At 44.9% G+C, this 125,375-nt stretch overlaps 13 protein-coding genes, 1 long non-coding RNA gene and 3 pseudogenes across 17 annotated transcripts in view; 11 read left to right on the top strand and 6 right to left on the bottom strand.

The window, feature by feature from the left end:
- The window catches only part of LOC4339450 (ras-related protein Rab7), a 2,021-nt gene extending 1,453 nt beyond the window's left edge, over positions 1-568 (top strand). The window contains exons 6-7 of the mRNA XM_015782817.3: positions 68-213; positions 326-568. Of these exons, the coding sequence (XP_015638303.1) occupies positions 68-213; positions 326-389 (210 nt within the window). The 3' untranslated portion in view covers positions 390-568. The remainder of the gene's footprint in view (positions 1-67; positions 214-325) is intronic.
- A 16,131-nt stretch (positions 569-16,699) lies between these two features.
- LOC4339451 (probable WRKY transcription factor 50) lies at positions 16,700-18,307 on the top strand. Its single transcript, XM_015782400.3, has 3 exons — positions 16,700-17,183; positions 17,292-17,453; positions 17,700-18,307. Exons 1-3 carry the CDS (start codon positions 16,882-16,884, stop codon positions 17,899-17,901), a joined length of 666 nt encoding a protein of 221 aa, XP_015637886.1. The 5' UTR covers positions 16,700-16,881; the 3' UTR covers positions 17,902-18,307.
- Positions 18,308-20,119: 1,812 nt separating this feature from the next.
- LOC4339453 (myosin-17) lies at positions 20,120-39,170 on the top strand. Of its 2 annotated transcripts, none has more exons than XM_026025724.2 (49): positions 20,120-20,641; positions 21,976-22,104; positions 22,606-22,749; positions 22,867-23,012; positions 23,116-23,272; positions 23,420-23,478; positions 23,718-23,877; positions 23,951-24,100; positions 24,210-24,346; positions 24,449-24,595; positions 24,664-24,765; positions 24,848-24,905; positions 25,015-25,116; positions 27,419-27,456; positions 27,619-27,745; positions 27,831-27,998; positions 28,810-28,941; positions 29,020-29,129; positions 29,204-29,264; positions 29,692-29,869; positions 29,972-30,177; positions 30,362-30,481; positions 30,562-30,660; positions 30,899-31,087; positions 31,222-31,361; positions 32,080-32,247; positions 32,369-32,536; positions 32,695-32,862; positions 33,181-33,348; positions 33,464-33,631; positions 33,784-33,951; positions 34,049-34,216; positions 34,402-34,569; positions 34,687-34,851; positions 35,610-35,777; positions 35,897-36,106; positions 36,227-36,347; positions 36,426-36,527; positions 36,617-36,697; positions 36,780-36,965; positions 37,134-37,478; positions 37,568-37,708; positions 37,800-37,870; positions 37,945-38,044; positions 38,117-38,173; positions 38,281-38,337; positions 38,426-38,506; positions 38,606-38,688; positions 38,773-39,170. In XM_026025724.2, exons 1-49 carry the CDS (start codon positions 20,639-20,641, stop codon positions 38,897-38,899), a joined length of 6,501 nt encoding a protein of 2,166 aa, XP_025881509.2. In that variant the 5' UTR covers positions 20,120-20,638; the 3' UTR covers positions 38,900-39,170. The 2 variants fall into 2 exon arrangements, with proteins under 2 accessions (XP_025881509.2, XP_025881508.2); XM_026025723.2 differs by having other exon boundaries at positions 36,227-36,336; positions 36,412-36,527.
- A 146-nt stretch (positions 39,171-39,316) lies between these two features.
- On the bottom strand, positions 39,317-42,338 carry LOC4339454 (protein phosphatase 2C 50). The gene is made up of 4 exons (NM_001420761.1): positions 41,590-42,338; positions 41,137-41,481; positions 40,941-41,046; positions 39,317-39,949 (listed from the first exon to the last, which is right to left on the bottom strand). Exons 1-4 carry the CDS (start codon positions 41,959-41,961, stop codon positions 39,609-39,611), a joined length of 1,164 nt encoding a protein of 387 aa, NP_001407690.1. The 5' UTR covers positions 41,962-42,338; the 3' UTR covers positions 39,317-39,608.
- Positions 42,339-48,628: 6,290 nt separating this feature from the next.
- LOC4339455 (uncharacterized) lies at positions 48,629-50,237 on the top strand. Its single transcript, XM_015783411.3, has one exon. The coding sequence runs from the start codon at positions 48,725-48,727 to the stop codon at positions 49,865-49,867; it is 1,143 nt and encodes a 380-aa protein (XP_015638897.3). The 5' UTR covers positions 48,629-48,724; the 3' UTR covers positions 49,868-50,237.
- A 1,128-nt stretch (positions 50,238-51,365) lies between these two features.
- LOC107280996 (uncharacterized) lies at positions 51,366-52,628 on the top strand. The gene has a single exon (XM_015783183.3). It carries the CDS (start codon positions 51,402-51,404, stop codon positions 52,626-52,628), a length of 1,227 nt encoding a protein of 408 aa, XP_015638669.1. The 5' UTR covers positions 51,366-51,401.
- An 11,771-nt stretch (positions 52,629-64,399) lies between these two features.
- LOC112938987 (uncharacterized) lies at positions 64,400-66,160 on the bottom strand. Its single transcript, XR_003242269.2, has 2 exons — positions 65,776-66,160; positions 64,400-64,604 (listed from the first exon to the last, which is right to left on the bottom strand). It is a non-coding gene; the product is annotated as an uncharacterized lncRNA (long non-coding RNA).
- Positions 66,161-66,440: 280 nt separating this feature from the next.
- LOC136356742 (F-box/LRR-repeat protein At3g58940-like) lies at positions 66,441-70,497 on the bottom strand. Its single transcript, XM_066311046.1, has 5 exons — positions 70,218-70,497; positions 68,832-68,938; positions 67,583-68,407; positions 67,137-67,304; positions 66,441-67,046 (listed from the first exon to the last, which is right to left on the bottom strand). Exons 1-5 carry the CDS (start codon positions 70,291-70,293, stop codon positions 66,552-66,554), a joined length of 1,671 nt encoding a protein of 556 aa, XP_066167143.1. The 5' UTR covers positions 70,294-70,497; the 3' UTR covers positions 66,441-66,551.
- A 3,708-nt stretch (positions 70,498-74,205) lies between these two features.
- LOC107280997 (pathogenesis-related protein 5) lies at positions 74,206-75,607 on the bottom strand. Of its 3 annotated transcripts, XM_066310396.1 has the most exons (3): positions 75,319-75,402; positions 75,087-75,235; positions 74,206-74,998 (listed from the first exon to the last, which is right to left on the bottom strand). In XM_066310396.1, the coding sequence occupies exons 2-3, from the start codon at positions 75,124-75,126 to the stop codon at positions 74,472-74,474; spliced, it is 567 nt and encodes a 188-aa protein (XP_066166493.1). In that variant the 5' UTR covers positions 75,127-75,235; positions 75,319-75,402; the 3' UTR covers positions 74,206-74,471. The 3 variants fall into 3 exon arrangements, with proteins under 3 accessions (XP_066166493.1, XP_066166492.1, XP_025881563.2); XM_066310395.1 differs by lacking the exon at positions 75,087-75,235 and having other exon boundaries at positions 74,206-74,981; positions 75,319-75,607; XM_026025778.2 differs by having other exon boundaries at positions 75,087-75,602.
- A 98-nt stretch (positions 75,608-75,705) lies between these two features.
- Positions 75,706-76,507, bottom strand: LOC136356694 (uncharacterized). Its single transcript, XM_066310943.1, has 2 exons — positions 75,859-76,507; positions 75,706-75,713 (listed from the first exon to the last, which is right to left on the bottom strand). Exons 1-2 carry the CDS (start codon positions 76,505-76,507, stop codon positions 75,706-75,708), a joined length of 657 nt encoding a protein of 218 aa, XP_066167040.1.
- Positions 76,508-83,766: 7,259 nt separating this feature from the next.
- Positions 83,767-85,680, top strand: LOC107280998 (BTB/POZ domain-containing protein SR1IP1-like; annotated as a pseudogene).
- A 3,095-nt stretch (positions 85,681-88,775) lies between these two features.
- On the top strand, positions 88,776-94,320 carry LOC136356695 (uncharacterized; annotated as a pseudogene).
- Positions 94,321-95,806: 1,486 nt separating this feature from the next.
- Positions 95,807-98,923, bottom strand: LOC4339456 (uncharacterized; annotated as a pseudogene).
- Positions 98,924-102,310: 3,387 nt separating this feature from the next.
- Positions 102,311-104,067, top strand: LOC107280851 (uncharacterized). Its single transcript, XM_015782405.3, has one exon. It carries the CDS (start codon positions 102,607-102,609, stop codon positions 103,840-103,842), a length of 1,236 nt encoding a protein of 411 aa, XP_015637891.1. The 5' UTR covers positions 102,311-102,606; the 3' UTR covers positions 103,843-104,067.
- Positions 104,068-105,961: 1,894 nt separating this feature from the next.
- On the top strand, positions 105,962-107,434 carry LOC107280999 (uncharacterized). Its single transcript, XM_015783186.3, has one exon. The coding sequence runs from the start codon at positions 106,067-106,069 to the stop codon at positions 107,312-107,314; it is 1,248 nt and encodes a 415-aa protein (XP_015638672.2). The 5' UTR covers positions 105,962-106,066; the 3' UTR covers positions 107,315-107,434.
- Positions 107,435-110,918: 3,484 nt separating this feature from the next.
- Positions 110,919-112,984, top strand: LOC107276139 (uncharacterized). Its single transcript, XM_015783472.3, has one exon. It carries the CDS (start codon positions 111,000-111,002, stop codon positions 112,284-112,286), a length of 1,287 nt encoding a protein of 428 aa, XP_015638958.1. The 5' UTR covers positions 110,919-110,999; the 3' UTR covers positions 112,287-112,984.
- A 1,602-nt stretch (positions 112,985-114,586) lies between these two features.
- Positions 114,587-116,167, top strand: LOC107281000 (uncharacterized). Its single transcript, XM_015783187.2, has one exon. The coding sequence runs from the start codon at positions 114,656-114,658 to the stop codon at positions 115,946-115,948; it is 1,293 nt and encodes a 430-aa protein (XP_015638673.1). The 5' UTR covers positions 114,587-114,655; the 3' UTR covers positions 115,949-116,167.
- The last annotated feature ends 9,208 nt before the right edge of the window (positions 116,168-125,375 follow it).

Below are 125,375 nucleotides of genomic sequence, written 5' to 3' on the forward strand. Positions count from 1 at the left end.
TTCTGAACGAAATCCAGTGCACAGACATTGACAATTTGACATTTCTGTACTGTCTTCCCGGCCACAGATCCCTGAGAAGAAAGCAAAAGAGTGGTGCGTCTCCAAAGGCAACATTCCGTATTTCGAAACCTCTGCGAAAGACGACTACAATGTTGACAGTGCTTTTCTGTGCATTGCCAAGCTTGCTCTGGAGCATGAGCATGATCAGGACATGTAAGTGAAACACCTTCAGTTTCTTGTTTGCATCTGAAGTGCTTCAAGCCTAAACAAATCTAGCATTAGCTGTTTACTAGTCATCTTACACCTGTTTCTTCTCTATCCCCAGCTACTTCAAGACTGTTGCACAACCAGCCCCTGATACTGAACATACCAGCGGATGTGCTTGCTAGCACTTTGGATGCTTTTGTTCATTGGCTGAGAATGAAATTATACAATTATAAGTTGTTATGGACTCACAGTGTACAATAAGCTCGCATAAGAAACTGTTACTCGCTTGTGTATCCATTTTTTTAACCTAGGCTGTGTTTAGATCCAAAGTTTGGATCCAAACTTCAGTCCTTTTCCATCACATCAACCTGTCATACATCCACAACTTTTCAGTCACATTATCTCCAATTTCAACCAAAATCTAAACTTTACGCTGAACTAAACACAGCCCTACTAGTAGAATACTATACTAGTAATAAGCAGCTTCTGCTTGCATCTGCCCAGCAGCCCAGGTAGGAAAAGACTAACTGGAATAGCAGTTCTGACTGTTCTGTCGGTGTCGGTATTCTGTGTAGAAGTACTTGTATAGCAGTTGACCTCTTCATTGTCAGCTGTAACAAAACATACAGTTGCTTTCCAGTTTACAGTAGTAGTTATGAATTCATCTTTCTCCCCAAACAGTGCGATCGCATGTGCTATATAGTTCATTTGATGGCTCACACTGTTCAGAGATGGGGGTGCCCAGTGACGCTGACCGAAATGTTCAGACTTCAGGCTCTTCAAAAGTTGTAGTACTAGTACTTTTCTAACGATTGCACAAGGCTGATTCAGAGATTCAGATTTCGACCCTGCCCTGATGGCGATCCTGAAACTTGACGACGGCGTGTTGGGAAACCATGCAGCAGCAGAAGCAGGGAGGGATCTGTCACTCTGTCCGCGCCGATGAGGACATACAGGTAGCGAGCGTACGCTGCCGGTGGTGGCCGATCGAGCCGAGACGTTGCTGTCCGTCCGTCCATGCAACGACGCTACCCCCAGGTCGTCGGGCTGGATAGGCCACCAAGGCGACGACGGCCGGACAACCTTGACCCCGGTTCCGGGACCTTGCTGACCTCCTTCTCGGATCCTGCCGGGTTGCAGGCGAGAAGCTTCAGAAAAAAATGGCAGGAGGAGATCAAGGTCAGAGGACTCGTTGAATGCGACTCTCAGCCGTCGCTCTCCTTCCACCTGCTTTTCAGTTTCCGGAAAAAGGAAATAAAAGCTTCTCTCAGAGCTAGTATCTCTGGTGTGATTCTTCAGCTAGCTCACTGAACGATCGCGTGGGTTCATACTTCATACTAATAAAAGTAGAGTAGTAGCTAGTACTCCTTTCGTCCTTGAATACAAGAGATTGATGTGACATCCTAGCACAGCAAATCTAGACAAGTTTACTGTCTAAATTCGTTGTACTGTAATGTATCATATCCAACCAAAAATTCTTATATTTAGGAATAAAGGGAGTACTAGTTTATGCAGCATGCCATGTGTATGTGTGTACATGAGATGAGGTCCAATTCTCGTGTTCAATTTGTGACTGTGTGTTGCTGATTGAATAATGGATAGTTGGATACTAGTGATAGCAGCACACAGAGTTGAACATAGCTTCGTTGTTTAGAATTGTTAGAATCCACTAATGAATGCGACATGCGAAAAGGGGTTAATTCGTAGAGTGTTTTAACTAAAACAGAGTCCAAAAACACGCGACTGTGCCTATGAACAAACTCTTCATTAACATTCCCGTGGCCTCGTGGACAATTGGTTGGCATTTTATATGTGTCCGTTGAATTTTTGTCAAACCTATCGGTTGATGGAACGGTGTGCACCGCGAACTCACACGAACACCTATGTTTTTTTTTCTTTCAATTTTGGTATGGTTTCCTTTTCTAATAAATTTATAGGCCGAATATTTATATGTCTACTTCCTATTTGTATTTGAATTCTGATTTGGATTCAAATGTTTTTATATATAGTGTTTCTATATTAAACTTTTCTACGTATATTTACTTATATGTATAAATATTTTGGATATTTCTGATGGTGGACCAAAACGTATTCTTCTTATGTCTAAGCCACCGTGAACATCTACCTATTACACTAACGAGCACCAGATGGTAGTTGTTGAAAGAATAGTAAGATTAGACCTTACCACACCAAGTGGTGAATCCAGAAAGAAATAGTAAAGGGATTAAACAAACTAGCTAAAGTTAGAGCTCTTCTCACACGTATGTAAAGCAAAAAAAAAAAATAGCGAGGGTCCCCACGATAGATCCATCCCGACCACGTACACCATATCCGGATTATCCACAAGGATTTTGGAGGAAAAAAATGGTATTAATATATTTTAAATTAGTTTCAGGCTTTCAGCCGGCAGATATTCTGCACTTAGATACATGCATGCATGTCCGGTTTCGTTATCCGAATGGGCCGAACAAAGTGGACGTCAATCGCAATATCTTACGCTAAAAAGAGCTTCCTGGGCCCTTCTTAATCCCCACGTGCTTGATTACCCAAACAACGAATTTTTTTCGGTTTTAGATTTTTTTTTTAATATTTATAGAAATAATCTATCGGCCAAAAAAATTACAAAAATAGACCCTGCCGCCCACCTCTGGGGCGGCAAGCTGACGTGGCAAACGGGGGAGGAACGGGCGGTGACGGAGGGAGGGTTTTTTTGCAGGAAAACCCTTGCCGCCCTCTGGTGGGGCGGCAAGTGGCCCGAATGCAAAAAAAAGTCAGTCGGGGCCGGCTATTTTGCAGGCGGCCCCTTGCCGCCCTCTGGCCGGGCGGCAGGCCTCACTGCCTATAAAAGGCCTGCTGCCCAGCCCCTAGCCCTCATTCTTCTCTCCTCAATTCCAGTGAAAAAAAAAGAAGAGAGGGGAGGAGAAGAGAAGAAGGGGCGAAGCCTTGCCGGATTCAGACGCCGATTTCAGGTAATATTCATAGATCCTATATGTGACTATTGAGTTAAATAGTGTGTATTCTTTAAAAATTTGTTTGAATAAATGCATTATATTTTTAGGGTTTTAGTTGTACTAATCTAGAAGTGCGTATTGTAGATATCGGTAACTACGTAGATTTGCTAGTTTGGAATCAATACATTACCGTTGCATTGGCTTACACAAGATATTACGTTGTAGATGTTTATTGCATGAAAGAGTAATATGATCTAGTTATTTCGTTGACAGATATGTCGAACAAACAAATATTCCAAGTTTACCATGGACCAGGAAACGTCCGTTACGGGCCAACTGGGGTAGATCTGTCAGATTTTATTGTATCAGAAAGGGGAATTGATAGACCGGCTGAGAGGAGTGTACCTTCTATAAAAGGATGGTTAATGAGGGGCTTGAGAGTTGATCCACAGACAAGTGACATAACAATCAATGTTATAGTAAGTCGGGCAACTGAGGGTTTTTATTGGGAACTAATGCCAGTTCAAAACTCTCGAGTGTGGAGATGGTATTTGGAAAATGCATTGCAACGCGGGTGGCCTCTAGCTTTGGTTCCGTTTGTTCACCCGAAGGATCCAGGTGTGCAGATGAACATGGATGATGGCGAGGGACCAAGTGCTAAAGTAAACGAGACTTCTGTGGAGGAGGTCAACGCACGAGAGGACGGGGACGTAGTAGCTCCAGTGGGCATTCAACTAGGTGGAGTGGCCGACGAGGGGGAGACTGTCGGTGCCATTGTGGATGAAATGGAGAGGGAGGATTCTGACAACGAGCGTGTAGAGGAAGGTGATTCGTCAGATGATGAGACGGATATTAATCCAGCAGAATGGGCTAGTGAGGATTTTTCTGGGCTGATCGTCTCTGAAGAGGATAGTGTGAGATGGGAGTACAAAGAAAATGAGGTTATTCAGGGAGCGATTTATAGTAGAGCAGAAGATATGAAGGAGGCGGTAAAACATTTTGCAGTGTCACTTCATAGAGAGTTTAGGGTTGCCAAGTCGAACCGGTCGCAATATGAAGTTCGGTGTGTTAAGGAAAAAGATGGTTGTCCCTGGAGAGTGCACGCGTATAAGGGGAAATGGAAGGATTATTGGACAGTGTTAGTCGTTACCAAGCATACATGTTTTCTACCTGGTAATGTTATGTTATATTATTGAACTCTACATATATGTTAAATTGCACGTCATCGTTATGTACCATTAGTAATGTTTGCTATATTTAAATAGCAACTTGTTGTACATAATTAATCTCATGATTTTATTACTATTTCATAATTTTGCAAGTTATCTTTTGTTTTACATTACTATTTTTGAATTGTTCTAACACGAAACACTATATTTTTCAAAGATGGCACGTCAGGATACACCTCAGTTGTTGGACCCGGCGATAGATCACTGACACCGGTCTCACCTTACTGCGGTGCAGGGGGCTCAGCTTGGGACGTTCCGGGCACGTACGTGCGGTGAGCTACTCACGGTTCACGACTCCTTTGTCGAGAGGTACGAACAGTGTTTTACTATAAGTTAGTTGCACTGTAATATTTTTTATAATGACATATTAATTTGTTATTGCAGGCTACGTGAGGCCGGCCTCCTACCGATGTGTCGGCTGGTGGAGGCTGCAGCCGGCGACGCGGACCCGGCCAGACGATGGACTGTGGACAGGTCCCTCCTAGCAGCTTTGGTCGATCGATGGAGGCCAGAGACGCACACTTTTCACTTGCCGTGCGGTGAGGTAGCCCCTACCCTACAGGACGTATCGTACTTGTTGGGGCTACCGCTCGCGGGAGACGCTGTTGGGCCAGTGACCACGGCTGTGGACTGGGAGGACGATCTGACGGCACGTTTCGCACTAGTACAGCGCGCACCGCACCTCCCGCTCGAGCCGTTGGCACACCACCGCAACACCGGACCTACGAAGAGGTGGCTGCTTCAGTTCACCGTGAGTGTTTTTGTACCGAAATGACAATCGTATTACATATTTAGTCCGCAGTTAAGGTGTCTAACATTTTATCGACTGCTTGCAGGTTGAGCAGCTACAGGCGAAGGCCGACGAGTACTCGTACAGCCGATGTTTGGAGGCGTACTTGCTCTGGCTTTTTGGCTGGGTGATGTTCTGTGGCGGTCACGGGCACGCCATCGACAAGGGACTCGTGCACTACGCCAGGAGCATCGCCGATGCTGCAGTAGGCGAGGTGCCTCAGTGGAGCTGGGGTTCCGCGTTGTTGGCGGCTCTGTACCGTGCACTTTGTGAGTCTTGCACGAAGACGGATCCCAGCGCGACCTTTGGTGGGTGCCCTCTCTTTCTTTCTATCTGGGCAGCTGAGAGGATTGCGATCGGCCGCCCTGAGGTGGACCAGCACGCGTACGAGGAGTCACTGTACGAGGAGCGACCAGAGGTCGACTACCCTACGATGGGTACTCTGTGGTGCCGTCGTCAGGTACGTTGCATCGATCTTATCGTATTGTTAAGTTAATTGCTAAGTTCATTGTACATCACATCGATCGTCTCATATTGCAGCGCCGATGGGCTCACGTCCAGGTTAGGCGGTCGTATCCTGAGTTTGCTATGGAGTTCGACCGCCTTCTGATGACTGACGTCGTGTGGGAGCCCTACAGTGCCGCGGCTACCCAGGCTCGTGCGCCGTTGGGTCTGTCCACACTCTGCACCAGGGACCAGGCGTACTAGATGACTACGGTTCCGATGGTCTTCGACATCTGCGTTGAGCCTCACGCCTCTTTCCGCGTGATGCGGCAGTTCGGCTTCCGTCAGCTCTTTCCAGTACCGTTTCCGACCACCGTCCCAGCTGCTGTTCACCAGTAAGATCTTGCACTACGCTTTCCGTTGTTGCATTAAAATCTGCTTGTTCACAATAATTTGTAACATCTGTCGTTTCACACTAATATTACACATTAATTCGCAGGTACTCGCGCAAGGGTCAGCAGTCAGCTGGCGACTGGCCCGCCAAGTTGGCGACTTTTGTTCAGGACTGGTTGCTCGCAACCGAGGAGGTCGTGGACCACGAGGGAGAGCCACACGCTGAGGAGTCGTACCAGGCCTACCTACGCTGGTACCAGCCACGCACCCGTACTAGGGTCACCTTCGCTCCCTTGGAGCAGCAGCCCCACGTTGCGAGCACTAGAGACCTCTACGCCAGGCACCACGACCAGGACTTCGCTCGTGTTGTGAGTACCCTGCATCGCACCATTCCTTTATGTTTTCATGTCTTTCTCTTCGTCAAATTTTACGAATATTTACGAACAAATTAACCATGCAGGTCGACGACATCAACCGGGTCGTCGTTGACGGTTCAATGACGATCCAACGTTTAGGCGCGGGGATTCTGGTACCCGTAGAGGAGCACCTGACGACGTACACGCGGATGGTGGAGTCGATGCGCTCGATTCTCCGAGTGCTCACCTGTCGTGCAGACGACGTTGCTCGGGCAGACGCAGCTGTACAGCGGCCACCCGTACCGTCTGGTTCCCGTCCAGCTGCGCACGTTCCTAGGCCGACTCCCCCTCCGCACGGAGGTAAGTATTTTTATTACTATTTCTATACATGCCTCGCACATATAAGTGAGCCGTTTCACTTGCCGATTGCTTCAGGGTTTCGTGCACCGTTCAGCACCCCGCCTTCCTCGGCTAGGCCTTCTGTTGTGCCCCCCACAGGTACTTAAAAAAACAACATTACTTCCACAATCAATTTACATACATTTTATGTCTTAGCTTACAAGGGTCCCGTTGTCGATGTGTAGGTTTCGCCCAGTTCGCTATGACGCAGGCCGCCCACTTCTCCCAGGCTGCAGGGTCAGCATCACAGGCAGCCGGCACGTCGAGTCAGGGTCCACCATTGGACCATGCTGGGACCTCGTCGGACCGCTTCCTGTCTTCCACCGTGCTCTTCGACATCACTGACTTCGACTTCGCTTCAGGCTCGACAGAGGACGTCATCGGCCCCTCACAGCTGGGAGGCGCACCGCCGGTGCAGACGCAGGACCAGGCGCAGGCCACTCCTCCGCGGGACACTCGTCTACCCGTACTGTGCCACCGGATCGTTTCACCTACTCCCAGGACCATGTGCGAGCACAGGCCCGGAGGACCAAGCGTGGTCGCGGCGCGGGGCAGGGCCAGTTGAGCAGTCTTCTCTTTGTTTACTTGCTTCACTTTCCAGTACTGTATGCTTGTGTAATGACTACGTTGTTGTTATATGTGCACGATACCTTTCGGCGCATGCACGACTACTTTCTGCCGCACCGATGCAGCCTCCTTTATTCGCGTGTGATACGAGTATTTGCCCGCCATTTGGCGCATACGACCAATGTAACATTCGGCGCCGATCATGCATGTATCTTTCGGCGCCAATCAGGCGTACCCACCATACCCCACCATGTTCACATGTCAGGGGTATCACTCGATTTTTTGCGCCTATATAAGTCGCCTTAATGAGTGAGGCCTCACAATCTTTCAGAACTCAGTCACATTCAGTACTCTCTTCCCCACTTGCTTCATTACAAATCCGACCGGCTTTCGTCAATGGCTAGACGCCGGGGTGTTGAGGATCCAAACTGGCGTAGCGATCCTTGTGTATACCTACTACCACCTTGGTGCCAGCGTCCTCTCTGCCTATGCGGTGATCGATGCCAACTAATGGCTTCGAGGAATCCTGATATTCGAGGAAGGCGCTTTTTTAGGTGCCCTAACTATGACCGTGAGGTATTTTATTATCTGCACATGCTTATTCATTCCGTATGGGCAATCGCTTTATTCTTCGTAACACTACTCTATTCGGTAGACCCGCACTACGGCTTGCGCATACATCGAGTGGGTCGATACAGAAAATCCCGTTCTCGACCTAACCACCGTTTACAAGGTCGCTGGTATTTCGCATCCGAAAGTATTGAGCAATACTTACATAGAAAAGCGGCTTATGAACGACAATGTCGTGAACAACAGAGCGACTGGCGGGTGCTAACTACGGCACTCCCTCCATGGGAAGCCCGTCCAAGATGCAGGTGTGGTGATCGTTGTCAGGTTCTTCGTTCCATAAATCCTACAACATTGGGTCAAAGGTTCTTTGTTTGTCCAAATATTCTTGACGACGATTTCATGGTAAGAATATTTTGATTACATGAATCCTTATTTTCTCACAACATTTACTAACTTTGCTTGCTTTACATCTATTCTTTCCTCCCAGGAACCACCAAGGAGATGTCAATACAGAGAATGGATAGATACCAGAAGGGTTCTAACTCCACCTAGCCGTGTTGTGCAGCTTGAACTACTAGAGCAATACAGGGTTACTAAAGCGCGGTTTGAAAGAGGAGAGGGATCCTCACGTAGGGGTTAGCTATTATCGGACAACTTAGCATATTGAAATTTCTACTGTCATGCTTCCTTGTCCCATTACTACATCGTCGTTGTGTTCAACTATTGCACTACCTCCCTCCTAGTTCGAATCTAATATCATCTATGTAACCGCAATGCAAATAGTTGTATCATGTTCAAATTGTACTACTATTTCTTCATGTTACATAATTCTCCTTGTTTAAGTCCATATAATGTTTCTACGACCCAGACTGCGATAGGCCTATATAAATTATCCGAGTACTAATACGTCGAATAAGGTACAAAATAATACCTCACTTAACATATGAAATTGCGCAACAACCAACTTCAATACATTTTTATAACAATATTAACAAGTTTTACCAATAAATACTTCTTTATTTATTATTAACATAACATAGAAAAATCTTTTGGCCGTACTTTTTTCATCTGGGTCCCTGGGGCGGCAAGGGACCCAGATGAAAAAGTACGGCCGCAAGCTCTTTATGGGCGGCCAAAATTGCAATTAGCCCCTGGGCGGCAAGGGCCTAATCGCAATTTTGGCCGACGGCGGCAGACGGCGCGGTCGACCCACCGTCTGCCACGTCAGCTTGCCGCCCACCATTTGGGCGGCAGGAGCTATTTCTGCAATTTTTTTTGTCGATAGATTATTTCTGTAAATATTAAAAAAAAACTAAAAACTAAAAAATTCCCCAAACAACGAGACAAAAACAGACAGGCTCTAGACGAAGACAAAAGAGAGGCACCCTGCACTATTAGCTTGGATTTGCTTGGTTACTTTCCGAAAAGTTCAAGATAAACTCCCTATTGTTTTTGTTTATGACAATCACTGACTGCCAACTCATCGACCTCAGACAAAGACCTTCTAGAATCTATACTATAAATGACTACCAAGAATCAATAATTCAATACTACTATATTAACTGTAATCATGGGAAAGCACGACCCGTCTTTTGTGGCTAGTATTGTACAGTATAATACTGGTAGTAGTATGATCGACTGGTTCTTCTTTTACGGTCGCAAGGGCATGCAACCTTGCTGTTTCTTTGGCAACTTTGGGAATTTATTTTGTGTAATTTAGTACAAGTTGAGTGAGTATGTACTTGTCCTGCTTTAGTAATTAAATAAAACGTGCAGTGTGTTATTTAATTAGTTTTGGTTGCTTAAAGTTGGAAGTTTGTGTGCCTCGGAAAGTTCGATGTGATGAAAAAGTTGAAAGTTTGAGGAAAAAAGTTGAAATATAACATGGCCAACTACGTATTACTATTGTACAGGGAAATGTGTTTTTGTTTTTTTTCCATTTCATTAATTTCTGTGATGCCCGGTAGAATTATACTGGCCTCATAAAATTCCTTCATTCTGATTAACCGGAAGCTAGCGTCGCTAGCATCTGATGACGTACTACGACATATCGTGCGAATTTAACGTCACCTCTCGACCGTCGTTATTGCTGATTGTTTTCGACGACGAGAGCGAAGTACACGTAACCAAGATGATGAGCACCAAAGCTCTCACAAAAAAGCACAGATCCCGCCACGTGCCCGTCCGGCGAAAAGGCTCCGCTTCTGTGCCAACAGCTAACTGAAACGGCCCGACGTTCGTGGCAGGTTCCGCGGCGCCCGCGATCGCGACGCTGACTTGATGCGCCTCAGAGCAAGTTTAATACTATAGCCCACTACTAACTTTAAATCATTTATAGTCAATATAATAACCAACTCATATAATAGCTGCTTACTATACTATTAATATCTGGTCCTACCTGTCATACACACATTACGTCTTGAAGCCCGTGCTGTAGCTGGCTACAGATCTGTAGCCCACTGCTTTTCTCTCTTTTCCTTTATCTCTTTAAAATATGTTTGTAGCTGGCTTATAGCCTACTATTGTACTATTGTACCTGCTCTCATATGCATCTCTCGCGAGCTAGGCGCTAATTGCTCGTGGTGTCGCGGATCGGCGGGCGCGCGCGGCCACTTCGGCCGGGAACGCCGCTATCAGATCACGCAAGCAAACACACCTGCCTATTCGCGCCGGCTCGTCGCTGCAGAAAGCAACGGAATTGATAGGCGTGCGCGAGCGCGAGGGGGCACCGAATCAGCCAACCAGGCGCTGCGTGCCAATCCAGCGGGCGAGCGGTGTGGAGCCTTCCAAGAAGAGAGGAAATATATATCGGGCGGGCAAGTCACAGACGATCGGCATCGGATCGCGATCACGAGGGGGCACCTGGCTTTGATGGTTTTGATGGAGTTGTGTTTGGTTCGGGTGCGCGTGGAAGCTTCTTAAATCAGGAAAGGGTGAGGATGGTTGGTCGTTTGGGAGCACATGTGGGATGTGGTGTTTGTGCCAGCTTTTTTTGTTGCTAGTGCTCATGTGGGATATGGCTCTCTTTTAGTATCTCGACTCCAGAGTATTTTCTCTGTCTCATAAAACATTATGCTTTAAGGTTTAAAAAGCAAATTAGTAGCTTGAAGAAAAGATGATCATGTTGCTCTCACTTATTAATAATCAGCTGTCATTTCACTGAGTGCAGTGCATTCAACAAGAGTACCTATATGTCTATGAACCTATGGCCACAAAAATTACACGTAGCAAAGCAATCATGAGCATATTCAAAAATTCAAAACAGATGACAATTAAACGACATGTTTTGTGGGACACTAGTAAATCTTTAAACGTCAGGTTTTGTGGGACGGAGTAAATAGTATTGAAGTATTTGATAGTTTCAGTCGCCTGGGAATGGAAACAAGAGGCGCATAATTTTGTCCTAACTATGCTATGTTCCTGTATTATGCGCATATTTTGCTATCAAGTGGCTGCTAGCCAGTAGGGATGGCAATTTTATCCATGGGTCCGGGTATCCGTGGATACCCAACCCAATGGACACGGGCGTGTGTGTGACTTTTTACCCATGGACATGCCCGCCCGAGACCTGAAGACGTCATGGGCAATAGACGGGTTTCATTTTTTACCTGTGGGTAACCTATGTTCGACCCGATACATATGTATTAGCTAATTTCAACTCATTTCTTAATTCTTATACCATTTCTCTTGGTTCATTTGTGATACTAACTGATACTAAGTTGTGATCAACTTGTGATGTAATTCAAATTATTGTTGATAACCGATAATTTGGTAAATTATTGATTTTATTACTCTTTGATAAATTACATATCTTTCAAGTTGTTATTCATATGAGATCCATTGGGTACCCGGCCCACTAGGCATAGGTACGGGAATGGAGTTTTGTCCGCTAACTCTAATGGGTAGTGTTCGGGTGGGCAATGTCATGCATCGGGTCGGGCATGGTTTTCCTCTACCCATACCCGACCCGGCCCATTGCCATCCCTACTAGCCAGCCACCACGGCGCTTATCCGTACGATTATTCCTAGAGCATTGCCTACATTTCGAAAAGAAAAAAAATGATTCCTATACGAAAATGCTATACACACGACTGTGACATACGACTCTTATCCGACCAGCTCTTAGCTGCTAATTGCCCTGGTCCACATGGAGAGAAGCTGGTCTGCGTGGAGCGAAACGATTGGCAGGTGAGGTTGGGTAAGATGGGAGTCGGACGTATTGCAGTGCTGATTCCTATAACATGCCTGGTCGCTAGCTTTTGGTTCTCATAATCGATCTCATCAATCACAATTGTCCAGACAGTGGTCCCGTTGATCTCTTAACCTTAGGCGTGCCTTGGTGTCGTAGCAACCGTACACATTCGCAAGAAAACCACAAGAAACTAAATTAGGAAAAAGGGGCTGTCGCTGCCAGGGCGTACCTACTAATTAAGGCCTAACATAGATCCTTAAATATCGTTAAACCTTTTTACAGTTATAATATACTCGCTCCGTCTCATAATATAAGAGATTTTAAATAGATATGTGACACTTTTTAAGGCTACGAATCTAGACAAGTGTTATATCCCTCTAAGATCATTTATATTATGAGATGGTGCGAGTATGTATCTATGTGGGACACCCCGACCAAATTACACTAGCCACCCGAGAAAAGACGTTGCACGAGCTAGATGAGCATGAAAGATTTCAGTCATTTTCTTTCTAGGTTCGCTAGCGTCGTTAATTAACTAGCGAAGAAGGAAAAGTGGTAATAAAAAACTAGAATCAGGAAGAAAACTATACATAAATAATATTAAAATAACATCAATATCATTATCTAACTCGTTGAGGCGCTACTGGGATGGGAGACATAATGACAAATTTATAATTAAGAAGGTAAATATAATATACTCTCAACAAGGATGAGAGGAGAAGAGCATTTCTAATGAGTGCAGTATATAATGTACTACTACTACTCTCTCAATGTTACTGTAGCCTTCGTGGTTTGATATTTTTAATAGGTTTGATTAACCAGCCCTTATTATTCCCTTGATTGATTCACGGAGCTATTGTTCTAACTTTAAATAAAACAATATAATAAAAGAACAATATTTAAAACGCAAATCAACTCATGTAGATTAGATCATTAAAATAGTTGACAGTTAATTACTCCATCCATTTCTAAATATTTGACGCCGTTGACTTTTCTAAATATGTTTGACTGTTCGTCTTATTAAAAAATTAAATAATTATTTATTTTCCTATTATTTGATTCATTGTTAAATATACTTATATGTATATATATAGTTTTATATATTTTACAAAAGTTTTTAAATAAGACGAATGATCAAACATGTGCTAAAAAGTTAACGGTGTCAAATATTTAGAAACAAGAGTAGTTCATTTTAAGGTTCCACAAATGGGTTGTCTTTTTTTTCCTTCTTAATTGATCGGCAGGGCTCTTTGCCTTCTCGTTCAAAGAAACAAAAAGAAGCTGAAAATATTGTACCAATATCCCATTTTCAATCATGCTTGCATCATTTTCCTTTTTTTTTCTTTTCTCCTCGGACGAATCATGTTTGCATATATCGTTCGATTGCTCCGTGCGTTAGAAAACCAATCCGATTGCTACTCTTCATGAGGTCACGTGCTATCTCTTTCTGACTTTCTCCCATCGCACGGTTACACACTACACCGTCTCGCACCCGTCGATCGGTTGCGTCCGCCGGCTCACCCTTCCCCCCCAAAAAAATGACGGATGGACGACGCAAAAAAGTGACACAACGACGCCCTATCCGATTCCAACCAGCGCCCGCGCGCGACGTGGACACGCTCACAAGCACGCACATACGCATCCATTCCCCGCCACGCGCACCCCGATAATACGCATGTGTTCGCCGCCACCCACCATCGCGCGAGCCATCAGCGTCGCCCATCGGACACCGGATTGGATGCGTGATACGTACTCCCTACGTCTAAAAAAAAGGCAAACACTGAGTTTCCGTGTCCAACTTTAACTGTCCGTCTTATATGAAATTTTTTTATAATTCGTATTTTTATTATTGTTAAATGATAAAACATGATTAATATTTTATGCATAACTTGTCTTTTTATTTTTTTTATATTTTTTTAAATAAGACGAACGGTCAAACGTTGAGCACGGAAATCAGGTTTGTCTTTTTATTTTTGGACAGAGGAAGTAGGGAGTAGTACTTCGTACTATTACTACTACTAGGTGTGGTATGCGTGGCCGGTCACCACGCAAAAGCCGCGAAGCGAGCGATCGATCAGCGGAGGTCAACCGTGCCCGCCGAACCACGTACGCAGATGGATTCGGCAGCGGCCGGCGACAAGGACCGGGCGCTTCGTCGTTACACGACCAATAATAATCAGCTTGTTCATCCTGCAGCCCGGGCAGGCAGGAAGCTGCGAGGAATGAGGAATCCGAGCCCACGGGTAACGCTTAAATGCTTAATTCCTGCAGTTCTGCACGGTGTTCGGCTCTAAATTTTTCGGGAGTACGAAAGCGACAGCAAAGCGAAAATACTAATAAAGTGACCACAGTGCTCGATAGTGTACGTTTGTAGTGCTACGAACCTGTTATATGTTTTTCCGGAGAATACCGTCATTTTTGGGACCGTACCAGCCGAGCCCCCAACGAAAAGCTCGAATGATTGAACTTGAACTTCCGTCTCGGCGTATTGCTGATGACGCCATCGGATGGCGGCTGGGGTTGGATGGTTTGTACTGTGGGGCGGTGGGGGTGATGGCGATCGGCGGTAAGAGCGTGACCGTGGCCTGGCCGTGCCCGCCTGCTGGCCGAACATGGGCGAATAGAAGTAAATATTGATTATTGACAGTGATTGTTAGTATCAAATGAAACAGTTTTGGTAGGCATAGCCGCATAGGCATGAAATTTTCGTTATCATATTTTTTAAATTGTTGAATGGTGCATTTGCACTAAAACTTTCTACTTCCTCCGTCTAAAATAAACTTAACCTTGAAGAGGATGGGACCATCCTGGATAAAGAATTTGGACAACCTCCTTTGTCGAGATTCCCCTCTTAGGTTAAGTTTTTTTTCGACGGAGTGAGTATATAATAGCTGCTTTAATGTATTATATAAAATATTTTTAAAGTTTATCTATAGTAGTAATAATTAAAATGTAATTAACTATGAGCTAATGACATTGTTGTTTTTTTCCATAACTTCATCTCCATCTTAAGTAGAAACGAACACTACCTAAGTGGGTAGTGTCTCATGAGAAAAATTCTTTAGATGAAATTCTAGCGAAGTTATATATATATATATATATATATATATATATATATATATATATATATATATATATATATATATATATATATATATATATATATATATATATATATATATATATATATATATATATATATATATATATATATATATATATATATATATATATATATATATATATATATATATATATATATATATGTGAGATTATGTGGAATTTGACGAAATTCATGAGTTTTGAGCTAATTATTCAATGAGCCATGTTCCGACCGGTGAACTTTCATAAACAACTTAGGTTGTGTTAAATCCAGATGTAAAGTTTTGACGTGTCACATCGGATATACGAATACATATTTGAAGTATTAAATATAGTCTAATAACAAAATAAATTACAGGATCCACCTGTAAACCGCGAGATGAATTTATTAAGCCTAATTAATCCATCATTAGCAAATGTTTACTGTAGCACCACATTGTCAAATCATAGCGCAATTAGGTTTAAAAGATTCGTCTCGTAATTTACATGCAATCTATGTAATTAGTTATTTTTTCGTCTATATTTAATACTCCATGCATGTGTTAAACATTTAATGTGATAGGGTGTGAAATTTTGCTAAGGGATAAAAAGGATCTTACAGGCATAAAATACATGACTAATAATGGCTGAAGCGAAAAAGGATAAATACACCAGATTTAACTGTGGTAGCTACAATATCTCTAACTTTCCTGTCAATAGGTTTGATTAGACTCGGGCAAAGCAGGAACACACCTGATCCAAGACCCGATACCTCTTGGACAATCGGAGCACGATAGTATTAGCAGGCAAAAATCAACGCCCACGTCGGTGTCGGGTGCGTATTTAAAAACATCGATAATATATGCATGGCTAGATAACTAAACAGAGATTATGAATCAGCACATATGATTTGGGAGCATCATGTCAGACATGTCGAACACATGCCCGTGCCTATCGAACACAGTATCCGTGGGTAAAATCGCTATCGCTGCTCAGTCCAAAGTAGACGGAGCTAAAATAAAATAAAGAGAGATGCCACTCATTTAATTTGTTTTATTTTAGATCGAATTTAAACTGATATAAGCGTCTGAGTTTAAATTAAGTGAGTGCATATTTAATGAAAATAAATAAACTATATCTAAAAAATTTTCTTAACCGGTTCTTGACTATCCTATCTCCTAGCTTCACCCCCTCCCAAAATTTCTTGGTTTAGCCACACCAACCAACTCGCAGGGAACCCAAACAAAGAAAGCGGCTTGAACCGGATGGACCGTGGGTGTGTGAGAAGGCCCCCACGGCAACTACGTGGCGAAGAGGCGAAGACCGCACCCCGTCGAAGTCTTTCCCCCGGAGACATTTCCGCCATGCTGCTAAAATAAGTGGGCACGCCGTGCGCGCGTGCGTGCGTTCGAGCGGCGGCGCGCGCGCGGCAACTCCCGCACCCGCTCCGAACCTTCTCCCTCCTCACGAAGCTCACCGCGAAGCCGGCAAAATCCTCCCGGAGAGAGAGACACAAACACAACACAACCAGCTCCCCCGCGCCCCGCGTGCGATCGATCACGATCGATCTCATCCCTCTCGATCGCCTACTACTACCAGTACAAATCCACCCCGCCACCACTACATCATCCCCTCATATCCATGCAGATTTAGCGCCAATCCTTATAAATACGGAGCTTTCGCGCCGGCCTCGTACTCGGCCATGGCGGCAGTCGGCGCGCACGCAGCGGTCTACCACCACCCGGTCTCGGGCCTCTCGGCGCCGGCGGGCGACGCCGCCTACTCGATGTCATCGTACTTCTCCCACGGGGGAAGCTCGACCTCCAGCTCCGCGTCCAGCTTCTCCGCCGCCCTCGCCGCCGCAACGACGCCGCCGCTTCCCGACCCGTCGGGGTCGCAGTTCGACATCTCCGAGTTCTTCTTCGACGACGCGCCTCCGGCCGCCGTGTTCAATGGCGCGCCCACCGCCGCGCTGCCGGATGGCGCCGCCGCAAACGCAACAAGGTGAGTGGCTAGTGGCGTGTGTCACTTGTCAAGTAGAGTACTACTCTCAAGTGTGCAATCACCTGTTCATTTGGTCTGAATTGGGGGCATTTGATCGGGAAAATTCAGGAGCGCGGCGGAGGCGGTGCCGGCGCCGGCGCCGGCGGCCGTGGAGAGGCCGCGGACGGAGCGGATCGCGTTCCGGACGAAGTCAGAGATCGAGATTCTTGACGACGGCTACAAGTGGCGCAAGTACGGCAAGAAGTCCGTCAAGAACAGCCCCAACCCAAGGTACTAACTAACCAACTAAACCAAAATCATATCCCCTTCACAAAATTCAAGATGATCATATCATCATCATAAATCATCCCGTCGTCGTCGTCGTCGCCATCACTTCGATCATCAAATACACCGATGATGCAATTAATCACGCGAATTCCATCGTCATATACTATATGTGCAAGTGCAAGTCTCTTTCCTGGCAATGAATGAATGGACATCGCTAACTAACAGCGATCGATCGATTGTGCGTTGCAGGAACTACTACCGGTGCTCGACGGAAGGGTGCAACGTGAAGAAGAGGGTGGAGCGGGACAAGGACGACCCGAGCTACGTGGTGACGACGTACGAGGGGACGCACAACCACGTGAGCCCCAGCACGGTGTACTACGCCAGCCAGGACGCCGCCTCCGGCCGCTTCTTCGTCGCCGGCACGCAGCCGCCAGGTTCTCTCAATTAACCGCGCGCGTACGGTTAATTTGATCGATCGGGTCAGCCATGGGACTTTTCCAATGCTAGCTAGCTAATAGTGTAGGTGTTCTGGGCCGGATTCTTGATCGAGATAGCAGCCTCTTGATTGAGATGCCCAGATGGGTCATTTTGGATGTAGCTGGATCTTTTTTTCCCCTTTTCTTCTCTCGATCTCTGTCCCGTCCTTTTTGCCTGTTTCGATCATTGGAAGGCCGGGCCGGCCTGGCTGGTTTGCAGCGATAGTGATCAAATGCTGTGCTGCTGTGTTTCTGTGCTCTTGAGGATCCTCCCAACTATCCCCCTTGAGCCTAGGTAATATAGCCATGGGAAATGTAACATATATATACTGTTTAACCGTGCAATAAAAATGTACAGAGCTTGAAATTTTGGTTGTATGTTATGAAGGACTTTTAAATATTCTACTCAGACTTGAATTTGTTGTTGCATTGCATGTTTAATTGATTCCCTCAATAACCACCATCTGAAACATTTACCTACACCTGGATTTCTATCTGTCTTTCTTCTCAAGATTTTCTCTAATGTTATTTCTCTTTATGTCCAAACATAAATCAACTAGTTTTTTGCGAACACGCAGAAGGATTGCACGTCAATATATTAAAAGAAAAATAATTTTAGGTAACATAAATCAACTAGTGGCAGGGATGAAAACGTTATTGGAAATTCCCGACTGATTGAACGTTATTTCCATACAATTAAGTGATACCGTTTTTTATCTTAGCCAATATAAAATATGTTTTTCTTAAAAGAAATATTTTAGCATCGTATTGCTTGTTGACACTAAATAGTTAAATGGTTCCCGACCGTTTTCACGTACAATTTTACATGAAGCTATATTTTAAAAGTATAATTGGATTTAATATACAACTCTTGCTTTATGTTCCTATATACTCACACTTATATTTTATATACAAATTATATCTATCAATTTGCACCATTCTATCTAGACAAATACAACCACAAATCAAAACGCTGCATAACTTTGTTTAATCAGATTAATGTGGTGATTTATACCTTTTTAGAATGAATATAATACATAAACATTGTATTATATATCACAAACCATTTTAATTAAAGTTATGCAAACATTGTGTCGTCTATGGCTACGCCGTTCACCATTGTTCCATATTTTTTCATTCAGTAATATTATAAACTAATACAACTTAGATAAAAAGAGTAATCCTATATATCTATAAAGCTCATCCACGCTAAGTGTAGTTAATAATATTTCTCTTATATCTCATTAAATCACATCACCTCAATTGTTCCTAGCACTTGGATGATTGATCCATGGTTCAAATTATCTCCATTCATTTCTTCCCCTATAAAGTCATACTACCTTAGATTTGTCTTTGGATGATTAATCTATATTAATTATCTCCCTTGTTTTCCTTCTATCATTGAGACACATCATCTTAGTTTACTTTTGAATGATAAACCTATATATGACTTAAGTTGTTATAAACCAATTCATCTTAATCGTTTACAACTTTTTGATGATCGATTAAAGATGAAAATTATATAAAACATATAAAGTTATTTATATGTTGTCTTATATTTTTTTAATACTATTATACATAATTCCTGCTGTAACGCGCGGGGTTTCATTTAGTTAGCTATAGTAAACATCAAAAGTCTAATACTGTTGCTAAACAAGATTGCAATAATCTAACTTAATGCTAGAAGAATACACTACATGAGAGGCTTTAGTGATACATATACCTTTTTTAATTAATTTAGCATTAGTGATTATAAAGTTTTAAACGTTAAATTAATTTTCTGGCCGAAGGGAGTATATAGGTCTTGTTTGAGTGTAAAATTTTGAGAAGCAGCGGGTAAGAAGCTAGTTGAGAATTTAGAAAAGCTGACAAACCCAACTTTTGGCTTCTAATTCATTTTCTGGATTCTATAACTGTAACTTTTCAGAATATAGATGAAAATATAAACTGTTTGGAAGTTAGCTTCTGAAAATTTTAGGAGAAGCTACCGCTACAAAGCTTCACCAAACATGCCCATAATCTCCCTGCGTTTCCCTTGTCTCGTGTGTGGCCGTGGGCCGTGGCGTCCTCTACAGTCCACACCACACAGGACAGCAGCCACGCTCGCAGACGCACCCGTAGTCCCCCCGTCCAGGGGACCAGGAGCCAGGACACAAGTTACAAGTTACTACGGCACAGAGCCACAGAGGCAGACTGGTGGCAGTGGCAGAGCACGCCGCCCCGGGCTCCGGCTCCCCTCCTCCTCCCTACATGCTCGCGCGGCCGCACCATCCGGCGCCAAACCCTCCTCCCTCTCTCTCCGCGTCATTTTGGGCTTTTCTGGCGAAAATGCCACGGCGGCGCTGGACCGGTGGCGCCGTCGCGGCGAGCAGCATCCCTCTCTTCCCCATCCCACCCCCCGCAGCGCCAAAAATAGATGGCACTCGCGCCTCGCCTCTCTGCTTCCGCGCCCCACCTCTCGATCGCCCCCTTCCTCCTCCTCCTCCTCCCCCTCCCCTTCCCTCTCCCCCACGCGACCTCGCTGCTGGCATCGCGCGCCACCGCACGCGCTGGATCGATCGAAGGCCTGGCCGCGCCTTCCGCCTCCCCCCCCCCCCACGGCCGCCGATACCGACGACGGAGGCGCCGGCGGCCCGATTCTACCCCCCACCCCTGCACTGGTCGGCGATCGTTGCTTCCCCCCTCCCGCGGTGATCGCGCGCGACACCCATGGTGAGTTGTCTGTGCTGGGGCTACTGGCTGTCTGGCTGCTAGATGATGAGATGAGGGGTGATGCTAATGTTTCATTGTTTTTTCGTTCGGTCCGATGTCGCTACGCGCCGTGCGGCCGCGGTGTGTTGCGCGGGCATTGGGGTTGCCATGCTGGTTTGTTAGTTTCTCTGTTAGCATTGGGTTTGGAGAGAAATGTGAGGTTTCTGTGTTCGCGTAGTTGGGGGGAATTTTTTGTGAATGACCACTTTGGCTCTAGAGGAACCGATGGACGACGGGTGACTCGATTAGTGTGAGTTGTTCATTGCTCCCGATGAACGGACATGTTTTCCATTTTTAATCTCGTGTGTGTAGGATAGCTGAAGCGTTTGATTTGTGGCGACCAGGAAGCAAAGCTGTACGCCGGAAAGGATTTTTTTAAAAATTTTAAAAAAGCCAGTTCCGTCTACTCATTTTAGATATGAATATGAGAATAAGCCTTTTTTTTTTTTAAGTTCAAGTGTTCTCTGAATTTGCTCAATATAAGTATTGCTTCACTAGCCCACTTTGTCAGGACACACTCTTTCTTCTATGTGCCACCATATTGGAATAGAGATTAGAGAAGTGTATGCTGCAATTAGTTTTCACTCATATCTAGTTTGGTGATGAGTCCATAACTTCCTACATTTGTCTTGAAATCAGATTCTGTATAATCGTGACCAAATATGTGATGAACTAGGTGCTCTTATTTCAATTCATGGTAGTACAGCACTGGTGCTAAGAATTTAGTTTATCTAATATCTTTGCTCTAGAATTTACGCCTTAAAGCATATGTCTCATGAATTTGTTTTCTGATTCTATGCTTTTTGGGTCGGTATGATCATGTATCCTTTCATGGTTTGACACGGCATTCTTAGATTTATTAAACTATGCATGTCCATTTCAACAGTGATCCATGCCTCATTCTGCTTTGTACTCCATGTTATATATCTATTGTATCATTAAAAGTTTAAAACAGTAGTTATAAATTATGGAATTAATTTGATGAAAAAAAGAAAAGGATCCTACACCAGCATAATATTCATTTTAGTGGGTCCTAAATATAACAACGTAGATAAGAAATACAATGCATTTCATCAACAAGCACATGAGTTCTATGGCAAATACAAACATACCATTGTATGTAAGTGTGCAAGGTGAGGCTAGTTATTTATAGTATACTTCTAGTAGTGTTTTTACAATTCCTTTTGGCATCTTTTGGAACACAAACTTTAGATATAAATCTATGCATCCATTTACCTATTAACCTTGATTTTTTCCCTGGCATGTTGGATTTTTGTGACTTGTGGCTTGTGCAGGCTGCCACATTAAAAATTGTTCTTGGCTCCCATATATGGCTGGAAGATAAAGATTTAGCTTGGATTGATGGTGAGGTCTTCCGAATTGAGGGTCAAAAGGCCCATATCCGCACTACCAACGGAAATATGGTATTTGTAGCTGATATCAGATACTATTTGTTTTCTTTTGCACCTTAACTTCTTCATCATTAATTATTATTACCATCATCATTGATGAAAAAGTAGTGTGTGCATGGTTATGCTCTTATTGCAAATTAAAATTGGCACAGTTGTCAATAAATCCATAAAGTAACAGCCTTTATATTTTAGTGCTGAAATCACTGGAAACTATTTCAATTAAGAGTGTAACTAATTAGCCATAAAAACACCTATAAACTATCCATTTTCAACATCGAATAAAATCTAATCGTTTGAGAAATAACAATTATCAGAACAGACTGAACACGCTTTCAAGTTTTTTCTTTCTTTTGGTTTGAACTTTGAACTGCATCAAGGATGCAAAGCCGTTCCTGTTTATATATAGTTTAATAATATGATCCGTACTACTGTTATTCACATATATCGCATGATCTATATTGATATATTTCATGTCATGAAACTTGCTTTGTTACTTCAATTCTGTGAAACCAGGTTGTTGCGAGCATATCAGACATTCATCCAAAGGACACAGAAGTGCATTCTGATGGAATTGATGATATGATAAGACTATCATACTTGCATGAGCCTGGTGTTTTAAACAATCTATCTGTTCGATATGCAAAAAATATAATTTACGTGAGTATTTGCATACTCAAACATATCATCATAAGTAGCCAAAGAAAAACAAGTTTGTGGCTTTGTGCAACCCTCTCCTTTCTTTTCTGATTCTACTTTTTTTTTTTTGAATTCCAGACCTATACTGGTAATATATTGATTGCAATCAATCCATTCCAAAGGTTGCCTCATCTTGCTGAACCCCATACTATGGAGAAGTACAAAGGTGCAAATTTCGGTGAGCTAGACCCTCATGTATTTGCAATTGCTGACATTTCTTACAGGTAATTCCCTAGAATGCTATCGATGTATATTTCTTTAAAATAACAGGTGGAGGTACCAATAATGATGGCATCTTTTCTGGCATTCTTTTGAATAAGGAAACAGGCAAATGATGAATGAGAGAAAGAGCAACTCCATATTGGTGAGTGGTGAAAGTGGTGCTGGCAAGACTGAAACCACAAAGATGCTTATGAGATATCTTGCATTTTTGGGTGGACGGTCTAGAACAGGAGGGAGGACAGTTGAACAACAAGTTTTAGAAGTAAGTTAGGGATCATTAATATTTTTCAGTCCTTCACATTGTTAAGAACAATATATCTGTCCTTCCAAATGGAAGTGAAGGCTTTTAAAAGTGATGTGTTACTTTTGCCTGGACTAATCCTTCATACTTAATTGTGCTTTGATGTAGTCTAATCCAGTCCTTGAAGCTTTTGGCAATGCAAAGACTGTTCGGAACAATAATTCAAGGTGTTTGTTTTACACTCTCAGTTGGAATCTTGGAAGATAATTAATTCACAATTTATTAAGTACAGCATATTACTATTCCTAAGCAAGAAACAAAGCTGCTTATCCTACGTCCCCCCCCCCCCCTCTCTCACGGAGAAAAAAAAACCTGTGGAACCAAAAATCCATTTTGTTCTTCTTTTTTTTTGCATTAATAATATTTGCTCACACATGTACTTACTATTTTTTATAACATGGTCAAGCCGGTTTGGCAAATTTGTTGAAATCCAGTTTGACAAGAGTGGGAAGATATCTGGTGCTGCCATTAGAACATACTTACTTGAAAGATCACGTGTTTGTCAAATCAATAGTCCAGAGAGAAACTACCATTGCTTTTACTTCCTATGTGCAGCACCATCGGAGGTATATTTCCTAACTCAATGTGATTAACAAGCTGGGTCTGTGTTATTTATTATTGAATAAACCCAAATGGCAGGAAATTAGAAAGTATAATCTGGGTGACCCTTCGTCGTTTCACTATCTCAACCAATCTACTTGCATTAAAGTTGATGGGATTAGTGACAATGAGGAGTATCTTGCAACAAGAAGTGCTATGAATACAGTTGGCATAACTGAGCAGGAGCAGGTCTCAAGTTCCAACACCTTTCAAGCCACTAAATAACAATACAATTGTTATTCTATGTGCATATGAGTAGGCATTCTCACTTATTTCAAGTAACACACTGATAATGCAGGAGGCTATATTCCGAGTTGTTGCTGCTGTGCTTCACCTTGGGAACATCAATTTTGTGAAAGGGAGAGAGGTAGATTCATCTGTAATAAAGGATGAGAAAGCTAGGTTCCATCTTAATGCAGCTGCAGAGCTTTTGATGTACGTCTAATGCCCACCTGTTCTATAGTAATCTTCAAAATTTCTGTTTCAAATTTCACTGTTTATACTGTATTACTCCTCATTGTGGAGTTCTTACTGCAGGTGTGATCATGGGAAGTTAGAGAATGCACTGATAAAGAGGAAAATAAATACACCAGAAGGAGTGATTACCACAACAGTTGACCCTAATTCTGCCACAGTTAGCAGAGATGGCTTAGCCAAACAAATATATTCTCGACTATTTGACTGGTAATCTTTATAACTCTGTGATTTGTTCCTCCCTGAATTGTAAGTGTATGAGACTGTAATGTGTGCAGGCTTGTAAGCAGACTAAACGCATCAATAGGACAAGATGAGAACTCTCAATATTTGATCGGCGTGCTTGATATCTATGGTTTTGAAAGTTTCAAGACTAATAGGTAATTTTTTAACTAAATGCTGATTCAGTTTACCATTGAAGATCATTTATGGAAGTCATATGTTTATTCATGACTGAAACAGCTTTGAACAATTATGCATCAATTTCACCAACGAAAAACTCCAGCAGCATTTTAACCAGGTACATTAGTAAAACATGTTTGGATGTTCATGATATTAGACTCTTTTTGCTTTTTAGATAAAGACTCTCTTTTCTTAGTGTTTGGTAAAATGAGAGCTTCTATTGGCAGAATGTCTTCAAAATGGAGCAGGAAGAGTATAACCGTGAGCAGATCGATTGGAGTTACATAGAATTTGTTGACAACCAAGACGTGTTGGACTTGATTGAAAAGGTATGTAGCATTTGTTTTATATAATGTGCTTAGCCTTGTACTTCCCCAACCTTCTGGTGGTCATTGTCATTTGTCAGCAAGACAGATAAATCATTTTAAGAAAAACACATGAAGTTACTTGTTGCTAACCTGTCAGTACTCTGGTACTGGTTCACATATAGGTATCTGTTCTGTTGTTTGTGAATATAATACTGGTATAAACCTGTGCTTTTCTCCCAGATGTCACTTTACGGATCAAATAGAGTACAATATACTCCTCCCGTCCCAAAATATAGCAACTTCTAGTGTTTGAAATTTGTCCCAAAATAGAGCAACTTCCCCACCTACTTCCTCATCTCAACCATCCCTCATTTAATTTCATCTGTCTTCTTAATCTCCGTAAAAACTCCAAAGTGCTTATATTTTGGGATGGAGGGAGTAGTATGCTTTTTTGCTTTCACCGACAATTGTTTCTGTACTGTGGTTTTGAGGCTTGGGGTTGTTGGTTTTTTCGTAGTTGTTAACTAATCATCATGACTTCATGTTGTGCAGTATGGTTGGTTACGGAAAACTGCAAAGTGGGAAGCACCGACTGTTATGTATTGGCTAGGGTAAAGGATCCTAAGACCGGGGGATAGGGCACTCGCCCTCTAATAGCAGCGGCAGGGCTTCTCCCTACCGAGCTAAAAGAGGCTCTGAGGCTTAGGGCAACTTTAGAGATTCATTGATTGATGAAACTGCTAATGCGCGATCGATCGCCCCAGGCGATCGGTCCCCTGCCTCACCCTGTATCTTTTTTTGGCACCGCTTTATCTTTCAGTTTTAGTAATTTTATACACCTAAAGTTTATACACATCAAGTTTACACATATAAATCTTATGGAGGGGACTACCGATCGGGTGCCCGATCCATACGTGCAAAAATCGGGCGATGACGTTAGCATGACGTCAGCGCCACGCATACGTGCAAAACCATTTAAAACTAATTTTTCTCTTAAATTATTTATCCAAATCATGATCCGATTGCACCATTAAATTCGTTGCAATTAAATCTTCAAAACAAGACCACAAATGGATATATTCCGGCGGAATTTTTTTTTAGCCTATTATTGAATTATTTTTAAATGTTGCACGATGTTCCACCAAGTATATTGGAATTGTTTCACTAAATAGATCGAAAATGTTTCAAACGTTTAAATCGGGCGTTGTTTCACCTTATATAAAAACAATGTTTCAGCAAATAATGAAAGAATGTTTCAGTTCACTGCAACATTAGATCTATACATAGTGAAACATTCTGAGTATACTAGGTAAAACATTTTTGGTGGAAACAAAAAATAAAACGAATTCCTTTAATAGAGGGTTTCCAAAATATGTGGGTGATTTGTTGCAAAATAATGTTTCGTTCAATGCAACATTAGATCTATACATAGTGAAATATTGTGAGTACACTAGGTGAAACATTTTTGGTGGAACAAAAAATGAAACGAATTCTCTTAATAGAGGGTTTCAAAAATATGTGGGTGATTTGTTGCAAAAGAATGTTTCAATTCACTGGAACATTAGATTTATATATAGTGAAACATTGTGAGTATACTAGGTGAAACATATTTGGTAGGGACACGTGGTAGGTGGAGGCAGGACAAATGGTGGGGCCCAGGGGGCATGCGCGTCGCGGGGGAGAGCGCCCGATTTCGCTCCCCCCGCGCCGGTCGCCCGAGGCGAAGAATTTTCGAAATCTTATACACCTAAAGTTTGTACACTTAAAGTTGGTAGACCTAAAGTTTATAAGTCAAAAGTTTATATACTAGATTCAAAATCATCTTTAAATGTATTTGAATTCAAATTTAAATTTAAATCGGTATATAAACTTTTGACCTATAAATTTTAGATGTGTAAACCCTAGATGTATAAACTTTAGGTATATAAACCTAAAAAAATATATATGGTAAAAAGGGAAAAGCGGTGAAAAAAGTGATCGCCTGAGGCGATCGATCGCTAATTAGCGATCCCCATTGATTGATTGACAATATAGTACATGGGGTCCTTTTATATATAGGGAGGACAGGCTTGATATCTAAGGAACTAATCTATAGTATTATAGAAACCAATCCAATCTTTATCTCAAAACTTTCTAATAAACCTCATCTCTTTCCTAACTAGATAATCTCCTACCTTTATATGACTTATTCCTAATTTATCATGCCTAAACTGCTGCATGGGCCTTGCCCGTGCCCATAACACCAACATATTTGTGCATACTAGATATAGTTGTCTTTTCTCTGTTTAAGTTCAATATTGTTCATATCTCCTTTTATTTTCAGAAACCTGGTGGGATTGTTGCACTTCTTGATGAAGCTTGGTTAGTGTTTAAACCCTTCTTCGATGGACTGCATGCAACAGGCAGCTCGTGAAAATAATTGCTTCTTTGTTATAATCAACATTGCTATATCTATTTCTGAATTAGTAGTTCTGACAATGATTCATCATTCTTTCATTCTTTTCTCTATCCTGTGTGCACCAGTATGTTTCCTAAATGTACACATGAGTCATTTTCTCAGAAGCTGTACGAGAAGTTCAAGAACCACAAAAGGTTTAGCAAACCAAAGCTTTCTCGTACTGCATTTACAATCCAACATTATGCAGGAGAAGTGAGCATTCTGTCACAACATAGCATTCTTTGCTTATATGCATTTGATTAAGCATATTCCTTTTAATCCCTTGATATCATTGCAGGTAACATATCAGTCTGATCATTTCCTGGACAAAAACAGAGATTATGTAGTCGTAGAACATCAAGAGTTGCTTAATGCTTCCACGTGCTCCTTTGTGTCAGGGTTATTCCCATCAGTACAAGAGGAGAACACAAAATCTTCAAAGTCCTCAATTGCTAATCGTTTTAAGGTATGATCCTGCTAGTTCAATTTTGTTCTCTAGACTCTAAATTCAGGTAAAAGCCTTACTATTATGCAAACTGTATTTAATAAGGACATACATAGTGAAAATTATTAGCTGGGTACTATTATGCAAACTAACTTGGCCTTGAGCATAAAAATAGAATTTAGCCATTAAATTTCTCAGTGTAGCCTGCCTACGTAATAAAAAAGGATCTACGCGGAAAGTTCCGATTGAAATATAATATTTGAACACCAGAATCAAATTACATTCAGTGTTCAAAACTGATAAAATTCTGACATGATAAACTGGACAGAAGCGTAGAAAAGATCAAACACTAGCAGTAACATAAACTTCTCCCTTTTCTGTTTGTTTCTTCTCAAATTATGGGATTAATGTTGAAAATTTGTGGATAATTCAACATTTCATATATCTCATGATCAAATTTTATCCTTGACTTATTTATATTGATCTGATTCTAGAACTGCAAAGGTCTGCATGGTTGCACTTATATTTTACTTTACTCTAGAAATATCTTCATATATAACAGGGTGACATGTGCCTATGTGTAGTCGTATGTACTTGAAATATGAACCTGAATGATGGTTGCTTTTATTTATACTTTTATTTGGAGTGCGTAGATACAATGGTTTCTAAACATTCATACCTTTCACAACGTAGAGCAGTAGTGCCATCAAGTTCAAGAAGAAAAGATTGCATTTACTTGATAGGGGGCATGTGAAGCAATTAAGATTATTTTTTTTTCATGTAAATTCTTCTGTACAGTGACAATATCTGAGCATTTCATGCAAATTATCAGGGGCAACTCCATGACCTGATGGAGACTTTAAGTTCTACAGAACCTCATTATATTAGATGTATTAAGCCCAATAATCTTCTTAAGCCTGCTACTTTTGAGAACGCCAATGTTTTACATCAACTTCGATGTTCGGTAAGGAATACATCATTCATCAGATAGTCTCCAGAGAAAGCCAGTACTATTATATAACCTAACGGGTCATCCTTTCAGGGTGTTCTTGAAGCTATTCGCATCAGTTGTGCTGGATACCCTACAAGAAAATTATTTCGTGATTTTCTTCAACGGTTTCGCATTATTGCTCCTGATTTTTTCAAAGAAAGGTGAGTATAATGTTTACCTATACCTTCTAATTCTGCTACCTCTGTCCTGCATTTACTGTTATGATATTTGACAGAAATGATGAAAAAGTAATCTGCCAAAAGATTTTGGACAAAATGGGACTCCAGGGTTATCAGGTGAGTCATTCTTTAACAGAATAAATCCTACTTTATATGTATTGTACAACCATTTTCCTCTTTTTCTCATCCCATAAGGCTACCAAGTAAAAAGATATGTATGTGTTACTGAACCATTATCTAAAAGAAATGTTCTTGAATAGTTACAGCTTGTAAGGTAGAAAGTAAGTTCTTGAGGATTTTTCTTGTTGATTTGGTGATGCAACTGAAGTTTTCAACTGTTCAAAAAAGTTGATTTCTTTTACTTTCACTAGATATTCTCCCTGGAAAACAAAAGTCACGGTGGAATTAACAAGATACACTAAATAGTTTTACTCCACAACTTGCTTTTTATGATTATTTTCTTTGATGAGCTTCATGCAAATATATAGACTGTTTAATCGTGAAACTTCTCAAAAATATTGCAAATAATTGCTGTCTTTGACAGATTGGAAGAACTAAGGTGTTTCTGAGAGCCGGTCAGATGGCTGAATTGGATGCTAGAAGAACTGAAGTGCAGAATAGAGCAGCTAGAGCTGTTCAGAGTAGATTTCGCACTCATGTTGCTCGTGAACAATTTCTTATGCTACACAACACATCCATATCCTTCCAATCTTTTGTTAGAGGTAAGGTTGAGCTAGATGGCCTCTCAAGTGGGAAACAGTGCTTATGTCATTATGGCAGGAGTGGAGCCACATAGTTATGACGAATTCCTTTTTCATTTGTAGCAATTTTGGCTTGTAAGCTGCATTTGCTCCTGAGAAAACAAGCTGCAGCTCTGAAAATACAGAAAAACGTCCGCTGCTATTTTGCCTCAAAGTCTTTTTCTGAACTGCGCTCTTCAGCCATTACATTGCAGACAGGATTAAGGGCCTTTGGTGCTTATAACGAATATATTCGCAGAAAACAAAACAAAGCTTCTACTGATATCCAGGTAATAGATTTGTTTATTTTCCTTTTTTATTATTTATTCCAATGAAAAGTTGGTGCAGCCTATTATTTAAGCCGTTATACATCTAACTTAAAATGATAGTTAATCACCAATGCCCTGGCATTTTGCAAATTCGTAATTTTTTTTATCACATTTGGACTGTTGCTCTGGTAATGATTGCCCGCAGACTCAATGGCGTAGCCACAGGGATAATTCAAATTATCTCAAACTGAAGAGATCAGTGTTGATTTATCAGTGTGCATGGAGAATACAAGTTGCTAAAGGAAAACTCAGAAAGCTCAAAATGGTACTAAAGCAATATTGTCATTGCTATACTTTGTACTTGAACGTCAACAGTCTTTTATTTCAGTTGCATAAATTTTGTAGGCTGCAAGAGATACAGAAGCTCTCAAGGTAGAGAAAGGGAAACTTGAGGAGCATATAGAAGAATTATCAAGCCGTTTGTGTTTGGAAAAGAAACTGAGGGTAAATACTGCTCCTTGAATTATGACTTATTTAGAGAAGAAGATTTACTTCATCCATCCCAAATTAAGTTAATCTACTACGGGATATGACATATCCTTGTACTATGAATCTGGACAAGTGTCTATCTAGATTCGTAGTACAAGGATATGTGACATCCCATATTAGATTAACTTAATATGGGACGGAGGAAGTAGTAGGTCATATTGTTGGGTGACATTATGACACATATCTTTTTCAGAGTGACTTAGAGAATAGCAAAGCAACGGAAATTTCCAAATTACAGACCACTCTTCATGAGATGGAGCGTAGAGTAGAAGAAGCCAGAGCAACACAAGAAAGAGAATCAGCCAAAAAGGTTGTGGAAGAAGCTCTAGTTCTAGAAAGAGAGAAGATAGCTTTATTGACTAAAGAAGTTGAGGAGCTGAAGGTACTTTTTCCTCAATCTGAGCTTATTGAATATCCTTTCCATATGTTTCTTAAGAAATAAATCTCTGATATAGAAGTAACTTATTCAGATAAGGCATGATATTTGATGGTTATAGATAAATGTGACTTCGACAGGTACTACTGCTAAAAGAACAAGAAGAAAAAAATGCAACCAATAGTGCCTTTTCTATTGCTCAAGAAAGAAACGATGACCTAACTAAGAAAGTTGAGGTTGCAAATGAAAACTTCAAGCAGCTTAAAGATACTCTGAAGAGGTCAGTGCTTATTAACTGTTGATCTTAATGGACTGGTAGCATGGCAGGTTTCCTTCGATTCCAACTAAGTGAAACACAATATTTCAATTTGATTTGTTATACCAGCACATCAAATAAACATGCACTTCCTCGCTTTAATAACTAGCATAGTCCTTATTGTAGACTGTAGAGCAAGCTGCTATTGTTACTTGATCTTATTTCGTTTCTTTAGTGAGCTACTAAGGTCATAATTTGTCCCTGTTATCACAGTTCTCCATTTGACCGGATCCCTTTTGTGACATTTGTGTAGAACATGTAGATAAGTGATGCACTGAAATAACTTGCTGAAGCTCAAGAAATAAACAGGAGGTTCATAAAATACAAATCTAGGACTCTGAAAAATGTTTTTCAAATTAACATATTTGCAAAAGTTCATAGTTTGCCATACTAACATTTTATGGGAGAAAACCATGTACTTGAATGGCAAAGCATTTAGCTGTGGTGGTTGAAACCATGAGTTCAAACCCCACCTTCTATCTTAATTAAAAAGCCATATATTTCAGGTTTTCCTTTTGTTTTTATGTTAGCATTTTATCCTTTAAAGGTGATATATGTATATATGACTGTTCAACATGGTGGTAATTTTCTGCACCACTGAAGTTATCGGAGTCAAGTAAATTCACTTCCATCCTTGCCTACTGTTTAGAAAAACATATTTCTTCCTTTATGTTGGATACAGTTTTGAAGAGAGCACAAAAGGACTTGAGACTTCTCTGATGATGGAGAGGCAACAAAACGAGGCAAATAGAAGGGAAGTTGGTGAAGCACAACAAAGAGTTGAAGAACTACTGAGACTGGTTGCAGATGCTAATGGAAAATCCACATCGCTTCAGACTACTGTGCAGAGGTCATTTTTGTTTCATAAGAAAACAAGCTTTGTCCAGGACACATAATCTTTACAACTGAGCAACTTTTAGTACTAAAACTATGTGTGTTAAATTTTGTTTATTTATCCTTCTCGAGCCCAGGTTAGAACAAAGCTTAATTGAGAAAGAGGCCACTTGGCTTACAGAAAGGCAAGAAAGTGAAACAACCAATAAATTGCTCATCGAAGCTCATGGGAGAAATGAGGAATTGCTCAATAAAATTGAAGTTGCTGAAAATGACATATCTAAATTTCGAGACAATATCCAGAGGTCTATTGATTGGTCTCAGTTTACCTTTTCCTATGCTTGGTTACATTTTATGACCGACCTCTGTCATAGAACCCCACTCATCCAAATTCTCACTTAAATATTTTCTAGATTCTCATCCTTTTGAAAATATAAAGGCTGATTACTATTTTCAATGATAGATTTGAAGAAACTGCAACAACATTGGAGACTTCATTGCTAGCTGAGAAACAGCACAGTGCTGCAATCATGTCACAGTTAGCTGAAACGAAACAGGGAAATGAAGAGTTGCAGAAGAAGCTGGCAGATGTCAATAGAACAAACGATATACTTCAAGATTCTTTAAAGAGGTTCATTTCTCTCATTAGTTGATTAACCTCTTCACAAATAAAGGCTTGAAAGTATGATTGAAGAGTTAAAAATGGAAAGAAGAGAGGCATATGGCCCTGAATCCCTGGTATGCACTGTAAAGAGGGTACTCAGGATAACACTTTGGGATCCTGAACTGAAGGAAATCATCATTTTCTAAGGGATTGATCATAGTTTGGGGCGTAATGTGAGGGTGCTGCATATGTGCCTTCTTTGTCACGTATTTAGCAAGGAAGTTATTATTATTCTGCTGTCAGCATTACGAGATGACTTGGTAACATTTTCTTCACTAAATATAGGTTTGAAGAAAATGTAACCACAAGGGACGCCCTGTATTTAGCTGAAAGGCAAGAGCACGATGAAACAAAGCAATCACTTTCTAAATCTCAGGAAAGAAACTGGGAATTGCTTCAGAAAGTTGATGAAGCGGAGAAAAGAATAAATAAGCTTCTGGAGAATGCACAAAGGTTCTTGCGCTACTTCATTCAAACAGTGCAGTATATGTGTTCTGTAACTTAGAGCGCCACTGCTATCTTCTCAGCATTATGAGCTAACTTATTTACTTTTGTTCAATAAATTTAGACTTGAGAAACATGCGACAGCAAGGGAGTCTTTGCTGCTAAAGACAAAGCAAAGTCATGATTCGACAACAAAAGCACTAGTTGAAGCTGAAAGTAGAAACCGAGAGTTAACAAAAAGTTTTGAGGATTCAGACAGGAAAATCAATTTGCTTGAGGATTCAGTGAACAGGTTTGAATTTGTTTCTTCATGCTCTATAACCTTGAAACGACTTAAGCAACTATTTCGTGGTCAGCTATGGTGTTCTCTTCAAATCTATATTACCTTTTACCACAGTACATCTGTATGGCTCCAACCATAAGATCTCTCTTTATTGTACATAGACTGGAAGAACGTATAGCAGAGAAAGACTCTTTGTTGGAAATTGAAAGACAAGAAAACAATGCAACCAAGGATGAAGTAACCAATGCTCAAAACAAGATCATGGAATTAGTAAACGAGTCCCAACAATTGCAAGATATCAGAAAACATCTGGAAGATAACATCAAGAGGTTTGAGACTTCCTTTTAAGTGGATACACGCCCCCCAACTTATTTATTAATATTTTCATTATAATGTGGTAATGACATCTGATTTCAATGATCACAGGCTTGAAGAAGATGCTACTACAAGAGAAGCTTTATTGATATCAGAAAAACAGACACATGAGGCAACTAAGAGAACTCTAACTGAAACTCAGTTGAGAAATGAAGAGTTAATCAATAAGATCCAGGATTCTGATAAGCATGCCCTTCAGCTTGAGCTAACTATCGAGAGGTTAATAGTCATTCCTTTGTAGCCTTTTCCTATTTAAGAAACTTGCTAAGATCTAACTTATCATTCATCTTGTAACTCTTTAAGCTCTGCCTAACAACCTCCAGGCACGTGAACTTATATTAGCAGAAGATACTTCTCATACCTATTTATATTGAACCGTCTCCATATTCCTTCTATTGATACAGGCTTCAAGAGAATGCATCTACAATGGAGGCTTTACTTTTGAGAGAACGAGAGCAAAGCAATGCAACTATGAAGGCACATTCAGAAAGTCAAGAAAGAAATTCACAGCTACTAAAGAAATTTGAAGATGTTGACAAGAAAATTGGTCTTCTTCAAGGTGCCATACAAAGGTACTTCATCTAGCCATGATTTTCTTAAGCTGTAGATGTGGCAGTTCATGCGTAAAGTGAGTATTTGCATTTTTATAGATGCTAAATTTTGACATATTTTTTGCTGATTAAATTCAGGCTTGGTGAACAAACAACAAAAGACACTTTGTTGTTATCTGAGAGAAAGGAGAAGGATGAACTGAAGAAAGTGCTTAGTGAGACTGAATACAGAAATGAAGAGTTAGTAATCAAAATTGAAGAAGAGAACAAAAAAGTTGAGCATCTTCAAGACACCATAACTATGTAAGTATGTGCTCAATCTCCCATTCAACTTGTAATATATCGCCCTGAAAAAAATTACACAAAACCCCATCTGGTCCCTTACATTGTAATATCAGCCCTATGTTGTGTTTTTCTATACTAAGTCCAACACCTTTTCTGTATTTTCTATTTTTCTCCAATTTGACTGCATCAAAAGGACAACAATATGGTGTCCCCAAAATGCATGGATAATGCACAATATATTACCCATTTCTCAACTGAAATGATATTTGAAGGATTATTACCTTCATAGAATGCACATAAAACGTATGTTGCAGAAAAACGTTAACGGAATAATGTGGCTTAATTAGTTCAAGTAGCAGCTCCTCCTGCAGTCTGAGAACCCTTCGGTTATTTCCTTGTTTTGCTTTTCTTTCTTCATGAATGCATTCTCTCATTGTTGTACTTGGCAGACTGTGGACTTTTAGGTCATCTTAGTCCACTCTTCTTGTTAGAAAGATATGCTTTTCTTTTGTGTATATGTTAAAGCAATAGATTGCACTTTTGTGCTGCATGCATGCAAAATACAATTTTGGTGCAAACCTATCAAACTGAAGTCAGCAGTAAAGGACAGAAGGCGAAAAGATTTGAGATCTTAAGTAAGCTGAGGCAAATATAGGGCTGTGTATATATGTGTAACATTGCCCCCTTTAATTCTGAACCCTGATATTTTTAATTGCCATTCACTAATAATTGCCAACATAACAAACTGACAGCAGTTGTATTTGCCCAAAAATCAGGCTTAAGGAAAATATAGCGGTTCAAGCTGCTAATTTGGAAGCTGAAAGACAAGAAAACGACAGGATTAGGAAATCTCTTGTTGAAGCTCAGGAGAGAAATGACGAGTTATTTAAGAAAGTTAGTGACAGTGAATACAGGGCCCAGCAGCTCCAAGATACTGTGCAAAAGTTGGTATCTTTATTTCTCCATATAGTTTTCTTCAATAGTACACTAACTACAATTGCATCACTACCAGTCAACCTATTATATGTTATTATTTTGTGAGACTAATGTCTTTACCAATCAGGCTTCAAGTTGATGCCATATCAAGATTGTCTTCCTTTGTAATGGAGAGACAAGAAAGTGATGCTGTGAGAAAGGCACTTGCGGAATCTCATGGAAGAAATGAAGATCTAATAAGACGAAATGATGACCTCCTCAGTAGGAATGATGACTTGATCAAGAAAATTGAAGATTCCGGTCAAGTTGTTGCTGAGCTCCAGGCAGCCTTAGAAAGGTAACCACCATAAGTTTTTTTTAATCCTCAACGATTCATTTTTAGCCACATTCTACATTTCTTTGTCATCGTCTTTTTATGGAACAAGTGCCTCTGTTATTCAACCTTCCACATACACAGGATAGAAGGGAAAGCGGCCAACTTAGAGGCAGAAAATCAAATTCTTCGCCAACAAGCAATTGCAACCCCCCCATCTACAGCCAAGTCTCAAGCTGCATTCTCTAAAATCAGTATGATCCATGTAATGTGTCTTCAATAGATCTTACAGTTGTATGACTGTTGAATATTCTCACTTGAATTGGTAGATGCATTTCAACAGAGAAGTCCAGAAAATGGACATATTTTAAATGGCAACGTAGCATATGCTGAAAAGTCCTTGACTGGTCCAGCAGAAACAAGACCCTCTATGGTTGTTAACCAAGTATGTGGTCGCATGTCAAAACCGTCCTTTCTGTTTGGTGATAAATTAGTCCATATGTTGCAACTGATTTAAATAATGCATTAACGCAGGGTAGCATCCTCAATTTGATTAACCAAAAGGATTATGAAAGTGGAGATAAAATGCAAAGAGCACATAATGAAGTATATCAGGTAGGCTGGTTTCTATGTTCTGTAGTTGCCTGACCTCCAACTGCTGAAATGGTACCTTTGTTTGTTTTGGTATTCTTCTCAGCACCAGCAGCCCCAGGATGATCAGCAGTTATTGCTTCAGTACATTACCCAGCACCTTGGATTCTCTGGTAGTAAACCTGTCGCTGCGCTTCTTCTATACCAATGCCTTCTTCATTGGAAATCGTTTGAAACAGCAAAAACAAGTGTCTTTGACAGTATCCTACAAGAGATAAACTCAGCAATAGAGGTTTGTGGCTCATTTCTTTGAATATTTAAACCTTCTTGTTCTGTAGCTGTACTCTAGTAGCACATATCCTGCACCTTGTAACATGATACGAGACATCTTTATGCAGCCACCTGGAATCCAGAATCATTACATTGTTATAATATTAACTGACATTCCTCTTACTTCAAGGCTCAACATGATACGAGAAGCCTGGCCTATTGGTTATCCAACCTGTCAACATTGTCAGTTCTCCTGCAACTCTCATTTAAAACCACCAGGGCAGCAATCTCAACCCCACATAGACGGAGATTTTCCTACGAGAGGATTTTTCAAGCTAGTCAAACTTCAAATAGCGGACTTGCTTATTTCAGTGCTCAACCGGTGGATGGGCCTAGTGGATTGCAACAAATTGATGCAAAATATCCAGCTTTGCTCTTCAAGCAGCAGCTTGTGGATCTGATTGAGAAGGTGTATGGAATGATAAGTGACAAGGTGAAGAAGGAGCTTAACCCGTTACTTGAGTTGTGCATACAGGTACTTCCTCTCCTAAGAGAACTAGAAAAGTAGCCATCAGTTCTGAAACATTTTCTTTCTGAAAATCTGTAAATATTGTAAATATTCAGGATCCAAGGACTTCTCACTCAAATCAAGCAAAGGCCTCACTATCATCTGCTAGTCACTTGGGCCAACAAAGCCAACTCACACACTGGTTGGGCATAGTGAAAATCCTCAACAACTGCTTGCATCTGCTAAGAGCAAATCATGTACGTGATAAACGAATACAAATGCCAATGATTATCCACTCCCAGTGTATGACTTACCAGATCAACTGTCCTTTCTATGTTAAATTTGCAGGTCCCATCAATTCTGATCCACAAGTTGCTTACCCAAATATTTTCTATGGTCAATGTTCAACTATTTAATAGGTGAGCTTATTTTCTCTCCTATAGCATTTTTTGAGAGACTTAGTTATTATTTTTTTCCCCTGTTTTGGAAGCAGACTTCTGTTGCGCCGTGAATGTTGTTCGTTCAGCAACGGGGAGTATATCAGAGCTGGACTAACTCAAATAAAACATTGGTGCAATGATGTTAATCAAGAGGTTGTTCGGATATGTCTGTAGATTTTTTTTTTTTCAAAATGCTGCCAGCTTAAGTTTTTAGTGTTTACACAGTTTGCAGATTCAGCCTGGGAAGCACTGAGGCATATAAGACAAGCTGTTGATTTCTTGGTGCGTGTGTTTTTCTTTCATTATGAAAAGAGAGATGAAAAAAGATTGGCATGTGAACAAATTGAAACTTAGTTTTCCAAAATATTTCCTACCTTGTCATTCACCAGGTAATTTCGCTGAAGCCAATACGGACATGGAGTGAAATATGCGATGATGTTTGCCCAGTAAGTATTATATATTTTTCTGGTTATTTAGAGAACCTTTGTGCTATTCATTAGGTCTACATGTGTAATCATTTCAACGCCTGTTCAGGCTCTCAGCTTACAGCAGCTTGAGCGTATAGTTGGCATGTACTGGGATGATATGAATGGCACAAACATTATTTCAGCAGAGGTGAGATGATATGTTTTCTTATTTAATCGTACAATTAAGTCCTGCATTATTTGGCCTGCTATTCCTTTTGAAATGCTAATCATGTGACTTGTGATTTAGTTCACATCAAGCATGAGAACTATGATGAAGGAGGAATCAAATAATGCCACCAGCTTTTCTGTCCTGTTGGATGACGATTCCAGGTTTTCTACTATGCTAAAAAGTTTCCATGGCCATTCTCCATTCCCTTTCAGTGCTCATTTAACTTCTGTTGATTATCTTTGCAGCATACCTTTTTCACTTGAAGACATTGCGAAGTCGATGCCAACCATTGAGGAGACGACAGAGAATGACCTGCTACCTTTTGTCCGTGAAAACCAAAGCTTTGCGTTTATATTGCACAGGAGAGATTGAGTGGTTCCCTCTTCACAGATCATTCACCGGCTATGTGAAAAAGGAGCGCCTCTGTGTAGCGTGGATATTACACGTTATTCATGTTGTAGACTAGTAACCCATTTAGGAATCAAGAGCAATTGCAGCTGAGGGTTTCTAGGCCTCTCTGGTTTGAATGGTTGGTTAAGCAAACTGTACATGTTTTATCTGCAGTGTGTATAACACACGTTATTCATGTTGTAGACTAGTGACCCATTTATGAATTAAGAGCAATTGGACCTGACGTTTTCTAGTCTTCTGGTTTGGGCGGTTGGTCAAGCAATCATACTTATTTTCTCACGTCATCTAGCCAGCTGTTTCTTTCTTCTTTCTTTGGGTGGGATAAAGCAACATATGATGCAACCGTTCTCGCATGAAAAAGCTCAATTCAGGAAAGGTGATCACAATTATGTTAATTTTACTGGTCATCTCAGCCACTTAGCTTTTTCCAAGTTCAATTATTGTACAAGGGATACTTCTTGCCAGGGCTGAAAACTGAAGCTGACGGGATAGAATGGAGGTAGGTAGATATTTATCCCTAGATGGAAGATACATCTAGCATATACATGTACAATTTCTTGAAGCCCAGCAAAAAAAACAGTGGGTCAAGTCCCGTGAGGAAGACCGACTAGTTGTATGAAACTCTTTGACACACATCATGGTCAGCTACTCAAGATGAACCCAGGCCCTGTTATGAAATGTTCTTGAGTTTCTTTCGCGGTTTCAAGTCGACAACAATGACAGTGATGTTATCCTCGCTGCCTTTCTTCAGAGCGAGTCTCATCAGATAATCGGCAGCTGCTTGGGCAGCAGGGTCGGTGGATCCTTCACCCTCATCAGACAATGGTGATGCAGCGCCATTGTTCTTGTGCCACAGAAGGATCTGTCGGCGTGCGACTTTGCATGCCTCTTCATTTGACACAACATCCCACAGCCCATCGCTTGCTAGAATAAGACAGTCATCATCCTTCGCCCGTGGAACGACCATAACTTCCGGTTTTGGAATGACAAATGGTTTCAGATAGCGATCACCTGCAACATCAGGAACACGGATAAAATTAGCACAAGGGGCACTAAATTTGGACATGCAATCCAATGCACAGGGAAGTCAGCTGAACTGTCATTGGTTCAACCAAATTTCAGGTGAAATGGAGCAACAATGTTGTCCAAGTGTATAACACAATAGAGTTAGTTTATTTGAATGGCGCAAGAGATGTGAACAGGTCCAACTAAGACCCATTTAGTCATGGTCCAAGCTGCAAGTGCCACTTGCATGAACATGACATAAGGTACCTTTGTTGCTTCGATAAACGATGGCTTTTCTACTTTGGCAGGTAACTTCTTTTCCTAATCAAATCTGCATACTCAATTCTATAACAGAGATATGTTTAACCTCATCGCAAGTTCATCAACAAGATTAGTGCCAAACTGGCAATATCCAGATAGTCACATGATTGCAGAATCTTCACATATGTATGTCTCGCATAGAAACAAGATTTTAGGGCCCAAACTGCTGTTACTTGTAGGTAAATATATTCCTAATGAATAATACAACACCATGGAAATATCTCACAGCACGTAATATATTCATCACTAAAAATAAGATCTAGCGTAATAGTTCTTTGGGCAATACGGTAACAGGACATTTTGCCTAGCCAATCTGAAATAATCCACTATTGATATACTTTTCTTAGTGCCGAAAACTACAAGCAATGGCAAAGGACTTGGGGACTTGCACTAACATAGTGTTAACATCATCATATAATATATGGCAACAATTAATTCTACAGCACTATGATGCAGAAGATCTCAAAACAAGGTGGCAATAGGCCAAAATCAATGTAAGATCATGTAATTTTTTACATCATGTCGCATAGTTTCATGTGCTTTGTTCTTGCCATGGCCACAATTTCCAGGCCCAAAGCACAGTCCTTACTATGGCAGTGTCACACAACTCATTTACAGGGAAAAGAGACAGACAAGTGCTTCAGCCTAGATCTAGCACAGGGATCAATATGCATACCGATTGATCGGGACATAGCAAGTATACCGGACACCCGGTAACCATTCCATTGGATGACCTTGCCTCCCTGGGCTTCAATCCTTGCCCGCTCATCCTTCCTGTCAGGCTGAAAACAAAGGCATAATCGGATTCAGATTAATTATCCCCAAAAATGGACCATGACCTTTACAGGCATAACAAAGCTTCCCCAGTTTACCTTGTGATCAATTGACAAGGCTACGGGCTCCTTCCCGCGGCAGAGCACGATGCGCGAATCTCCACAGTTGGCAACCACCACATGAGATGAGCAGACAAGCGCAACGACCGCCGTCGAGCCGACGTTCTCTGCGGTCACCGGTTCTGACCGGACCTCACCGCCACCATTGACAACCCTGGTCACTCTCCCTGAAACCTCATCGTCCACTCTCTGGAAACATTTCGTGAACACATCATCCCAGTGCTCTTTCATGTCCACCTCGCCCATCTCCCCCAAATTCTTGCCAAGTCGCTTCAGCTCCTCGCTCAAGACGACGTGGATCCTTTCACGGCAGTAGTTCGCCACCTGCACAGCAACACGAGGGCCACGGAATCGGTCAAAATCGTGAGCTTAGGCTGCGCCGTGGGCGACCAATCCGGACGCCGCGGATGGTTCTCAAGCACACGCGTATACCTCGGCGCCGCCGTGGCCGTCGAACACGCCGAAGAGGTGCGCCGGCAGGCGGAGCGCGTCGGCGTCGAGGCCCAGCGCGTCGAGGTCGCGCCGGCTGGCGAGCAGCCGCACCGGCACGTCCGCGAACCGCGGCACGGCGGCGCTCGCGTCCTCCATCTCCGCGCTGCGGCCGCGCGTCGACGCGCAGCCCCACACCGGCGCGCAGTCCATCAGGTAGACGCTCCTCTTCCCCGCCCCCGCCGCCGCCACCGCCTCCTTCCTCTCCCCAAGATCCACCCTCTCGATCCCGCCCGCCCATTCCCCCGTGCACCCCACCCGCGCCGCCGTCTCATCCTCCCCACATATCGCCGCCGCCGCCGCCGCCGCCGCCATCACCAAGATCACCTCTCCCTCCTCCCCCCACAAAGAAAATCACCCCCAACAACACCAGCAACTTCTCCTCCTCCTCCTCCTCCTCCTCCTCCTCCAACAACAACAACAAAACTACTTCCCAAGAAGCCAACGAAGCCGACCACCTGACCTCGCAAGCACAAGGTGGGGTGGGTGAAGAGAACCAAAGAGAGGAGCAGAGAGGAAGAAGAGGAGGTGTGTGCTTGCCCAAAGACGCGCGCGTGTCGAGGGGGAGGGGAAAGGGGAGGAGGAGGAGGAGAGGAAGGAGGGAGAAGGCGAGGGGAGGTGGTGAGACGGGATTGGACGGGTGGGGGTGAGCGGGACGCGCCGTATCGGACAGGTCTCCCCGTCTGCTGCTGCTGCTGCTGGAGGGGGTCCGCGTGGCGTTAATATTCATTTGTTGCTCCGCGAACGGGGGTGTTTGCTGCTACCTTCACGCCACTTCGGTACACTTGTTGCGCTCCCACTCGGCGCCACATTTATTTTCGCCATCCCTTGCGCTGATTTTGTTTCGAGATTTGGAGGGAGAGAACTTTTTTTAAGAAAGAAATAATGAACCTATTGAGGATTGGAGACTGGACCTGAAGTTGAAACTATACATCTCTTGCCACTGTACTATAGATACATATCTTTTCTGTCTCTAGAGAGGAGTTGAAAGGATAAAATAATCAATAATACTTGTTTTACTAGGTGAGTTGTTACTCCATGATTAATTGAGTATTAATATATTTTTACTCCATGATTAATTGAGTATTAATATATTTTTTACTTTTTTATAGAAAATTTTGTAAAAAAATATATTTGTCTAGCAGTTCAAGAAATGTGTATGTGTAAATACACTTTCTATCCGAAACAAATGTCGCCTTAAACGCCTATGTTGTATGCTTATTGGTTTATCAGCCACAACCAAACTTTAAGCTTTTGAAACTTAAATTTAAAGATGATACTAAGATTTTTTTTTAATATAGTTTCTTTTCAATATTGATTTTGAAATTATTAAGAACACATATATAAAATTTTATTTATACATTATAATTTTTTTTACTTCGTTCATTCTTTCACGACTTATGAGCCATGGGGCAAACAATGAGAGGCTTAATTTGAGGTGAAAAAATATTTTAAATTGTAAATATCTCGGTGTTTGAATTAGTATTACTCCTACCTTATATGTGATGCTTTGACAAGGGTGTTTAGATTTGATTGGGAATTCATGATTCAAAAAGGGTGGTAACTGGATAGGATAAAATATCTGATAGATTGGTTAGGCCAGATGTTGATCTTATTAAAATATGTACAACTTATATACAAATGTATAAGTTTAGACTTCCACTTATTTAGGGTAGCTTTATACTCATGTTGCCTATTGTTTTTTACTTAATATTGTGCTACGTGGCCAAACTTCTTGTAAAGTTTGTTGCTGAAAGTCGAGATCCCCAAGCAAACATAATATATTCTACCAACTAATATCTGGGGTGCGTCTATCTGTTCTATACTTTACTTTGCTCGCTTATGGAAGCAATGGTTTTTCTAGAAAATAAATTTGCATTGTTCACAATTAAATCGCAACACAAAAATAGTACATTTCGATGTACTCTTTTGAATTAAGCTGTTCTTCCTCATCCCTTATGCGCTTCTCTGCTTGTAAAATTAAAGCTATTTTGTGATCAATGAAGTTCATGCCGATCAACGGTGATGACATTCCTGTGGCTCCTTTAAATAATTAAGCAAAATAATAATATATTTTTTATTGCTACACAAATATACTGTACGTAGGAAGATAGAAGATCTAACAAAATCTTGCCATGCCCATTACTGGACCTTTTAGAATGGGTGACCTGTAGTATCTGCCTAGCAAAATGCCAAAGCAAAATGGAAGAAAACAAAATAGCCGGAGATGACTGGTACACATGTGGTGCCCCCTTACATTTTCTCTCTCCATTGTTTTCTCTCCAGTCTCCACTGTGCCCAAGCTTGACACGTCGCCCCATTTGGTGAGAGTGTTTTGCCCCCGGCAAAGTCTGAATTCGCACCTTTCTAGGAGGCCGGGCCCACTCCCCCTCCGGCCAATGCGAGCCCGCCACTTGTCCACGTCGGATGCGAACACAGAAAGGACTAGCAGCAGCAGTTGCTTTCTGTGCCGGGTCTCAGCGGGCGTTTAGATCGGACTAAAACTTCCTATGTCACATCGGATGTTTGGACGCTAATTTAGAGTATTAAACATAGATTAATAAAAAAACTAATTTCATAAATGAGAGCTAATTCGCTAGACGATTTTTTTAAGCCTAATTAATCCATAATTATCAAAAGTTTACTGTAGCATCACATTGTTAAAATCATGGCGTAATTAGACTCAAAAGATTCGTCTCGCAAATTAGTCCAAGCTTATGGAATGGGTTTTGTAATTAGTATATGTTTAATACTTCAAATTAGTGTCCAAACATCCGATGTGACAGGGACTTGGAATAAGTCCCCGGAAAACAAACAACCCCTCAGCCTTGTAACTTTTGTCACGATGAGAAGTGAGAAGAGTGTGACATACGGCTGCTCGATCCAAGGAGAAAGCCAAGTGTCGCACACTTGGTAGAATTCCGAGGATAACGTTTGCGTGTACCAGGATCGATCGGTCTTTCAGCTGGTAGTAGATGGAAAGGTTGATCGAATCCAGGATTTATCAAATCTTTCGGGGTGGAATTATCATCGTTTTACAGTTTAACTGTAACCATGTAACCATGTGGTTACTGTAAAAACCGCGTATATTATCGTGTGGTATACCGTTATTTTAAAAACTAAAATAAATATTACACGTGATAATCACGATAACCATACAGTTTTGTAAACGTCCATCGAATGAATGAGAGTCACAGCTGTTCGTGACTCGTCTAGGAAACGAGATTATACGGTTATACGAAGAGAAAGGATTGATCTAGTACTAGTACTGGTGCACTGTACATTGTCATGATCACGGTCACAGGCGTGTATACTTTTTTACGTGGATGAATACGTACGGAGTATGAGTATTTTCGGTTGAGCTTAGGCTGTGTAGTTGGAAGTTTGGGTTAAAATTGGTACGATGTGACTGAAAAGTTATGTGTGTATGACATGTTGATGCGATGAAAAAAAGTTAGAAGTTTGGATCAAAGTTTGAATATAAACACAGCCGTAATTAGCTTGCCTCTACGACCCTGTCGTAGTTCGTGTCATGTCCAAATCCAACAGAGCGTTCGAGAAGTACTACAGATCAGCTCTTCACTTTCCCTTTTTTTTTTCCTTCGGTTTCATGTGATTATGTGAAACGTGATGTATTTATGTCTCGTACGTGCTACCACTACTACTTGAAATGTGGCGGGTTCCACCAGCGAGTTCGCGAGTAAAAATGACGAGGCGATCGATTAACCTGCACGTACACCTATATGGACCAAAGAAAAAAAAGCAGTATGGGTCGCCAGCGCGTGGGCAACTCCCACCGGGCAGAGGCACATGTACGCACGCACAGTGTGGGGGTGGGCACGTACGGGGCCGCGACGTGCACACGATGACACGGCGACATGTACAGGCGGCCGGCGCCGCTCGCGCGGCGTCTCGATCGCGGGGGAGGGGGGGGGGGACGCATCACCGCGCGCCCGGCACACGTGAGCACTCGCGCGCGCGTACGTGCAATGCACCGGTCGTTTGATAGCCGCGCGAGATCGGTTTTGATCGCCGAGATCTGCACGCGCGCGCCGCGTCGTGCCGATCGATCGTGATCCCGCCGCGCGCTCGCGCGCGCACCGGTGGATGGGGGCGCCTCGCTACCGAGTGATTGCGCCGCGTGCGCGCGTACCAGCCGCCGTGACTTGGCAGCTGCGACGCCCACCCGCGCGCGAAAGCCAGGGTTGCTGCACCGATCGAGCATCAACCACCCATCCGTTGGCGAGCTCTCTGGTGGTTGGGTTTTGGGCCTTTTGGCGATGGATCGCGCGGAACCTGGAATATTTGATCAGCCAGCTAGCGCGGAGATGCGCCCGGGGATCGATGATATGCCGGGCGTTGCCCCGGCCCGCCACGCGCGCACTTCTGCATGTACGACGGTTGTGTTCTTTTAGTTAGGTGTTTGGATAATAGGAATTGGGGGTGGGATTAGGATTAAGAAATGAACGAAGGTTTAGAATTAAATGGAAGATGGAGAATGAATGGTTAGGATTTAAATATGGGTGGAAAATTATTTTCATTTCCCATTTACTAAACACTGTCTTGAGGTTGACAACCTTCTCTTCTAGTATAAAAACAGAACGACACATTAACACATGATTAATTAAGTATTAATTTAGAAAACTTAAAAATAAATTAATATGATTTAAAAATATTTTTTCTATAGAAAATTCTTGTAAAAACACAAAGTTAAATAATTTGAAAAACATGAAACTAGAGAGTGAAGTTGAAAAAGTGTTGTAACAGAGTCTAGGCTCTATTTGGTATCCCTTTATCCCTTTTCCCAACCACTCTTCTTTGTTTTCTGCGCGCACGCTTTTCAAACTAGCGTTTTTTTTGCAAAAAAAGTTTCTATACGAAAGTTACTTAAAAAAATCAAATTAATCAATTTTTTTAAAAAAGCTAATACTTAATTAATCATGCACTAATAGACTACTCCATTTTTCATCATCACTCTTATGGGAACAGATGTGCGAACAGCTGGTTCGGACCGCATCATCGGCTCGGCAACAAAACGGACGGATTATACGAGACGAGGCGCATTTCAGAGGAAAGTGAACGAGGCACTCATGATAATTGGGTACTACACCGACGTAAGTGCCATTGAGTTGTAAAACGGCGACAGGTTTAATTATCTCGAACGATTTTGACTTAGGTGATTCCAAACTACTAAAAATGCAAGGCGGAAAACATATGAAAAGCTACAAACCTCCGGAGAAAGCAGGGAATGAGATTATTGGATTGCAGCTAAGCTGGCCGGGATATGCCGTGCACACGTCCCTGTCATCGATCGTTACGTGTTCCTCCCTGTGGAGCCTCGCCATTGGTCCAACTGTCCATCAACGCCTTTAATTTTTATACGACGTGTGAACTTAGCTGATGGGAGGAATCCTATATACGGATGATAAAGCGATCGATATTAGTAGTAGCTTTCACAGGAGCCCACAAAAGTGGCTCGTCTCGTGCATAATAACTTATTTCAAGGTCGAGCTCTTGCAGTGGTCCTCAAACGTATCGAAGGTTTTGTATATGGCGCAAAAGACCGATATGAAGAAAACTTACCCTTTAATTTATGGCATACTCAAAATATCTCAGTAGAAGTGGCAACTTACAAGCATCCATCTGCTGATCTGCATATATATAGTAGTCGTCGGCCGCCTACTATTTGACCTAGCTAGTTAATTCCATCAGCCTGAGCTTGTATTGACGTCTGATTTATCAGCAAAGTTCACCCAAAAAAAAAATCAAATCACGCTACGCAGAACAGAATGGTGGTACATGTAAAGATAGATTCACTCACGCGGGTGCGCTTAGAATTGAAATTCAATGAGAGCAAGGGATTTGCCCGTTGGTCTTCATCCTTTTTAGCGCGTGCTAGGGGATGCACTAACGATAGTAACACGTGTGTTATGTTGTAAGCATGTATGTTTCTTGTTTAATAGAAAAAAAAAGGTGCCATCTATATAACATTTGATTAAAAAAAACACCCGACAAATCGTGCAAAATTTATACTGTGGGACCATTTTAAGATTCATGCACGATATTTCAAACCCTGACCCTCCTGCCTCCGCTCGTCATTCCCTGCACCGCCACCACTAGTTGTGAGCTCGCACACGCGATGCCTAGGGTCAACGGCAACAGTGAGCTCCTCCCCTTCATTCCTCTCTCCCTTCACTTGCCTAAATCGGCGGTGCGAGTGTCCCCGTCCCACCGTGGCAGCTCCCTACCATCGGATCCGCCACCACTAGCAGTCGCCTCCTAACCACAAGCTTTGGTTTATCTCCATCGCCGACGCCAGCCCACTATCCTTCTCCTATCCACGTGGCTTCGTGCAGCCAGTAGCGTCTCGTCGTCCACTTGTGTCCACTGCCTCCCACAACCATCCTTCTAAGTCCAGTGATCCCCCTCCCCTCTTGAGTTAGGGTTTAGTGATCGGGGACCCTAAACCCTAACTCTACTTCCTTTGTCGAGCTGCCAGAGTTGAAGGGGGTGTCGTCGGAGCCAAAGAAGAAGAGTTGAGGTCACCGGAGCACGAATTATGAAGCAAAATCCCAAGATCAATAATGTGCACGATTTTAATAAAAAAAATTTGTCGCCGGCCAAATTTGCCAGCTCAGCTGCATCAACACAAAAGTGCCCTAGTAGTTTCAAAGTACAGGCCTGGCCTATTTCATTCCGTGCTTCCGGTATTCAACAGGCCGACCGCCGACGCAGCCCGCACCGCCACTCTCCAGCGGACGGATGCACTGGCCTGGCCCATCAAGTGCACGCTCTCATGGACCGTAACGGTCTCGCCAGTCGCCACGAAACGTGCGGCCTATACTAAATGGGCCGAATCGGTTCAGCCACGTGCGGCCCATGATATTGGGCCCAGAAAGTCAAGTAGCCCATCGCCCCATCCCCTCCGCGGCTTCCAGAAGCAAAACGGAATCAAACTCCTATCATTTTAAGCCTTCGTCTTCCCCTTCCCCGTCGAGTCGTCGTCGTCGTCGTCCTCCCGTCTCGTGCCATTCGCCGCAGAGTCCCCAACCTCCACTCCCCTCCTCGCCCGTCTCCAATGGATGGCCATCAGTTCGGGCCATGGAACCTCTTGCCCGACGACATCCTGGAGTTGCTGGTCGGCCGCAACCTGTGCGAGATCGACCGCCTCCACGCGCGCCGCGTCTGCCACTCCTGGCGCGCGGCGTTCGCGAGGATCGAGCCCCCGCCGCCGCCTCCACCGCTGCCGTTGCTCCTCCTCCCGGAAGCCGACGACAACGAGCACGGTCTTGCCTTCTCCTGCGTCCTCAGCGGCTGGGACACCCACCCCTTCTTCCTCCCGCGCGCCGCGCGGCACCGCGCCCGCTGCTTCGGCTCGTGCGATGGCGTCTGGCTCTTCCTCGCCATGGAGGACGGCCTGCAAGGCGACCGAGCTCGAGACCACGTCCTCGTCAACCTCCACAGCTTCCAGTTCCTCGACCTCCCCAACGTGATCCGCCTCGACCACACGTTCCCGCAATTGATGAAGGACATCGAGATCGCGATCGTCGCCGTCACGCTCTCGCGCCAGCCAACCCAGCAAGGATGCGTCGCCGCCGGCATCATCGAGCTCCCTCCCTTCCCCATCGGAGTGCGGCCGTTCGCGTTCTGGCGCATGGGGGATCGGGTGATCTTGCCTTTCTACGAAGACGTGTTCGGGGATCAAGCAGTAGAGGACGTCATATACCACAACGGCTACTTCCTCTTCCTCACCCAGGACGAACACATTCGTGTGTGCCAAGAGCCGGTCTTCCACGACACCAACGTGGACGTGGACTCGATCCTGTTGCGATTCGAGCCGCGCGTCGACGACGGCGACGCCGTCCTTGCTCGCTACCTCGTGCTGTGCCGGGGGAAGGTGCTCATGGTCGTCAGGTTGGGCTGTCCACATCGCCGCTCGCCGACGTCGGCGTTCCGGGTGTTCGAGAGAGTGGACTATCTGGTGGTGAACGCCGGCGTGGTCGAGGTGCTTGAGCACACCTGGAGCGAGATTGACGAGCTCGGCGGCAGGATGCTGTTCCTCGGGCGAGGCTGCTCCAGATCCTACGAGGAGGCCGATGGGTATCCCGGCATGGAGGGCGTCTACTTCTTGGATGACCGGAGCTTCCGTGACCCGATCTTCCACGACCCGGACATGGTGTTCGATCACACCTACCATTGCTGCGACAATGGCAGATGGTAGAAATCACCGTTCAATGTCGATCGCCGCTTCCCGGAGCGAGGCCGGTCGAAAATCTCTCCTCCGGTTTGGATTCTCCCTTGAAGAAATTAACGAACAGGGGTTAGTTCAACAGGTCAAGTTAGTTTGTGATTGTTTGTTTCTTCTTTCTGAGAATCTGAGTTCGATGGTGTTCTCGTGTTCAAATTGTTGCTGATTAGTAGTAGATATAATTTGCCTGCATTTCTTTGTGGTGCAAAGCTGAAGGCAGAACCCGTTTAGTGCTGAATTGCTACAGACGATACTTGCCGTTGATTCAGTGATATTCTTCACATGTCTCAGTGAATTCAATTACACTTTTAAATCTATATATAAATGAATTACTAGTTGCTAACATGATTGTTACTGATCTGCAGTACGTACAGACTTCTAGTTTCTATGATATTTAGATCATGTGCAGAATGAGGTGTGTGTAAGAGTAATGTACCAGGCTTGACCTTGTTCCACTTCCTTTCATGTTTCATGGTTCCTGAGAGTTCGATGACAATATTATACATCGGACATTGTTATGGTTAATCTTCAATTATTTGTTAGCTTTAAAACAAGTCACATTTGCAGGGCTTGCAGCAGACCAGATGTGATCTGGTGTACTTCAACTTCTGTACAACTTTTGCTACACTCTGTTTCTACCTTTTTGGATAATTCAAGCAGTATATATCCTTGTGTTGTGGCAACTGATAATTTCAGTGTGGACATGTGCATTGTTGTGTGACCAGATCACATCTTCGGTCTTCCTTATTTGGATGTAGATAGTTGTGTCCATTGTTGCTCACTTGCTCTGTTTAAGGTGGTTTTTTGCATGTAATCAATTATGGTTCTGTAAAAACCATGGCAGCCTATCTATTTCCCCTTGATTGAAGATTTGACTATTCTGCATGAATATGTCCAATGCAGAGAACTGAGACTTAAAAACTTAACTATTTTCACTGTGTAGATAGCATTGCAGCAATCTTTGTATGCGACTGCGACACATATACTGATCATCTGAAAAAAATGAGTTTATATGCTCAATAATGATACAAAACTATGCGCATCCATATATAATCACAGCCCTAAATATCGTCCCACTGCACTGCATATTAACCGTCCGATTGTCTACCTGATGGATGCAAAGTCCACGTGATCAAAACAGTAATGGGCCTTATAAGGCCACGTATTGTGGCAGAAATTTGACGGGCCATCCACTGAGATGGGCTAGAAAATTGGGCCATGCAGTGAAACGGCCCACTGCGGCAAGTCTCCAGTTCGCTCGACTTGAAGTTTGCAACGCCTCTTCTTCCTCCTCTTTCTGAACTCTGCAAGTTGCAAGTATTTTCTTCTTCGTTTTTTTTCCCTTCTCCGCGGCTTCCAGAAGCAAAATGGAATCTAACCAACATATATATACAGCAGTAGCACATCGTCTTCTCGCCTCGACCTCTCGTGCCATTCCCCTTTCAATTCGCCCCGCAGAGTCGTCGCTAACCTCCAATCTCCATCCACTCCTCTCCCGTCTCCTCCAATGGCGGTTGCTGATGATCGGCGGGGGCCTCGGGGATGGGCGCGCCTCCCAGACGAAGTCCTGCGCGAGCTCTACCGCCGCATCCCGTGCGAGATCGACCGCCACTACGCGCGCCGCGTCTGCCACTCCTGGCGCGCGGCGCTCGCGAGGCTCGAGCCCCCGGCGCCGCATCCCCAGGTCCCGTGGCTCCTCCTCCCGGAGACCAACGAGCACGGGCTCACCTTCTCCTGCGTCCTCAGCGAGTGCCGCGCACACCGCTTCTTCCTCCCGAGCGGCGCGCGGCGCGCGCGCTACTTCGGTTCGTACGACGGCGCCTGGCTCTTCCTCGCCGTGGATGGCCGAGGAGCACAAGCACAAGACCACCTCCTCGTCAACCTCAACAACTTCCAGTACCTCGACCTCCCCAACGCGATCCTCCTCCACAACTGGTACGAGCCGGACAAGCTGGACCTCAAGAAAGTCGCCATCGTCGCCGCCGCGCTCTCGCGGCCGCCAACTGAACGAGGATGCGTCGTCGCCGGCATCATCGAACCTTTCCTCTCCGCCCACCGAGTCGCGTTCTGGCGCATGGGCGATCGGGTGATCTCGCCGCAGCCGGCGTGGCCGTTGCCGCTGGAAGAAGTGGAGGACATCCTGCACTACACCTTCAACCGCAACGGACGGGAGCATGAAGCTTTCCTTGTCCTCACCACGGAGGAAAACGCGCTTGTGTGCGAACCGAGGTTCCATGGATCAAGCGTGCAAGTCCTCTCGAATTTGGTGCGCTTCATTCCGCGTGGATCCGACGGCCAGCCGGTCCTTGCTCGCTACCTCGTGGAGTCCCGCGGGGAAGTTCTCATGGTCGTCAGGTTAGGCTCTGCGATTCAGTACGATCCGTCGGCGGAGGAGTTCAGGGTGTTCGAGAGAAGAGATTTCAACGACGGCAAGTTCAACTGCATATGGAACTCGATGTCTGAGCTCGAAGGCCGGATGCTGTTCGTCGGACGAGGCTGCTCAAGATCCTACGAGGCGGCCGATGGCCCCGCCATGGAGGGCGTCTACTTCTTGGATGACCGGAGCTTCCGCGACCCGATCTTCCACGACCCCTACGAGCAGCCGATCTTCCGTCGCGCCAACCGTTGCAGCGACAACGGCAAATGGTTGGAAGCGCCTTTCATCCGGCTCGACCGCTGCTTGCCGGAGCGAGGCCCATCGAAATGCTCGCCTCCGGTTTGGATTCTCCCTTGAGATAAGGCTGTGGCGACGTCGTTCTTCGTTGCTCGATCGACAGATCGAGTTAGTTTGTGATCATGCCCGGCGTACATTTCTGTTTCTTGTTTGAGTGATCTTTGTCGAGTTCGATGATGTTCTCATGTTGAAACTGTTGGGCTGATTAGTATTCGATAGAGTGGCCTGCATTCTGTTTGTGGTGTAACCTGAAATCAGTATACGTTTAGTTCTGAATTGCTACTGATGACTTGTTGTTTCAGTGAGATTCAGATTCATCAGGTGTCTCAATGCATTCAACTAAAATTTTGAATCTGTAAATGAATTACTAGGTGCTAACATGAATGATAGTTACTGATCTGCAGTACTGACTTCTGTTTCTCTGTTTTTTTAGACTGGTCGACTTCTGTTTCTTTGTGATATTTTGTCCGGTGAGGCATGTGTAATGTCAATGTACCTGCAGGCTTGACATTGTTCCATTCCTATGGTTACTGAATTTGATGGTATTGTACTTCTGAGATTGTTTTCAGTGTCAGCAGAAAGACAAAAACAGTACTTGTTTTCCATCAAAAGTCACTTGCAGGCTTGCTGGCTTGCAGCGGTGTTCTTTGCCTCTGCTTTAAACAAAACTAAATGATCTGGCTCTGTTTAAAGTGGAATTTCTTGCAATCAATTTTAATCCTGTAACTCTGGCAGCCTAGCTAATTTCCCTTGCTTGAAGACTTTAACAATTCTTAGCATGCATTAGTTAGTGTCCAATGCAGAGAATTGAGACTTGAGGACTAACTTATTTTCATATATTCAATGCAACAATCTTAGCATGGCATACAGACCTGTGTAGTGAGATTTGAGAATGATATATAATCAAGTTATCAATCTGAAAGATATGCCAAATATAATCAAGTTCTGATCTGTCCGATTATCGACGTGTTCAAAAGCGCCGTAAATGACTGTGGGCCTGATTCGAAGCCCACGATCTCAGAAGGCCGATAAATTGGAGTAAATCGCGGACCATCCAAAGAGAGGAACAAGTCCACTTTTAGTCCCTCAACTATACGTTGAGTTTCATTTGCATCCCTTATCCGCAAAACCAGATACGGAGAGTCCCCAACTTGTAAAACCAATGCATATCGAATCCCCCCAGTAGTATTGAGAGCTGTTTTTGCTGATGTGACGGCTACGTGGCATGAGAAGGAAAATGGAGTAAAAAGAAAACGGAATTGCTAAAGCTCTGTCGACATAAAATTGAACCTCAAATCTTGCAAATTTTGGATAACTGGATGTGCTTTACGATTCGTGCTCTTCTTCTCCAACTCCGGCGACCACCTCTTCTTCTCCGGCGCCGGCGAACCCAAACTCCGGTAGAGGGCCGACGAATTAGTCCCGAGGTGGGGTGGGGGTGGGAGGAGGGGAGGGGGAGGGGGAGGGGGAAGAGGGGGGGAGTTTGCCAGCTTTAGAGGGATGGCCGTGGGAGACGGCAGCCCAGCGGTGGGCCGCGGATCGGGCGGGCGGCGAGGCACCGGAGCCGCGGGGCTAGAGGACGGCGATGAGCCGGTGTTGGTGGCGGGGCATCTCGCCGCCGACGACTCGAGGAGGAAGGAGGGGGGAGGGGGAGGGGGAGAAGGCTGGCCGGGGGAGGGGGGGCTCGTCGGCGCCGTCGACGCCCTCTGACTAGCCGGCGAGGCGGGCGGCAACGTGGTGGGGTGGTGGCGGCGGGGGATCGCGCGACGGGGACGGGAGGAGTGGTGGCGGCGTGATCTGGACGGGGAGGAGGAGAAGAGTTAGGGTTAAGGGGTCTGCACGAATTTTAAAGCATATCTAATAGTTCAAAATTTAAAAGATAGAAGGTGGGATTTTCATATGTAGACAGCCTCCACGAGCCACCTACCTCCTGCATACATGCATGTGGTTTTAGGTGTACTTCATTTGCTTGGTATTAAATGTACTGAATCCATAGGTCCAATCGATTTCCTTGACCATAGTTCATCGGTTCCTCTTTCCAAGCTACCGCTGTCCGCCGCTTTGAAACCTGCTCTGCCTTCCCCTTGGCTGCGCGCCTGCGCGTGCAGTGAGAGCGTCGAGCTGCTGCTACACTGGCGTCGAGCTGCGTGAAGGACGCCTTGCTGCTCTGAGGCAGGCAGAATGTGAGGGAGGCGCCGAGCGATGAGGTGTTCACGGACTCCGTCGACGGGAGCAACTCCAGCTCTGACGCCGCATCCTCCGACGAGTGGCCGGTGACTATGTCGCCGCCCATGAAGACGGTGGCGTACTACTGCCTCAGTGCCGCATTCTCGGCGCTGAGTCATCGCCCATGAAGATGGCGACGTACTGTTGCGTTCCCAACACAGAGGTGGCCCGTGTTGCCGTGTCCCCCAGTCAGGGCCGGTCCTATGATTTCGAGGGCCCTAGGCGAACTCATCGCGATAGGTCCTCTAAGCTATAAATAAAATTTATTGATATATATAGACGTTAATTTTACTTGCAAAATGAAAACAAGTACATCCATATATTAAATTTAACATACTTGGTAATTATCAAGAAATAAAGTCGACTAAAATAACAATATATTTGTAACTTGAAACTAATATCATTGTTCATTAACTTAATGAAGAATAGAACCCTATTCTATTGCTTCCTATGAAAAGATACTTCTTCTGACATTTCTTGATGCAAAATCATCAAGAACGGTATTAAGATCAATAGTGTCCAAGATATCCTTCTCGATTGAGCACATAGCCAAACCATTTAACATTTCTTGCGACATAGTTGATCTCAAATAGTTCTTCAACAACTTCAGTTTTGAGAAACTTCTTTCAGCTGAAGCTACCGTCACAGGTACGGTTAAGAGAATTCGATAGGCAACTGAAACATTTGAATAGAAATCTGCATCCATAACAAACTTCAGAATCTCAGGTACGGACATCGAAGAATCTGGCAAACTCACTTGCAACACCTTTAATTCTGAATAAAAATCATTGATCTCAACATCAGATGACGTACTAGATTACTAGTATTAGGTGTTGGCCCCTCACCATTATGGGCCCCTCATCATCATGGGTCCATGGCCGTCGCCTCGGCTGCATAGGGCCAGGGCCGGCCCTGCCCCCCGTCGACGCCGTCGCCGATATTAGGTACGTGAAGGACACTGAGTACCCTGAACCTGCCCCGGGATGCTCTGCCGCCGCCAAGAACAACCAGTTCTTGTACACTGGGCCGCCGCCTCCACGCTCACTGGTCGACAAGACTCAAGAACAACGACGTGCAGGCGGGAGAGAATCGAGCTGCGAAGACGAGCAGCACCATGAACTGGCGTCGGTGAGCACCACCTCCCTTCTGCTCGAGCTCGGTTGAGAGCTGGGAGCTTGGCCTCCGAGCACGTTCCACCGGTCGATGGGGTGTATCTGCTCGCTGACTCTCTCCATCCTGTCCTAGTGTCCTCTATCGCCGCCTCCTTCGACCACTGCCATCGGTGCCATTCCCCTGCTTCCCTTTGAGAGAACAAAGAGGCCCAAGAGAGACGGGGAAGCAGGAAGAAATTGACACTTACATGTGTTATAGGACGTTTTGACTTTGGTCAAAGTCAAATTACTTCAAATTTAACTTTGTTTATAGAAAAATATAATAATATTTATAATATCAAATTAGTTTCAATAAATCAATAATTGAATATATTTTCAAAATAAATTTATCTTGGGTTGAAAATGTTATTATTATTTTTCTACAAACTAAGTTAAACTTGAAACAGTTTGACTTTTATCAAAGTCAAAACGTCTTGTAACCTGAAACGGAGGTAGTATATTTTTTGCTACGTAGTCACCACGTGGGATGGAGACCAAGTCAACAAGTGCCAAGTTAGTCAAAACCGCTCTCAATACTGCCAAGGGATTCGATCTGCGCTGGTTTTATAAGTTGGGGGACTCTCCATACCCGATTTTGCGGTTAAGGGATGCAAATGAAACTCGATGTACAGTTGAGGGACATAAGTGAACTTCTTCCCCCAAAGAGATGGAACCCAATGTTACCCAAGGGCCCAGGATTCCCAAATCCCAGCCTGTAAGGCTGTAAACGATTATGGACATTTTGCAAGCTACAAGGTTTTTTTTTATTTAGTAAATTGCACTAGCGTTCCTTAAACTTGTAACTAGGCTTCTCTTAGGTTCATAAACTTGCAAAACGCGCATCAAGATCTTTAAACTTGATTTAATATATCATCCCAGTCCAAAGACTCATTTGACCGTAGTCTTGCCTTAGAGCATCTGTAGTGTAGCATTGGTTTGTTCTGACAAAAAAAAATCGAACGAAATATTGGTTCGATCCCTGCAGTGTGTAAATCGATTTTGATGGGGCCCACCAAAAAAAAGTCTAAGTCCCACCTTTCCCCTCTCCTTCCTCCCACGACCAGGCGGAAAAATCCGTGTGCGCCTATTCTCGTTTTCTCCCTTTCCTCGTTCCCCTTCCTTTCCCCTCTCCCTCCCCAAACCTTCCAAATTTCCAATCCGGTGATAATCCAGAAATTAACCCATGGAGAAGAGCAAATCAGGTCAACCAGCTATGGATCCAAGTATCCAACTAGATCGGATCCTTCACAGCGCTCGGCGCTCGTGTGGCTCGTGCTCGCGGACGATGACATCGCACAAATTTCTTTTTCCCTTTTTCTCTTTCCTTCCTCTACCTCAAGAGGAGGCAGTGAGAGAGACGGTGCCAATCATCGGAGACAGCGGAGTGGTCGTCGGCTGAGCGGAGGCTGGGGGGACGACGACAACCCCGGGCAGCGACTGTGACAACGAGCGGCGTGGTGGCTCCGCCCGAGGGCGACGCGGGCGGTGAAAACGCCGTCGCCCCCTCTCTTCCCCTCCTCTCCTCCGTCTCGCCGCCGCTAGAGCAGCCGCCCTGGTGTAGCGGTTGGGGCACCACGAGACCGGACGACGGGAGCACGACGCCGGTGAGCCTGAATCCGGCCCTTCCTTGGCCGGATTTGGGCTGGGATGAGCGGGACGGTGGCGACGGCGGCGGCGTGTGGGCCACAGGGAGGCCGCAGCGACGGCACGAGGGCCGCGCGGCCGGTCGGGCGGCGGTCGGGCAGTGGCACGACTCCCCGACGGTGGTGGTGGCGACGGCGGCCGAAGGTGCGACGGCCTTCGTGGATGGCGGCGGCGGTGCGTCCTGGCGATTGCGGCCCTGGGCCGGATCTAGACGGGAAGATGCCGGGCCGGCGGCTACTGCAGCAGAAGGTGGCGTGGCGCGAAGGCTGCGGTGCATCAACTGCGGTTGAGGCTGCACGGCATCGGCGTCGGCGTCGACGGCGCTGGAGGTGGCGCAGCGTCCGGGCGGCTGGACGACAGCGGTGGCATTGATGCCGGAGGCAGCGAGGCGGGCAGTCGGCTGGAGGCGTGACCAGCGACGATGGCGACCCGGGTGGCCATTGTGGGGCGGCGAGGTGGCGGCGGAGCGGTGGCTTCGGCGAGGCCGCCGTTGGGCTTGGCGGCGGGGTCGTCTTCCTTGTGGTTGGCCAGGCGTTCACTGTGTTTGGGGAGCTCCTCCCCTTTTTTGTGGGGAGCTTTTAGGCACGATGGAGGCGTTGGCCGGCCTACAGGGAAGACTCAGGTTGCCAAGGCGAGGTTGTTCCCAGTCCGATCCCATAGGTTGGGTTCAACGTGGAGGCCGATAGGCGGCGTGGCGGAGGGGGCTTGAGTCAACATGCTAGGGAGTGGCGGCGGGGTCGTCTTCCTTGCGGTCGGTGTCACGCCCCGAACTAGCCCCGAGTGGAACTAGCCCGTGACGCTCCAACTTAACCTGTTAATCGATACCAGTCCCAGGAAACAGTGCTGGTATCACAGGAAGACAATATATCACAGCAACAGAGGTCTCTTTATTATAGAGTAGGAGTACAGTCATGTTGGGCTGCGGACAGATCCCGAGCTCACAACTGCATTGCAAAAGGGAAAGCGGAAGCCAAGACTTGGACCAATCATCACAGGCGCGACTTGGGAACTAGGCCGAAACCCTAAAACTCATCGTAGCCGACTTGCTCCTGGAAGAACTCCTCGTCAGCGGGATCCACTTCATCTTCTTCAGCAACTGGGGGGGTTATTTATATAGAGCAAGGGTGAGTACAGGAGTACTCAGCAAGCCATGGGAATTTAAGTGTTTAATGTAGGCTTCAAGGAAAGGCTGTTGTTTTTACAATGGATTTTATTTAAACTTCTTTCTGAAACAACTAAGTGAGTGCTTCTCAAACGACACGGATGAGACAGTGCGTCTCGTCCGGTCGGAGTATGTGCAATGTATCAGTCTTTTGAATTGATCAAGGTTGGCACCCGGCCAACAACTTTCAAACGGCCACCCGGGCCATGCTGGTCCCATCAGCCGCCGATTTTCCAAACATCGAACTCAATCCACAACAGCAAATTTCACAGAGCAGTAGTCAAACAAAACTACGCTAGGAATCACCTCACATCCGCCCATGACCGTGGGCACGGCTGTTCGAACAGTTTAATAACCTCTGCAGAGGGGGTACACTTTACCCACACGACATTACTAACCCGGATCATCTAGCCCGTGCAGAACGGCCACGTCTAGAGACCTTAAGGCTTTCATGACAAGGCATTTCGAAAGCCGACACAGGTTCACCATATGCCAACGACAAGGGTCCCAGACAAACACCAGATTAGGTCCCAGACCATACTGTGCCAGGAAACTCGGGGGTTCTCCCCGACACCACCCCGTTGAATCCACATGTCTCTTGGCATCATGGCTCCCCCGATTAGCTAGTTACTCAGCCAGGGGTGTCCTATTCCACCCATGTGGTCGCACTTGTCTTATGTTCGGATGAAATTCCAAGGAAATGGTCCTTAAGTGCAAGAGCGGGAAACCGTACACCCGGTACGTTCCCCGGTCCACGATTTTGGAAATTCATTTAGTTCGCAAGCACCGACCCAGGTGTCAGGTTTTTCCAAGTCTTTTGTAAAACCCAAGTTTTACCCAAGAAGTTACTCAAATTTTAAGTTTGAAGGCGACCGTCGATACTCGCACAGAGTGCACAGAGCGCAACTAGATGGTTACAAGGGAACGTGATATAACAATTACAATGGAAGGGTCAAATGCAACAAGTTAGGTAGGCCCGCCAATCTGCCTTGCAGACGGGGCAAGCAGATTAAGTGCAATCCTATCAATGCATAATATTTTTCAAGCAATATAATTAAGTTCAAATATAGGCTCAAGATGTTCAAAGGTGGCTTGCCTTGCTCGAGATCTTGAGCTTGATCCTCGAAATCCTCGAAATGCGGGTCTTCGGGCTCCGAAACTACACGCGAAACGGGACAACTCAACAAACGGCGAAAATAAAGCCCTATTATTGACCTCTAGGCGTGCCATTAGATAGATCTCGAGATTTGAGGAATTTTGGAAGTTGAACGGAGTCAAACGAGCTTACGGTTGGGAAGATATTGAATTTCTAAGTTTATTGGATTTTTGGTCTAAAGGAAAAGGATTTATTTAAATCCTTTTTTTGAAAAAGAAAGGAAAAGAAAAGAACGAGGGAGGGAAATTAGACTTTCCTCGGTCGGCTAGGGCGCGGCCCGAGAGTAAGGGGCAGCTCGGCCGAACTTAACGGGCCGGCCGGCCCGAGAAGGCGGCCCAAAGCGCGCACGCGGGGGGGGGGGGGGGGGGGAGGGGGGGGGAGAGAGGGAGCCGGTGGGCCGGGTCCACCTCGCGTGGTCCCGGGTGGGACCCGCTTGTCGGCGGCTCGGTTCACCGTGAGCGAGGAGCACGCGACGCGGCGCTAGGGTTTGGGCGGGGCGCGGCGCACGCGCGCGGCTCGCGGGGGACGCGGGTGCGGCGGGCCCACGCGTAGCCTCGCGGCTCACCGTGGACCATGCGCACGGGGAGGGTGGAACGGAGGGAGCGGCTGACCGGGTCAGCCGATCCGGTCATGCCGAGGTGGCTCCGACGTGGCGCCTACGTGGCTGCCACGCGGGCCGGCGGGAGGTTGAAGAAGGCGCCGGCCGGAACGGACGGCGGACGGTGGCTGCGAACGGCGGGGCGAACCACGATGATACAGGCGAAAGTGAGCACACCGGGTGGTTGCACGAGATGAGGGGAGACGAGCCAACGGCTCGGATTCGTCGGAGGGGGCTCGACGGCGGCGGATTGCGGCGGCGGCAACCGGCGGCGAGGGAAGGGGGAAACAGCGACGGCGCGACAGGAGATCGATTCGGGCGAGCTAGAGCATCTATGCGACTCCGGGAATCCGTCCCTTGCGCCGGATTAGAGGGAAATGCACTGAGGGAGGCCGGCGACGAGAGGTGCTTCCGAGCTCGGGCGGCGACGGCGGCGAGCACACGGCGAGCGACAGCAACAGTCGGGGCAGCGCCAGCTAGCTACTGGGGGACTACTCGAGCGGCTACTCAAAGCTAAGGGGAAGAGATGGAGCGAGGAGGGAGAACGGAGGGATGCACTACCGTGCGGGACGGGGCGCAGTGACGAGGGGCCGACGGCACGGGAGTGATCTCTCCGGCCTCGGGCCGGGGAAGAGGAAGAAGACAAGCTCCCGGAGTCCCCTTCCGCGTCCACAAACGCGCCGGCTCCTCCGGCATGCGTGGCAACGAAAGGCGGCGGCGAACAGAGCACGGGAGGCGGCGACAATGGAGTGGAGGCGATGGGACAAACGAGAGGAGAAGGGAGGGAGGGCGCCTGGGCTTTATAGGATGGCAATGTCGGTTTGGGAACCGACCTAGGGCGGTCAAAGGAGAGGGCTAGCGCTCGGCGGTCGCGGCCAAAACGGTGACAGGGGGGGGGGGAATGACGCCGGCGGGAGAGAAAAGGGAAAAAGGAGGGGAGAAAGGGGGCTTGCCCCTTGCCACTTTGGGGAAAAGGAGGAGGGAGAGAGGGCGACGCGGCAGAGGGAGGAGGAGCTTTGCCTCCATCCCTTGGAGGCTAGCGCGCGGAGTGGCGAGGCCGGGTTGTGACGACGGCGATGACGGCGGGGGCGGTGTGGAGCGGAGCGGCGACACGGGCGGCAGGCGCGGACAGGCGCGGCAGATGCTGACGGCGGCGGTGACTGGCCGGTCGGCCACCACGGCGTGCGCGCGCGGGAAGCAACGGGCGGCGCGGCGATTTGGGCGTCGTCGGCGGGAAGCGGTAGCGAGGGCGGAGGGCGCTCGGCTCGGCGCGGCTCACGCGCACGCGCGCGCGGCGCACGGGCAGAGCGGGGGAGAAGGGGAGAGGGAGAGAGAGAGAGAGAGATGGGGAGGGAGGGAGAGATGGGCTGAGAGGAATTCGGCCCATCGAACCCGAGGGAGGCAAAATAGACTTTTGCGGAGGGATTTGATTTGGGAAGGATTTGGATTCGGGATTGGAACTTGACGATAGATCGGGGATTTGAGATCCGGAATGGCACAGAGACTGACTGCAAGCGAAGAAACAATTTTCGCAATTAGGGTTTTTAGAAATTACATTTTCCCGCTAGGCGCCACGACGGAACGGGCGCTATAGTCGGCCAGGCTAACTCTGTTTGGGGAGCTCCTCCCCTTCTATGTGGGGAGCTTCTTGGTAGCCTGGAGGCAGTGCCCAGTCCACAAGGAAAACTCAGGTTGCCGAGGCAATGTTGTTCCTTGTCCAGACTCCCTTGGGTCAGATTCGACGGGGAAGCCGAGGGGCGGCGTGACGGAGGCGGCCTGGATCAGTGCGCTGTCGAAGGTGTGAAGCATCTAGGCCCCCGGTGTTAATTTTGGTAATTAATGACAAGCACTAATTGTGGACTAACCGTTGTCTTTGAGCTATACATTTTTAAGTTAGGTCCACGTCATATGTGCGCATGGATGATTATCGATGGATTAAAATTGACGGCGCAAAGCAAAGGGAAAGAAGACGGTAAAACTAGCGCTTTAATTTAGAATTGATCGAGGTGTAGGGCGATCAAATTTGCTAGTTTAATTTTAGTTTCGCCGTACTATTAAGAGGGGTAATGACCTAGCAAAGAGATGATTTTAATTGCCACATTAGGTCATTGCATTTTCATTTGTGCTCTCTTTTTCATTACAAACACATTCACTTACAAATTCACTGGGTTCGGCCTGACCAGGGACGGTCAGACCGGCCACATAGTGGCGGTCTGACCGGCGTGCCCTGGCCGGTCTGACCGGCTACATAGTGGCGGTCTGACCGGCGGCACTTTCCTGGTCAGACCGGCCCCCTGGAGGCCGAGATGATGCTGCTCGGGATGGCCGATACAGAGCCGACGGAGCCGTAGTCGGTCAGACCGAGCCGATGGCGGTCTGACCGAGCCGAGGCCGGTCTGACCGGCCACCCCATGTCGGTCTGACCGGCCAGGCCGATGGGGCCCTCTGACAGGGCTACAACGGCTAGTTTTCTAGCCGTTGCAGAGTAGCACGGTCTGACCGGCCACATATCTCCGGTCAGACCGGCAGAGCACAAAGTTGGGGGATTTCGCCCCCAACGGCTAGTTTTGGTGGGTGGGAGTATAAATACTCCCCCACCAGCAGCAAGGGGGCTCTCTTGGCACCCAATTCAATTGCATACACCCCTTGCACCTCTCTCACACTCACTTGAGCTTTGTGTTCATCCATCTAGTGTGTTAGAGGGTTGTTTAGCCAAGAGTCAAGTGCATTTGCTTCCATTGTAGAGCTAGAGTGGCACTTGATCATCTCCACACCGGGTCATTACTTGTTACTCTTGGAGGTTGCCGCCTCCTAGACGGCTTGTGGAGGAGTTGCCCGGTGACCTCTCCGAGAAGATTGTGGAGGAGGCCCGGCGCCGGTTTGTGAGTGGTTTGGAGTTCACCACCTTCGGAGTGAAGGAAGAACTACCCCGAGTGATCGAGGCTTGGGTAGTCCTCTCCGTGGGCCGGCTCCCGCCTTGCCCACCCCTTGACGAAGGGGGCGTGCGGTGGCTTCGTGGTTGAGCGGTGGAGTTGAGCTCGCCTCAACGGGGAGTAGGAAACCGGCGAGTTTCCGAACCTCGGTAAAAAATCTCTTGTCTCATTGTCTCATTTGATTGTCGCATTTACATTTGTGTAATTTACATTTCTAGAGACACACTTGAGATCATATCACCCTAGGATTGCAAAACATTGACATAGGAGCGTGATTTACTTTCCTAGAGATATAATTGAGCCACTATCACCCTAGGTTTGCAAAACATAACTTAGTTGCTTAGTTAGAGTTCACCCTCACCAAGCCTAGCAACTTAAGTTAGATTTGATTAGGTATTATTTAGTTTTAAATCGCCTATTCACCCCCCCCTCTAGTCGGCATCTCGATCCTACAAGGTGATGGGTGATGTGGCAGTCTTATCGTTGGCAGGACTGGAAGCCGGTCGATGGAGGGGCGTCGGTCAGGTGTGGCGGAAGCCATATGCCACCTATGTTTAGTTGGTGGTTTCGGATTAGGCGACGGACCATGGCGGTAAGGGGTTCCGAGCGAAAGGTTAGCCTAATTTTTTTGGGCCAACAGTGATTACGCTTTCGGACGTGGTAACCCTCCTGAGGGCATTGTTGAGGTACCCCTCATCCCTTGGCAAGGAGCTATGGGTGAAAACGTTGTCCCGTTTTTGGGATGGATGACGACGGTGCTTTTTTAGTGTCGCGACCCTCGTGAGGGTGTCGTTTTAGAGTCTTGCGCCATGGTGTTGTTGTTGGCCTAGGTGACGATTGGTCTCGCATAGCGATGGCCGGTTCGGTGCTCGGTTTCCCTCTTTGTAGCGTGTGTTTGCGCGGTTGACACATGGTTCGGAGTGTGTGCTCTGGTGCACTTCCTTCCTCGACAGCCAGCTGCTGATGTAAAACTTTTCTTGTAACCTTTTCTTCCAATCTTAATTACATTGAATGACCTCCTTCGGACATTCCGGTTAAAAAAATGAAGACATGCCAAGGCATTCTTTGAGTTGCCAATCACTTTTGCATGAACCCATGCAGGATCCAGTGGCCTTGAGGAAGAAACTGGAGGTGATGCCATTATGGTGTCTCCAACTGCCTCAGTTCTACGATAGACAGAATAACAAAGAAAATCTCTCAGAAAACACTTAAAAATAGGACACAACTACACCGAGAGTGCTAGCTAGATAGTGCTTGAGTGCTAGCTAGATAGTGCTAAAGAGAGACATCCTTCTTTAAAAAAAAAGCTACTAGTACACTCAATATCTATGTATTTTTTTTCTTCCTAGAGAAGTTTCTCTTAAATTACTTATCCGATTTATAATCCGATTATACCGTTGTATTCGTTGCAATTAAATCTTTACAACAAGATCTTACATGATTATATTTTGATGAAAAATTATAAATTACTTTTATCATATATCTAAATTACTTTTAGATTTCACTAAATTACTTCATAGACATATAAAAGTAAATTCAATAAAACCTAAAAGTAATTTACATATATTATAGAAGTAACTTATAACAAAAGAAAGTAACTTTAATGAATGCCTTTTTTCATAGGACATGAAGTCATATTTTTATCCCTACAACGAATTTACTTCTAATGTCGTGACAAAGTCACGTCCGTTTTGTTTTAAGTTACTTTTATAATATATGTAAATTACTTTTAGACTTTATTGAATTTACTTTTATATGTCTAAGAAGTAATTTAGTTAAATCTAAAAGTAACTTATGTATATAATAAAAGTAATTTACAAATATAAATATTTTTTTATCATAATATAATCATGTAAGATCTTATTGTGAAGATTTAATTGTAACGAACACAATGGTGTAATCGGATTGTAAATCGGATAAGTAATTTAAAAGAAAACTTTGTTTGAAGAGGAAAAAGGGTATGCATGCATGTAGTACTAGTCCGATGTAGTAGACTCAACGTCTTCTCCATATTCAGGCGTCGCTAGTTAAGGCAAAAACGAGAGGCCTCTCCAAATAGATTTTACGTTAAAAATAACTGTTAATACGGTATTACTGGACAGTAATTCTATTTATAAAGCATACATGCTCAAATGAAATGAAATTAAGCAGTACAAATATTATGCAACCACAGCACCGAGCATAGAAGTTCTGAAATTGCTAACACTGCTAGCGGTAACCGGCGATTTCAACTACAATGAAATCGAAAACCGTGAGATTTCACTTGAACACAGTCCAAATTACACGAGACTGAAAAAAAATATGAATCGGATAGAGCACAAGTACAGAGTAGTCCACCTCTCGTTGATCATCAGATGGTAGAGGCCGACCGCATCTGCGTCGGCGGCGGCTTCTTCCTCCTTGTGCTCGCCGCTCTCCAGCCGGCAGATCTTCTCGGCGAGCTCAGAGAGGGGAAAACCGGGAGGAGACTGGGCGGAGTCGGGCGAGAAACCGGAAGTCATTGGCTGATTCACAGCGGCGCGCGCGAGCTCTGGTGTGTGTGTGTGGGGGGGGGGGGGGGGGGGGGTGGTAGGGGGACTAGGGCGGGTGGCCGCGGCGGCTACCGGCGGACGTCGGCGAGATTTCCATAGAATCCGGCGGTTGCCGCGGGGATTTCGCCGGTTGCCACTGGCATCTGATCTTCGCGGACGCACGAGGCGGCGGAGGAGATATTTCAATTTACATAAAAATCCTCTAAAATCCATGTATTTGAAAGATGCTCGGGCTCCTTTGGAACAGAGCAAAAGTGAAAGATCTTTTTATCTGAAATTCGGGATGTCTATACCATATTAAATACATATTTGCTAGAAAACTTCCGTAAGTTTTTTTTCCTCAAAACGTTCAGATTTGTGACTACCGGATCGCCTTGAGATTTACGCATGAAGAGAAATAAAGTGCTAGATTTTTTTTCACACATGTCACCATGCGTACGACAATTTTTTAGATACTCTCAATCCTGGACATCACACAAGCAGTGCCGAACACATGACTGAAACAATTCCCAATGCTCATCCATGTAAATTACAAAATTATAAATATTGGATAAATTGCATAGGTAATAACCAGGCATGTGATTATACAGGTTTTAACAATAATGAAATGTCCTCAAGCTTAAGATGAGGTGGGGAATAATGTGACCTGTTTTCCTTTTCTAAGGCGTCTAAGCGTTCAAGATCATGGCACCACGTACAAGGCTCACGAATAGTTAACTCAACAATAGATGGAACTTTCCCCCTGATGTATCTTTCAATTGCCATGACCCCTCTATGGGCTTCCAAGATCATCTCCCTTCTTAGTGGGTAGCATGAGCCGGTTTTGCGGATAGTAGTCGTACAACATCTCCCAATATTTTCAAGATCATGCACATCACATACAGCATCCAATGTAATAGTTTCCAGCGATGTTGTGTTCTCGAGTATATGACATGTTAGCTCAACCATGCTCGTCGCGGAGCAGAATCCAATGATCATCACCTCCTTCAGCCTCTCATGCTTGTGTCCAGGCATAGTTCTCAAATTTGTGGTTGTGTCACCGGAAACTGAATCATGCTTCATTCCTCCCTGCTGCACCTGCATAGTATAACAAATGATGACACCTAAATATTGCATTGGTTCACAATAGATACCAAGATATAATTGTAGGGAAGAGTAGGAACTTACAGACAAGATGAAAGTATCCAAAACAGGAGATGCGTGGAGAACTGAAACCAAAGACAAATAATCGTATTCTGGGGGGAAGGCCTCATCACTACCATCAAGACCATCAAAATAAATCTCCAAGTACTTCAGGTGGAGGAATTTGGCATCAACCATAGGTGTATTAATCCTCTACATAAAGATACATCATATTAGTTAGGGTAATTTTACTATGCTTGAGAAAGAATAATACCGGAGGTAACACATTTTCTAGTATAAAACTTGGTAGCTCTAGATAAGGTATATTTCAAGATACTAAAATTTTGAGTGTAAAATTTAGATATCTCGAGATACTTCTCAAAGACCGTAAAATTTCTCTGTTAGTTATATTCTAGGAAATTAGTGCATGGCTACAGATTATGCCATCACGATCACACAAATAACTAAAAGTATAAAGTTCCCGAGTATACCTCATCATCAGAATATATGGTAAGACTTTCAAGATTTGGGACAATATTTTGAAGCTTGGTAATAACATAACAGAGGAAGTTGGTCTTATCATAGAAGTTTATATCTAGGGTCTTCACTTGCGATGATTGTCCAAGTGAGAGTTCTATTAGGTTACCAGAATATATAAGACTGGACAGGTTCGGAGCTTTGCTCTCTATCATTTGCAGATGGCACAAATCCACATTCAGGTAGCTGAGTTGCTCCAGCAAACATGGTATCTTCAGATATACTAACTCTCTGCAATAGCTGAGATCCAAATGCTTCAAAGCAAAACACTCAGAAAGAAAGCAAGCTAACTCATCATCCGTAATAAGAACAGAATGCAAATGCAGCTTCGTCAGATTTCTCGAGCAACCAAGGCCAGCCATAGGGCGGAAGGCACAATTGACAAGCTCAAGATGCTGAAGCGACCTTCCACTCCCACCAGACAAAAGTGAGCATGGGAAGCTGTATTCCGAAGGCAGCGAAAGAGTGATTTCTTCAATTCCAGATGAAATAGCAATCTGAAGCCAATTGTTGAGACGACATATAAGTTTGCGGCGACCACAAACAAGCTGAAATCTCTTCACACCAATGCCCGAGTGATTCTTCAGAATGTGATCAACTCTAGTGAAATACCTTGCCATATGAACCTTCCAATGTTTTTTCTGTTCCAAGCCCAATGTTTCCGTTGTTAAGATGAGGTTAGGATAGCGTCTCCACGAACGAAGAAATGCTTGAGATACACAAGCAGCACGGGCAGCATCTCGCAGCGGCATTAAGGAATGTATATGGCGCCAAATGTCCTGCACAAGCGTGGGAAGAACAGTTGAAGATTGGGATTATAAAGGCAAACAGTTTGCTCCAACTAAGAAAAATAGGACCATGCATATAAGATTGTACCACATGTGATCTGTAAATGTGCATGAAATTAAATAAATCGAGTTAATTTGGCCTTTTGTGTTTCTGTGTTATTAGCTGGGAAAAAAGAGGAGCCCTGGTTTTTTGAAACATGCAGTTTTTAATAAAAACTTTCTGTTTATGACTTTATGGTTGCCATGCCTGCATTATAACAAAGTACCAAAGTACTTAAAAAAATAAATTCTGCTGCTTAGTTTTACTTAGCTTAGAAGAGGTCTACTCAATGTGTGCAGACTGCAGTTAGAGCAATGATATATTCTTACTTGCCATATGTTATAAGTGTTCCATAATCAATATCTTATGGCATACCTCCGTGAGGTATGGCCCTGAATACCTCAATCTTTTAGCACCCTGAGAACTATCACCCCCTCGTAGGAATGTGCCCTTTCGTTTAGCCATGGAAGTAATTGCTCCATCTGCAACACATCATGTATGGAAATGGTAATAAATAATACAGACACCAACAGAAGGAAACAACAAACTGGGGCATTTTTTTTCTTTACATGCAACGTTTCCCAGGGGAGTTAAGTATTGTTTCTCTAAGCATGATTAGATATGGGTGTAAATGTTGCTGAGTGAATACTGCTGGCTCCTCTGGAACCATCCATTGTTTGATCACTGCATTAATCCTATCTTAAACTACTTTTTTTTAATAATGGCAATGGATCTTTCATAAGGCACACAGCTATAAATTTAATAATAAAAAAAGGTAAAGATAAAAATAATTCAAAATAAAAAATAAAGTGGTGGGACAAATCCCAATTCCCCTTTATTATTGGCTAGCGTTAAACCATATAGATTTTTTAGCTAGCAATTCTAATGAAACTACGCTACACATAATGAAATAAGAGACTCTTGGCTACCGATTTTAATTTAAACACTTTTTTAATAAGTATGAAATACATAAATTCACTCAATTTTTTCAAAATTTTTAAATTATGAGTACATACCTAGTTATAAGAATTTTGATTCATATCTATACATAGCAACAAAACAACTCAAATTTAACTTTATTTTACAATCCATTATTATATGCCTAACTAATTATATGTTTGGATGCTATATACCTACAATCAAAATCTAACAAAAACATGTTTAAATTCAGTTCAAACTTGTTTTAACCTAGTTAAGTAAAGTAGTTAATGTTAATACCTAAACATTTAAAAAAATTCATACTCATTTGAATTGGGTATACACATAAAAACAAATCCAATTTGAAACAGGAAGGAGCACTGCTTGAGCACTACACCCTGCTTAAATCAAACAGAAAAAAAAAAGGGAGTAAGGATGGTTGCTATGATGCTATCCGCTCTGCTATGCGCTATCCGCGAAAGCGAAGTTCTTACGGTCAAAATAATGAACATCGCCTAGCCGGTGACACAGATCAATCTCAACCTAATTGCAAACGAGCCTTGTCGCACGAGACCGAGGAGGAGAGGGAGGGAGGCTAAGGCTATGTTCTTTTGGTTCAGTTGGGAACCCATCACTCCGGTACGGAAAACGAAGCAGTCCATTAGCACGTGATTAATTAATTATTTGCTAATTTTTTTTCAAAAATGGATCAATATAATTTTTTTAAGCAACTTTCGTATATAAACTTTTTGCAAAAAACACACCGTTTAGCAGTTTGAAAAGCGTGCGCGCAGAAAATGAGATGGGGGAGTTGGGAACTCCAGGAAACGAACAGAGCCTTACTGCGAGCTTGGGCCTTGCGACGACGACGGCGATCCCGCTGCGCAGCCATGAGACGCCTCAGCGCCAACATCCCCATGGTAGCAGCAGCGAAGACACTTTCCCTCCTCGCTCCGGATCTCTCCGTCTGTCAGCCAGCTTCGATTTTATTTTATAGTATCAATCTATCTACCTTGGTTCGAATCGGAAGCACAACCACACCAAACGCAAGGGAAGGGATGAAATCTCCCGAGTCCCCACGCCACGAGGAGACGTGGCAGAGAAGGGCGAAAGGGAAAATGAGGAAAAAGGGTGCCCCACGAATAGACGGCTGGATATTTGGGCCGCCGCAATGCAAGGCCCACGAGAAAAAAAAAAGGCTTTTCGTAAATTAGCAAAGCTTTGCTTGCCACGTCATCGCCTGATTCGCCTCCGGCTGACCGGGACGGCTTCTACGCCGCCACACTCTGGATGCACGACCACCACCCCCGCAACGGCTCGCCGCCATCCTCGCCAACTTCGGCTGCCTCAACCTCCTCGAGATCATCTACCGCGGGCCGCGACGAACACAAGGAGGTGTGAGAGAGAGAATGGCTCAATGCGATGATTGATTCACACCACAGAGTATCACATGTAGATTCTCAAGCGGATGAAGTTTCGGAGGCACCTGCTCATTCCGATCACGCGGGATGAATAGAACCGGAGACAGCGCAGGAACAGAAAGAGAGTATCACCAAGGAACAATAGCAGGAGGAAGATACATTCTTTGAGAGCCTTTGCCTTGCATTATATGTAGAGAGATAGATCTCCATTACCACACAAATAAATCTCATTTGTTGTGAAGGTTACTACAAAATGAATCTCTCATTTGTTGTGGAGGTTCCAACACAATGAATCTCTCATTTGTTGTGGAGGTTACAACACAATGAATTTCATTTGTTAATGGTGACTTTATTTTCGTCTGTTACAAAAGGAAAGAGCAGCAGGCAGGCTCGGCTCGGTCGGCCGCCTTACCTCGGTCACGCCCACGGCCGAGGCTGACTCGGCGCGCACGCGTGTGGCAGTCCAACCATCACCTCAACCGGTTAATAAGGAATCTCCAATATCACCCTATTTAAGTTGAGGTTCTTCCACCTAAATTTTCATGGCAGCATTATTGTCTCTAACATTACTTGTGGGTTCTTGAGATTTTAATTGAATTAAATTGCACCTAGCCCATTTATTCCAATATTACATGTATAGACATCAACCTTCCATACTCTCTCCACCGACTTATGGAAAAAATATCAGGAGGAAAACGGAAGGTGAGCCATGTACAAGGAAACTAGGAAATCACATTCCAACAGGAGGGAGGAGACGACCGGCCCGAGGATCCCCGTCGTCCCCGCCGCTGCGTCGAACATGCCGAGGCTGCGCGGGTGCCGGTCGACGCGGCCATGCTGCACGACCTGGTGGCCGCGGCACTCAAGGGCGATCACGACGAGGCCGCCGAGCTGCAGTGGCGGCGCATGGCCTGGTGTCCGCGCTGGCCGCCGGAGGGCGGCTAAGCAAACTACGTAGCGCTGTGCGGGCTGTCGTCGGGCGCGGAGGCCGTCGCGCTGGGGCTACCGATCTCGGAGTCGGAGGTGAGCAAGGATCCGTGGAAGGGACGGGCGATCACCTTCGACGCAACGCAGCAGCTGCACAAGGTGTGCGGCGCGACGCTCCGGTCCAACTCCCAAGAGCCGCGACCTGGACCTGCAGGCTGTGTTCGACCGGATCCTGCCCGCGGGCGGGCTGGCCAAGGCCCAAGGACATGATGGTGAGGAAGGTGTTCGTGCTGAGCGACATGGAGCTGGATGCTGGCGCGTGGCGGTCGCAAGACGAGCTGAACACCATCAGGTGCAAGTTCGCCGCGAAGGGGTTGTCGGCGCCGGAGGTGGTGTTCTGGAACGTGGGCGCGCCGGCGTCGACACCGGTGGTGGAACCTCAGGAGAACGCGGGCGGTGGTGAGCGGCTACTCAAGTGTTGGATTGATAGACTCAACGTGTGTATTCCATTGGTGCATAGCACGGAGTACTACAAGAAGCCCCGTGGCCCATGAACCGTGGAGCCGGCGAGGAAAAAGTACACCGAAGGACCCTCAACTTGTCATCGAGTTACAAAATCGTCCCCCAACCACAAAACCAGGTATCTAGCGTCCCTCAACTATCAAAACCGGCCACTAGGGATGAAAGTGGTACGGATAATTTCCGAGTTCCGATCATGTTTTTCGGATGTGGATTGTTGCGGTCGGATTTTTTTTCGGATATTTTCGGATTCGGATACGAATTCGGATAGTTTTTCTCGGATACGAATTCGAATACGGTAGCGATGGTATCCGTCGGAAATCGGATTCGGTCGGAAACTATCCGACCTTTTTTGCCGGATATCCGAATCAAAATAAACAGCAAAATCCAAATTAACAACATCGAAAAACGCTCGTCACCGTCCGCCGCACGCCGTCGCCTCGCGCCGCCGAGTTCCCGCCGTCGCCGTCGGACGTCGCACGTCGCACGCCGGATCTGCTCGTCGCCGTCCGCCGCATGTCGTCCACTCGCGCTGCCGAGCCCCCTCCGTCGCCGTCGCCTCACGACATCGGATCCGCGGCTGCAGGGCCGCCAACCCCGGATCTGGCCGCCCCAAGACCGGCGTCGCCGTCCGCCGCACGCCGTCGCCTCGCGCCGCCGAGTTCCCGCCGTCGCCATGACTCGGCTGCCCCGAGGCCGGCGCGGCCGGTTCCGCTCGCCGCCGTCCGCCGCACGTCGTCGCCTCGCGCCGCCTCGCCCCCGCCGTCGCCGTCCGCCACACGAGGCCCCGCCCCTGACGTTGCCGTCGCCGTTCGCCGCACGCAGCCCCGCCCCTGTCGTCGCCGTCGCTGTCCGTCGCCGTAGCCGTCCGCCGCACGCGGTCGAGGGAGCCGGGAGGAAGGGTGGCGGGTGGCGGCTGGGAGGAGATTGGGAGGTAGAAACTAGGGTTAGGTTTATATATCCCTCCATCTAAATGGGCCAACGGGCCTAAGAATTAGCTATTAAGTCTATACGTCCTCCCTCAACTTCGAATTAAATTTTATGATACTAAATGCACTCATGTGAAAAAGTTATCAAAAACAAGTTGTAGAATTTATTAAGATCTACCAATTTTATTTTGGTCATTTCTTCATCCGAGTTTGATTGAATTATATAAATTTTGAATTTTAAAATATAAGAAATTCAAATATTTTTTCAGGTAGTAAATATATTTCAAATGGAAAAGTTATCAACAACAAAGTTGTATAACTCATCAAGAGCAACAACTTTTGTTTGGGTCATTTTTCTATATGAATTTGTTTAAATAGTTAGAATTTGGATTTCAAAATATGACACCTTCAAACAACATTTTCAAATACTAAATGATTTCAACTAAAAAAGTCATCAACAACAAAATTGTATAACTTATCAAGATCTATAGCTTTTATTTTAGTCATTTTTTCATCTGACAAAGCGATAGCAATATTGTTTACAAAATTTACATATCTCGTATATGGTTTCATAAGATATAAGAGATATATACAAATTTTATGAACAATATTACTATCACTTGGTCGGATGAAGAAATGACCAAAATAAAAGTTTTAGCTCTTGATGAGTTCTACAACTTTTATATTCAGAACTTTTTCAATTGAAATTATTTACTGCTTCAAAATATTATTTGAAGTTGCTATTTTTTGAAATTCAAAATTTTACTTGATAAAACAAAGTCACAAGAAAATATGGCCAAAATAATAGCAGTAAGAACACAATAACTCGATAGAACATGATTTTAGAACACAATAATAGCCTTGTAATGTCTTACTCTCGATTGAATCGTCTCCCTCGACCACAAAATCAGATATAACAAAATTATTAATACTAAAATTTGAAAATGTTGATATGTTCTATTAGAAAAAATAACGAGTTATATTTCTTCGTTGATTTGTGAAGGTTAGTTTGAGGGGCTTTTATGTTCCGATTAATATTCGTTACCGTATTCATTTCGATTCGTATTCGCTCCGTATGAATATGATAAAGCTAGTTTCCGACCGTATTCGATCCGTTTTCATCCCTACCGGCCACAATAAGTCATTCGGTGGTTTTGACCCCGGTTTTGTCCTACGCGATAGCTGAGTTAGTGTGGGACCCACGTGGGCCCCACATGTCAGGCTGCCACATCAGCCTCCTCTCTCCCTCTCTTTTCCCCTTCTCTCTCCCTCCTCATCTCTCTCTCTCCCCCTTCTCTGACTCAGCCGGCAGGAGGAGGAGGGCGTCGATGGCCGGCAAGGGGCGACGAGGCGGCGGTGGGGGGAGAAGCTGCAGGTGGGCGGCGGGGAGGGGCGGCGAGGAGCAGCGCGCGGGCGGCGGGGGGAGGAGCGGCGCCCGGGCTCCCCCGTCGGCCGCCGCCCACAAGGCTCACGTCGTAGAAGTCCTTCCCGTCGCCACCGCCCAGCGTGAACTCGGCGAGGGTGACGGGCGGCGCGCCGCCGAGGGAGCAGCTCACGGCGCCGCCGAAGTCCCCCGTGGCGCAGGCGAGGGACGCGGTGCCAGAGGTTGCACAGTCCGTGCGCGCCCACAAGCGGCCGGACCAACCATCCGGGGCTAGGAACGAGACGTTGGCGCCGGGCGACAGCTCGAAGCCGCCGGCCCCGATGGCCACCGCTGTGTTTCTGGACAAGGTGGTCGCCCAGACGGTGTAGGTGCAGTTGTTGCGCATCGTGAAGACCGTCGTGCCGGCTGCCTCAGCGCCGAACTGCAGCTGCGACCATAGGAACCCTGCATTGAGACACGCCATTGTTGAAGAATGAAGAAGATGTGTGCTAATAGCCTAAAGTTAACCGGCCTGAAAGTTTCTCGGACTTACCAACGAGGAGTAGAAGGGTTGGAGATCGTCCGAATTTCATTGATCGAAATGGTTTAGCTCGAATGAGAAAAAGGTGAATATATTTTTTTGGAATTGAGGAGAGAAATGGCAGTTGAACAATGCACGTACTCAAAGCGTGCGAGCTGCAGCTAAGATAGTAGAAGAGGAAATGCACAAATGGTGAAGTAGCAGCAACAGTAATTTGCCTGGTGATTATCTTGTTTATATGGACCTTGGTGATATCCTCAGTAATTTGCCGTGTCGTCGCCGCCGTGCCGCCCGCCGCCTCCTCCTCTGCCTCGTGAGCCTCGTGGGCGGCGGCCGGCGGGGGAGCCCGCGCGCTGCTCCTCGCCGCCCGCGTGCCGCCCCTCCCCGCCACCCACCAGCAGCTTCTCCCCGTCGCCGCCATCATTGCCGCCGCGTCGCCCCTCGCCGGCCGCCAACACCCTCCTCCTCCTGCCTGCGGCTGTCAGAGAAGGGAGAGAGAGAGAGATGAGGAAGGGAGATAAGAGGGAAAAAGAGAGAGAGAGAGGAGGGTGATGTGGCAGCATGACATGTAGGGCCCACGTGGGTCCACGCTGATTCAGCGCCACGTAAGACAAAACCGGGGTTAAAACCATCAAAGACCTATTGTGACCGGTTTTAATAGTTGAGGGACGCTGGATACCTGGTTTTGCGGTTGGGGGACGGTTTTGTAACTCGATGACAAGTTGAGGGACCTTCGGTGTACTTTTTCCAGTCGGCGAAAGGCACACGGGGTGGCGGGCCCAACAGGCCTGGCCGGTGAGCTGGATGGTGCCGGCCCACGGGTTGAAGGCGGTGGGCCACTGCGTCGTGGGCCGCTGGACCGAGCCAGCGGGTGGCGTGGTGGCGTTGCTGGTGCCGATGGAGCCGCCGTTGTTGCCGCCGTTACCGTTGTTGCCGCTGGAGGTGCCGGATGTGTTGCCGCCGTTGCAGGTCCCGCGAGTACCACTGGTGGCCGCTGCGACAAAGGCAGTGGCGGCGCCGGTGGAGTGGCCTTGTCCCTTGTTGATCTCGGCGATGAGAAGTTGCGAGCGTGCCTCTAGGAACGTCGGGAACGGGCGCTGCATGGGGAGAATCGTCTGCAAGTTGTGGTACTTTTCATTCAAACCTCGAAGGAAGTTGAGGACGAGCGTCTTGTTGGTGATCGGTTCGCCGAGGTCCGCCAACGAATCTACCATGGCGCGAAGACGACGACAGTAGTCGGTGCCGGACATGTCGCCTTGGAGGAAGGTGTAGAACTCGGTGGTGAGGTTGATGGCACGAAGCTCGGAGTTGCCGAGGAACTGGTGCTCGAGGTTGCGCCAGACGATACGCGTGGACGACGTCGGGGACAGGACTTCATGGAAGAGGTCGGCGGAGATGGTTCTGTAGAGCCAAGTGAGCACGACGCAGTCCATCTAGGCCCAGTCCGGATGAGCGGGAGGATCGTCGGAGAGTACGTGGTCCGTGAGAGCATACTTGCCGAGGACCACGAGAAACATGCCGCGCCAGCGAGTGTAGTTCCCGGCGGTGAGGTCGAGCGTGACAGGGATCAACGCTGTGATGTTGAGAACGGAGATGGCCTGCTGGTGGAGAGCGACTAGGGCGTCGGCGTCGATGACCGGCGGCGGCGCTAGAAGGACCGCCAACGGTGGTGGAGGCAGTCGTCCTGGCGCCGTCGAGAGAGCGCCGAGTTGCGCTACGACGGTGGCAAGGTCTGCTGCAGAGAGTGTGAGGGACGACGGTGGCACGTCCGTCGCAGGAGCCGGAGGCTCCATCATGGGGTCGACGAGGGTGGACGAGGTGTCGACGAGCTCGCCGGCGGCCGGTGCTTGAAGGAGGTCCGGAGGAAGTTGGTGAAGGCGTCGCGAGCGGCTGCTTCAGCCGTGGCGGCCGCGGCGTCAGCAACGGCGCGGATGGTGGTGGGGTCGACGAGGAGTTCTTCGGGCGGTTTGTAGCTGGCGCGGACGGAGTCGGCGACTGCTTGGACCGCCTGGGCGAGAGCGGCGTCATGTGCAGTCGGGGGAGGCGGAGGCGACGACATGGCGTCGAGCACACAACGGCGACGCTGGAGGTGTTAGGGTTTAGCGGAAGCGGAAGAAATCTGATACCATGTTGGATTGATAGACTCAACGTGTATTCCATTGATGCATAGCACGGAGTACAAGTAGGCGCAGAACCTTCCGGTCCATATCCAGCTCTACCAGTTTATAGAAACACACCCGGGTGGGATTAGGAAGGAACGGCCAAAGGAAATATACAATAGCATGCTATATACGAGAGATACAATTAGGGCTGTCAACGAGCCGAGCTCGAGCGAGCTTACCTATATAGGCTCGAGCTCGGCACCAACTCGAGCCGAGCTCGAGTCGAGCCTGTTTAAACTACAAGCTTAGAAATGGGCTCGAGCTCGGCTCGCTCGAGCCTCGAGCTTTCTCGAGCCTAACTCGTGTGCCCTCAAATAACCAATACAGATGAAAGGAGGCTGCATGCATGCTTGTCGAGTACTACTAGTACTAGTAGCTTTTTCAAACATGATATGACAACTAGTAGTACTATTAAATAGAGCTGCATGCATGCTAGTAGTACTAATAGGCTAGTGCTGCAGAGTAAAGTAGTACTAGTAGGCTAGTGCCTGCACGGTGCAGCCCTGCACGCTCTGTGTTTCTATACAGCTTTTCATTGGGAGTAGGAGTAGTACTAGCTGTTGCATTGAAAATTTAAGAACTTGACAGAGGGAAATCTGGGCTCGACGAGCTATTCGAGCTCGGCTCGTCAAGCTCGCAAGCTTGGAGCTAGGCTTGAGTTCGGCTCGAATTGTTGACGAATCGAGCTCGAGCCGAGTCTACAGCAAGCCGAGCTCAAGCAGCTCGCGAGCCTCGAGCTCTTTTGACAGCCCTAGATACAATGCTATATGCTTAACACCAACAACCTGGTCAGGCTCTTCTTGGAGTGGGACGGTGGCCGCCGTCATGGCTGATGCCATATCTCCGCGGGAGTACTAGTCGCTCGAGGTGGTGGAGTACTTCTGTATGATGATAGTAGCATGTGTGATGTGAATGAGATCTAGTGAGTGTTTTCTGGATAGTTTGGTTAATTGGTTGATCTCCTCTTTTTTGTTTTATTTTCGGACTGGTTATTAATTAGAATCATCCTGGCGCGATGTAATAATGCACGTTTCTTCTATTAGGTCTGCTTTATTTCCTTTTTATTTGATTTTTGTTTCTACTTTTTTTATAGGGAAAAAAATTTTAGAGGGAAGATTTTTTGTTTCTAACTAGAAAAGATGCAACGAGATAAACTAAATTTATTATAACACTACAAGATTAAGGTTCAATTTTGGTGATTTGACTATTTTCCAAATTATCTAGTTTCATAAAGAGATGGGGACGAGATTGAGGTACTAGGATATATGCGAGATTGAGGTAAAAGAGATGGGGACGAGGATTTTTATATAGGTTCGGGCCCCTGAATTGTCAGGTAATAACCCTACTCCTGTTGGCCGAAACCGGTAGTTGCTCTTATTCACCATAATCACACCAGTACAATATTTGGGATAGCCTATCTAACTGTTGTCGACTTGGCGGTCTGAAGTGCTGACTCGTAGTCGACAACAGGGTAGCCTTCCTCCTCGAATCTGTTCCCGGCGAGATCAGAGACAGCGCTAGATCCCTACCGCTGGCTTCCGTAGGTACCGGATAGGGTCTTTCTAGGCATATCTCTAATGTCGATATCCGGCGAATTGTCTTGACGTATGTTGGCTTGTATATTGATCTTGTGTCTTAATCTATTGTTCCGTGTCCCCTCTCCTCCTAGGGGGTCTTGTATTTATACCCATAGGTATCCCCTTGTCCAAATAGAGCTAGGGAAACCATTATGGATACAATCCGAGTAGTCTTTGTCGTTTTCATGTAGAATTATATTCATCCCTCCTTATGCGGAACTCATCATATATCCGAAGGTTGTTTCCGTATAAGACATGGTATATGGTGGGTTCTGCCGAGATTTAGTCAACTACTATTAGGTATGTGGTATCCCTAACCCTGACAGTACTTTATGCATTTTTTGTTTTTAATTTTTTTTTCAAATAAGACGAAATCAAAGTTTGACACGGAAAATTATGGTTGCATTTAAAATCGAACGGAGAGAGTAAATCATTCAATAGTCTAAATTATTTATTACTACATCCGAACCAATTCCCCCGGAGTGATTGAGGATTTGGGTGAAACTCAGATTAGTCTACTTAAGCTAGTGCAACAACACATGATACTCCATATTGGTAAACTGTAACGATCATGTTCAGAGAGTAAATTTTTTCTCTGGAACAATCTTAATCACAAAAGGAAAAGTAGAATGCATCAGATCCTCGCTACTACGAAAAGGTCCGCTATAGCAGGGCAAGCCTCAGCTAGGGTTTGTTTTAAGAACTTATGAGAAGATGACGGGAAAAACCAATCCACCACTCCTCCTGCTTCTCTCCTCCTTATTGATCCGTTTTTTCAATTTGCTCCTCGATTAGTGCTATGGTTTTTTGGAGATATATGGAGTAGATGATAAGAGGAGGGAGATAAACGTGCGTTCCAGGCGAAAAAGGTATTGCGCGAACGTTCGCCGTTCCATGGGGCTTGCGGACGGACTTGGACTCCAGACGCGCGCACACGACACAGTGAAGGAAATCATATGTAAAGCAAACGCGCAAAGCGACGTAGGAAATCTTATGCGAGCGGATCGATAAATAAAAAACTAAATCTCTACTACTTAAAAAAAATAAAGGTGCTTCTATCATCCGTCAAAAAAACGGACAGAAAAAACCAAGTTTGTCTGATAAAATAACCGGACAAAAAAGAAGTCCGATCTAGAAAACAAGGATGAAAAAAACAAAAAAACCGGACGGAAAAAACCAGGTTTGTCCGATAAAAAAACCATAGGAAAAAAGTGCGAAAAAAGGTCCGATCCAGAAAAAAAAAGGCAAAAAAAAAACGGACGAAAAAAAAGTCCGATCCAGAAAAAAAAAGGCGAAAAAAACCGAAAAAACCAGAAGTCCGATCAGAAAAAAAGGAAAAAACCAAAAAGTTATCCGATCCAAAAAAAAAATTCCATCGACGTGGTAAAAGAAAAAAAATTTGTCCGATTCCACAAAAATAGGAAACAAACTCCCATCCGTTTCCACTTGGGCTGATTAGCGAAAAAAAAATAAAACAAAAAGTCCGACTCCTATATCCGATTCCCTCTCAGAAACCAAAAAAAAAATTCGACTCTAGATTGGTGAAAAAATTGATGTGCCGGATTGAAGATCTGTTTGAAAAAAAACAACGGAACCTACAGGTCGAGATCATTTTATTTTTATATGATTTTAATTTTTGGGTTTGTACTTTTTGCATTTGAGTCCCTGTAATTTTTATATTTATATTTGAGTCCCTATAATCTTGCAATAAGGTACTTGAGGTCGTTTTTGTTAAAAAAAATAATAAAAGAGAGATAACAAAGGCAGAAAGGTGCATAAAAAGAAAAAGGAAAGCCGTACAAAAAAGAAAATAAAGAAAAACAACAAGAATAAAAGTATTTTTCCCCTAAGTGGCGAAAAAACTGTAGATCCGAATGGAAAAAAAATTGATTCATAGAAAAGGCAAAAAAAAAGTGGTGAAAAAAAAAGCTAGATCTAATTCCTTTAAAAAGGAAAAAAAATCTGATTCCTATAAAGGCAAAAAAAAATCTAAAAAATTCGTCCGATTCCCTAAGAAAGTGGCGAAAAAAATGTTTCGTATAAAATAAAAAATGCACACGAGAAAAAAATAGAAAGGGCGAAACAAAATCCGAGTTCTAACCAGTATATATCTCTTCTCTATCTCTAATCTAATCTAACTATTTAAAAAGAGAAAATGAATGAGAAAATAAAAACGGTTCAAAAAAAAACCCGTGAGGCAAAAGTCAGAAAAAACCGCAAAAAAACACGCTAAAAAGGTCTTCCATCTTCAATAAAAAAATGCGCAATAAAATTTATTTCCATCGTCGGTAAAAATATTTTAAAAACAACATGCGAGGAAAAAACTGTCAGAAAAAACACGCCATTTCTAAAAGTTTGGTTTTAAAAAACCGCGCGAAAAAAAACACCGTCTACTAAAAAATAAATCGCTCTGAAAAAACTATTAGAAAAAAGCTAAATTGATGGACGCTTGAGTCGGATAGGATCATCGATTTTTTGCCATCTACTACATGGCTTTATTTCGTCATACATTCTACTGTATTGAAAAAAAAAGTAAAAAAGAACATTCGAAAATAGCAAGAAAAAAACGTGCGAGAAAATAGGCAAAAAAAAAAACACACGAGAAAAGAAAAGCAAGAAAGGGAGAAAAATATGGTTTTCTTCGTCAGTAAAATGAGCAAAAATAAAACATGCTAGGAAAAATTTGTTATAAAGAAATGCGCCATTTCTGAAAAATGGATTGAGAAAATCGCGCAAGAAAAAAAACACTTTTATACAAAAAGCCGCTCATTAAAAAAGAAATATTGTCATTGACATGATTATGCATGAAAAACGTATATTATTAATAACAAATTTTACCCGTTGTAACGCACGGTCATTTTTGCTAGTATTAGTAATTTTTAAGTAATTAAGATTAGGAGCTACATGGGCAGCTTCCCAGCCAACACTGATCATGGTACGTCGGCGCAACAACTCATCATGGTACATCGGCGCGACAGTATTTTTGCTACTAGCTCATGGTAAAAAATTCCCTCTAATCTTGTCTTTTCGTTAATGCTTACTTTGACTTAGACATGTAAGCCAAAAATTTAAATTTAAACTTTAGATTTGATTTAATTTTGTAGTTTTCTCATTGCAATTTATTTATATTATTTGCTTTTACATCGCTAAAAGGTGTATATATATGTTTATATAAACTAGCATGGTGGCCCGTGCAGATTGCGCGGCTAGCATCATTATATTTTCTCTCATATAATAGCATATATGTTTTCTCAATGTATTATTCAAATATATTAAAATGACAACATAATTTTAAATTATGTACTAACTTTACGAAACTACTAATATGTAATATTCATATTGTATTTTATATACGTGTAAGTTATTAATTATTTTTAATATCAAATTTTAGTTATTTGTAAATTATATTCCTATATGGACTCTAGACTCGTCTTTTAATATTTCTTTTTTTAATTCTAAATTTTCGTTATCTGTAAATTATATTTCTATATAGACTCTAGGCTCTTCTTCCAATATTATTTATTTTTAATTCTGAATTTTTCTTATTTCTAATTGTATTTCTAGGTGGACTCTAAACTCATCTTTCAATATTGGTTAATTTTTAATTTCGAATCTCATTTCTATATTGACCTTAGACTCTTCTTCCCATGTTTTTTTTTAAAATTTTGAATTTTAGTTATTTGTAAATTGTATTTTTATACGAACTCTAAACCCTACTTTTAATTTTATTATGTTTATTTCAAATTTTATTTAGTTGTAAATTCCTATATGGACTCTATGCTTTACTTGTAATATTCCTTATTTTTAGTTCTAAATTTCTATTATTTCTTAATTATATTTCTATATGGACTCTATACTCCACTTCAATATTCCTTATTTTTTAATTCCGAATTTCTATTATTTCTTAATTGTATTTCTATATAGACTCTATACTCTACTTCAATATTCCTTATTTTTCAATTCCGAATTTCTATTATTTCTAAATTGTATTTCTATTTGGACTCTGTACCCTACTTCAATATTCCTTATTTTTTAATTCCGAATTTTTATTATTTCTTAATTGTATTTCTATATGGACTCTATACTCTACTTCTAATATTTCTTAGTTTTTAATTCTGAATTTCTATTATTTCTAAATTGTATTTGTATATGGACTCTATACTCTACTTATAATATTCCTTATTTTTTAATTCTGAATTTCTATTATTTATTAATTGTATTTCTATATGGACTCTATATTTTATTTCTAATATTCCTTATTTTTAATTCTGAATTTCTATTATTTCTTAATTGTATTTCTGTATAGACTCTAGTCCTCTTCCAATATTCCTTATTTTTTTAATTCCGAATTTTAACTATTTCTAAATTGTATTTCTATAAGGACTCTGTTTTTCATTTTCTCCGATTAATATGAGAATTTCTAAGCCGTGAGAGTGAACGTAGAGCCTCATTTTTCTATTACTTTAATTATATAATAGATTAGTTTTTATATGCTAATAAATCTTAGGGATAAAACAAGAATAAGCTGAACGATAAGCCATACTGTACGCCCTTGATGTAAGCAGTATAACATTGGAGTTGGGCACAGCCAGCAATGAATGGAACCCCGCTATACACAACACAAAACACACACCGTGTACATCGAGCCGGCATATGCTGCGTCCTTGCAAGTCTGCACGTTTGTTGTTGTTTCGCGTGCTCAGCCTAGGCTAGACCTGCTGACCAACCTGCCACATCAAATCTGTCGCGGGGACGACCGAGAAAATTGAGATTATACTATCGCAAAAGAGTGGTTTCGTTGGAATGCTATATCCCTTAAAACTGATTCACTAAAATGCTATCTTAAACTGAAGGTGTTCACCAAAATACTATTTTCGCTATTTTAGATAAATAGAAATGTTTTTCCTCAATTTTAACTTTTTTTTTACTAAAATACCCCTGATATGAGCCCACATGTCATACCCTCCACTCTCTCCTTCTCCTCCTCCCCTCTATCGAGGGAGCGCCGGTGGCGGGAGGCGAGCAGTGGCCGGCGCCGCGTCGCCGTCGCTGGCGTGCCGGCTCGACCTCGAGAAGCGGATGGCGGCGCAGCTCGGCTAGGCCGTGCTCGACGACCTCCTCATCCTGTCCTCCTCGCCCGACGCCGCAGCCACAACGGCCTACGACATCGACGCCGTGCAGAGGATCCTGGCCGGCTACCTCGACCACGAGGGCGATGCGCCGGCGGTGCCGCCACGGCTGGACTGCACCACCGACGACGACTTCAGCTCGGCAGCGTCGCGGCCGCACAACGACGTCGCCCAGGTCGGCAGGCTCATGGAGAACTACCTCGCCAAGATCGCCTCCGACGAGAACCTGTCCATTGACTAGTTCACCGCCCTCGCTGAGCTCATCCCGTAGCACGCCAGGTTCAACGAGGACGGCATGTACCGCGCCATCGACATCTACTTGAAGGTTAGAAGCTGCCATTCATATCGATCACTAAAAAATGGCTAAATCCTTCGTTAATCACTCCACTAAATGCTTATGTGGATTGATGCCATAGGCTCATCCGAATTTCTCCGTGGGCGAGGGCGAGAGGCCTGCAGGGCGATGGACTGCCAGAAGCTGTCGCGCGAGGCGTGCGCGCACGCGGCGCAGAACGACCGCCTGCCGGTGCAGACGGTTGTGCAGGTGCTGTACCACGAGCAGCGGCGCCTCCGCGCGCCATCGCAGCCGCCGAGCGCCGCGCCGTCGTACGCCGGCGGCGAGTCGCCGGCGCTGTCGTACAGGCCGACACTGAGCTTCAACGGCGCTGTCGTAGAGCATGATGAGTGTCCCATGGTGATCCCCATGGCGATGCCCAGAAGAAGGCGGGGAGTTGGACGCTGCGGCCGCGCGCACGGCTACGATGGTGGCGGCGCGTCGTGGCGGAGAGAAGGAGGCGGTCGGACGGGGCGGGCGGAGGGCGGCGAGCGGGGAGGGGGAGAGAGAGAGGGACAGCAACGCGGCGCCGCCGGCCACTGCTCGCCGCCGGCCACCGGCGCTCCCGAGAGAGAGAGGAAGAGGAGAGAGTGGAGGGAGTATGATAGGTGGGCCCGTATCAGGGGTATTTTGGTTCGGGAAAAAGTTATAATTGAGGAAAAATATTTCTATTTATCTAAAGGAATGAAAATAACAATTTAAGTGAACACCTCCAATTTAGAATAGCATTTCAGTGAATCAGTTTGAAGGGATAGCATTCCAACGAAACCACTCTTTTACGATAGTATAATCCTAATTTTCTCGGGACAACCCGGAGCCCGGAGCGTCGTGCGTGGCGGCGATGAGCAATGCCACGATGACACCCGCACCCGCCGGAGTTTTTAACTATTTGCCACTCTTATGGAATACCACTATTGAAATATCACTCTTCTAAATTTTTTTACATAAACACCACATGAGAGAGATATTTTTCGTAGCTAGAGTGCCATGTCAGCAAGGGAGACTTGAAATGACCTTTCTACCCCTAGTTTGAGAAATATGAGAGAATATATACGAACATATATAAGAAAATAATGTTTATTATATCTTTAAAAAGAGTTATCACGGGCAGACATACATTGAATAAGTTCACCACAATTTAATAATAGATTCAACCTAGTAAGTATGTACTATATTATATTAAAAAGTTATCACGGATAAATATATGTTGAACAAGTTCACCATATGTTGAATCTATTATTAAATTATGGTGAGCTTGTTCGACGTATATTTGCCCGCGATAACTCTTTTTTGAGATATAATAAATAATATTTTATTATATATGTTTGTATATAATTTCTGATATTTCTCAAATTAGGGGTAAAAAGGTCATTTCAAGTCACTCTTACTGGTATGACACTTTAGATAGGAAAAATACCCCTCTCTCTCTCTCTTATGTGGTGTTTGTGTAAAAAAATTTAGAAAAATGATATTTTAATAATGGCACTCCGTAACAGTGGCAAATAGTTAAAAACCCCGTACCCGCCTGCCTACCTGGCATGCATAGCCGCGGGGACGACCGACCGAGCGGGCGCATCCTGCTCTGGTCATCACCACTCCCAAGTCGCAACTCGCAACATGCGCACTGCACTAGTACTACCTTGGCACGTCGCACAGATCGATTATATATTTAGCTTAATTTTGTTTGGTTTATGTCGTATTAGCTACTCCTATACTCCAGTATATTGTTAAGAGCGATGCATTATACTACAGGTCATTTACTAGTCGCGACTGGTATACAGTGTTCGACTTTTCGTTTTCGGTGTCTGTACCTGGAGGTGCTGATATGACGAAAATTCAAAAATTTCGGTTTGAAAATTCCGAAATTCGAAACAAAATTTAGTTAAATTTAAATAAATATTATCAAAATTCATGAAAAAATAAAAATTTCGATCAAAATATATGAAATGATTTCAGTCCGGAATGTCCACCCCGTTGGTATATGGGCTTTTTTTTTTCTTTTGATTCAGATTTTTTCTCGATTTTCGTTAGCATATTTTTGAAACTATATTTTGTGCCAAAAAATTATATAAATTTTTTTTAAATATATTAAATATATTTATCTATCAAATTTGTAATAACTAAATTTAATTAATTGTGTACGAAGTACTAACTATTTTTCCGTTAGTACCACCGGCCCAACGCATGAATAAAATCATGAGAGAATTACATTGGTTGTAGTAGTACTACTGTTATACAACTAAAACTTACAGCACAGATTGATTCCTGCATTGCTTCTTCCATATCGCTAAACGTCAGGTGACTATCAGTTCCAAGAAAAAAAAGAAAGTCACATGACTAATATCTTGGGCCGTTAGATCGTGATCCGACGGCCAAGGCTGCTTCTTCAACCTCCGGCAAGTAATGGCGGTTCCCCCCTCCCTCTCTCCCCCCCCCCCCCTCTCTCTCTCTCTCTCTCTCTCTCTCCAAATGAGCTCGCCGCGGGTGAGAATAGCGGGTTGCTTGCCTAGCAAGAAACTTATCCAGAGTAATGCCTCCCCGCGTCACCCACATGCGCTGCGCCTGAACCTTCCAGAAGCAATCCGCCGCCGGCGTCGATTCACCTATAAATTGCTAGTCATTGGCCTCGCAAATCGCTCGCACACCCGCCTCGCATCAGGTCCCCAAAGGCCAATCAATCCACCACGTGAGAAGCGACCGAGCGAGCGTGAGTATCGAGAGCAATGGCGAGGGATCCCCGAGGCCGCGGCCGCAGGAAAGCCGGCCATGTCAGGTCTCTCCAGGATGCGCGCCGTGTGGTCGACATGTATGGCCATCACGTGGGGTTCAAGGCCAAGGTGGTGGCGCTGCACGGCGGCATCAGGCAGGCTCGCGCCGTCCACGCCATCCTCTCGCGTCAGCTCGGTGGCGAGAAGAAGTGGGAGATTCGGGACATGCCGAAGCTGGAGCTCCTGATCGCCGTTCATCGGGACATCGCGGCCGCCGCCGAGAGCCTGGACTACCTGATTCGCGCCTTCACCACCGCGCAGCACCCACCTCCCGCTCCCGGCTCCCCGATCAGCCTCGAGTCCGTCCGCCTCCGCCTCACCGCCTGCGTACTCGACGACGCCGACGAAGACGACGACGGGGCCTATCACTTTGCCGGGGACGAGCTCCTGCGCGTCACAAGCCTGCAGCACGCCGGCAACGCTCTCCTCCACAAGCAGCTCGGCGGCGGCATCGTCGAGGACAAGGTGCGGGGGCTGGGCGAGCTCCTCCTCGGCCTCGCCACCTCCATGATCACGGAGGGTCCGATCCCCTCGGTGCTGTTCGACGACGTCCCGGTGCAGCACCCTCCGCTATCCAAGGCCAAACTGCTCCAGTTCATGCAGCAGGCGAAGCGCCAAATCCTTGATGTTTGGGATGCGCGGATCTCCGGGCCCAACTTCGATGGAATGAGAGGCCAAACTGCTCCAGTTCATGCGGCAGGCGAAGCGCCAAGTCCTTGATGTTTGGGATGGGCGGATCTCCAAGCCCAACTTCGATGGAATGGGGTGAGTTGTTAGTTGCTACTACTTCACTTCGGGGGCAAAAACTGACGACATGGGGGTGGAAACAGCGTAGACATCGCATCTTCTTGAGGATAGGTCGGGTTCGTGTGATTAGTGGGATGGTACTCGTATTCGAGGGGTGACTATAGTGAGCCGCAAATTTGACAATTTGGCCCTTTTTGGAAACTATTTGTAAATTTGGTCCCTGGCAAAAACTATCACCAGATCTGGACCCTGACCTCAGCGCTAAGGTCGATGGTGCTGAGGTTGAACACCTCAGTGCCAACCGCATCGGCGCTGAGTACTTGACGGCCCTAAGGCGAACGGCGCAATGTCAGCGCCGACCGACTTGGCGCTGAACTTCGGGACCTCAGCGCCATCGGGTCTGGCGCTGAGGTCCTATAACCCTTGGCCAAGCCGCGCCCAGCAGCCCGAGCCTTCTTTCTTCCTCAGTGGCTGTCGGCTGAGGCGCGGCGGCGCCGAACTATCTCTCTCCTCCCCTCCAAAAAATCGAAAAAATCCCCACTAAATCGTCGCATTTTGGAGGGGAAATTGTTGGAGGACATAGTGGCAAGGTATTCTCCTCCGAATCCTCTCGTCATTTCGCATTTTTTTGCTTGGATTTGCTCATTGATGGATGAACCCTAGAATAGTGATTTGGGGTTATTTTCCCTAATTAGTTGGTTCTCTACTCTGTGGTTGTGGTTGTTGTTGGTGATGCAATGGTTAGATGCTCATAGAACCCTAATTTTTAGTGGAGATTTTTGGCACTTAGGGAAGAACACTTCTTTTTTTTTAAGTTTTCATCACAATGCGAGAGTTCAAATTTAGGATGGATCGTTACCAATGGAAGTTTGTGTATGTTTAGATATTTATGGACAATTTCGTTGGGGGACATAGTTGTAGGTTAGATTTTTTTTATTGCAAATTCAAGTTTTTAAAAAATGCAATATGCTAATATGTCGGTTAATGTTGTAGATGGATAGATTAGTACGATTGCACTATGGTGGTTCGGTGGTAGAGCAAAGTAACAGTGGTAGCAATTTCGAGGGGATGAGTGTTAAGCAACTTATATTTGGTGGAAAACCTAGTTTTGAGGAGTTAGTTTGTCGTACAAAAGATGTGCTGGGGTGGAGCAATCAGTCTATAGCTATACAAGGTAGATATGATGTTGGAGCAGGACCCATTTCACATAAGTACATGCTAGATTTGAATGGGGAGTTGGAGTGGAACACATATGTGGATATAGTGTTGGGCTCCTAATTCAAGTCGCTTGAAGTGGTTGCTTCGAAGCTTGATCGTACTGACTGTAGAGATGATTCTTTTGACCTCAATCGCACACTGTTTTATGATGAACCAAACTATGAAGCATTTGATGATGAAGGAGATATGAAAAGTCAGTCGGTTAAGTCTTTGACAGTTGAGGAAGTCATAGAATCTCAAGGGATGGGGGTTGATGTTAACATGCAAAAGAAGGAAGCAGCTGATGCGAATGAGAGAAGGAGTCATGAATCTGAAAGGGTGGAGATAAATGTGGAGTTGCAGAAGGAGGAAGCAGTTGAGGCTAATAAGTCAAGCAGGCTTGAATCAGAAGGGGTGGAGATAAATGTGGAATTGCATAAGGAGGAAGCAATAGAGGTGAATGAGGCAAGGAGTCAGGCAGTTCCGATAGTTGGAAATCATGTTGATGATGATAATGAAGTGGCAGATGGATCAATGGGGGGAGGTGGAGAAGAGCGTACAACGGATGCTCAATTAGCATCCTTGGTGCGGTTTTGTTTTCGAGACAAAATATATACTCGGAGGGAGTGTGAGGAGACTTTATTGATGAATGGATTGAGTGTTGATTTGCTGCACGAACATTCAGAGGAGTATGATGACACACATGAGGAGGAGGGATATGAGGTTGAGTATGCCGTAGACTCAGATGACGATCATCCAGTAGCCAAGATGTCTCAGGAAGAAAGGGAGGTGTTTGAGAAATTAGTTGGACGCAATCCAGAGGTTGTTCAGTTCGAGGATGTTAGCAATTCTGAGCTAGCAGTTGTTGATGGAGGAGTAACATACAATGGCATCATCGATGCAATGGGTGAGGAGCCAAAGAAGGGTTTGGAATTTAAATCTCTTGAGCTATTACAGATATGGCTGCAGAGTTACTCGATCAGTGTGCATCGTCCATTCCATGTGAAGCACTCCAACGCTTCTAAAAAGTATACGGTGGCCTGCATCGAAGAATCATGCGAATGACAGGTTCGTGCAAGGAAGACTAAGGATGGGAGGTGGAGAGTTACCGGTGTAGGCAAAGAGCACACATGTTGTAGTGCTGAGGCTTCGGGCAAGCACTTGCAACTAACTTCTAAGTTCATCGGTAATAGGTTGCAACCATTTGTCCGAGCTGAGCCGACATTGACTCCTGCTGCTATAGTTGAGGCTGTGGAGGCCATATGGCACTATCGTCCTTCGTACGGTAAAGCTTGGCGTGCAAAGCAGGTGGCCATGAACAACATATGGGGAGATTGGGATGAGGCATATGTTCGGATCCCAATGCTTCTAAATGCTATTAAGGCTAAGAACCCCACAATGCATTATGTTGTTGAGCCTCACCCAGAGAGGTCGAGGCCAGTTGATGGGGTAATGAGACGTGTATTTGGGCGTGCCGCATGGATCTTTGGGCAGTGTGTGGAGGCCTTCAACCACATGCGTCCAGTGATAGCAATTGACGATACCTTCTTGACAGGGAAATTTCAAGGTACTTTGCTGACAGCAATTGGTTCTGATGCGGGTTTGCAACTAGTCCCCTTAGCCTTTGCTCTGGTAGAGAGGGAGAATAACTACAACTGGGAGTGGTTCATCAGTATGATTAGGAGATGCTTGATAGGACCCAAGAGAGAAGTGTGCATCATCTCAGATAGACACCAAGGCATCCTACGGTCAATCAACAATGTCATCCCAGGTCACCGTCCAATACATCACAGATGGTGTATGCGTCACTTGTGTGCTAACTTCTACAGCGCTGGTGCAACTCAAATTCAGATGAAGGATCTAGAGCGCATTTGTCAAATAAATGAGAAGTCTGAGTTCAAGAAGGAGGTGAAGCACCTCATTGATTTCCTTGAGCCTCGACCAAAGAAGTGGCTTCTAGACATTATGCCACAGAGGCACAAGTGGGCACGGTCCTGTGATCCTGGAGGTCGTAGATTCGGCTTCATGACGAGCAACATGGCAGAGAGTTTCAACAATGTGCTCAGAGGCATTCGTAGGCTACCAGTAACAGCCATCGTGGCATACACGTTCAGCAAGTGCAATACGTGGTTTGTTGATAGGCATAAGTTCGTGACAGCTGCATTACAAAAGCGTGAGAAGTGGCCGAAAAGAATTAAGAAGGAGCTTGACATACAGAAAGCACGTACTCTGGGCCAACGTACGACTTGCTTCGACTTCCCTACAGCGAAGTACGAAGTGACTGAGCAAGGTGGAGTTACAGAAGGTGGAGTGCAATGGGGTGGCCGACATTATACGGTGGTTGCGACAGCCAACACTTGTACATGCCAATATCCGGAATTGCACCACATGCCATGCTCCCACATGTTCACTGTTTGTAGGCTAAGACGTATGGATGCAGAGGCGCCCCCTAGGATATGCTTTGAAGCTTCTAACGTAGCTTTGCAACGTACATACTCCCCTAGGTTCGAGCCATATCTAGATCCAACTCAATGGCCAAGTTACGACGGTGAGGTGTTTGTACCAGACTTGTCAAAGATGATTGTTACTCCTGGCAGAAGAAGAACTAAAAGGTTCATCAATGACATGGATAGGGGATACAAGGGGATCGGTCTTGGTTGGTCACAGAAGCCGAATGATGGCAATTCTGAGCGTGTAGTGCCTAATAGGTGTTCCATATGCCACAAAGTAAGTCATAAGAAGACTACATGCCCTAAGCGCGACAAGTCTAAGGATCGGCCCAGAAAACGACGACGCACTTGTAGAGGGGGAGAAGGTCCTAGTACACAGGTGGTTAGAATGCACAGTTTGCTTTTGTTTCATTGCATCATTCATATTTGCATGTCAATAATTTCAGTTAAATTCACAATTTGCTTACTTTTACTATTTCACTTATATTTACATGTTTCTAACTTCTTTTTTCCATATGCAGGATGGCGCAGGCCCTAGCTTTGGAGCCGCAGTACGAGGAGAGGCACCGAGCTCGCAGGATAGCGGAGGGAGGGGTAATATACTATTAATTGCTTATTATTCACTTGTTCAATTGTTCGATGAATCTCATTTGTTCAATTGTTGTTTTGTGCACAGGGTCTGAAGCCGTTGCGGATTCGAGGGCACTTGGCAGGGCATATGCCCTTCGACAACCGCTACATCCCTCGACTAGGGGCCGCCAAGCTCACGCCGTTCATCACCATGGCTCAGAGGCCAATGCTTGTTTACAACGGGCCAGCACTCACAGCGCTCATCGACCGGTGGCGACTGGAGACACACACCTTCCACCTTCCTTGTGGCGAGCTGACGGTGACACTCGAGGATGTCGCCATAATCCTGGCTCTCCCCATCCAGGGGAGAGCGGTCACCGGTGACACGAGCTCGGGTAACTGGCGGCTGACGGTGGCCAACTACCTTGGAGTCTAGCCTCCGGAAGCCCCTGCCGGTCAGAGGCTTACGAAGACTTCTGGAGTTCCCCTCCAGTGGTTGTGCACCACCTTCAGTCACTGCCCGCAGGACGCTGACGACTTGACGGTCGATCGTTACTGCAGGGCATACGTGCTCTACTACTTCGGCAGTGTGTTGTTTCCTGATTCAGGTGGTGACATGGCTTCCTGGATGTGGCTTCGTCTTCTAGGGGATTGGACAGAGGCAGGGCAGTACAGTTGGGGTTCGGCAGCCCTAGCTTGCTTGTACAGGCAGTTGTGTGATGCCTGCCAGCGTCTTTCTAACACCTCTAACCTAGCAGGCTGTGTGTGGTTGCTACAGGTTCGATTTCTTTTATTTTTTTTGTACATTCCACCATCATATCGATACGTTACTAACTTGTACTTGTGAACATTGTCTCGCAGATTTGGATGTGGATTAGGCTTCCCGTTGGACGACCGATGTGGCACAACCACCCTCAGTGGCCATGGCAGCAGGAGGAGAGGCGTCCCACGGTTGCTTTTCTTTGGGAGCTTGTCCCACAGCCAGTAGTAGGGCGCAAAAATGAGGCCTACTACCACTACACAAATGAGATGGATTGCCTCCAGCCTCAGCACGTGAGTTACTAATTAATTTTTTCTGATGTACTTGTTATTTTCTAACAGTGGCCTAACATGTTCTTTTTGTGAAACCAGGTGGTGTGGCAGCCGTATGAGCACATAGGGATCGACATCAACGCCATGTGCTACATACCGGAGGATATGAAGTTTCTCAGGTGCCCCTTGATTTGCTTCTACGTCGTTGAGTGGCAGCTCATTCATCGCGTGCTAAGGCAGTTCGGCTTGCGTCAACCCATACCAGAACCATTCCCGACGGGGCTCGACCTCCACAAGTAAGATTTGCATTGTGCATATCATTTTCAAACTTTCTCTTCGGCATTGGTTACTCAAGTTCTAACCAAATTATTTGTTTTGTTGAATGACTGTAGGTTGGACCGCAGGAAGAACAAGAAGATTACGGACTGGCATGCTCATCATCTCCATCTTATTGAGCGGTGGGACAACACAGCAGCTAACGTAGTGCCTCACGGAGTGGAGCACAACAAGACATACTTCGACGAGTACCTAGCTTGGCTCCTGAGGAACTACCGCCTTTTCCTTCGGCCGGCATGGACTCTAGCTGACATAGCTACAGATCCCGAGGATGTTGAGGAGATGAACGAGTATGACGCCTACACTCGAGCAGGGGCGACGGTCGAGTACGGGCCTGTACGTGACCGAGTGGTAAGTATTAAGGCTCAGAGTTGTTCATTTCACATACACCTACATGTTCTCACAATATTAAATCCACTTGCAGGCACGTGAGCTGATGAGGTCCGTGAACGACGCGGGTGTTGCCCTTGGCACACCTGCTGGGTCAGAGAATGAAGTTGGGATACTTCGGAGCGCACTTCAGGTAATTAACCAATTAGTTCAATCCATGAATCATTTCACTTGCCTCTAACTAATTTGTTTTGTTCTTGCAGAGGCTAAAACAACGAAGTCGGATGTTAGCGGCAAGACTTGGTTGTAGGTCCACAGACGCAGTCGACCCACAACCAAGACTAACACGGACACAGGCCGGAGAAACAAGTCAACAAAGAGCTGAAGAAGAAGGGGAGGAAGAACATGATGAAGGGGAGGAAGAACATGAGGAAGGGGAAGAAGGAGATGGACAGAGTGATGAAGAGGAAGAGGAACAACCCGAAGAAATCGGGTCATCTCAGCTTGCAGGTGCCCCGCAGCCATCGCAGCCTTCCCAGGGTCGCCCGCAGAGAAAGAGGGCACCGGTGGACCGGTACACACCTTCCACTAGTGGCCGGAGGGGTCGACACTAGTGGATTACTTTGTACTTAACACTCTAGGCAGCGTTAGACTTTATATCAAACTCTAGATGGATGTGATGGTTGATGGATGTGTTGGACTCTAGATGATGGTTGATGGATGTTCAGTTGCTGTGATGTGTTAAATACTATGTGGCTGTCAATTTTGTGATGTGTGTGATGCTGTCAATTTCTGTGTGGCTGGCTGTGCTATGCCAGCCACTGCTTGATCTCAGCGCCAAATAGAATGGCGCTGAGATTGTACATGTCAGCGCCAGAGCAACTGGCGCTGAGGTGCACAACCTCAGCGCCAAGGTCTTTGGCGCTGAGATGCGTGCTCTCATCCCTCGGGAGGCAATCTCAGCGCCAAATCTTATGGTGCTGAGTTGGCCACCCTCAGCGCCTAATTGTTTGGCGCGGAGATTCAGCCCCCCCCAAACGTCAGCAGACGGCCATAAACCGAAGGAAATGGCCGTCAAGTACTCAGCGCCGATGCGGTTGGCGCTGAGGTGTTCAACCTCAGCACCATCGACCTTGGCGCTGAGGTCGGGGTCCAGATCTGGTGATAGTTTTTGCCAGGGACCAAATTTGCAAATAGTTTTTAAAAAGGGCCATATTGTCAAATTTTCGGCTATAGTGAGAGTAGGTTAACTAGATGAGCACATGTTCGTGCCATTGGATGGCCTCGCTACCTCAGCTTTCTGTTAAAAATTTGACAGACCAGTAGTATGAAGTAATGGAAGTAGTACAGATGTGTTTGAGAAATATTGGAACACTTACTGCAATACTGTAATAAAGTTGATCGGAAATATTGGTATTCGGGATTCCTCTGAACATCGATAGGATTCGGGGTTCCTCTGTGCTATATGTGATGAACAGTATTACTAGAATTTACTGAGTACACTTCTAGGCAGCACTATTTTGATTTTGTGCCTGTCAAATGTGCGTTCCTGAAGATTTTGTTTCTGATTGATTTGTGCCTATCAAATGTGTGTTCCTGAAGATTTTGTTTCTGCCATTTGAAGCTACGTAATTCTGTTTTTACCATGAAATGAAATGTAGTGGATTCTGCGTTGGAAAACTGAATCGATCAACTTTTAGATGTTACAAAGAAAATTGCACATCTTCTGTAGAACCGGCTCACTCCGTGTCTGATACAGCTGCTTCTGAAAATCTCACATTAGATCCATCGCCGGCGGCCAACCCAATCAGAGAGCGTGCCTTTCTGACTATACTCAGAGCTTAGGCAAAAGAAGATTTGCAATGGCAAAAAATGTGACTTGAGTCAAGCACAGATATGGCGTCACCTTTTCTTTAGGAAAAAAAGGGGGGAAATATACTGTTGAGCCAAGTAAAGCCACTCTACTAACAACAACCCATACTAGAGACAGGATTAGGATACATCTGCTTTGTCAAGAAATTTAGCACACGCAACAATGGCCGAAAAGGCCATACCAGTTAGTTTAGCTCATTCAACCAACGGACCAAAAGGCACGCACAGTTAACAAATTCAGCCCAACATATCAGATTTTTAGATGTAGCACAAAAATATTTGCATGCCTCCTCCAGAACCAGCTCACTCATGGTGTTCCATAATTCTCAATAACAAAACAAATTAGTCAGCCACATGAATGATCATGTATTTGATAAGATTGGTAAGTATATCTGTTGTCATCCGGTAACTGCATTTGTTGATGTAGCACCTAGAGTGTACAGTGGTAATCACAGTAAAAATAAATCTCCATTTCTTCATCAAATAACTGGAAGATAGTACACTCTCAAAGGAAAATGCTGATGCTGACTGCAACACCATTTCACCTGCTAGAATTATATGTTCGTTGTCATTCATGTTGGTGGCTGCCATGTCCCCGGTTTGAAGGTAGCACCAGTTCCTGTCGGTTCAGAAGACCTGAAAGAACACAAACACGAGAATAGCCTTAATAATAATCAAATTGTTCCTTCAGTCTTAGCTCCAGATTAACTACAGTTGCTGTTGTCAAAAGGAGCATGCCTTCTATATTCTGCAACACTGAAATGATATCTGTAAGACATTGGCAGATCCATGATGGCATACAGTAATGCTAATTTGGTGGATTCATTATATTTTACTTGCAAGAACAAGGTGGATTCGTTTTTTTTTACTTGCAAGAACAATTATCATGTTCACATAAGAAGACCGCAAAGCAATGCTAAATGGGGAAGTAAGTCACAATACCCTCCAAAAAGAATTTAGTTCAAGAGCAAACGGTATATATTTTGGAGAACTGGAAAGCACCTGTCAGTATCTACGGTGGCATCCTCTGTATCACTTCCATCCTTTGATCTAGATACCTCATCATGTCCTAAACAGTGAGATTGAAATGTTATCATGGATGTTGAAGGAGTTGTATCACATGCAGAAATGGAACAGGAGTATAAGATTATATACCTTTTCTCTGATCTAGCGAAGTATCAGGAAACTCCGGAATAGAACTTTTGAGATTTGGAGATTCAAACTTCCCTATATTTGGAGGAATATCGTTATTCAAACCATCAAGAGAAAAGGGCGAACCCCCAGGAAAAATAAATGAAAATACATACATACTATAAAGTGACAAAAGCAACAGTTAAGAATCTGTAGTTGCTAAGGAGCAGAGACAAAAGAATGATGCCAATATTGTTTTTCTATTTCCAATGTTTTAACTGTTGGTGAAGTTAGAAAGTAGGAATTGCAAACAGAAACACATTGGTTGGTGTTCATGGGACATGATAGATATGTAACATCAGTTAAGCCTTGAACACAAAGAACTTGAAATGCATAAAGTCCAAAGAAAGCTAAAATTGCAGATAAACAATGAGGGGAAGTAAGAACAGGGGTTTGATTGTTGCCAGTCCCACAAATGATCAAGTGCCACTATAAGGAGTTGCAAATTGTCAAGTTTTCCCAACTCTTAAGCAGATCCAGAAAGAACATACCAACCGTCTTGACTGGTCGGACACCGGTCTTCTTTTCCTCTTCTTCTTTCTTTTTTGAGTACTGGATTGAAACAGATTAAAATATTAGTGGAGCAAAATCCATGAACATTCAAGAACACAATAACAGAATGATTATGGCGCATATGTATGTAATTTACATTTTCCCACTAACCAGTAATAATTCTACAAGTGAGATCGGTGGGAAGTAGGACAAAATTACATGGTGTAGTTTCATTGTTTTTTAAATGGAAGTTGCATGTAGCATAGTCATTTCCGAACGTAAGCTTAACAGAACCAATAGGTATCCTATAATGCTACACATGAGTAAACATACTGTAGTAACTTTTTTTTAAAAGATAAACTGAAAGTTAAGGCAATAAAGCATTTTGCCATCAATCCCAAGATGCATGGCTGGATGCATTTAAGTTGGTTTTTCTAAAACACGGTAAGTAACAGTAATTCATGTATAGTCACCAAACAAACAATATGCATTACACAAATGTTATGAATTATTCTTGAGCCCAAACATTACAATTATCCCACAACATAAATCAGCAACATATGTAAAACAAGCCAACCAGTAACCACCACCGCAACATCAGCAAAAGAAAACTTGTGCGCTGCTTAATGTAGGCTTAACAAGAAAAGTAAAGAACACCTTCTTATTATTAATGTAGGGTTAAGGAGAAAAGAATTAGAGAGGATATAATCTGTAATCATGTTATGCATACATTCAATATTTTGCTTGACACGTTCACGCCTCGCTTCCAGCTCAGCCAACTCCTACAATAGTGCAGTGATACATCACAATCAGATGAAATCAAAATGTCACCTACATAGTATAAATGGAGACATGCTGTACATCAATAGCCTGCTCAAAATATTTGCAGAAAATCATGTGTGGAGCATGGCCATAATCTCACCTCTGGCGTCGGAGCTTTCTTCCTTTGTCCATTCAACCAGCAAATCCACTCAACTACAAGTGTGACACAACTATCAGAAAAATCCAAGCACGTCGATTCATACTTCGGAAATCAGAATCAAAGGTTCACAAACCACACATGCCTGCAGAAACAAAGTGCAAAGTCAGTAATCATATCAGGTTCTCTACACAAGCTAGAAGTTGAAGTTCATCGACTGAGAGGTAACCTTGAACAGTGGTCTGATCCTGGTCGCTCCCCTTGAACTCCACCCACCGTTTCTCCTCCACTGGTCAAAAAAGCCATCGAGAAAAAGCAACCACACACACCAAACCAAGAAATGAGCCGCCATTGATGTAGCCTACGAGAGTGGATTGAAGGAGGGGATGGGGGCGGGGAGGGAGACGTACTGACGCCGTCGACCTCCTCGACGCGGGTGAAGTAGCGGTTGCCGAACTTGTCGGCGCCCACCTGGCACCTGCGTCCGCGAGCGGAACATCCCCAGCAGCCGCGACACCAGCTGCTTCGACATCGCCCGATTCAGCGATGGAGAGTTATCTCGCGGAGGACGACGGATGAGATGAACGGGGTCGAACTCGAGGAGGGCAACGGCGGACACCGGCTCGTCGTGGTAGAGGACGGCGAGGTGGCGGAGGACGACGGCGGTGGTGCTTGGCCGCCGTCGGCGAGGGTAGAGATGCGAATTTGGGGGACGGGAGAATGGGAGTCGGAGAGGGAGGGCTGGAGGCTTCCGTGCTGACAAGTGGGCCCACCATACTAACTGGCCATCTGGCCATCTCCCATGCAGCCTCTCGAGATTCGGATCCATCTCAAAAAAGGCCCTCCTTACATGGGCCTTCTAGGCCCAAGCCGTATCGTGCACGCCTCGGAATGGATTAAGTTCACTTTGACTCCCTCTAAAACCAAAATGACCCTCAGTGATTTTAGATGACAGTTTCACTAAAATGGGGTTTTGACCCGGTCCAACCGGCTGACTCAGCAGTGAGACCCACATGTCAGCTTCTCATCTCTATTCTTCTCCCTTCCTTTCTTCCTCTCCTTCCCCACACGCACACGGCGACTCCATAGGCTAACTGTGGCGGCGCAGCCCTTCCCCGAGCAAGAAGACACCGCCGCCGCTGATGATCAAAGGAGTGATATTAAACAGGGTCGGATGGGTTACTCTTCCCATGGAATCGATTTAGCAGTAAAGGGTGGAGCAGTGACCAATGACCATCGCTCGCCGGTCGCCACTGCTGAGGATGACCTTCGGGTTTCGTCTTCTCCTTTTTTTTATTTAAATTTCGAAAAAACAACAAAGTTGTAGAAAACGACTGGTGTTATAACGTGTGACACATAAACATAGGTTTTATGGTCTAAATGTTTCATAAAACCCTACTCCTGTACATTTTGAGCACAAATTTACGTAAAATTTTAAAACATAGAATGTATATGAAATTTTTAATTATTAAGTTGTTGACTAAGGTTGATAGTTTAGTTTTTCCCTACTTTACATATGCGTTAAGTGCCACAAGTGATAATATCTTTGGTTTTCACTTGTTGCAATGCACATGTGTTTTGCTTGTTAATTTTATATTTAAACTATCCTTCCCAAAGAAAAGCATTGCATTTTCCTGTGAGAGTAGTATACTATTATGGCTGTATTGATGAGGGCAGTGAGAAAAAGAATCTCTCTATTAATAGTGAGGTTTTTAGATAATTGTTTGAATGCTTTTAATAAGCGTGGAAAAGAAGCACGTGTATTTTAATAATTGTTTTGACATAATTATTTGAATGTTAAAACGATAAAAGAAACTAGCTAAATATACACATTCTTTATTACGGATCAAAATAGTGAGTTTTTTTTTGGAGAATTTCATCTGTATAGATGTCAAATATTGCACAAATGAAAATAAGATAATATCATATATGAACTAGTTGATAGAAAAATATGATGAGTAGTTGGTAAATAAAAAAAATACTATACCTGGTGGGGTGTGGGGTGGAAACGGTCCGGATTGGTAGCAATATATTCGGAAACGACGCTCGATTAACTGGTAATTGGTCATATTTATCATTAGAGTAAAATGCATTAGCGGTCTTTGAACTTGTAGGGTTGTGTCATATAGATCCCTAAACTCTCAAAATGTATATCTTGGTCCCATAACTTGTCAAAGTCATCTAGTCCTAAATCGACACATCCCCTCTAGGATCTACGTAGTGCTGATGTGGCATGTCACATGGACGTGACGTGTCCTTTTCTTTTTTTTCTTTCCTTTTTCTTTTTCTTTTTTTCTTTTCATTCTTCTTCTTTTTTCCTTTCTTCTGCTTGGGTGACAGAGAAAGGAGAAGAAAGGGAAAAAAAGAGAAGAAAAATGAAAAAGGAAAAATTTTAAATGGGTTCCATTTGTCAATAAAAATGATGCCATGTCATGTCCGTGTGGCATGCCACATCAACGCCACGTAGGATACTGAAGAGGTTATGGTGATTTGAGACATAGATAATACACTATGACAAGTTCTGAGACTTAGATATGGAATTTGATTGTTTAGGGATCTAGATGACACACCCCCTACAAGTTTAAAGACCTCCTATATACTTTACTCATATCATTAAAACTTTTCAATGTCAATATTAATACGATACAGGAAAAAAATTAAAGAAAACAAAAATTATATATAGCTAGAAGCGACGGTCAAAAACACACTCAGTCAATTAGAAATTCCCGTGACCATTTTTATCCTGGCATTGCCCAGTTTTATAAGTGATTTGAAACGGCCCAGAAATTCATATCTTTTGAAACCGTTGTTGGCACTTGGCAGCCGGGAATTTAACTATTTGCCACTTTTAGATTTGGCAATTATCTAAATGCCCTTTTTAGATTTACACTTAATATTTTGCCCCTCTAAAGAGATGGTTTATTAACTATTTACCACTTTTGTCCACGTGACAAACTTAGGTGACAAACGTTGTGGGACCCACTCGTTAGTCTCTTCCTTTCCTTCATCTCTCTCCCCGACGGCAGGGACATCGTCGGCGCCGCCTCACAGCCGACCATTGCCGGCGTTGTGAACGGAGGCGGCAAGCTGGGCGTGGGCGTTAGTCGGGCCCATGTCACTATCCTTGGCCATCGCCGCCGCCGCTATGACGGTGAGCGTGACGGCGTCGAACACGGCGCAGAGCTAGGGCGTGGGCGGGCGGCAGTGCGGGGTGTGTGAGGCGTCGCCGGGGACTGTGTACTACCGCGCGGCGGTGGGGTGTACCACGTGCGGACGGCGCACGAGCGGGTGTGATTGTGTGAGATGGCGCCCGCCGCCGTCACTTGCAAGGCCGACGCCGCGGTGTTGTGCGCCCCCTGCAACGCCGACCCGCTGGCCCGGCGCCACGCGTGTCCCCCGTTGCGCCCATCTGTTCCACCTCCGTGACAGCCAAGGCCATGTTGTTCAGCGTTGCCGAGGCCGTGGCCGAGCAGCAGCAGCACGGCATGCTCAACCTCAACCTACTGAGTTGCCGAGGGCTCGCCGGGATAGTAGTGGCATGTTGATAGTTGCGGATGGTGTGGAGGCGGCGATGGGCGCGGGAGCGCCGAGGGATAGCATCTGATCTGCTCGATCCCGGGGCTCGTCGGGATAGTAGAGGCCTCGACGCGTGCTAGGTTTCTCAGGCGCGTCATGATGGGCTTAGGATGGCTGCGACGCCCATGGACGCGTCGGGATGGGCTCAGGATAGCGGCGGTAGCCATTGGCGCGGGACACGAACACGGGGAGAGAGATGAATGGGAGGAAGAGACTGACGAGTGGGTCCCACACCGTTTTTCATCCAAGTTTGCCACGCTGACATGCTACGTAAGCAAAAGTGGCAAATAGTTAAGGGCATGCTCAATACAGGGAGCCCCCCTCGCCCCATCCACGTGAGCAAAAGTGATCAAGGACTCAGCTAGGGATATGCCTCATATAGTGTAAGCCATATCTCCATCTTATTTTGCAATTCAGTACTTGTCTGTCAGTCACATTTTGCATTTAAGCCCTTAGATTATTTTTATTCATATATAAGTCCAATATTTGTAGTATACCCCCTAGAAATCACAAACATATATAAACATCAACCCCCTCATCTCCTCACCCTATCTCCCCAATCTCTCCAGTGCCTCCTCTCTCTCTCCCTGGCGGTCTCTTCCCCGGCGTCACCTGTCTCTCCCCGCACCTCCCCTCCCCGGCAGCGCCGCCTCTCCCCGGCCCGGCTCTCCCTGGCAGCTCGCTTCCAACGCGGCTTCCAGAAGCAAAATGGAATCAAAACGACCAACATATATACAGTAGCATCGTCTTCCTCGTTTGCTCATCATCTTCTCATCTCGTGCCATTCGCCTTTCAATTCGCCACCGACACAGAGTCGCCAACCTCCACTCCCTCCCCTCTCCCGTCTCCAATGAGCGCTGCTCAGTCTCCGCGGCGGCCATGGCCGCACCTCTCCGACGACCTCCTGTACGAGATCGTCCGCCGCATCCCGTGCGAGGTCGACCGCCTCCACATGAGCCGCGCCTGCCGCTCCTGGCGCGTGGCGCTCACGAAGACCGAGCCCCCGGCGCCGGCGCCGCCGCCCGCGCTCCCGTGGCTCCTCCTCCCGGAAGTCGACGGCGAGCACGGGCTTACCTTCTCCTGCGCCCTCAGCGGCTGGCGCCGCACCCACCCCTTCTTCCTCCCGCACGCGGCGCGCCGCGCCCGCTGCTTCGGTTCGTACGACGGCGCCTGGCTCTTCCTCGCCGTCGATGGCCAAGGACCCCGAGGTGAAGACCACGTCCTCGTCAACCTCAACAACTTCGAGTACATCGACCTCCCCAACGCGATCTTCCACTTCGACTGGATTGATCCCGAGAACGTCGACATCGTCGCCGCCACCCTCTCGCGCGCTCCAACCGAGCAAGGATGCATCGTCGCCGGTATCATCAATTCCTTTCTCTCCCACCACCAAATCGCGTTCTGGCACATGGGCGATCGGTTGTTCTCAGAGGCAGAGCAGATGGTGTGGCTTTCTCCCCTGGAACAAGTGGAGGACCTCCTCTACCTCGATGAGGACTTCCTTTTCCTCACCGAAGAGGAACACATTCGTGTGTGCCCAGAGCTAACAATCTTCCATGAATATCCCGAGCGGATACTGTGGCGCTTCCAGCGCCGGCGCCGTGGCGAGGAGGAGGAGCAGGTCCTTGCTCGCTACCTCGTGGAATCCCGAGGGAGTCTGCTCATGGTGGTCAGACTAGCTAGCGGGCGTTGTCAGAATTTGCCGACGTCGGAGTTCCGGGTGTTTCAGAAAGAGAAGTTCAGCAATGGCGAAGAAGAAGAAGAAGAAGACGCGTTTCAGTTTCATGAGTACTACTGGAGCGAGCTGGACAAGCTCGAAGGCCGGATGCTGTTCGTCGGACGAGGCTGCTCCAGATCCTACGAGGCGGCCGATGGGCACGCCGGCATGGAGGGCGTCTACTTCTTGGATGACCGGAGCTTCGTCGAGGCCGCCATTGGTGATGCACCCAAGCTGCCGTACCGCTGCAGCGACAACGGCAAATGGTCGAAATCACCTTCCCAGTCACAGGGCCAGGTCGAGCGCTGCTTCCCGGAGCGAGGCCAGCCGAGATCCAAGTACTCGCCTCCAGTTTGGATTCTCCCTTGAGACGACAGGCTTTGGCAACGTCGTTGATCGACAGATCCGGCCAGTTAGTTAGTTTGTGCTGTGATCATGCATACTAAATTGCTAATACGTGCTCAATTCATGCCTAGCTTCTTGCCGAGTTCGATGATGTTCTCATGTTGCTGATTAGTACTAAGATAGAGTGTCCTGCATCTGTTTGTGGTATAAGCTGAAATCGGTATTTGTTTAGTTCTGAATTGCTTCAAATGGCTTGCTGTTGTTTGATTGTTCAGTGGTATTCTTCGCCTATCTCAGTGCATTCATCTACGACACTTTTGAATCTAAAATGAATTGCTAGTTGCTAACATGATAGTAACTGATCTGAACTTCTGAAGTTGTGACTTACGTTTTTATGCAATATTTAGTCCTAGATCATGTGCACAATGAAGTATGTCTGCAAGATTATTGTGCCTGTAGGCTAGGCCTTGTTCCACTTCCATGGTTGCTGATCAGTTCGATGCTAGTATGCTACTAGTATTATCCATCTGAGTTAACTACTGATTAATCTTCAGTTGTTAATTAGCGGGTGAATAACCAACATGACGGTTGAACTTTCGCTTAAGGATCAATTTAGTCCTTGACATTTTGTATTGTCCAAACAAGTCCCTAAAATTCATTGTGTGATTTAATATAGTCCTTGGACCCTCTAAAAATATCATGGGTACATGCCACATCATCTATGAATGCAAATGCAATATTTAAATATCCATTCTACCCTTCATTTTCATAGGAAATAAAGAAAAACTATTGAGAAAAAACAAAAAAAAAGGTTTTGGCCATTGGCAAAAAGATGTAGCATTGGTAACAAAATTTTTTTTGGCATTTTCCTTTGTTTTATGATTGCTTCTTCTTGTTTTTCCCAATGTTTTTTTATAAAAAATAAAAGGTTAAAATGGACATTTAAATGTGAACTTTACATGCATGAATGATGTGGCATGTCCACATGGTATTTTAAGTGGGTCCAAGGACTATATTAAGCCGCACGATAATCTTTAGGGACTTGTTTGGACACTATAAAACATTAAGGGCTAACTCGACTTTTGAGCAAAAGTTGAAGGACTGAAGCTGGACTTGTTTTCCAACAATAAAAGTCACTTGCAGCCTTGCAGCAAGCCAGCAGTGAGTCAATGATCGATGCGTACTTATTTGATGAACATATTTTGCTACTACTTGTTTGGATAATTCAAGATGGTGGCATATCCTTGTGTTGCAATTAACTGATAATTTCAGTGTGGAAATGTTCATGGTTGTGCTTATTACACTCTGTGACCAGATCACATGGATGTAAAAAGTGGTGTCCTCTTCCCTGTTTAAAGTGGATTTGCATACAATCAATTTTGGTCTGTAACTCTGGCAGCCTTGTTAATCTCCCATTCTCCCCTGCTTGAAGAATTAACAATTCTAGCATGTATTAGTGTCCAATGCAGAGAGGAGACTTGATCGAAGACTAATTTTTCTTAGCATCCATATGTCCAACGCAGCAATCCGTTATCATGTGTGTCAGGTATACTGACATGTGCCACGGGAATGATATAACTAATCAGGTTAATCTTTCCTGTTGATTTTCATATAAAAAATTCATAACCATCCTCTCGAGGGTTATGAATTCATAACCATGGCATACAAACAACAGAATATATCCTCTCGATAATTTAGAATATTTTCCTATTGATTTATCACTTATCATCTTTATTATGAATGTATGAATCCATGTTTTTATCACGCTCATAATATCTCCAGGCACCATGTACCAGTATATGTTAAGCGCCCAAATACCAAATACCTGGTAGGGCAAGTCGGATCAGAGATCGGGCGCAAATACCAAATTTGGACTAACTAACTCAAGGGACATCCACAGAAATGGGCTGGAAATTGGCCAGGCGGCAAAGCGGCCCACTACGGCAAGGAGTTTGCAAATTGAAAGTATCTCTCTCTCTCTTTTCGTTTTCTTATTTTAAAAAAATTCTGCAAGTTGCAAGTGCATTTTTCCCCTGTTAACTCTGCTAGACCGCAAGTTGCAAATCTTGCAAGACATAGCTCGCTTCCTCCACGGCTTCCAGAAAAAAAGGGAATCAAACTAAAACCAACATAGTAAAAAAAACCATATAAATAGCAGCATCGTCTTCTCGTCTCGTGCCATTCGCCTTTCAATTCGCCACACCGACACAGAGTCGCCAACCTCCACTCCCTTCCCCTCCCGTCTTCAATGGGCGCCGCTCAGTCTCGGCGGCGGCCGGCGGCCATGGGCCGATGGGCGTACCTCTCCGAGGACCTCCTCGACGACATCGTCCGCCGCCTCCCGTGCGAGGTCGACCGCCTCCGCATGAGCCACGTCTGCCGCTCCTGGCGCGTGGCGCTCACGAAGGCCGAGCCCCCGGCGCCGCCGCCGCCTCCCCCGCTCCCGTGGCTCCTCCTCCCGGAAGTCGACGGCGAGCACGGGCTTACCTTCTCCTGCGTCCTCAGCGGCTGGCGCCGCACCCACCCCTTCTTCCTCCCGCACGCGGCGCGCCGCGCCCGCTACTTCGGTTCGTACGACGGCGCCTGGCTCTTCCTCGCCATCGACGGCCCGCAAGGAGACCAAGCAGTCCAAGCTCAAGACCACGTCCTCGTCAACCTCAACAACTTCCAGTACCTCGACCTCCCCAACGCGATCCCCCTCAACTGGGATCTCCCTCCGGAAGCGCAGGATCTCGAGAGAATCGCCATCGTCGCCGCCACTCTCTCGTGCCCGCCGACTGAACAAGGATGCGTCGTCGCCGGTATCATCGTACTTCCTCAGGCCCTCCTCCGCGGAGTCGCGTTCTGGCGCATGGGCGATCGCGTCGTCTCGGCGGTTTTCGCGGAGGCGTGGCCACCGGAGCAAGTGGAGGACCTCATATACTTCAAGGGAAGGGAAGGCCATGAAAATTTCCTTCTGCTCACCGATGGGGAAAACATTTACGTGTGTCAACCCATGTTCCATGGAGATGACCCGCCAATGGTGCCAGTATTCTCGAATTTGGTGCGCTTCAAGCCGCGCGGATCCAGCGGCCAGCGGGTCCTTGCTCGCTACCTCGTGGAGTCCCGAGGGGATATTCTCATGGTCGTCAGGTTTCGCTCTGATCTTCAGTCGTCGGAGTTCCGGGTGTTCCAACACAAAGACGGCGAGTTTGGGGAGAACTTGTGGAGCTTGATGTCTGAGCTCGATGGCCGGATGCTGTTCGTCGGACGAGGCTGCTCCAGATCGTACGAGGCGCGCGACTACAGGTACCCTGGCATGGAGGGCGTCTACTTCTTGGATGACCGGAGCTTCCACGACCAGATCGTGGGGTTCGATGGCGATGCACCCAAGGAGCCGTACCGCTGCAGCGACAACGGGAGATGTTCGAGACCACCTTCCCAGGTCGAGCGCTGCTTCCCGGAGCGGGGCCAGTCGAGATCCAAGTACTCGCCTCCGGTTTGGATTCTCCCTTGAGAGTTGAGACGACAGGATCGATTTGGCAACGTCTTTTGTTTGTTTTCTTGATCTACATTTTGTCGTTTGCTTCTCCTTTCTGAGTTCAACGATGTTGTCATGTTGAGACTGCTGCTGATCAGCAGTTAGAATGGCCTGCATATGTTTGTGGTGTTAAACTGAAAGAAGGATTCAGTTAGTGCTGAAATGCTATAGATGACTTGCTGTTTTGGTTCAGTGATATTCTTCACGAGTCTCACTGCATTCTACGTTTCATTTTCAGCTACACTTTGTTGCCTTCAATTTTCATTTCAGTTCAATCTTCTTTAAGCTGTACTTTTTTTTTCGCGATTCTTTAAGCTGTACTGAATTTGCAATGTGCATCTTACAGATCAGTGTATCTTTGACACCTGCAGATTGTTAAAATTTTACAGATTCAGCATTTCAGCTACACTTTATTGTCTTCAATTTGCATTTTAATTCAAGCTTCTTTGAATTGTACCGAATTTGTAGTCTTTTAGCAAGCCAGAGATAGTCAATGTGTACTTCAATTGCTGCACAGCTTTTTGCCTTTTGGATAATCCAAGATGTTAGCATATTCTTGTGTTGCAACTCATAGTTTCAATGTGGACATGTGCGTGATTGTGCTTTGATTTTCAATGACCAGATTTCGGTCCTACAACTCAGGCAGTCTACCTTCCCTGTCTTGAAGACAAACTTTTCTTTGGAGCGCAGTAGTTCAGAGAACTGAAACCTGACAATAGTGACCTGTCTACGACAATACTGATATAATCAAGTTGTCATCTGAAAATTTTTTGACCAAATAATCCGATTGTCATCTGAAAATAATCTGATAATGGAACTATATGCTCAATAATGATATCTACTACGTTGCTTCTAATGTCATCACCACACTAATTAATCGTCCGAATCCGATTGTCTCTAATCAGGCAAAAGCGAGATTCCAAAGTGAGACGTGCAACGGTACAAGTCTACGTTAAAAAGCATCACACGGGCCTAAATGGAAGCCCACAGTCTTAAAATATTATGGGCCAAAAATTTAGACTAAAATCCAGGTCCTTCCATATATGGGCCGAAACTATCCGGCCCATCAAGCGACAGTAGCAAGCAGCTCGCTCAATCGCTTCTTGCTCCCGGATCTTCGCGGCTTCCAGAAGCCAAAAAAAAAAAATCGAATCAAACCAACTTTTTTTCCGCATCGTCTGGAAAAAAATTTGGTGCATCCCGGATGCAAACAAACTCATTTGCAGCCCCGCCTCGGATAACTGACACGTGGGCAGACCATGGATCCGATGGCTCTCTCAGCTCGGCTCAAGGATATTGCCACAAAGGTCGCTCGGCGCGGCTCGGCTCGGCTACAAGCCCGTCGGTTCATCTCTCAGGCTTGTTGGCTCCTCGTCTCCGCCGGTCTGACGCTAATGCCGCTCGTGACGCTTGTCGATGGCCGCCATGCGAACCCTACGGCGACGGCGACATGTCAGGCAGGATAAAGCCGCCGCGCTGCCACGCTCGCTCTGGCAAACTCATACGAATCCGCCTTGGTCTGGCCTCCTCCAATGGTGCCATGTAAGCTATCTCATAACATGTCCACGTCATCATGTATCCTATGTGGAGGAAAGAGAAGGCAAAAAATCAATCCATCTATCTCCTATTCCCACGCCTATCTCACTCAGTTACCGATGCCGTATGAGCCTGCGCAAGAGACAACAGTCGACTCTTCCACGCCAAAATCCTATTGACGTGAATGCTGCCCCAGGAACATCAATTGTTCTTCCACCATAAGTTCATGCAGGGAGTAATGATCACCTAAGCTTCAGCGATGTGCGGCGAAGAAATGCTTCTATCCGAGCCAAACCAATCCATAGCCAGCTTAAAAATGACTTAATTGAGCATATTTGGCAACGGTTTCAAACTAGGCAAAATAATTAGTCACTGTTATTTCAGTATAATGTAAGCTCTAGTGTACAATTTCATTGTAATTTTATTTTAGACTGACTGTATTCATCACTTTCACTTACTTTACATGTTTTTCTCTCTACCAGGGGAGAACAGATTCGATGTCTTTCACTTGTTTTTGTGGCTGCGGTCCAGCTTTTGATGATCTTGTTCAAGGAATGGGATAAGCACTTCTGGTTGCTGTCCAGCTTTTGGTGGTTGTCGAACTCTTCTATCACTTATGTGACGTGATGCAGTCTTTTTTTTTCCCTTCAGTTTGCTCTTTTCCGCATTATACTAAAGTGCCATGATATGGCTATGATGTTATCTGGTTGCTGTAGTGGACCGTGAGTTGGAAGAATTGCACTTAATGCTAAATATACTCTAAGTCGATGTTGTGCTATTTATCTATATTCACACTATGATGAGATGTTCATTTTTAATCGACAGATCTTTTGAATAGCATCACATGAAGGACCATAGAGATATTATGTAGTTTATCACCATGTCATTTACTACCCATGCTGCCAAAAAAGCAAGAAGAGATAACCTTAGAGACAGTTCATTAAAGAAACTATCTCTTGTTCCATCTCTTAGATGATGTGTACGATTTATGAGCTAGCAGTTGTCTCAACCTTTGAAGGAGATAACCATGCCGTCCGTGCTCTCCACTGACTCATTGGATAATATGCGCTCCTCTGCCGTCGTATAGATGCGTGCGCGCCTACCCATAACCACGAGACAAGACAACGGCTTGTTATGATTTCTGAACAGGGTGAGACAAACTAGACACGAAGCTGCTTTCTTTCAGAATTTCGGATTTCTTTAGAAGGCAGATCATATAATCCGGCTTCAGAAATCAGAAGAAAGACAAAACACAATACAAGGTATAGTACAAAACAAACTGAAAGAAACAAAGCACAGGGCCAGTGCGCCACACACCACTGGGGTTTCCAGTTACTCAGTTAGCCAATGACAGATCATTCAGAATTTCAGATGAAGCAAACAATCTGACTTGTTTTGTTTCTCATCGATCGGTAGGCTCGTCAATTCTCCTCTTGAAGATGTCTGAATTTCAAAACTTTTCATTAGATTTATGTGCTGATGGAATTCTTCTGCTACCGCTGTTCCAGTTCTCAAACAATTGTAAGAGGAGATTGCCAAATTCAGAATATACAATTCCTTATTTTCTACTTCGTACCATTCTGATTTATTTTCCCTTGTTAAATATCTATGCTGTCTCATAGTCGCATGACGCCAATTAGCAATTCGCTTCTCGCTGTCCAGCCACGCGAAGATCCATCTCCAATCATGAAATAAAACACAGAGAAAAGACATGTCAAATCCAATTCTGAGCAGAAAGAAAAATGAACAAGAAAGCGGCGGATCATCAGGCCGGGCTCCCTTCCGGCGAAAGCGGCGGCACAGGACGGAGGGGATTGTGGAGCCGACGGGCCTGGAGACGAGCCACGCCGAGCGGGCCCCGTGAGTCGTTTGTTGCGGCACCCATCTTGAGCCGAGCCAACAGAGCCATCGGATTTGTAGTCTGTCCACGTGTTGGTCATCCGAGTCAGGGCTGCAGATGAGTTTGTTTGCATCCGGGATGCACTAAATTTTTTTCCGCATCGTCTTCCTCGTCGAGTCGTCGTCTCCCCGCCGTCTCGTGCCCCATTCGCCGCAGAAATCCCTAGCTTCCACGATCCGAAGAATCCCTAACCACTCCACGATCCCCTCCCTGCTTCTCCGATCAATGGCTGATCAGCCTCGGCGGCGATGGGCGGCGGCGGACGACGACGTCCTGCACGAGGTCGCCCGCCGCATCCCGTGCGAGCTCGATCGCCGCCACATGAGTCGCGTGTGCAACTCCTGGCGCGTGGCGCTCGCGAAGCTCGAGGCCCCGGCGCCGCCGCCTCCGCTCCCGTGGCTCGCCCTCCCTGAGTCCGACGACGGGCTGCCCGCCACCGTCTCCTGCATCCTCAGCGGCTGCCGCGCCCACGCCTTCTCCGTCCTTCAAGGCGCACACGGCGCGCGCTACTTCGGTTCGTACGACGGCGGATGGCTCTTCCTCGCCGTCGGCGGCCAAGCTCGACGCCAAGCCCTCCTCAACCTCAAGATCGACGGCTTCCAGACCCTCGACCTCCCCAACCTGGCCCGCGTCAACTCAGTGTACCCGAATGAAGTGAATCCGAACGGTGACCGTGAGATGGCCATCGTCGCCGCCACCCTCTCGTGCCAGCCAACTGAACAAGGATGCATCGTCGCCGGCATCATCGAATCATCCCCCAACCTCGTCGCCGTTGGCCATGTCACTCGGAGCATTGCGTTCTGGCGCATGGGCGATCAGGTGGTCTTACCGGTTTTCTGGGCACTGGAGAAGGACAACCCATTGATGTGGCTAGAAGAAGTGGAGGACCTCCTATGCCACAATGGAGCCTTCCATTTCCTCACCCGAGTGGAAGACGTCCTTGCGTGCGAAGAACCACCGGTCTTCTACAGAGATTCAGTGAGCCTGGTCCCGGTAAACATGTTCTTCCTGCCGCGCGTCCACGACGAGGACGAGACGGTTCTTGCTCGCTACCTCGTGGGGTCCGGCAAGAAGCTGCTCATGGTGGTCAGGCTAGCTAGTGGCCGGGGTCAGCGGCGCACGACGTCGGCGTTCCGGGTGTTCCAGAAGGAAAAGTTCAACACCGTCGAAGAAGACGAGCCGTCCCAGAATCGCTCTGCTCATTTTGAGTACTACTGGAGCGAGCTGGACCTGGACGAGCTCGATGGCCGGATGCTGTTCGTCGGACGAGGCTGCTCCAGATCCTACGAGGCGGGTGATGGCAGGTACCCCGGCATGGGGGAGGGCGTCTACTTCTTGGATGATCCGAGCATCCACCAGATGATCAGCGGTGATGCACCCAAACAGCCGTACCTCTGCAGCGACAACGGCAAATGGTCGAAAGCACCAACTGATCCCCAGGGCCAGGTCGAGCGCTGCTTCCCGGAGCGAGGCCCATCGATCCACTCGCCTCCGGTTTGGATTCTCCCTTGAGTTGAGATCGACGACAGGTTTTCGATCGGCAAACGTTGCGCGATCAACAAGGTCAAGTTAATTAGTTTCATGCCTTGATCTACATTGTGTCGTTTGCTTCTTCTCGCTGAGTTCAATGGTACTGGCCAGAGTTTGTTTGTGGTGTACTCCGTAAGCACTAAGCATAAGCTGATGATGAACAGGATCAGATGATACTTGCTGTTGGTTCAGTACCATTCTTCATTGCGTTTCAGTGCATTCAGCTACACTCTGTTCTGTTCAATTTGCAATTCCGATTCAAGATTATGTCGCCGATTAGTAGATAGACAGAATGGCCTGCATTTGTTTCTGGCGTAAGCTAGTGATGAAGCAGGAATGCTGCAAAATGATACTGTACTACCTGCTGTTGCCTGCCTGTTGGTTCATGTGAAGTGACTCGGTGCATTCAACTACACTTTACTCTCTTCAACTTGCTTTTCAGTTCAAGCTTCTTTAAGTTGTACTGAAATTTTAATCTGCATCTCAAACTCTGTGGAATATTATAGATGTGATAATCTGTGACACCTGCAGATTGTACTGCTTCTTTATGATAGCTAGTTGCTGGCATGATGATCATATTACACTGCTAATAATCTACACTACTGAAATTAGATTGTACTATATATTATTTAGTCCTGTAACATGTGCACAATAAAGCAAAGTGTGTGGTGGTATTTTTTTCTTTTTCCTGGTTACGACCCTCCAGGGTTATAATCTTGTAATTTTTTCCTGTTCTATCAATAGAACTTCGCACCGTCTCGTGCGAGTCGTTAAAAAAAATGAAGCAAAGTGTGTGTGAAGAGGTTGAAATCTCAGGATTAATGCAGCATTATACCAGGTTATTGACATTGTTCCACTTCCACCTGCTGTGTTCTTTTGGAGGGGTTAGAGGAAAAAGGAGTACATATGTTTCCTTTTCCAACATAAAACACTTACAATAAACCATCAATAATTATCGATGTGTTAATCGATTGCTGCACACAGTTTGCTACCTTAGTGTACCCTTTCTCCTAATTCAAGATGTTAGCATGAGAGAGAGAATTGTGTCCTCTGCTCTGCATGCAGTCAAATTTTGTTCTGTAACAGCTAGCAGTCTAAAGTCCCTTGTTTGAATGATTTATACTAGTACTAGAGTAATGCTGCTATTCTTTTTCATTTTTACAAAACTCTTACAAATAAAGATCATAACCATTTCATCTAGTCAATTGGTAGTTATTAGAAGTCAAGATGCAATCACGGTTTGCATTATCAGTTTTTCAAAGAGTTTGTACGATATATATATATATATATATTTTTGCACCTGAAACATTTTCCTTTATACTGCGAGCACCATATATGTGCTCCTAATATATGGAGCATAACAATTCTTCTCTTGGCTTGCTACCCAGAACAGACTTTGGACGGCGGACAGACTGGGGAAAAGAGGCTGGCAGAATCAAAAGATCTGCCCCCTGTGCTGCGTAACGGATGAGTCAGCCCTGCACCTATTGGCCAAATGTAGAGTCACTAAGAGAATCTGGACCGAAATCCAACAATGGACACAAACTGACCTCCAACTGAGCAAATGGAATGACTGCCCCTCCGTCGAACTTTGGTGGAACTTTGTTGCTGAATCCCCTAATACTCCACGAGCCCCTCTGCGAACTCTACTGATGCTTGTGTCCTGGGAGATTTGGAGGGAGCGTAATGCAAGAATCTTTCGGAGCACAGCCTCCACCCCTGCCTCAGTTATAGCAAAAATCAAAGAGGGAGGGAGAGCCTAGGTTAAAGCTGGAGCGACAAAGCTACAGGAGTTTGGAATTTTGGGAGATATCACCTAGTGTTTTTTTTTCCGTTTGCGGGTTGGCTTTTGGCTGACCCTGTACATATTTTCTCTTGTTTTCCTACTCCTCTATTAATATACGAGGCAAAGCTTTTGCCCTCCTTTCAAAAAAAAAATGTGCTCCTAATATCATCATCACACTGCACCACATCGATCGGATTATCTGTAAGCAGGTCGGATTAGAGACCGGGAAACTCTAAGCAACCAATGGGCCTATTAGGAAGCCGACGATCTTAGCATATCGTGGGCCCAGAATTTACACTAAAATCCAGGCCATTTTACATATATGGGCCGGATAAATTTCGGCCCATCCAAGAGGCGAGCCAAGAAAGGTGGGCTCACGTCAAAGCAGCCCGCTCCCGGATTTCCGCGGCTTCCAGAAGCAAAATGGAATCGAACTAACGTTCGTCTCGTCTCCCAGCATTTAAACCGTCGTCTTCCTCGTCGAGTCCCCAATTCCCCCATCCATCTCGTGCCATTCGCCGCGGAATCCCTAACCTAACCTCCACGAGAACCCCTCCCTTCTCCAATGGCTGATCGGCCTCGGCGGCCATGGGCGGCGGCGGACGACGACGTCCTGTACGAGGTCGTCCGCCGCATCCCGTGCGAGATCGACCGCCGCCGCATGAGTCGCATCTGCCACTCCTGGCGCGTGGCGCTCCGGAGGGTCAGGGCCCCGGCGCCGCCTCCGCCACTCCCGTGGCTCCTCCTCCCGAGAGCCGGCGGCCGGCCGCCTACCTTCTCCTGCGCCCTCAGCGGCTTCCGCACCCACCCCTTCCTCGTCCCGCGCGGCGCGCACCGCGCGCGCTACTTCGGCTCGTACGACGGGGAATGGGTCTTCCTCGCCGTTGATGGACAAGGAAATCAAGCTCAAGAGTACCCGCGTCGAGTGGCTCAAGACCATGTCCTCGTCAACCTCAACAACTTTCATTACTTCAACCTCCCCAATCGGATCCGCTTCGGAGCAGTGGTAGTGTATCCGTCACCACAGCATTGGTACTACCGCAAGATGGCCATCGTCGCCGCCACCCTCTCCTGCAAGCCAACTGAACAGGGATGCATCGTCGCCGGCTTCCTCGAATACTTTCCCTTCCCCGGCCACGCAGAGCAGCATGTTGCGTTCTGGCGCATCGGCGATGATATGGTCTTACCGCCGTTCTGGGAAGGGATGAATCGAGAGGCGGATTGGTTTAGGCCACCAATGGAGGACCTCATATTCTATGGTGGAGCCTTCCTTTTCCTCGACCGAGGGGAACACATCCTTGCGTGTGAAGAACGACCGGTCTTCCAAGAATATGGCGTGGAACTCGTCCCGGTAGGCATGTTCTTCCAGCCGCGCGTCCACGACAAGAACGAGACTGTCCTTGCTCGCTACCTCGTGGAGTCCCGCAAGAATCTGCTCATGGTCGTCAAGTTGACCAGTGGGCGTCAGCACTTGCCGACGTCGGCGTTCCGGGTGTTCCGGAAGAAAAAGCTCAACAATGGCGAAGAGGACGAGCCGCTCTACAATGGCATGTTTCAGTTTCAGTACTACTGGAGCGAGCTGGACAAGCTCGAAGGCCGGATGCTGTTCGTCGGACGAGGCTGCTCCAGATCCTACGAGGCGGGCGACAGGTACTCCGGCATGGAGGAGGGCGTCTACTTCTTGGATGACCGGAGCTTCCGCAAGCCGATCATGGCGTTCGATCGTGATGCAGACGAACTGCCGTACCGCTGCAGCGACAACGGCAAATGGTCGAAATCACCAAGTCCCCATGTGGACCGCTGCTTCCCGGCGCGAGGCCCGTCGATCGACTCGCCTCCGGTTTGGATTCTCCCTTGAGATCGATTCGATGACAGGTTTTCGGCAACATTTGTCCTAATTAGTTCCATGCCTTGATCTACAGTTGTGTCGTTTGTTTCTTCTTACTGTGTTCAATGGTGTTCTCATGTTGAAACTGGTGCTGATTGGTAGATAGAATGGCCTGCATCTGTTAATTTGTGGTGTAAGCGGGTGAAGCAGGAATAAGATTCGTTAGTGAAGAAATGCTATAAATGAATTACTGCTGGTTCAGTGTTGTTCTTCATGTGACTCAATGCATTCAGCTACACTTTATTCTCCTCAATTTGCACTTCAATTCAAGCATTTCTTTAAGTTGTAGTTAAGTTTTAAATGTGTACATTTCAACTGTGTTGAAATATTACAGATTGGCACTTGCAGATTGTCCTGTTTCTTCATGATTTCTTTTTTTTTTGGGGGGAGGGGGCGGGGGGATGTTTCATGATTTCTTCATGATTGGCGCAGTCGACCGCGCCGCCGAGTTCGCCGTCGCCGCCTCCTCCGCGTCCCTCTCCACCACCGTCCGCACCAACCGCCCCCACCCACCATCGGCCGCCATCCCCGCACCGCAGTGCGTATGCCGGGAGAGAGAGGAAGAGCGAGAGAGAGAGAAGAGAGAGAGAGAGAAAGAGGAGTATGATAGGTGGGTCCAACATTTTTTTAATAAATAAAATACTGACTAAATTGCCACGTGTACGCCACGTAGGGCAAAACCGCTCTGGATTTGGGTTGAGGGGGGTAATTTGTCCAGTATTGAAAGTTGAGGGTGAACGATATCTGTTTTTCGGGTTTAGAGGAGTCCTTCGGCGAAATGGTTAGTTAGCGAACGTTCGCTAACTCCTAATCCGGCGAAGGTGTCCGTTGGGCCGGCTATATATTTCCATTTCTGACTTTCCTTCTTTTTTCCTGATGAGGTGGAAATTTTTCCCGTCACATACATAATTCCAGCACATAATGAAGGTAAGCTAGATATGACATGCATGTTTCCGTATATAGAATAATTTTCCATGCAGATGTTACCATAATTATAGTTTTTATCATATAAATAAAAGTGTGCATATCGTGTATAATTAATAAAATCCGGTTGGTAGAATTTTTTTAATTCTTGTAGAAAGTTTCCTCATATAAAATATTCATGTATAAATTTTATGAATATAAACTATTATTTTTTATGTAGAATTATGAATATAAACTATTATTTTTTATGTAGAAACTTTCCTAATAGAATAATTTTCATGTAGAAAGTTTCCTAATAGAATAATTCATGTACAAAATTTCTTAATAGAATATTTTTCACGTAGAAAGTTTCTTAATAGAATATTTTTCATGTTTAATCTTAAAATTTTTAACTTTTTTAATCCCATGTGTAGATTGTTTTAATTACATAAGAAAGTTTCCTAATAGAATTTATTTCCTAGGTAAATTTTATGAGTATAAAGTATTATTTCTGTACAAAATTTATGAGTATATATTTTTTTAAAAAAAATCAAGAGGCTTTTATCTAAAACGGCAAGTTTAAAACTTTGGATAGAAATTACTGAATGTAAAGTTATGCTATTAATTAGTACATTAAATACCATGGTAATTACGCGGAGGTGTACTAATTTTTTCAGCTGCCAGAGATATGCATGCATGGATGGAGCTGAGATTTCCTAGTGATTGGTTTGCGGCCAGATACTCCTAATTACACGCTACGCTAATACTGTTAGATGCTAATTACGTGACACACGTACACGCTCGCAGGTATGCAGCAGTTATCTGGTAGAGTGCGTTCGAGTCAAACGAACTCTCGCGAACTAGACTCCCCCGCTGCCCGAGGAATAGAGATTTCCTCATCCTGGTCCGGCTCGCGACTCATCATATCGTTCCCTTCCGCGCCGCGATCCCAAGGAATTTTCAGGTGGCCGGCCTGATTGATCCCACAGTTCCCCACTGGCAAAGCCGCCAACAAGGTACTGATGACTGTGTCCTCTCTGCCCTCTCCTCTCCACCACCTTCTTCCTTCCTTCATGTTCCCCGCGGCTACAGATACCGTGTCCTCTCTTCCTTCTCCCCTCCTCACTGTTCACGCAACAGTAAACCCCCTATAAACCCTAGATCTATCTATATGTTATCTAAAAAAATATAAATCTACAACGAATCTGGATAGTCTCATCTAGTCCTAGATAGGTTTGTTTTTTTAACGAAAAGAGTATGTTGCTTCTTTTCTGCTGGTTGGTTTCGTCTTCTTCCTCTCCTTCGCCTCCTCTTTCTAACGAGACTATAAGTTTAAAACCCCAAAAAATTGCTACTCTGATCAAACGGACTTATATTTAATATTGAATGAAAATTTTAGTTGCAATTTTTGTCACCAAGAAACTATTGACTGGTATAGGTCTTCTCAGTAGACTTTGAGTTTGTCTTCAACGAATTATCTGATGTCCAATTTTGCAACACCAGTGTACTGCCATTCCTATGACGACTATGAGGTTCAATGCAGTGCTACTAGGCAAATAGGCATTGCATAAAATACGTATGTTCGTCTAGCTGATGGAACTTCCTTTCATGAATTATTATTTGAAATACCTTCATTTGAGCCTATATCAATGAGTCATAATGCATGGAAAAAAAGTCAAACACGCCCGGCGTTCCGAAGAAGGGACTTAGATCCCTCATCCTGTTAGTTGTCTGGGAGATCTGGAAAGAGAGGAATCGGAGGATCTTTGACCATAAAGAGATGGCAACGAGCTCCCTGCTAACGAAAATCAAAGAGGAGGTTAGCCTTTGGGCTCTGGCAGGGGCCAAACGTTTACGTGAGTTCACCCCGCACCTTGTATAGTGTATATTTTACGTGTAACACCTTTTCTCTTTACCCTTAGGGGTTGTATTTTCTCCTATTTTATTCAATGAAAAGGCACTATGCTCTTTTCCATTAAAAAAATAATGCATTTTCTCATATTCTCATCATTTATGTATGCTGCATGCATATTGCAATAATCTCCTAAGTGATAGGCAAAGAGATATGGATGTGATATTTTGCTACAGCGAGTAGATAATGTGATGTCACCCGCATTAGCTGAGATTCAAGAAGAACCAAGTATGATTACCCCATGTTCAATCATCTAATGCATGAAACATTCTTAGGGCCCCTTTTAATCAAAGGAATTATGAATGAATTTCATAGGATTGAAATTCTATAGGAAATTTTTCAATGTAGCTCTTTGATTCAAAGGATTGAAGTTTTCCAAATCCTACAAAATTCCTATGGAATGGCTTGTTACATATAGGTTTTGAAGGAAACTTAGCAAGAGGTCCAACCTCTTGGTAAAAATCCTTTGAGTCTATCTCTCTCATCCGATTCCTGTGTTTTTCCTGTGGTCCAATCAAATGATCATTCCTGTGTTTTTCTTGTGTTTTGCAATCCTCTGTTTTACACTTACATTCCTGTCAGAATCCTATGTTTTTCCTATACCTCCGTTTTTTCATTCCTACGATTCAAAGGGGCATGTGTGCCTATTTCTTTGAATAAAGAAGAGAGATTTACGGCCCCTAGGGGCGGAGTACTTCAACGGGGAATTATATACACATCATCTGGTAAAATCTCTAGTAATCTCGTTTGCTCCAACAAGCGTCTTAGATCCTTGCTGCTTCATTTATTTTTGAGAAGGGGTTGAGATCGTCGGGAGCTCCTATTGTTGGAAGACACTTAGTATCCTTTCTTTCCAAATTTTGCTAAACCACAAGTAGGATATCGCTCGTACTCCTTTCTTGGGCAATCCTTGGTAGTATGCTAGCGCTTCCCACCATTAATTATTGTACACCGTCGATTGTTGTCCATTGGTTGGGCCCAAGTTGGTGATAGGAGATCCAAGTCGCTACTAAGATCCAAATTAATCTTTTCAGTATATCTACATCCCACAAATAGGTGGGTGGATGATTCTTGTGTGTGGCGACACAATGGACAATAGCTATTATTTGACCATTCCCTAGTACTATAGTAGCTAGTTGATCTGATTTCCATACTCTATTTTGCACGACTAGCCAGGCGAAGAACTTGCACTTCCATAGTGCATATATAGGGCTTCCATATAATGAAATTGTAGTTCACTTTCATGGAGACAAGGAGTTAAGCCTTGTAAACAAAGGAGGCAGAGTAGTCGTCGTGGTTTATGAGCTTTAATGCGATTCAGTTGGGCCTTGTCGGGGTCAATTGCACATTTTTGCATGTTTCTTGAGTACCAAGCAAGATGAGGACAACAAATTTAACTTAAAACATATGATAAGTGCTCTACAAATGTTTGCTTCATGTATATCCATGCTAGCCTATTTGGGGGAGTTTCTGGCTACTGCAACGTAGCCTAGAATCTCCAGCTCTATTTGGGGGAGCTTAAAATTTTGAGAAGTAGCTGGTTGGTAGCTAGCTTCTGAGAATCTGGAAAAGATGGGGTTTCCAACTTTTGGCTTCTAGTTCATTTTCTGAATTATACAACTACAGCTTCTTAGAATCTGGCCCAAAAAACTGAATTGTTTGGGGGAGCTTCTGATTATGGGAAAAGCTGCAGTAGCTAGAAGCTCCCCCAAACATCACATAAATTCTAAGAATTTGTAGTTGTAGAATTTAGAAAATGAACTACCAGCCAATAGATTCTCAAAATCTTAAGCACCTACAAACAAGACCTTAGAATTACATATGTATATTACATCTATCTACTATATCCGTCCTAAATTAGTTGTCGCTTTGACTTTTTGCTTGCAATGTTTGACCATCCGTCTTATTTGAAAAATTAGTGCAAATATTTAAAAGGATAAGTCATACTTAAAGTATTTTTGATAATAAAGTAAGTCATATATAAATTAAATAATAATTTTTAGATTAAGATGAATGATCAAACTTTACAAACAAAAACTGAAAGCGATAAGTATTTTGGAACGGAGGTAGTATTTGCTAAGGTTCTCACGATGCAATGGTAAGCTAAACATGGTTTCACACTCCTGGCCTGGGTTCGAATGGTGGCATCCTCTTTTAAGTCAAAGCCCAGGGGACGTCTCCCGTGTTTATATAGTTTAGGTCAATCAAGTACCTATGAATCCATTGCAACTTTTGGAGTGTACCTTGCCTTCTTTAATTAATTTTGTCCAAATATATATCAATATATTAATACTGCTATTTGTTTCTCTAAATCATGGCATGGTTAATTATTACTAGTTTCTATAGTTTAATTTATTTTCATGAAATTAAAAAGTTTAATTTCTTTTTATATCTTGATCACTACTGCAAGTGACTTGACTACTTTGTCTTGGCCTGCACTTGATGTGTTCTGAATGACATCTTCGATGCTGATTTTCCCTTAAGAAATTAACTTACAAAGTGTTGTTATTTCCCCTGAAAACTTGTGTGCTATCAGGTACATATATACTTTCATACAAGGAATCAAGGATATGCCTCGTCTTGGGGACCCGGATGCAGATCTGTTAGATAGAGTTCTTTGGGAGCTTGGATATCTCTGTTGCATCTATCAGAGTCAGAACTACATATCTCTAGGTTCTCCTGCAAGCTGGTACGCTACTCTAGCAGGAGTCAATTTTGTGACAACGAACGCTATATTTTTAATCCTAGACAAGATCGATTCGCCATATGCACGACGATGGAGTAGAGGAAGATTGTAAGATACATGATGGCACTTGCAACTCTTAATTTCTCAGTTTAAATTGACAGGTAATGGGCTTCAGATATGTATCATCATATTCTAGTCTAGGATAATCATTTCTGTTAGTGGGCCAATTCCCTATATGCCCATGTAATTTCACCCAATCCCTTCTACGCCCCTGAAATTTGTTTGATCTCTTATATACCCCTGAGTTTTTATTTGGATCCCTTACATACCCATTCTGTTAGTTGACCATTAGTTTGACCGTTAGTTATTGTAGAAATTACTTTATTGTCCTTGTTATATTGTTAAAAGCTAGAAATGTTTTGTGTAAATTATTTGAGTTGTGAAAACCAATAAGGAATAAATTACTAAATATTTGTTATGAATTTTTGAAAATAAAACATTATTTCATTAAAATAAAAAAAGATTTATTATAAAAAAAAGTTCTGCATAAGATTTGAAAATTACTTTTCAACAAATATTTAGTGAAAAAAGATTCGTTGTGAAAAAACAAAGGGGATATAATTAGTTTATCACAAATTAGAAAACAAATTTAAAATTTTTAAATAAATTTCAGATCAAATTTGATGACTTTCGTATATCTTCCCAAAAATTTAAACCTAAATAACATTTAGTTTTTGCTCTTAATTTTCTGGTGAAACTAATGTATGGATTTAATCATAATTTTTAAAAAATAAAAAATAATAAGTTTTATTTTTTAAGTTGGGCATTAAATGATTATATTGCTTGTATTTTGTATAAGTTTATTTTTCATATGAAAATTTATTGGGTAGGTACCACACATATGTATAGGATGGGTAATATAGTCATTTTAAAATATTTAACGGTCAACTAATGGTCAACTAACGGAGATGGGTATAGAGGAGATCAAAATGAAAACTCAGGGGTATATAAGGGATAATGTCAAATTCAGGGGTATTGAAAGGATTGAGTAAATTTTCAGGGGTATATAGGGAATTTTCTCATTTGGTTTACTTGAAATTCGAAGCTTGTGAATACTCTATATAAAACCTTCATAAAAATTGGTTTGATCAATTAATAGGGATAATAATCCCGAACTGGGTTACGTTTGTAATTTCTTACTGTTCATTTATGCTCAGTGGCTTGTTATATATTCTCAGATGATTGAGGATGTCAGGCGAGGGACTTGATCGACAATCCAAGGTGATTGAGTGTTTAACTGCACGTACAACCTCCATCCAAAAAAACTAAATCCTAACAATGAACTCGGACACATATCCAGGTTCAAGTAGTATACGGTTAGGAAAGGCTATGTAGCTACTCCTGGCAGTAGAAAATAGGCATGATTGCAACCTTAATCAGCAACAGCTAGCTTTGTTCTGAGCCAATCAGAAAGTTCAGAAATCAGTCAGTCACTCAGTCTGAGTGAAGGTAAACTCACAAATGACTTGTTTAGTTCCTAACTTTTTCTTCAAATTTTCAACTTTTCCATCGCATCAAAACTTTCCTACTCACACCAACTTTCAACTTTTTTTCTTCAAACTTCCAATTTCAGTGCGGAATTAAACACAGCCAGTAAACTAAAAATACTTGGACAAACAGCAAGCCATTTATTCAGGACTAGGTTAAGTAAGGTACAAGTAAAAAACGACAACACAAACTTATAGATCCATATGTTGTCTGATTTTAGCTTGCCCTGTTAGTTTGTAGTTGTAGATCAAAATAGTTTCCCGTTTTTCATCTGTTTTACAATATCTTCTCATACGTTTTTGCTTCTTGCATTCCATGTATAAGCACTTGTTGCTTGATCTAGTTATTTTTTGCTCATCTCCTGGCATCTTTCTATTGCACTGATATGAACAGACACAATATTCTCCGCATTCATCTATTAGTTTATAGTAGAAACCTGTGTGGTTAATTTGCCATTCTTTTCTGGTGCAAAGAATGATAAATTGATGCACATTAATTATATACTGAAAATTGAGACAACTTCTGAATTTTTCACTTGTTCTCTAAATATGTGTACTGATATGGCTAGATATTTCGTGCTTCGTAGAACAAAAAGATCTACTTAATTATGTTTGTAATTTGTTACTATTTGTGTTTGAGAAACGGCTAGGGTTTTCCGGCTAACTTCACAAATTAGTTGGTGGGTTAGCTGACCTGGGTTCAAAGTCTTACCCCTTCTAATTATTTGATATTAGGTTCTTCCCTAATATTCACGTTTTATTTTTGTTACTATTTGTGTTTTGTCTTGTGTTTCTCCCTTACTCTTTTGTACTAAAGTCTACATACAGAATTAAGGGAGAAGACTGCTGCAATTTTGATAATTTGACCCTTTGCAAAAACTAATTATACAAATGAATCATGGCGAAAACTTATTTTAAAAATGATCCTTTTATTCAACGCCAAATTGTATGGCGCTGAACTTAGACACCTCAGCGCCAACTAGCGTGACGCTGAATGCACGTTGGCACACCGACTCAAACTCCCATCCGCGGTGGCACGGCATACAGCGCCAGTTGACGTGGCGCTGAGGTGTCTAAATTCAGCGCCATACGATTTGGCGCTGAACAAAAGGGTCATTTTTGAAATAAGTTTTGGTCACGGTTCATTTGTATAATTAGTTTTTGTAAAGAGTCAAATTGTCAAAATTTGTGGAGAAGACTAAGTGCAGGAGCTCTTTCTTGCCTAGGCTTAGTAGATGCTTTCCACAGGAATAACTTATATTACATGCTTGGATGATCCATCATCCGTCTCTGCATGTGCCGATTGACTGATTCGGCAGTGTTTAGTTCCCTTCAAACTTCCAAAAATTCCGTCACATCAAATGTTTGGACATATGCATGGAGCATTAAATATGGACGAAAAAAACCAATTGCACAGTTTGCATGTAAATCGCGAGACGAATCTTTTGAGCCTAATTACGCCATGATTTGATAATGTGATGCTACAATAAACATTTACTAATAATGGATTAATTAAGCTTAATAAATCCGTCTAGCAGTTTACAGGCGGAATCTGTAATTTGTTTTGTTATTAATCTATGTTTAATACTTTAAATATGTGTCTGTATACTTAAAAAAGAATTTGACACACGAACTAAACCCGGCCTCAGGTAGAATTTCCTTTCCTATGTGTAGGGACTTCAGACCCGTGCTCTTTGATTTCCGAGAGTCTTTGTTTGTCGAGGTGCAGTCTGCACGGTATAGAATCGAGTTACTACCACCTATAACTTGTGATCCCAAGTTGAGCAGTACATGTAAACCAAACCGGCGGCAAAGCATATGCAGTTCGACGGCACGCGAGTACTCCTTGGGGACCGACGAACGAACAGCGCGTACGCATAGCCTGATGGAGGCACGGACGACGGCCGTCTCCAGTAATCAATGGCTGATTAGCCTCCGTGGCGATGCGCGGCGGCGGACGACGAAGCGGCCGCATCCCGTTCGAGACCGATCGCCGCCACATGAGCCGCGTCTGCCACTCCAGCTGGCGAATGGAAATAATCTATGGTCCGCATGTGAAATCGATCGGGATCCTGCACTAATTCGATGGTGAGCTCAGGGTTTGGACTATGCAGTTGAAAGATCACCTGTCAAAACAGTTTGAACGCATGTTAGTTTCGTTTTCACCCGCTAAACAACAGTGAATGCTCACCTTATTTAGAAAAAGGGAAAAAAAATCGTCGTCACACACTCACACTACTTGGGCCTGGTTTAGTTCTCAAAATAAAAACTTTTTATCCATCACATCGAATGTTTCGACACATGTATATGGGGTATTAAATGTGGATAAAAAACTAATTACACACTTTA

Source organism: Oryza sativa, chromosome 5 (assembly GCF_034140825.1).
Source record: "Oryza sativa Japonica Group chromosome 5, ASM3414082v1".
NCBI lineage: Eukaryota > Viridiplantae > Streptophyta > Magnoliopsida > Poales > Poaceae > Oryza > Oryza sativa.

What these genes read in the sequence shown, in the direction of transcription:
- LOC107280997 (XM_026025778.2), bottom strand. Translation starts at nt 75,498, where the DNA reads ATGATGGCGGCGACGGGGAGAAGCTGCTGGTGGGTGGCGGGGAGGGGC. An exon ending in AACCCTTCTACTCCTCGTTG is followed by an intron (nt 74,999 to 75,086) that starts GTAAGTCCGAGA and finishes GTCTCAATGCAG; the next exon opens with GGTTCCTATGGTCGCAGCTG.
- LOC107276139 (XM_015783472.3), top strand. Translation starts at nt 111,000, where the DNA reads ATGGCTGATCAGCCTCGGCGGCGATGGGCGGCGGCGGACGACGACGTC.
- LOC107281000 (XM_015783187.2), top strand. Translation starts at nt 114,656, where the DNA reads ATGGCTGATCGGCCTCGGCGGCCATGGGCGGCGGCGGACGACGACGTC.
- LOC107280996 (XM_015783183.3), top strand. Translation starts at nt 51,402, where the DNA reads ATGGCGGTTGCTGATGATCGGCGGGGGCCTCGGGGATGGGCGCGCCTC.
- LOC107280999 (XM_015783186.3), top strand. Translation starts at nt 106,067, where the DNA reads ATGGGCGCCGCTCAGTCTCGGCGGCGGCCGGCGGCCATGGGCCGATGG.
- LOC4339454 (NM_001420761.1), bottom strand. Translation starts at nt 41,961, where the DNA reads ATGGCGGCGGCGGCGGCGGCGGCGGCGATATGTGGGGAGGATGAGACG. An exon ending in ACGGCCACGGCGGCGCCGAG is followed by an intron (nt 41,482 to 41,589) that starts GTATACGCGTGT and finishes GTTGCTGTGCAG; the next exon opens with GTGGCGAACTACTGCCGTGA. An exon ending in TGCTATGTCCCGATCAATCG is followed by an intron (nt 39,950 to 40,940) that starts GTATGCATATTG and finishes CTGATGTTGCAG; the next exon opens with GTGATCGCTATCTGAAACCA.
- LOC4339455 (XM_015783411.3), top strand. Translation starts at nt 48,725, where the DNA reads ATGGATGGCCATCAGTTCGGGCCATGGAACCTCTTGCCCGACGACATC.
- LOC107280851 (XM_015782405.3), top strand. Translation starts at nt 102,607, where the DNA reads ATGAGCGCTGCTCAGTCTCCGCGGCGGCCATGGCCGCACCTCTCCGAC.
- LOC136356694 (XM_066310943.1), bottom strand. Translation starts at nt 76,507, where the DNA reads ATGGACTGCGTCGTGCTCACTTGGCTCTACAGAACCATCTCCGCCGAC.
- LOC136356742 (XM_066311046.1), bottom strand. Translation starts at nt 70,293, where the DNA reads ATGGGGATGTTGGCGCTGAGGCGTCTCATGGCTGCGCAGCGGGATCGC. An exon ending in CAGGGCCATACCTCACGGAG is followed by an intron (nt 68,408 to 68,831) that starts GTATGCCATAAG and finishes ACGCTTGTGCAG; the next exon opens with GACATTTGGCGCCATATACA. An exon ending in TGGATACTTTCATCTTGTCT is followed by an intron (nt 67,047 to 67,136) that starts GTAAGTTCCTAC and finishes TATACTATGCAG; the next exon opens with GTGCAGCAGGGAGGAATGAA.
- LOC4339453 (XM_026025723.2), top strand. An exon ending in GTTCGGAACAATAATTCAAG is followed by an intron (nt 23,479 to 23,717) that starts GTGTTTGTTTTA and finishes AACATGGTCAAG; the next exon opens with CCGGTTTGGCAAATTTGTTG. An exon ending in CCTCTATGGTTGTTAACCAA is followed by an intron (nt 36,528 to 36,616) that starts GTATGTGGTCGC and finishes GCATTAACGCAG; the next exon opens with GGTAGCATCCTCAATTTGAT.
- LOC4339451 (XM_015782400.3), top strand. Translation starts at nt 16,882, where the DNA reads ATGGCGGCAGTCGGCGCGCACGCAGCGGTCTACCACCACCCGGTCTCG. An exon ending in GCCGCCGCAAACGCAACAAG is followed by an intron (nt 17,184 to 17,291) that starts GTGAGTGGCTAG and finishes GGGAAAATTCAG; the next exon opens with GAGCGCGGCGGAGGCGGTGC. An exon ending in AAGAACAGCCCCAACCCAAG is followed by an intron (nt 17,454 to 17,699) that starts GTACTAACTAAC and finishes TGTGCGTTGCAG; the next exon opens with GAACTACTACCGGTGCTCGA.